Source organism: Marmota monax, unplaced genomic scaffold, assembly GCF_021218885.2.
Source record: "Marmota monax isolate L192 unplaced genomic scaffold, Marmota_monax_Labrador192_F-V1.1 WCK01_AAM20220418_F8-fsc00008, whole genome shotgun sequence".
NCBI classification, from domain to species: Eukaryota; Metazoa; Chordata; class Mammalia; order Rodentia; family Sciuridae; genus Marmota; species Marmota monax.
This window is the reverse complement of record NW_026694432.1, coordinates 22,302,965-22,443,275: the sequence shown is the minus strand read 5'-3', so window position 1 is coordinate 22,443,275 and position 140,311 is coordinate 22,302,965. Positions and strand designations below refer to the sequence as shown.

General features: G+C 51.8%; 3 protein-coding genes across 8 annotated transcripts; 2 read left to right on the top strand and 1 right to left on the bottom strand.

Annotated features, from left to right (window-relative positions):
* The first annotated feature begins 134 nt into the window (after positions 1 to 134).
* Grhl3 (grainyhead like transcription factor 3) lies at positions 135 to 32,744 on the top strand. 3 transcript variants are annotated; one of them, XM_046418839.2, is made up of 16 exons: positions 136 to 361; positions 12,268 to 12,454; positions 15,005 to 15,066; positions 16,828 to 17,173; positions 17,422 to 17,495; positions 17,852 to 18,005; positions 18,133 to 18,244; positions 19,317 to 19,411; positions 21,157 to 21,315; positions 21,854 to 21,929; positions 22,043 to 22,176; positions 23,776 to 23,810; positions 24,994 to 25,082; positions 25,820 to 25,905; positions 28,977 to 29,041; positions 32,407 to 32,744. In XM_046418839.2, exons 1-16 carry the CDS (start codon positions 345 to 347, stop codon positions 32,519 to 32,521), a joined length of 1,806 nt encoding a protein of 601 aa, XP_046274795.1. In that variant the 5' UTR covers positions 136 to 344; the 3' UTR covers positions 32,522 to 32,744. The 3 variants fall into 3 exon arrangements, 2 of the variants coding, with proteins under 2 accessions (XP_058427036.1, XP_046274795.1); XM_058571053.1 differs by lacking the exon at positions 12,268 to 12,454 and having other exon boundaries at positions 135 to 361; XR_009224350.1 differs by lacking the exons at positions 25,820 to 25,905; positions 28,977 to 29,041; positions 32,407 to 32,744 and having other exon boundaries at positions 135 to 361; positions 23,776 to 23,955.
* A 3,920-nt stretch (positions 32,745 to 36,664) lies between these two features.
* Positions 36,665 to 78,448, bottom strand: Stpg1 (sperm tail PG-rich repeat containing 1). 3 transcript variants are annotated; one of them, XM_046468789.2, is made up of 11 exons: positions 77,088 to 78,448; positions 74,935 to 75,053; positions 69,692 to 69,835; positions 65,775 to 65,893; positions 59,030 to 59,131; positions 55,312 to 55,482; positions 50,530 to 50,638; positions 46,885 to 47,050; positions 39,709 to 39,899; positions 37,666 to 37,746; positions 36,665 to 37,274 (listed from the first exon to the last, which is right to left on the bottom strand). In XM_046468789.2, the coding sequence occupies exons 3-10, from the start codon at positions 69,759 to 69,761 to the stop codon at positions 37,670 to 37,672; spliced, it is 1,005 nt and encodes a 334-aa protein (XP_046324745.1). In that variant the 5' UTR covers positions 69,762 to 69,835; positions 74,935 to 75,053; positions 77,088 to 78,448; the 3' UTR covers positions 36,665 to 37,274; positions 37,666 to 37,669. The 3 variants fall into 3 exon arrangements, with proteins under 3 accessions (XP_046324745.1, XP_046324746.1, XP_046324749.1); XM_046468790.2 differs by having other exon boundaries at positions 77,184 to 78,448; XM_046468793.2 differs by lacking the exon at positions 39,709 to 39,899.
* Positions 78,449 to 78,561: 113 nt separating this feature from the next.
* Positions 78,562 to 124,011, top strand: Nipal3 (NIPA like domain containing 3). 2 transcript variants are annotated; one of them, XM_058571051.1, is made up of 13 exons: positions 78,562 to 78,709; positions 81,399 to 81,704; positions 99,975 to 100,043; positions 101,525 to 101,696; positions 103,981 to 104,040; positions 105,178 to 105,323; positions 108,291 to 108,387; positions 110,613 to 110,748; positions 112,319 to 112,407; positions 113,845 to 113,908; positions 116,106 to 116,200; positions 117,334 to 117,365; positions 120,511 to 120,644. In XM_058571051.1, the coding sequence occupies exons 2-12, from the start codon at positions 81,612 to 81,614 to the stop codon at positions 117,348 to 117,350; spliced, it is 1,038 nt and encodes a 345-aa protein (XP_058427034.1). In that variant the 5' UTR covers positions 78,562 to 78,709; positions 81,399 to 81,611; the 3' UTR covers positions 117,351 to 117,365; positions 120,511 to 120,644. The 2 variants fall into 2 exon arrangements, with proteins under 2 accessions (XP_058427034.1, XP_046324744.1); XM_046468788.2 differs by lacking the exon at positions 117,334 to 117,365 and having other exon boundaries at positions 120,511 to 124,011.
* The last annotated feature ends 16,300 nt before the right edge of the window (positions 124,012 to 140,311 follow it).

Sequence of the window (140,311 nt, the reverse complement as noted above, 5' to 3'; positions counted from 1 at the left end):
TGACTGTCCCCTCCTCCCTCCTCCGCTCATCTCCGCCCCCCGCCCCCTCGCCCAGCAGGGAATTGGCCGGCCGCGCCCAGCCGGCCCGTCTCCGCCCCCACGCGGCGGCCAGGAGTTAACAGCTGCACCTGTTAGGTATCCCCGCAGTCGCCGGCACCTGTCCCCGCAGCCAATCAGCGCCCGCGCTGCTGGGAACCTAGCTGTCAGCAAAACCCCAACACCCAAACCTCAACATAAATCAAACACTGCCCTAGGCCGGGGATGTCTGTGTCGCGCCCGCACTAGGGACGCGCGGTCAGCAGAGCCCCAGCGCCGCTCGGGTGGCCGCAGCCGGGAGCAGGAAGATGTCGAATGAACTTGAGTGAGTACGGCGGCCGCGGCCGGCGGGGGCTCGGACGGGGTTCCCCGGGGGTAGAGCGGGGAGGCCGGCGCCGGGGTTCATACGGCAATTTGTTCGGGTGAATGAATGGGCCGCCGCTCGCGCTGCGTGCCCAGGCAGGCCCCCGCGGCTCGCGCTCAGCGTTTCCCTGGGAAAGTGGCTCTTCTCTTTTCTCTGCGGAGCAGTTTCGAGCCAGCTAGGGGAAACACGGGACTGAAACTGGAGGGTTTTGGCACCACTTTCTGATCCTCCGAAGGGGCCTCGGAAATGAGAGACAATCCTAACCTGATGGAGGCTTTCTATCTTCTTGCCAAAAGGAACTTCTTGGAGGTGGTTCCAATAGCGTCTTGGGCAGAGAGTTGGGTTTCTCTAAAGGGACTTGTTTGTTGAGCTGGAACCATCCCAAGCGAGAAAGGTACAGTGAGCGTGGCGGTGGAACGTGCGCACTCTGTGGTGGGCTTGACCTAGGTTCAAATCCAGACTGTCCCTGGCATTTTCCTTGTCTGGACAATGGGTACAAGACTCTTTGGTAGGATTCTGGAGAGAGTTAAGTGGCTGAAGTCTGTAAAATGCTTAGCCAGAGCCGAGGTCTGAAGAGGTGTCCATAAAATGTGGTTGATTTTATTCAAAGGCAGTTCTAAGGCTGGGGAAGCTGAGGAGTGGTTTTTGGTGAGGTCACCTCTGTTGCCTGGCAGGAGGCAGGTGCATCCCAGCCCACATTTGGGATTTAGAATTCTGATTGGCTAATGCTGATCTTTAGTGTGGACCCCCAGGCTAGAGGTCCAGACCTCAGAGGAGGTGGGATGAAGCTAGGATCTGGGCTGCTTGGGTTCAGGACGCTGGTAGAAACCAGACCTTTCAAACAGTGTCTTCTTCCGGCCACCCTCAGAGATGAGTGGGCAGAAGCAAGAGTTGAAGAGTCTTTTTTTTTTTTTTCCCTCCTCCAAGCTATTCGATTGATTGGTTTAAGAACTTAAAGACCTGCAGGCAGAGCAGTTGGCTGGTCCAGTATTCCATGATACTAGCCAGCTTTGGGGCTCTTCTGGGTTGGTCAGTTATGATCATAGTACAATCACTGGGGTTAACAGGCATCAGATAACATTTGAATGAATTTCCCCGGGTTGACAAAGTGTTGACAATTGGGACCACAATGAGTAGGAGCACTGCACGGAAGCTTGGGGTCAAGTCCCAGCCCAGCCACTTATCTGTGGCCCGGGCACCCCAGGTTCCTTAGGTTCCAAGAGCCAGTGAAGGCCCAACAGTTTGTCAACTAGGCAAGTTGCTTCACTTCTTGGGATCCTTGCCTGTAAATTGTGGCCAATAGCGGTACCTACCTCACGGAGTTGTTCAGGATTCAATGATTTTAGATTAGTGATTGCTTTAAAGCCTGATTGAAAGCAAGCTAACAACTCCGTAGTTATTTCATATAAAAAGAAACAACTGAGCTTTTATGAACCCTCTTGCTTTCCAGTTTCCACACTTGGAACATACACAAAAATATTTTGAGATGTGTCTCCATCCCATTTAGATCTGCTGGTTAAAACTGCAGATCTATTTGTTGCAGACAGAATCTATTTGTGTTGCTCCTCAGGGGGCAAGTGTCCGGAAGCGGGATTACTTGGAGAAAGATTTTCTACTTTTCTCCTCTTTAGTGATTTGGGATTTGAAGTCAGGTCCGCAGACAGTTGAGGCTTCTCTATTTGGGTGCTTGGAGAAGGAAGCCTGTGCCTGCTGAGTAATTGCAGGCTGACTCTGAAGCCACCACTTGAGATTACAATGACAGAGCCTGGGGCTCAGCTGCCCCTACTGATAAGGGGGGGTTACTAAGTGCTTGGCTTGCAAGTTCTGAGCTGCTGCTGTTGCCGCCTTCAGTCTTGCTGGGGCAGCCCCTGAAGAAGCATGGAGCTGAGAAGACTGGTTCAAACTTACGTTTTGAGCCTTGATGGAAGGACCAACTCTTGCTAACCCTGGGTGCAGTGCAAAAAGCTGAACTTGAATCTCTCCATTCTGCCTCTTACCAACTGCAGGGTCCTGGTGAATTTGTCCTCCCTGACCCTCAGTTTCCCTATCTGTGAATGATGTCTATAAACACCTACCTGCCGGGGGAACAGTGAGCTCCCCTAAGTGGATCACCCGGCTTCAAGTAGGAGATCCAAGAACATCAGCCTGATTACTAGGCCTCGGGTGGAGGGCGGCACTTGGAAGGCCTGGTGTTGGGCAGGATGGAGGCCTGCCGGTGGAGTCAGAAACCAGCTCCAGGCAGCTGGTGGGTGGCGAGCGCCTGGGCCTTTCATGTGGTCAGGCCCAGCGCCGGGCGCCTCCGCCAGCCCCCAGACCTCTGCCAGCCGCCCTGGCTGCCTCCAGCCCGCAGCCTCGCCATGCCCTGGGGCTGGGCCCTGCCGCCAGGGTTCCTGGGGCTGTGGCCCCAGTTCTCGCGGGAAAACGAACGGTGCTGTGTGCCGCGCTGCGCCTGCGCGCAGGCCTCCCTCTGCCTTCCCAAGCGGGCAGTGCATTCCACTGGTGGGGCCTAGTCCAGCTGCTGTGGGCGTCTGGTGACCGGCAGTCCCTTCCGAGTGCCCTGAGGCTCTCCGGGGGCCTACTGTGTGCCTGGCACGCCTGCACCAGCCAACCTCGCGCCTGAGTCGGGTGCGGATCTACCGAGGAAGGAAGCAGGGCTGGGCCACAATTGGACCTGGCACATAGTAGGTCCATCAAATGGAGGCTGAATGTCAGGATAATCCCTGCTGCTTCCCTCATCCCGCAGCCTGAACCCCTACTCCCTTTTGGGAATTTTATCCCCATCCCCAAATCGCCAGAGAGAGGCGACTGGGGGCCGAGATCCAGGCAGGGCCAGTGGCCAAGGCCCGGCCGCCCCGCCGTCCATCTGATCTCGGAGAGCACCGGCTCCAGACTGCCTGGAGCGCTGAAAGAGTTAACCAGGAACGCCTCCCCGCTGCGGTTTTGTGGTCGAAACCATGATTGCCAGGAGCAAATTTTTGTCGTGCACAAGGTGTGTTATTAAAAGTCGGAGCTACGCTGCTGGTGAATGAAAAGTTAAAAGCCCTCATTAAGCCTGGGCTGTAAAACAGGCGGACTGTGCGGAGAGGCTGAGGGACAGCCCTAACGGCGGAGGCCTGGGCACCCCAGGTTCCTTAGGCTCTGAGAGCCAGCGACAGGCCCAACAGTTTGTCAAGAAGTCCCACACTGGGGGACAGGAGCGGGCAGAGAGGCAGCAGAGCTGAAGCACAAGTTGGATCCTCAGCTTTCTGGTGGGTTAAAACAAAAACAGCAGAAATTGAGCACTGACTCCACATTTGACACAGACACTGTGTCAAATACTTGATGGCTACATTGTGGCCTTTATTCCTCCCAACGACACAGAGGTGTAAGTGCAATTTTGCAGAAGAGGGGACTAAGATTTGGCTCAGGAGTGCCCAGGGTCTCACCAAAGAACTGGGATCTTAGATGGGTCTTCATCAGGAGCCAGAACAATGAGCCACAATAATACGGCCATCCTGTGCCTAGACATTTAAAAAGGACAGGGAGATAGGTATATCTCTATATAGATAGAAAATATCTATATATAGATAGAAAACAGTCCTTTTCTCAGAGTGGAAGAAAATGAATGAATTCTCTTTTCTGCTTCCTGTTTCTTTATGGGTTTCACATTTTATATACATATATTTTACAAACCTATGTTGCTTTTGAAATGAGGAAGGGGGAGAGAGGGAGTCGGTGTTAAGAGATTAGTTCACCCCACTATTTTAAAGAGAGACTTGTTAGTTTACCTAGAACAGTGCTCTCAAAGTGTGGTGCCTGGATCATCATCTTCATCATCATCTGGGAACCTGGAAATGCAAATTCTCAGCCCCACCCTAGACCTACTAAATCAGAAACTCTGGGGGTGGGGCTCGGCATGATGTGTTTTAACAGGCCCTCCAGGTGATTCTGATGCATGTTCAAGTGTAAGAACCATTGGCCTAGGAGACCAGGCAGAGGATTGGGAAGCAGGAGGTTCCCAGATCCACTCCTGACCTCAGTGCTGCGCTGAGTCAGCGGGCTGAGGGCCTTGCTCCAGGATCACCTGCTCTGCCACCTGTGGATTGGATGACTTTTCCTCCAGATCTTTAACCTAAGTGTCAGTTTTTGTTCGTGTAAAATAGTGACCAAAACACCCATCTCACAGGACACGTGTGAGAACAAAAAAGGCACAGCACCTAACTGTACCAAACAATTTAGATCCTTTCCCTTCACTTATCTGCCTTCCCTTTCTGGGACTCTGCTTTCCCATTTGTAAAATGTAGCAGATAATCCTCGCTGGCTATCTCTGTCTGTCTGTCTATCTATCTATCTGTCTTCCTACCTCCCTGCCTCCCCCCTTTCTTTCTTTGTCCCTTCCCCCACCCCTTTGCCTCCTAAAAAGGCCAGAGCAACTGACCTAGTGAAAGTCTTCAAGAGAAATGTGTCACTGATGTTGAGTTAGGGTTAGGGCTCGGGTTCGAATCAGGAACTTTCAAGGGCAGGACCAGCGTGGTATTCACCACTGTGTCCCCAGTGCTCTTCACGTGGCCTCTTATAGAGTGACCTTCAGTATGTTGAGTGAATCCGTGAGTGAGTGAACCTCTGGGTGTAGAGGTGGGTTTCAGTTTCTTTCACACCTCAGTTGAATGATTGTGAAAAAAATAGAAAATCTGACAAGAAACCAAGAGCATGAAAGAGCAATTCCCATACAGGAAGAATTTTTCAAAGGGTAGAAACTGAGTTTCTGGTATAATTAGAAAATGGCACATAATTAATTTACATGCAACTAGCAGTGGTTGCTGGAGGCTGACAGCCCTCAACTTGCCCACCTGGATCCCGATGGGGAAGCAGTTGATGCTCACCCCCTTATCTTGGCATCTCCAAGCTTCAAGCCTGCTTCTGCCAGCTGGGAAGAGATGTCCCACTTTACGGTGGGAGAAAGAGAGGCTGTTAACTGTGCAGTTTGTGGGGGCTACCAAGACATGACCAGGAATTGGTCAGCTAGCACCTGGCGCTTGGTAATCCCTTCTTGAAAGGTAGCTCTCATAATAATTCCTTGAGGTTCATACTCTCCAACTTCCCACATTTTATAGGTTAGAAACTTAGGCACAGAGATGTCAGGTTGCTTGCTTAAAGTCACACAGTGAGTAGCAGGGATGGGACTGGAACCCAGGTCTGCATGGCTCTAGGGCCACCCACCCCTGTCCCCATGAGTTCACATGGCCTTGTTCAAACCGGAGTCAGTAAAAAGCTTTGCCCTACATTCTACCATGTCTCCATTAAGCTCCCCCTCAAAGGAGCCCCCAGCCCGTGTGACAAGATACATTTCCCAACCTGCGCATCCAAAAAACCAGATGAGCTACCAGCAGCCACGAGAACCCTGGGGCACCTTGCGTGGGGCTGACTGGGAAATGGTTCCTCCGTGAGCAGCTGTGTCAGGGCCTCCCTGGGATGATTAGTGAGTGTGATTGATCGCTGCTGATGAGGCTGGGTGGCTCACAGCAAGGTTTGGCAGGTCACTGATTGGGCGGATCTGGGTGTCAACACCCAGCTCAAGTGGCCCCTGAAACTCTCCTACTCCCCTCCAGTCCAGGCCAGGCACCTCTGTGGGCTGGGCTTGAACCTACTCCTTTGGTGGTTGGTTTTCTCCCACTTTCTGCAAAACCCACTAAGTGAAAAGTTTAATTGACTGTCTCTGTATGATGGAGATGACGGGGAGACAGGGGAGTGTTGGACTAAGCACTGGACAGGACGCTAGGAGACTTGAGTCTCAATCCTGCTGTGTGTCCTTAGGCAAGTCACACCTCCTCTCTGGGACTAGATTTCTTAGGTCTCTTTGTGCCTTAAATTGCTGGGTTTCGCAGAGTGAGATGGAAGCAAGACGGCGTCTACTTAGTCCCACTGGAAGTTTTAAGTGGCTCAGGCAGAAAGCAGAAGCTGTTGCCAGTCAGAGGGGCTTGTTGGGATGAAACCCCACCTCCCCACTCTTGGTCGCCTCCCTCCCAGTGCCCGGGATGATGCATGTTGGAGTCAGGAGGATAAGAGGGTGACTGGGCACTGAGCGGCTGGGACCACACCCCTTTTATGCCTTGGGCCCAAAGTAAACTGAGGGGAAGACTCCACCCACCCTGGGCCTCTGCCTGGGCAGTGTGCACGTCCCTGTGGGCCAGTGATAGGAGACCTCCCAAGTGAGGCCCGGCAACCAGACTCCTGAGCTCCTCTCTCTTTCTTTCTTTCTTTTTTTCAATATTTATTTTTTAGCTTTAGGTGGACTTTTTATGTGGTGCTGAGGATCGAACCCAGTGCCTCGCACATGCCAGGCGAGCGAGCTACTTCTTGAGCCATATCCCCAGCCCATGAGCTCCTCTTTCTTGATCTTACTTCCAACTCTTTCCCAAAGGAGAAGCCAGACTGGGAGGCGCTGGGGAAGTGGCTTTGTGAAGGTTCTGGAAGGTGAGAACCAGAGACCTCAGTTCTAGGCTTGACACCTTGAGATGCCAGCTAGGTGGCCGTAGGCAAACCAGCGGCCCTGTCCGTCACCCTTTTTCCTTTTTCCTGCTATCAATTGGGGACAGTCACGTCTCCCCTCCCTACCGGACAGGAGCGTTGCAGGATCCCAGGTATGACAGCTATATGAGAGGCGCGCTGAAGAATATAACATGCTATGCAAATGTGAGCGATTATCAAATCTGGGACTTGAGCTTCCTCCTCAGTGGGCTGGCCTTCCCTGAGGCAAGGTGACATGCAAAGCATCTGGCTCATACTTGGCACACAGTAGGCGGACAGCCCTGGGAGCTGTCCCAGGTTATGCCTTTGATCTTGTCTTTGCTCTCAGCTGGAAGGTCCTAGGCGCTCCCCACCCATCTCCATCCTCCCTCTTCTCCTCCACCCCCTCCTCAGCAAGCCTCCGTCACTCCCCAGGGTTTGGGCAGGTCGGAAGTCCTCTGGCTTCTTTTCCTTCTGAGCCTTCTTTGCCTGTCTGATATCTGCTCTTTGGTTTTGGTGGTCCCGTCTGTCTGACTGCCATTAAAGTGCCCCCTTGCTGACCCCTGTCTCCAGCCTCGTCCTCTTTGCCTAGGACAGGGTCTGGCACATAGCAGTTACTTGAAAAATCCTTGTTAAAATGATGGATGGGTACCGTGCGGGTTTATTGTTTTGGACTCTCTCCTACATCCCTTGGTGGAAAAGCAGCTAGTTGTGGAGTTCTCAGGCCAGACACAGGTCACCTAATGTCTCTGTTGTCTATTTCCAGGTCTTTAAAGTAGGAATAATAACACGCCATGTGTGTTGGGAGGCCCCACAAGATAATGGAGGTGCAAGCTGAGGCAAGGGGTTATTAGCTCTCTTTTGTCTTTGACGAGGAACCTGGTTCACAGACAGGAGGCTTGGGGGTAGTGATAACCTAAGAACCTCGGGCAGTCTCCCCTTTACTCTCATTTGGGGGTTCCAGGATGATGATGTGATGATGGCTATTATTTGCTGAGAGATTATTCTCCAGCAGGCTCTAGGCTAAGCACATTTCTCACGTAAATGCACTTAATTCTCCTAACAACCCAAGAGATTAACTCTCCTCTAAAGTAGCCACCCTGGTGACTCGCCATTGCATTACCGTGTTCTAATTTTCCTACAGCACTTATCACCAACTAAAATTAACTCATTTACCTACTTGTTTATGGTCTGTCTTCTCCAATTAGACGGTGAGTTCCATGGGAGCAGAGCCTTATCTATCTAGAACAGTCCCTGACTGGCGGGCAGGAGACATTCAGGAGACCCATGTCACAGATGAGGAAGCAGGCTCAGAAGGCGAAGGGGCTTACTCTAGGACAGAGTTACCACACCACGGCAGTGCTTCCCACGGGGCCACCTGGTGTGTGCCACAGGATCTCAAGTTGGCGGTTGCCCAAGACCGAGCACACCCCCCGCCCATTCCTTTTCATCTTCTGAGAGCTCAGGAGTTCCATCTTGGACACAGACACCAATGGAGAATTTGTGTAGGCCTTAGGGAAGGTGACCTCATAAGAGAGGAGTCACCTAGTTTCCCTCTGTTCTAGCCCTGTCACTCTTGAATGATCCCTTCTTGGAAGCCTTTCCCCAGTCATCCTGTATCGACTCCTGGGATTTTTTTTCCCCTCTGTCTCACCCACTGGGTCCTCGACCCAATCTTTAAGAAAACAGAGAACAAAGCTGGGTGTGGTGGGGCACACCTGTAATCCCAGCTACTGGGAAGGCTGAGGCAGAAGGATCACAAGTTGGAGGCCAGCCTCAGCAAGTTAGTGAGACCCTGTCTTAAAAAAAAAAAAAAAAGATTGGGGATGTAGCTTAATGGTAAAGCCCCCCTGGGTTCAATCTGAGAGAGAGAGAGAGAGACAGAGAGAGAGAGAGAGAGAGCCCATGTATGTGCAAGAGAGACACAGAGAACCAAAACTTATTGGATTTCAGGATTCGACACACAATGCAATGCTAAGCTTATCCGTAGTCAAGACTTTCCGGAAGCTGAATGCTTGGTGCTAGGACATGAGATGGATGTAGGTGTGGGCCGGCCTCGGGGCCAGGACACTAGGATTTCAGCTTCTGGCCAGAAACTCTTCCAGTCATCGTCTCGTCTTCCTACTTAGTTCCTCCTGCCTGTGTGGGTGGAAAATTCCTTTCTGCCTTGCAGAAGAGAATTGGCTCAGTGTATTCCAGAGAGGGGAAATTTCCAGAATAGGAAAGGCATCTAGAAAGGAGACTAACAGAGAGGTTCTGAGCTGCATCTTGGAGCCCAGCAAGACCCCGTTTAGGTGATATTGCCTGAGGTGACTCAATTTCCCCTTCTGTAGAAGGCGATGATACCTTCTGTTTTCAGAGCTACTGCTTGTGGGAGCTGAGAGGTCACATAGATGCAGTGATCCCGTGTCTGCCTACAGGAAATGCTGAAGATGTAGCCTTTATCAAGGAATCAGACTTTGGGATCCCCAGAGGGTGTGTTGGAGACCCTTGTAGGCCAGGAAAGTCTCCCAGGTGATCAGAAAATACTATCAGTTCCTTTGTTTTAGGTATGATTTTATTATTGTTTCCTAAAATTTCTTTTTCAGAAAGTGTAGGAAAGTCAAACACAGTAGTATACACCTGTGCTCCCAGCTCCCAGGAGGCTGAGGCAGGAGGATTGCAAGTTCCAGGCCAGTCTGGGCAACTTAGCAAGATCTCATCTCAAAATAAAATTTAAAAAAGAATTTGGGGTTGGATGGGTTGAGGTTGTGGCTCAGCAGTAGAGTGCTCGCCTAGCACATGCAAGGCCCTGGGTTCAATCCTTAGCACCACATAAAAATAATTTTTAAAAAAGGTATTGTGTCCAACTACAACTTAAAAATAAATATTAAAAAGAAAAAGGAGCTAGGGGTGTGTAGCTCAGTGGTAGAGTGCTTGCCTAGCATGCATGAGGCCCTCAGTTGGATCTCCAGTACCCCAATATATAGATATACACTTACACACATAAAAACGGATACTCCACCCTCTTATCCCAGGCCCAGTTCTGCCACTGTTTCGTGTGACCAAGCTGACCTGGAGTACCGCAATAGCGTGCACATATTAAGTGCCTATTATGTGCCAGGCACAGTTCTAAGCTAGTGCCCTTGATCCTCATAATCCTACACAGTGGGTACTTTATAGACTTACTTACAAATGAGAAGTGGGGCTAAGCACTGGTTGGCCTGTTGGGGAGGAGCGCTCCGGGCCACCCAGCCTTCCTCCATTTCTCCCAGGCCTGCCTGCCGAGTTTGGGAGTTCCCTTAGCCTGGGGCTGGGCAGAGCGGGGGCAGCCACCCTGGGCTCAGTGGGTAAGTTCCTCTAACCCCAGGCCCAGGAGGCAGCTAGGAGCCTTTTCTCACTTCTCTGTCTGCAGCTCCTTGATTTATAGCAGCAGAAACTTGGGGTGTGCCTCCCTCTCCGCACCCCTAGAGCAGGAAGGTTTCTGTCATTTCTCTTTCTTGTGTGACAGCTCCTTCTGCCCCCCTCACAGAGCCCTATACCTGGGGCCCCGTGAAGTGGAATGGAAGACACCGCCTTAGATGAAGTCCGCAGAAGAGTTGACTTCTACCCCCCCAGCCCCCCACCCCCGCCTGCCGAGATCTAGTCTGGGCTGTTGCTTCCACCAAGGTGGAGAATGTGGGCCCGAGTCACTGGGTGACAGGTGGCTCTTGCCCACCCACTAATCTGCCACAGTGCCTGAAATTTTATTACTAACGCATTTTTTCTGCTCTGGTAAAGACTGCCCTCTCGCACTGTGGCGGAGCCGTGTGGCTGAGTGGAGAGCGTGTGACTTTGGTGCCGGACAAGCCTGAGTTTAAGTCCTGGTGTGTCACTGAAGGCTGGACGATCTTGGGCATTTTCTCATCCTTGGTCTCAGGTGTCAGTGGGCTGAAGTGAAATCCTGACCTTGTAGCGTCTGGGAATGTGCAGATCTAGTGAAAGTCATTATGGTCAATGGCAGCTGACGGGTTCCTGTGGCCCTAACGTGGGCGAGCCCACCAGGCCCATATAAAGGGAGGCTTTGGGGCTGCAGAAGAGCTTCATCTCTGGGGCTCTCTCCAGCCCCAGCCTGGAAAGCCCGTCCTCTCACCTGCAGCCTCCTCCACATACTCTGCTCCAAGAGGCTCTCGGCCAGGTTTGCTCGTGACTGAGAGCATATGTCCTGAGCCATTCTCAGAGTGTGGTCCCCAGGCTTCTAGCAGTAGCAGCACCAGGGAAGTTGTCAGAAATGTAAATTCTCCATCACCCCCCTGCCCCAGAGGGACTCAGAAACTCCAGAGGTTGGCCCAGCGATACGAGTCCTTCTCCTACAGCTCAAGTCTGAGAACACCGTCCTGTCCTACAGCACCCTTCCGTCAGAGCCTGAATCCCCTCTGGGCCACTCTCTGACCGGGACCCTGCACCGTGCCCTTTTGACTTTTCTGAGTTTCAGTTTCCTCTACCAAAAACAGAAGTGATACCAGAAGCCGCCTCGGCAGGTGGTCATGAGAACGGGGCTAGATGATGATTCTCGAGAGGAGTCCAGCTCAGTTCTAAACCATGGCCGATGCCCGATGCAGACGAGGGGCTATTTTATCATCGTCATTCTACATTGTGTCCCCACCGTCCTACAACTGCTCCCATCTGCCACTGAGCGAAGCCATCTCCAGGGCCGAGCGTCCCCAGCTAAATGTCTGCCTCCTCCTGTAGCTTTTCGGGGCCCCTTTCCTTCGAGCCCGTGGGGCTTGTCTCTTGGGGACCGTGCCTTGTATTTGTGGAAGCTTCTCGGCACAGTGCCCAGGTTCTGCCTGCCTCTGTGTGCCCTAAACGTTCAGCTCCACGTCCTGGCATCTGAGCAGCTGCCTGGGGACCCTACAATAAAGGGTGGTCCACAGTGCCACTTCCCAAGACCACTGCTGCCTAAGGGCTTCTGTCATTGGCCGTGGTCCCCTGACACAGTGATCCGCAGCCTCTGTGTCTTTCATGGCCTTGAGGGCAGCAGCCTCAGAAGAACGCATGCTGGGCTGTCCGGCCATTTTCATCTTTGCAGCATGTCATTGTCACTTCCCATCTGGTTGCATCGATCGCCTCTGAACTTCTCCTGACGCGTGTCCCGTTGAATCCCCCCTAGTCTCGAAAGGTTGGCTCTGTGGCCCTCACTGCAGAGAAGGGAACGGAGGCCCCCGTCCACAGCCTCTACGGGGCAGCATTGGTGCCCATCCAGCCCCAGAGCTCGTGTCCATCCCGCTGCCCCGAGCTGCCCAATGTGGCACAGCAGTTCCAAGTTTCCGAGGCTGGTGGCTCTCTGAGTTCCTGGGCGTTGGCTCGAGGCTGCGCACGCAGGGACCTTCCTAAGTTTGACCCTCCTCGTGCGCCTCCAGCTTCAGGTCTGTGCGGCTGCTGAAGAACGACCCAGTCAACTTTCAGAAGCTCCCCTACACCAGCGAGGATGAGGCCTGGAGGACGTACCTGGAAAACCCCTTGACAGCCGCCACGAAGGCCATGATGAGAGTCAACGGTGACGACGACAGCGTGGCAGCCCTGAGCTTCCTCTACGACTACTACATGGTACGTCGCCCCCTTCCCACTGAATGGGGGTCTGCTTTCAGGCTGTGGCAGCCACCAGCAGCCGGCCCAGCCCCTCACCCCAGGGCCTTGGTACACGCTGTTTCCGCCTCCTGGCCCCTGCCCCTTCCTCCTGGCTAAACTCCATTTGCTGCTTGGATCTTAGCTTAAATGTCACCTCCTTCTTTCATGGGGTGAGGGGTGCTTTCTTGGGTCCCCCATTCTGTACCTCCTCTGGGGCCCTCATACCCACGGGCATCCTCCCCGCCTAGCCTTAGAAACTTGCCGCCTGCTCATTCACTCCTCCATTTCCTCCATGAGACTGAGCTCCTGGAGGGAAGGAAAACGTCGTGTCATCACTGAGTCCCCAGCACCCCGCACAGCCATCCAGGGCACGCCAGGTGTGGGTTGACAGATGAACGCCTCGCCAGGCCCACTGCAGCCCGGCCACCCTCTGTCCTGTCCCTGGGATCGCCCCAGCCTCCCATCACCCCACCCTCCTGTTGCAGCCCCGGCACCTGGAACACTCCTCCTGTCTAACTTAGCCCGCCCCCCCCTTCCTTGCTTCCTTCCTTCCTTCTGAGCCTCGCCAAGGCCAGCCTTCTCCTGGATGCCACTCTGCCACATCCGCTCCCTCTCCCGAGCATCTTGCTCTCCTTCCTACCTCGCTGCCACACTGTCTTCTGTTGTTCTCTAATTATTTCCAGGGCCCTGACCTTGACTTTGAGACTGTTGGTTCCTGAGAACAGGAATTCGTCCCTCCCGTCTCTGATAAACAGGGCTCCATCCAGTTAGCAATCACAAACATGGAACACAGGTGACACCCCCGCTACCTGTGCCAGGCATTGCCACTGGGACCCAGGCTGCATCCTCACTGAGGGAACACAGGCTGCGGCAGCTCTGGCGGCTCAGTACTCCAGTAGCCCTGCCAGAACTGACCCAGAACAGCACACTTATCTGCTGTCCCTGGGCTGGGGGACTGCACCAAGACACTTGCCTAGATTTGGGGATCAGGGACAAGAATAGCCAGTTGTTGAGATAACTGATTCGAAACTGAACTTGGAAGATGTAGAGCCGCCTTGCACATTAGCCCTGAAACTTACTGTCCACTTCACCACAAGAAGGAAGACACATTCTCTTCATGAATTCAGAGGCCACAGGAGGGCAGGGGCATGTGGGTCCAGGTAGAAGGCCACCCTCTTTTCTGACTTGGATTCTCATCCTGGAGTGATCTGGTCACCTCACTCTGCTGCTTTCCCAGAAGACTACCGTGTCCAGCCCGGGCTAGCAGGAGAGGAACGGAAATGGCTACCTCAGTGTGGGGGCCGTGGCAGGAGCCAGAATTCTTAGTCTGATTCAAACCGCAACCTGGAATTTATAGGTTAAGTCTGGACCCTAAGACAAATAAAATCCAGCACCATCTCTCTGGGGCAAGAGGCCATTCCTAGGGCCAGAACGGTGGGGCCAGGCTTTGAAGGTGACGTCTACATGGTTTTTGTGTAGTATACAGTGTCTTGGCGAGATCCACCTGGGTCTGGAGCAGTCCTGTGGATAGTGAGGACATGGTCTTGCCATATGGCCAGTACCAGCTTGGAGTTCAAAACCTCGTCATGCCCCAAGCTGGCCGTGTAGCTTGGGCAACACAGTGGTAAAGGGGACCACTTCCTGCTTCTTACTGCAAGCCAGGACCTTCTTGCATACTGTCCCATGGGGCGTGATTAAGAGCCCAGGCTTTGGAGTCACTAGCCTGGCTTGGAGTCTTGGCTTTATCAGCCTTGGGGACAATGAGTTAGAATGTTCTAAGGTGTGATAATACTATAATCATGGAAGGCCACATTTGTGCGGTCAGGCTGTGTCTGCACTAGGTGCTGTTCTGAGCACTCGCGGCCATCCCTGAAGTTATTTTTGTCACCTGTGTTTTATAGATGAGGATGTGGGGTGCAGAGGTTAAGTGCCTTGCCCAGGCCACACAGCTAGTATGCGTGTAGGAATTGAACCAGGAACTCTGGATTCAGAGTCCGTGCTCCTCAGCACCAAGATAATGGAGTCTCTCTTGCCCTCACCTCATCCACGCAGTGGTGATGACAGTCGATATCTCCCAGTGGGGTGAGGGTTAAATCAGAGAATAGAAGCATTTGGTACAAGGTCTAGTGCACAAGGAGTTCTCTGCTTTAAAAGCCAGTATTATTTTATGAATAAATCTTCATAATTCCTTGAAGTTGGTTTTATAATCCTACACTTGACATATGAAGCAACCATCTCAGAGAGGTGCAGTCTTTTATATAAACTTACACAGAACTTTAAGCAGTAAAGGGAGGAAGCCAGGTCTGCCTGACTCCAAGTTCAAAGCTCTTTAACTTGTAAGCCTGAGCTGCTTCTCTCTGCTCCCTGAGTTGGGGACCAGACTAAATGGTGGCTAGAGTTACGGCCAACCTGAAAGACCCATGAGTCTTCTCCCAGAGTTCCAGGCCAAAGCCACAGAAGCAGGTTGAGGCTCTTAACAGCTAGATCTTAGCCAAGAATCATTCATAAATCCTGCCTTTCTGCCCCCAGGGCCCCAAGGAGAAGCGGATACTGTCTTCCAGCACCGCGGGCCGAAATGACCAAGGAAAGAGGTGAGGCCATCTCTGCCCTCCCCAGCCCTCCCCCACCTCAGACCCCTCTAACATGGACAGACTTGCCTGTTAGACACAGGGACACAGGGACAGCGCCCACAGTGCCTTTAGGGGCTCATGAAAGTGCTTTAATTTCTTTGACAATCAGAAGAAAAAAATTAATATACTCCAACCCACAGCATTAAACCTGCCTGTCTTCTTCCTCTTCTCATTTTTTTGTTTTTCTTTTTGCAGTGCTAGAGGTTGAACCAGGGCCCTGAGCGAGCCAAGCAGGCCCTCTGTTCCCACTAAGCCGAACCCTAACCCTTGAAGCCGTCTTTATGGCAGTGTGATGTATAAGATCTTCCAAAATACTTCTGAAGGGGCTGGTGAAGGCGGAAGAGGCAGGGGGCTGCCCTGGGCTTTCCTGGACGTGCTCGCTCATACACACACACACACACACACACACACACACACCCCTGCCTGCAGGCCACTGAGCTGGTGTTTACTGAAAACAAACTTCAAAGCCCCAGCGGGGAAGCCCTGGAGGCAGCTTTTCTGTCCCTGCTTCAAACCCTCCGCCCCACAGCCTTTTTGGGGGAGGGGAGCTGCTCTGTCCTTAGTGAGGGGACAGTTGTGTTCCTTACTTCTTCCCTCTGGTTCTTTGGGCTTCTGCCTGGCATTCGTGCCTCGGGCCACCAGTGTTCCCTTCCTTGTAGACAGCAGCCATGGCCAGAGGGTTGCTGGGGGGACCTTGCCCCTCTCTCTCCACTTTCTCCTTTCCGGCCAATTGGGTGACTTCTCAAAAATGATCGAGCAAGGCCTGTGCCGGGAAGCCTCGTGGGCCTTCGTGCCTTCCAGAAAACCCCCGCAGCGGGCACCTCCTGGCACGCAGCAGCGTGTGGGCGGGGCCTGCTCAGCCTCCCTGCGCAGCCGCAGCCCGCCGGCCTGGGTTTGCTTTGGGGGCCTTTCTCAACACTGATTCCAGGGCTGGGTCATGGCTCAGTGGGGGGCGCTTGCCTGGCACGTGTGAGGCCTTGGGTTCCATCAGCACCACATAAAAATAAATAAGTAAAATAAAGGTATTATGTCCTCTACAACTGGAATAAAAAAAAAACTGACTATAAGTAAACAGTAAAAATGTCCTGTGATCCTGCACCTCTGTCCACCTTAACAATTCAGGGTACATCCTTCCAGACCTTTCTCTAAACATCTATTTACCACACCCACAGATCCACAGCCCCCTCCCATACACAGCTCACGGGATGACTTCATACTGTTGTTTTGAAGTGGGGACATTTTTGACACAGGATATTTGACTCTGGCTAAGAAATAAATGATAAACTTGCATTTTTTAAATTAACAAGTCCTGTAAGTGGATAAGACATGTTCTCCCCCTCGACCCTGAACATGTGTATGGTTCCACTCTGGGCACCTTCTTCTCATCCCTGGTGAGATCCGTCTGCTGCGGCAGCCTGCTTCTTGCAAGGCCGAAACAGTCCCCGGGTGCGTAGGCGCAGTGGCACACACCTGTAGTGCCAGCGGCTCAGGAGGCTGAGGTAGGATCACAAGTTCAAGGCCAGCCTCAGCAACTGAGCAAGACTCTCAAAATAAAAAAAATTAAAAAGGCTGGGGACATAGCTCCGTGCCCCCAGGATTGATCCCCAGCACCAAAAGAAAATTTGGATGGAAGAAAGTCAATGTGTCAGTGTGTCACCTCCAGTCTAACCAAGGGCCCCTCCTGCCCCAGAGAACATAGCACTCACTTTGCCCTCCCCCCAGGTTCTACCACAGCATGGAATATGAGACGGACCTCACTCCCCTCGAAAGCCCCACGCACCTCATGAAATTCCTATCAGAGAACGCGCCTGGAACCCCAGAGTACCCAGATCTGCTCAAGAAGAACAGCCTGATGAGCTTGGAGGCAGCTGTGCCCAACCCTGGCAAGGCAGCTCCCCTCCCCGCCGGCCCCAGCAAGCTGGAAGTGGGCTCTGAGGACAGCTACCTTTTGCCCCCCAGTGATATGTACGATACCGGCTCCCTCAACTCCTTGTTTGAGAGCATTCATGGGGTGCCACCCACACAGCGCTGGCAGCCAGACAGCACCTTCAAAGATGACCCTCAGGAGGTGAGAGCCCTCCTGGGCCCCTACGGTACACCGCATATGTGCACTCATGTACAGAAGGAGATGAGAGAGTGGAAAGGTCAGAGGTTTGGAATCCAAGGAAGAAGTCCCAGAGCTGAGGCAGGGTTGCCCGGTACTGTTTTCCAAGTTGCCCACTGCACAGTCTGTACAGCTGTATGCGCGACCCTGGGCTGAGGCTCCGGAAACCTGCACATGGTCACTTACTATATCGGGATTATGTCTCTCTGCAGTCGCTGCTCTTCCCAGATATCCTGAAAGGATCCCCGGAACCCCCGTGTGCAGAGGACTATCCTAGCCTCAAGAGGTAATGTGGCCCCTCTGGATCCTTGACCAGGGGGACAGGGGCTGCAGACAGCTTTACATGGTCCCCAGCACATAATCAGTGAATGGGAAAGGGGGGCAGTGCAGTAAAAGGAAAGAGAATGATCTCCTCGTCCTGTCCTGAGCCTGGTGCTCGGCTGCGCAGGCTCTGGTCTCCCTGCACTTGCACCTCTCCAGCTTCTCTCAACTAGCCCTTTACATAGAACCCAAAATGCAGAGACTGAGGCCCAGGGAAGTAAAGTGACTTGGAAGGTCACAGGGAGAGTCCATGAGAGCCTCAGCTTGCTGCCAGGGAGACCCCTGCTGGCCTGGCCTCACTGTCCCCTCCTCCCCTTGCAGTGACTTTGAGTACACCCTGGGCTCCCCCAAAGCCATCCACATCAAGTCCGGCGAGTCGCCCATGGCCTACCTCAACAAGGGCCAGTTCTACCCTGTCACCCTGCGGACCCCAGCAGGTGGCACAGGCCTGGCCCTGTCGTCCAACAAAGTCAAGGTGCGTTGGCTTGAAGCAGCCAGGGAGGGGGCGGCATGGGGCCAGCCGGGGCCCGGGGAGAGGAGGGTTGATCCTGGGAAGGGACCAGGCGCCCCGGGCTGCGGTGACACTGCTGCCATGCCCCCAGAGCGTGGTGATGGTCGTCTTCGACAATGAGAAGGTGCCCGTGGAGCAGCTGCGGTTCTGGAAGCACTGGCACTCCCGGCAGCCCACCGCCAAGCAGCGTGTCATCGACGTGGGTGAGTGCCCGCCGCCCTGGGCCAGCCTCCCCCCAGGCCTCCTCCTGCTGTGCCCCCCCAGCCCCTGTGACCCGTCTCCAGGCAGACCAGGTGAGGGCATGGGAACCTGCATCTGCTGACATGAAGCCGTGGCCTCTTTTCCAGGGTGCTTTGGGATAAACAGGGTCTGGGGACTCCGCAGGGTCCCAGAGATAGGCCCTGAGATGCTGGCCTGTTTGTCCCCTACGGTGTGTCTAGGTGACATAGCGCACACCATGCAGGGCTGGCAGTGGTGGTAGACAGCTGAGGCACAGTACTGGTGGTTCTTGTTTGGGGTGAGATCCTCAGACTCTGTCAGCAGGTGACAGCCACCCTGTGTGTGCCACCATGCCCCCACCTGCCCCGAAATAGGGGGAGGCATAGCTCCCCTTCCTGCCTGCAGGTCTGTCTCCACCCGCCCTCCCCCCAGCCTCGGCCAGCTCCCCTGCATGCCTGTGGTGCTGATCTCTGCCTGGTACTGTGTAGCCTGCAGAACTCGATACAAATGGGGCACAGTTCAGCGACTTATCCAAGAGGCTGGGTGGCAGGGGAATTGGGAGCATGGGTCACAGAGCCAGACAGATCTGAGCTTTGCCTTTTATTAGCTGTGTGACCTTCGCCAAGTAGCCAAACCACTCTGAGCTCCATTTTCCTCATGTATAAACTGAATATGCCCAGTGGAGTTGTGAGGATTACCCGAGGGCCTGCCAAGTCTAGGTGTTCAAGAAATGGTTGTTGCCAGTATTTCTACGGTCACGACCGCTGTTACTACCGTTGTTACTGCTATCACTACCATATCACCTGTCACTTCTCCTGGGATACCTCCTACTTACTCACCCCCATGGAAAGGACAACCTCCACCAGGCGACAGGGGCTATGGGGTTCCCTCTGGGCTCTGGCAGATCTGTCCCCCAGGCTAGACTTGCCCTCCAGTCTGTAACCCGGGCCCAGTGTTCCTCCTTCCTCCCGGACTGAGGCCCGGCTCCTGCTCGCCCCTGCCTTGTGCCCCACGTCCCTTCCCTCCTGACGCTCCTCCCGGCTCCTGTGGTTTCAGCTGACTGCAAAGAGAACTTCAACACTGTGCAGCACATCGAGGAGGTGGCCTACAACGCCCTGTCCTTCATGTGGAATGTCACCGAGGAGGCCAAGGTCAGTGGGGGTAGGGTGGGGGTGGCCAGGGCTGCCTAGAGTTCCCCTCCTGGGGGAGAAGCTTGCCTGCACCTCGGACTGGGGCATGTGCTCTGAGGCGGCTCCCGCGTTGAGGCAGGATCCAGAGTGCCCAGGAGCTGGGACCCCAGGCCGCAGGCGGGGTCTGCCCAGTCCTGCCTCCTGCCAGCCGGGCAACTTTGCCTCTCCAGGCCTCGGCAGGTCTTAGTGAGGGCCGGGCGAGGCAGGTGAGGGGTGGAACCCAGATGGGAAGCCTGAGCTTGTGCGAGGTCACACAGCGAGCCAGCTTGCAGGGACACGCTTGGAAGTCTGGGAGCTGAGGGCTCAACTCCCGGTTGGCTCTCTGCTCTCAGTTGGGAAGGTGGGAAGGATGATCCTCTGCCCAGGAGAGGTGAGGGTCTCCCCAGCCGCAGAGGTCCCGCCAGCCTCGGTGTGGAGTCCAGCTGCCAGCCTCCGTGTGCTTGTGGGCCTGTCTGCGTTGCTTCTGCCCGGGGAGCTGCGAGGAGGCAGGGGCACTACTCTGGTCAACCTCTTGCTGGAGTAGGCTGGCCTTGCCCACCAGGGCTGGGTCATCTCAAAGGTTTCTGGCCCTGGTGGGCTGGGAGCTAAGCAGGGACAGACAGAGGTGAAGGAGCTCCAAGGCACAGAGGGAGGCCCGAGGCAGGGATTATTATTATTCAAACAGCCAGGGGCTGGAGGAGGAGCTGGGGCCTCCAGTTCAGGAGGGGGGAAAGTTTCGTGGGAAGGGAGCGGTGGGTTTCGGTGGGGACTTTCTCACAGCCTCTAGGGCCCCAGGCTTGGGTCTTTCTCAGGTGCGAGCCGGAGCTGGGTGGGGGCCGCATTAGGCCTGAGCTGGCTGAGGGGGAGGTATGTCCGGCATGTGCCTGAGGGCCCGGCCCCCACAGAGGGACAAAGGAGGTCTGCTTCAGCACCCCACCTAAACCCCGACTCAGGTCAGGGGCATTTCCAAGGACAGTGTCCCAAAGAACAGGGACCAGCCTGGGATGGGGTGTGGCCTTGAGCTCCTGGAAAGGTTAGACAGTCACCAGCCTCAGTCAGCCGGGGCTCACCCCGCTGAGACCACCCCAGGCTGCCCTCAACAGGGCATAGCCTTAGCCACACAAGAAAGGTTTAACGTGGACACTGAGGCTCAGGGAGGTCACAGGATCTGTCAAAGCCCCAAGGCTCATGAGTGGCAGGTCCAGCTTCCCACCACAGATCTGGTGGCTCATTTTTCCTGATTCCCTGGGGGAGTGTAGGGAGCTTCTGTCCCTCAGACTCCACGGCTATAAGGTGCAGGTGACAGGGGCCCAGGTTAGTGGGTGGGGTATGCGTAGAGGGAACCTTTTGCTGGAGGGTCCAGCAATGGCTGGAGCTGCCCGTTAGGTGAGGGGGCTGTGTCTCACCCACTGTGTCCCTGGGCCTGCAGAAAAGTGGTGTCCTGTCTCTAAGTTGCAGAAAGATGCGGTTCTTAGATTTCAGTCTCTAAAGGACCGTTGATGTGGGCTGTCCTTGTCGGGCTAGTGGGAGCACCCGCCCAGTGGCGAGGGGCCTGGGCCTTGAATCTGTCTGCAGACCCCACCTCACCACCTGAGGTCTGTGTTGCTTTGGGAAAGTTGCGCTGCCTATCTGAGCATCAGTTTCCCATCCCTGGCACACAGAAGCCCCAACCGACAGGGCCGGAGACCTGTGCAGGCCACTGACCCGGCTCCCCATTCTGTCCCCAGATTTTCATTGGCGTCAACTGCCTGAGCACAGACTTTTCCTCGCAGAAGGGGGTGAAGGGTGTCCCCTTGAATTTGCAAATTGACACCTATGACTGTGGCTCGGGCACTGAGCGCCTGGTGCACCGCGCAGTCTGCCAGATCAAGATCTTCTGCGACAAGGTGGGTGGTGGGCCACCCTCGCTGGGTCCTGGGAGGGACAAGGCCCCACCAGGCAGCCCCCTGGCTTCTCTAGGTGTGTCTGTTGCCCTGTCTCCTCCCTGATGTCCTCTGATGTCCTGCCGGTGTCTGTTCCCATGCGTCCTCCTGTCTCTGCAGCAGTGTCCCCTCTCACTGCGGCCTCTGTAAACCTTACTCCATGTCTTCGTTCCTCTGTGTCTTTCTCGTGTTTCTCATCTCCGACTCTCTCCATTCCTGGGTCCTCTCTCCTCCCCTCCCCCACGCTGTTTAAAGCCCTCTCTCCCTCCCTCTGCCGGGGCTCTCTCAGTGTCCTCCTTCCCGCCCTTTCCCCCTCTCACTGCCTGTGCTGACCCCGGGCAGGCAGGACCAGGCTGGGCCAGATGCTGGTACCTTCTCATTTTCTGGTGTCACTGTGGGGACCAAAAGCTGGGCCTCTATTTAAGATGCAAAATGTGAAGCAGCAGCTGTGACAGGGCCAGCCCCTCCAAGGCCCTTGGTGACCCCCTTTCCCCCACCCCAGGGAGCTGAGAGGAAGATGCGGGATGATGAGCGGAAGCAGTTCCGCAGGAAGGTCAAGTGTCCGGACTCCAGCAGTGGTCAGTGGGGATGAACCAGGGGCTGGCTGGGCTGTGCGGGGTGAAGAGGAGAAGGAGGCCAGAGGGGGACCTTCGTGGAGGGACCTCAGGCCCACGGCTTCCTTTCCCATCAGGCATCAAGGGCTGCCTGCTGTCGGGCTTCAGGGGCAACGAGACCACCTACCTGCGGCCTGAGGCCGACCTGGAGACCCCACCGGTGCTGTTCATCCCCAACGTCCACTTCTCCAGCCTGCAGCGCTCTGCAGGGGTGAGGGCAGGGTCCTGGTTGGGAAGGGGGTGCCAAGAGGAGCCTGGTCCCTTGTTGGGGCCTGCCTTAGCCAGGCCAGTAGACAGCAGCCAGCCACTCACCAGTACTGGCCAATCTAGATGTTTCTAGGTCCTGATATTAAATAATCAGTCTTCATTTATTGAGTCCTAGGGGATTAAAAACAAAATGACACGTGTCCCTGTCAGTGACCTGTTCCATCCGAGAGTAGAATGTTGGTGAGGAAATGGACTTTGGTGTTCATCAGAACGTTCATGCCTGGGACTCCGGGGAGGTCTCTGATATCTAAGCCCTAGGTCCCAGTACGGCCACACTGAAGCTGGCTGCGTGGTGACAGTGCAGCATCCCTCTGTATGCAGCAGGCTCTGTGTTACGTGCACACATTACCCACCTGCCTTTACTGCAGCCCTGTCGAGTCCATGCCCTGACCTAGGAGCTGTGGACCCCAAATGGAGGCATAGGGAAGTTGAGAAACCTCCCCAAATCACACAGCTAGAAAGTGGCAGAAGCCTGATTCCGGGATCCGTGCCCTGTCAAGCCAGGGGAGCCACCTCTGAGCACCTGGAGGGAGCACGTTATCCGGCTCCCGACCCAGCTGTCCTTGAGGGAAACTGTTCACCCCCTTTCTCAGACAGGGCACAGAATGAGTCAGTAGTGGAATCAAGGCCCTCCAGCCTGTCCCCAGGTCTGGTTCGCAACAAGCACTCCGACAGCTTCCCTTCGTGGAGGGCATGGCGCCCCAGTTTCTGTGGGAGTGTCTGCAGAAACGGCCGTGGTGGCCAAGGTGGGTTTGGTGTGTTGACTTAGGACAAGGAGGAAGACCTTGGAGCTGAAAAGAGCTGCCAGCACCGATGTGGCCCTGGCACACTGAGAGCTGTTCTGCACCCCTGTCCTCCCTGCTCTGCCCTGGTAGCAGCACCGAGGCCTCCATGGCCCAGGTGGCTGCCTCGACTGTTCTCTCTCAATTCCTCTGGCCAACCAGCCCCACGCAGGGAGATGACCACTAGGGATTAATGTCGACAGCTAATCCATGGGGAAGAGGGAGGGACCTGCCCCTGCACACATGAGCCTGGGTGGCCCAGGGAAACACCAAGCAGAGACCCTGAGCCGCCCGAGCCTGCCCCGTGCTGGCTGTACAACCCCAGGGGCTCTGCCCTCTGGAGCCTGGGGTCTCACAGGACTTCAAAGGGTGATGGCCACCGGACAGCACAATAGGAGTAGCAGTGCCACAGTGGCACACACAGGGTGCCTCTTCCCCCCACCGTGCCCCAGCTTCCCCTGCCCAGTTCCCAGCCGGGGCTCCCAGCCCCTGGGCGCGCTGTCTGGGGTGGGTGCATTGATCGGCCTACCATTGCTTTCCCACCACCCTGTGTCTGTAGGTCCCCGACTCAGCAGCTTGGGCTAGGTGACTCCTTCAGATGGGGATTCAGCCCCCTTAGGGGACCCATGTGAACAGAGCCCTGGAAACTCGTTGAAACACCACCCTCCCCACAGACAGTTTTCCTGCTGAAAAGCCTCAAGGACTGAGGCTCCTCTCATTTTCCTGCTTGTGATCGAAATGTCTCTTTCTCCTCATTGCAGGCGGTCACCTCAGCAGGACACGGCAGCTCCAACAGGTATGGAAGAAGCAGCCAGGGCTCCCTGTCCCCTCACACTGCCCCGGCCAGGGCCTGGGGCCAGAAGAAGGGACTGTAAAACTCGGTCCCAGCCCCCAAGCTCGACGCACTCTCCCTTCTCACTGAAACCGCCTGGTTTTTATAGGTTTGTTTTATATGAAAAGTTGGCGAATCTCTGGCGAAGACACCTGCTTGTAAAAGGGAAAGAAAAGGCTGGGGGTGGGGGTACAGATTCAGAAAGCACGGAGGGCTTGTGCGGGAGGACATGGCCCTGTCCCTGTCCCACCCTCTCCCTCAGCACACCCCAGAGGCCACAGCACACTGTCTTTCCCTGTCAGCCACAGTGTTTGTGCCTTCATGCAAACCTGAGCCTCCCTAAGTCCTAGCCCACAGATCGTCAAAGGAGGGGGACAGCCGTGGGGGAGGCAGGCAGGGAGGGCACAGAACCTTCTGAAACAGCCAAGTGCTTCATGCAGATCACATGTTATCACCAGGCCCCTCCCCGCACCCACACCCACTGTCCACACGCTGCTTTCGCCCAGTCCCCGCCCTCAAGCATTCCCACTAGGGCTATTGCTGTCCTGTGCAGACAGTGGAACCGAGGCCAGGAGGGGAGGGGCGAGCTGGTGGTCCCTCGACGTCCAGTAGCAGAGGCAGGACGGGAACCCCGTCTGTCCTGCTCCGAAACCCACAGTCCTCCTCCTCCCACAGCCTCAGCCCAGCCTGATTCTTTCCAAGGGACCAAGGCTGATGACGGCCATCGTCCCCTCTGACTGCGGCCTGCACAGCACATGGGGGGAGAGCAGTGTGCACTGTCTCTGTGGGCAGCTTCCTGCAGGGCTGTTACTTTTTTTTTTTTAATGTTTTTTTAATTGTAGTTGGACACGATACCTTTATTTTATTTAGTTATTTTTATGTGTTGCTGAGGGTCCGACCCAGCACCTCACACATGCTGGGCGAGCCCTCTACTGCTGAGCCACAACCCAGCCCCTGTTATTTGTACTTTCTCGTCACCTCGCGTTATAGATGGGGTCACCCTGAGCTAAGGAACTCGCCCCAGGGCCCAGAGCCCCTGTGAGGGAGCTAGACTGGAACCCAAGCTGCGCAGCTCCACACCTGCTTTGCACCCCACGTTAGGGACCCTGGAGCCCAGCAGGTGCTCACCACCCTCCCATCCCCACAGGCTGCCCCTGAAGCGCACCTGCTCGCCCTTTGCCGAGGAGTTTGAGCCTCTCCCCTCCAAGCAAGCCAAGGAAGATGACCTTCAGAGAGGTAGCCCGCCGCCCTCTGTGTCCCAGCGCCCACCAGGCCCCACCCACAAGGCCTCCTGAGGAGGGCAGGGGTCTCTACACCTTGGAGCTGGACTTGGGCCAAGGGTTGTGGGGGTAGGGGGTCCCTAGGTGTTGGAGAGATGGCCAGGGCTGCAGGGCATCTGCCCGCTGTCCCCCTGGGTGTCTAGGGCCCCTGCTCTTTTTTCATGCTGGAGGGTTCCCACACTTTCTCCAAGGGGTGGGGGCTGGGTGGTTTCCGTTTCTGCTTTTCTAGCTTTGCCACTCTAAATCTGGCACACCTGTGTGTGGTGGGAGGTGAGGCTGGCCCAGGCCTCTGGGGGCTATGGCTGACCACCAGGAAGAAACTCCCAGCAGCTGAGACCCATGGATTCCCATACCCTTGACCTGAGCTGAGCAATGCACTTAGTGCTTCTAAACGTCGTCAGTCATTCCCACAGCTCTGAAGTTGGGGAAGGGCCCCCATTTTGCCGACCAATAAAGTAAGGCTCAGTGATGTTAAAATCACTTCTTCAAGGTCACCAGAGCAGGCATTCAAATGGGGCCAAAATCAGGGCCCTCTAAGTCTGTGTGTTTCCGGGCTGTGTTTCCTCAGCCCCCGCAGTGGAAATTGACCTTAATGTTAAAGTAATATTTCCAAGACCCCCACCTCTAAGGGCCCCCAGGCTTGCTGCCCTGTTGCCCTTGTCACAGCTCTGAGAGCCACCCTCTGTTTTTCAGTGTTGTTATACGTACGGAGGGAGACCGAGGAGGTGTTCGACGCCCTCATGTTGAAGACCCCGGACCTGCAGGGGCTGAGGAATGCGGTAAGATGCTGGGGGTCCGCACCCGGGCCAGAGCCTGGTGGGCCCCAAGCCCACCCTGTCCCAGGAGGCCCACTTCGCGCAGGCAGTCTCTGGGAAGGGATGGCTGAGAACCTGGGCTTTCTGGTGGCCTACCGTCCCACCCGGCGGGGGGCCTGCGGGCCCTGCTGTGGGGGTGTTCCTGATGTTATCTCCCAGCCAGAACCCTGGCTCCACCCTGGGAGTTGCACACACCATAAATCCTCCTTAATCTGATGGCTGCTGTCTGACAGGCCAGGGCTTTTGTTGGTTTTGCAAACCTGTTTCTGTTTTAATGGGAATGAAACCCAAAAGGCCAGGCCCAGAGACACTCTTTTTTTCCTCTCCCAGGGGGCCTCATTCCTCCTGCTTGCGGTTGGCTGGGGAGCTGGCTGAGGTGGCAAAGGGTGGGACCTAGGCAAGGAGACCTCCCCAGCCCCCACCGCCAGAGAGCAGGCCACAGCCTGGCCCTAGCAAGACCGAGGGCCAGCTCCCTGCCCAGCCGAGAGCCCAGGCTCCTCCAGGGCAGCCGTGTCTGGAGGCTGAGCCCCCAGAAAAGCCAGAGGCCTCCGGCTGGAGGGGAAAAATGAATTAAATTGTCACTTTGGCTCCCTCCTGTGAGAGCCCCCGGTGCCGGGCACCGTGTGGGCAGGCTGCACCAGCCGCCCCTGGCATCCTCTAACCAGTGGGAAGCCGTACTGGCAGCACCTTCTCAGGTCCCGTGAGCAAGCAGCTCCAGAGGTCAGGGGACTTGCCAGGGTGGCCTGGCGGGAGCACCAGGGCTACCCTCCAGTCCAAGCATCTCCATTCCGCTGTCCTGTTCTACGTATTGCCGGCCTGCTCCATCATACCCAGGAAGTTGGGCTCACAAAAGGCCATTAATGACACTCCAGTGTAGACTCCTAATCCGTGTTTGCATGGTATCTTAAAGGGCCAGCTTCCCATCTGGAGCTTGAGCTCTCTTTCCAACAGCTCCTCTGAGGGCGTCCACTCTGGACCTGGATACCTCGGAGGATGGGGAGCTCACTACCTTTTGAGGCAGCTCATGCTATCTTTGTGCAAGTTCTTCAACTTACGTTTAGAAAGTTTAGAGTTCTTCTTTAGAGTCTCCCTGGTAGCTTCTGGCTGTATCACCATTAAAACAAATGGTTTAAGGGCTTTTCTGGTGTGGAAGGGTGGCTGTCAGAGTAACAGGGAGCCGGGCGCAGCTGTAATCCCAGCGGCTCAGGAGGCTGAGGCAGGAGGATTGCAAGTTCAAAGCCAGCCTCAGCAAAAGTGAGGATGAGTCTGTCTCTAAATAAAATACAAAGTAGGACCAGGAATGTGGCTCAGTGGCTGTCCCTGAATTCAATCCCTGGTACCAAAAAAAAAAAAAAAGAGTAACTGAGGATCTGAGTGTGGTGGTGTACTCCTGTAATTATAGAGGAGCCTGAGACAGGAAGAGTCCAAGTTCAAGGCCAGCCTGGGCAATTAGAAAGATCCTATCTCAAAATAAAAAAAATTAAAAAGGGCTGGGGTTATAGCTCCGTGGTAGAGTGCCCCTGGGTTCAATCCCCAGGACTGTCCCCCAAAGAGGAAGAGTAGTGAAGAGCTGAGCCCAGGCCATCTTCCTAAGATGCCCCGAGGGGCCGAGCTCCCCCTGGTCCTGACCTGAGCCATGCTGCTCAAGGCGGCCAGTTCCTCTGAACACAGGCGCCTCCCTGAGTGCATGGGACGGGCACCGGCTGCTCCTTTACGTGAATGTCGTGGGCGGACACCCTCTATGGACACCTTTTACTGCACATTACTTCCTCACTTTACAAATGAGGAAACTGAGGCTCAGGGAAGTAAGGGAGCTATTCAACATTCTGAACGCCAGGAGGCAGAGCTGGGACCGGACTGGATCTGTTTGCCAAGAGGAAACCTTGGGAGCTCTGGGGAGACGTGGTGGCGTGGGCTGCAGGAGCTCCACAGGCCTTGGAGCGCAGCTTCCTGTCTGGAGAGCAAGCAGCGACACTAGGGATGTGGCGGGGCCAGCTGACCTGGTTCCAGGCCTCCGTGCCATGCCTGGCTGCCTGTCTGGGGGCTCACAGGCACACCCCCAGCTGAGCTCACAGTTCCTGCCCAGAGTGGGGAAGTTTCGGGTTTCCCCCCTCAGCACGGCAATGCGCACCCCACCTCCCTCCTTCTAAAGCGGGGCTGTGGCCACTTACGCAGGCGTTGCTGGGTGCGGGGAGCCGTCCTCAGTGTCTTACCTGGATTGACTCAATTCTTCCAGCCATCCTCCGAGGTACACTCTCTACTGTCCCCATGAGCAGTTTGCACAGGGCCACTGTTTAGTCAGCTTTCCCGCTGGTGTGACCCAAGGATCTGTGAAGAGCCATTAGAGGATGAAAAGCCAGTTTCAGGGGTCTCATTCATAGAAGGCTGGCTCCATTCCTCAGGGCTCGAGGTGGAGCAGAACAGAAGCTGGGAATGTGACGGCAGGAAGCAGATAGACTCTGCTCATCTCCCAAAATACACACCCCCAAAGCCCACCCCAGGGACCACCTCCTCCAGCCACACCCAGCCGGCCTTGTCACCACTCCGTGAATCCCGTCAGGGGATCAATTCACTGATTGGATTGAGGCTCTTGTAACCCATCATCTCACCTCTAAGCCTTCTTGCATTGTCTCACACATGAGCTTTTGGGGGACCCTCACATCCAAACCATAACAGCCACCCAGAGGGAGAATGGTGGCACCCTGAACATTGGACCATCCATGTGTCTGGCTCTAGGCAGGAGGTAAGGGCAACGGGAGATGCTCATTAGGAAGGCTCATCCTACGATGATAAGTTTAAAGTGATACAAAACCACCTATGTGAATACGAAATTGTCCGTACACGTGGGAAGCGTAGGCCAAGGTGTGAACGGTGTTCATCTCTGGGAATCAGGACGATGAATGCTTTTAATTTTCTTCATATTTTCCATACATACATAAAATTTACATTCAGCATGTGAAAAACAATGGTGTTTAGAAGACTTGTGTAAACCTGGGTTGGGCAGCAGGCGTGAATCCCCTACCTTTCTCTTCCAGATCTCTGAGAAGTACGGGTTCCCTGAAGAGAACATTTACAAAGTCTACAAGAAATGCAAGCGGGGGTGAGTGCCCACTTCGGCCCCCACGCTGGCTGCTCAGTGTGAGGAGACTTCATACCTGGCCTCTGTGGAGAGGCTGGGGGATGGGGGACAATCAGAGGGAGACCAGTGGCCTGGTCACTAGTGGGAGGGAGGGGATGGGGAGGAGGAGGGTCTTCGTACATGACTCCTGGGGTGTAGGGGGAGGTACAGAGTTATACATCAGAAGACCCAAGTTCAAATCCCAAGGCCACTGAATGACCAAGATATTTGATTATGGTAATAATGATTTCAGTGGCCACCAGTCTCTGGGCTACCTCCTGTGTGTCATTGTGGGCTGAGCATATTTTATTTAACCCTCACAGCTACACTAGGAGTGCGACAGACAGGGAAACTGAGGCTCAGAGATGATGAGCAATGTTCAGGGCAGTGGACATTCAGCCGGGGAATGGAGGCCCAGAGGGAGGACGGCCTAGCACAGTTGCTGCAGATAGCCGGGGCAGGACAGCGCGGCTGGCCCTGATCCTGCAGAGGGAGCTGTGACTGGGAGCTGTGTGGAGGGTGCCCAGCCAGGGATGCTCCCTGGGCCCCCTCCACCTCACCTCCAGGCTGGACTAGGTAGAAGGAGAGCAGCTCTGGCCTCCAAGGAGGGGGCTGGGCAGAGCCTGTGCACCCACCAGAGGCTCCTGGGGATCACAGTGCCCTTTGTCCAGCAGACCCCTTGGTTGCCAGAAGGTTCTGGACTCCTAGGCTTCAGTCGCCTGGTCAGAGCTGGGGAGCTGGGCCTCTGCCACCCTTTCTGACCAAGTCACTCCACCAGCCCAGCAGGGGCAGTGAGGAATTGTCACGGCTTTATTTCCAACCCAGAGGACTCAGGAGCAGGGCCTTCTGCCCACAGCTCAGGCCTGACCCCACTGCCTGGGCAGTTTGACTTCAGGGGCTCTTCTGAGTAGCCCTGGGTGGCGCTGCCCTGTGGCTGCTGTCTGTGGGTGTTCCTTTTCAAGATCATGCAGAGAGGCCTCCTCTAAGCAGGCCCAGCCTCCCACGAAGGCTGCGGTTGGGGGAAGGTCTCCGTCCCTGGCCCTGGGAAGGCACCCGTTTGGTTTGGGTTGTAGAAGTGACCTGCGGGCTTTTGCACGTGTGTTTTTATTTTCCCCCAAGTTTCGGTTTCAAACTGAGGCTCACACGCTCTCTGGAGCCGAATCTACTTCGTGGCTCAGTTTTGCCCAGACAAGCCCAGCCCCAGGTCCCCCAGGGCCACTCCCATATCCCCTGCTCCAGCCCCACCTGTGCTGGGCTCCCCCACACGTCCCACCCTGGGGGCTGCCTGTATAGGAGGGGAAGGCGGTGGCCACGGGGATGCCCACCCCTGGCTCCACTGGCTGGGTCCTCAGAGGCTTTCCCGTAAGCCCAGGCAACTGTGTCAACCCTAATTATAATCACTTCCGTCGGCAGAGCCCCTTCTGACAGATGGGCACTGGGCTAAATAATGTCCGGGCGTCGTGTGGGCCCTTTGAGCTTGGTGGTATTATCTCTATTTCCACAGATGAGGAAACTGAGGTCCCAGGAAGGTAGTTACAAGATCAACCGCAGGGGATCCCCACTTGCCTAAAGCCGTGCAGGAGCCCCCTCCCCATTTTATCTCTCTTCCTCCGTGTCCCTCTGACTGCCAGGTCATGTGCAATAGGGCTGTGGCTGGGCTGCCTGGGGCATCCCTCCGTGGCCCTGCAGAGGCAGCCCACACCCACCCACCAGGCTCTCTGAGATCTCAGCCCTAGGGTGGTCTGAAATATCTAAACGAGAATGTTCCCCAAAATACCTTTGGGGAGAGGAGGCCGGGCACATCTGCGGTCCCCCTTGGGGTCCTTGAGGATGAGAAGTCCTAAGCGGGCTGCTCGCCTCTTGCAAACCCTCGGGAGGCCCAGTGCAGAGGGAGATAGGATCGCTTACAGCACCGCTGAGCGCCTGAAAGATGAACAGATACACTGCTTTTGCTGGCAGCTGGCCAGGGGTTGAACTTGACCCAGGGCAGAAGGCAGCTGGAAGCTGGGAAGTAACCAGAGGTCCGTACTCAGTGACAGCGGTCCCTGACAAGCCCTGCCACTCAGGACCCACTTGTCATCGTCCTGAGAGGGGAGGGCGTGATCCCTGGTGACGGAAGGCCCCACTGGGTGGAGGGAGTCAGTGTTCAGGTCGCAGGACGGGAGGCACCTACATGGTGCCCGGCACCTGCCAGCACCACTGTGGGAAAGGCCACCCAGCGCCCACCCCCTGGGCAGCCCTCGTCTCCTCTGGCCTGTTCCCAGCCTCCAGCCCCCAGACAAGATCCCTCTGTGAAATGCAGAAACCCCAGGCAGGACCCAAGGAGGGGGATCCTGAAACTCAACACTGGCGCCAGCACCCAGGCTGCACAGGCCAGGCCTCGCCCTGGAAGAAGCAGCCCGGCAGGCTGGTGCTGGCAGGGACAGCTGGACGCAGGCTGTGACCCTCACTGCTGTCCTCACTGCGGTCCCTCTCTTGTGTAGCCCTTGTGAGAGCAGACCGTCCACTCTGCCCTCGGAGGGTCAGCTCACCCCCGAGCTCTCCCCGCACCCAGAGTTTGTTTTCCTCGTATCTGCCACTTCCCAGCCTGGATCTGTGGGGCTCCACCCCTGTGGGAACCGAGGTCTAGATTCGGATCCCAGCTCTGCCGTCACCTAACCGTGTGACCATGGGCAGATCACTGTGTCACTGAACCTCAGCTTCCTCACCTGTGAACTGGAGTAACAGCTGTGGGGCTCCTCCTCCCAGCCTGTGAGATCCTGCACTCCTGGCGGACAGGGTGACGATCCAGTTCATCTCCATGTGGCCCTGGTGTTGGAGGGAGGCACATCCTCAGCAAATGCTGGAGATGATAAGGGCAGATGGACAGGAGGTGACAATTTGGTCTTTGTCAGGCTGGCCAGATCCTTGCCTGGAGAGTTAGTCCTGGGGTTTCAGCTTCAGGGGATAACACCAAGCCAGGGTCTGGGTGGCATCTGCCTCCTGTGTGGCTGGCATACCTGAGTGGCACATCAATCACAGCCTCCTGCTGAACCCAAACTGCCACACCTCCTGACTTGAACTCCCTGTGTGTCCCTGTGGTTACTGGGTGACCAGGGGAACACTGTCTCCCCCAGATCTGCGTGTCACTCCCAGGTACCCATGTGCATGTGCAGCAGGTTGAGCGTGGCAGGTTTGACTCGGCCCCTCTCCTGTAAAGGGGACTGTGATTACCACCCTGCAGGCTGGTGGGCAGGACCCCAAGGCAGTTTGTGAGGTGCCTGAAATGTGGCTGTCCTCTGTGTCCCTCAGAGGGACAGGATGCAGGCCCCTGGCATGTTCCAACCACGCCGCCTCCTCTCTTCCAGGATCTTGGTCAACATGGATGACAACATCATCCAGCACTACAGCAACCATGTGGCCTTCCTGCTGGACATGGGGGAGCTGGACGGCAAGATTCAGATCATCCTGAAGGAGCTGTAGGGCCCACGCCCCCAAACCCCAGACCCGGGAAGTGGCCCGTGCCACACCCAGCCTCTCTGCATGCCTCAGTGCTGTTACTTGAATGTGCTCCTTGAGGGAAGTGGCCCCCAAGTCACAGACCCCAGCCGTCAAGCCAAGAAGGGACTCCGAGGGTCTGCCGATCCGAACTCCATCCTTGCTTGAATCCTGCCAGTGCCCGCCCACCAGATGCAGCGCCCTGGTCAACACCAGGCCTGCATCCTGTCCCTCTGAGGGACACAGAGGACAGCCACACTCCCGGCCGGTCCCTCCTCACCGTCCCCTGCCGGCTGCCTTCAGAGGTGGAGCCCTCCCCCCACAGGCTGCACAGCCAGCTTGACCCTGGCATGGCCCGCCCAACCCTGGCATGGCCTGCTCCGGATTCTTCCGTCAACTTCAGACCAAGGATTTCTCACCCTTTGGTCACTTAACTTGAAAATGCTTGATTTTCAGTGCAAATGACTTTTAAAAGACACTGTAGTGGCAACACCTCTTCCTCACTGACTTCTCAAGGCGAGATGTAAATAACAGAGCTCTGGAACAAAGTGACCGCTGTCAACACTACCACCTTGCCATCGCTGCTGTACACATTTCTTATTATAAGTTTCACTTATGTTATATATATAAATATATTGTATGTATATATGCAACGTTTTATATTTTTCATGGATACGTTTTTATCATTTCAAAAAATGTGTATTTCACATTTCTTGGACTATTTTTTTTAGCTGTTATTCGATTATGCATTTTGTATACTCATAGTATTTAGTAATAAAAGGCTCCCTATGTATTACCTCACACGCTGCATTCACTCCTTTTTTGAGGGTCTTCCAGCAAAAAGAGGGGCCAGGGCGGATGAGGCCCCTCTCCTCTCCGCAGTGGCTCTGTCCCGGGAGTGACTTGCCCTGGGCTGCAGGATGGAGGTGAGCACAGAGGTGCAGCCCCTATGGCCCCACCAGGATGACTGTGACAACCCTAGGATCGTTGACTGAGATAAAGGCCTGGAAGGACCAGAATGGCCATGGCGAGGAACTCCCAGCTGGGGCCAGGGGGCAGAGCCCAGGTCTGGGAGCCACGTGACCTGCTTCTTGTACCATCTCTGCGTCCCCTCCAGGCCATTGCTTTCTCTGGGGCCAGCTCCTACTGGCTCATAAAATGACGGTGCACATCTCTCCCAACAGCATGGCCAGTGACAACATGTTGGTGCACTGAAATCAGCCACGGTGGGGGTTACAGGCCAAGCCCTGTATCGCCCTGGGGAGCAAACCACAAGTCAAGGCTTCCTTCCTTCCTCTCCTCTTCCCTTCCCACCACTGCATCCAGCCTGTTTCCTTGGAAGGTGCAGGAGGGGTCTACGCTGGCATCTTGAGAGCCCTAGGGTCATGATGTGGGGGAGGGATGCATCCCCGAGCACCTCCCTGCCTTCAATCCCACCACCTCTGCTTTTTACATATTAAGATTTGTTTTAAATGTTTGTCTAAACAAAACTCTTTTTAAAGTTTGAAAACCAAGATTCCTGTTAGGACCTTTCAGCTCCACCAGAGTTTATGGTTCCATTCCCAAGGCCCTGCCTAGAGTCAGGGCTGGGACCAGGGTCAGGCAAGTGAGGTACCAGCCTTGGGCATAAAAATTAAGGGGTACCAAAGAGCTCAGTAAAGTAGTTAAGTAAAACTACAATGCAGAGTCTTTTAAAATTGAGGCAAAAAAAATTCACTTTGAATAAAATCTCAAAATGTTAAGGACAGGCTCAGCGTCACGGATCAGGCTTCAACATGGCTCCTGTGGCCCTGGCGGAGGGGCCCTGCAGAACATCCAGGGTTACTCTGCCCCGCCCAGGCCTCACTAGTGCTGTGACATCACTCCAGAGGTCAGAGAAAAGTGACGTGTGAAGGTTAAATGACAGGAGGGCCGCTGGATGTGGTGGCACCCACCCCTAGTCCCAGCTGAAGCAGGAGGGTGGCGAATTGAAGCCAGCCTGGCAACATGGCCCCATCTCAAAAAAAAAAAAAAAGCAACCACCTGAGTGCTGAGCAGTAACACAGGCTGCAGGCACACAGTAGGTGCTCAGCTTTCCTTCTTCTGAGCTTCCTACCCAGCTCCCCTCCCAGAGCCACTTGGGAACTGGAAGGTGCTGCCTCTCAATCTTGATCACCTGTTGGAATCACCTTGACACTTTTGCCGGCCCTCTTCTCTCCACCCTCTTCTCTCCCCCACTGCCCAGACCCCACCCTGGAGTAACTAAATGAGCTAGTGACCCTGGGTGGGGTCAGATGTCAGTACTTTGTGATGTTCCCCAGGTGACCACAGCATGCGATCAAGAACCTCGGATGGAGAACTACTGCTCTAAAGGGGCGCCACTCCACAGGCCTTGGAGCCTCTGCAGCCCCTGGGTCTGCCCACACTTCTGCGCAGCAGGAATCACCAAGGTCAACAGCACGGGGCTCCCCCAGCAGCTTGTTGGGAATGCAGAATCTCAGGCCCCACCCCAGACGTACCAAACCTGCATTTTAACAAGATCTCCAAGTGATTTGTGCGCACACTGAAATTTGGGAAATACTTTACTAAACTGTTAGTGTGTCCTGACACTAGCTAGGTACGCTGCAGTCACACTCAGAACTTCAGTGAAGACAACAATGATGGACCAAGTCAGAACTCCGAGGGCTGCAGCCTGCGCATGCTCTCAGCATGGACCCTATGATGGCTCCTCCTTTTCTTTTTTTGCTGGGGGGGGGGCGGCAATGAAAATCGAACTCATGGGTGCTCTACCAGTGAGCTACATTCCCCAGCCCTTTTATTTTTTGAGACAGGGTCTTGCTAAATTGCTGAGGGTCTTGCTAAATTGACCAAGCTGGCTTTGAACTTGTGATCCTCCTGCCTGAGTCTCCCAAGTCACTGGGATGACAGGTGTGTGCCACCACGTCCAGCAACAGCTCCCTCTTGAGGTGAGCCTGGTGTCCAGCTGTGGGTAGGAAACCTCAGGGGATGCAGCTGTGAACAGCCCGTGACATCTTAAAAGAGGAGGAGGATCAAGACAGCACCCTGAGCTTAGGGCCTCAGCGCAGTATGTCCCCCACAGAATGTGGGTTCTGATTGGCCGACCAGCCCTGCTGTTCTCTCCTCAGGTCTCTTTCTTGGCCCACTTGGAGGGGGTCATTGGAGAGACAGTTCAATTGGCAGAGTCCTCTGAAGGGTGAAGAGGGCTTTGTGGTTTTCCTATACGTTATCACCAGCCCCAAACCCAGCAAATAGCAACCAGTCACCTGCTAAGGTCGAGTACCCAAGGTCAGAGGAAGCTTAAAATCAAGGCCTCAGGATCTGGCCCCAGTGTCAAGAGCCTGGGTCAAACAAAGGATGACTCTGAGTGTCAGCTTTGAAGAATCTTACAGAACTTCTAGCATAAATGTGGACAATCAATGACCCCCAAAAGAGTTTCCTTTAACTCAAATAATAATTTCAAATTGGAATATAGTTGTCCATATCTCATGTTAAAAGATTTACTATAGTAAAGAGTTCCTGGGCTTGCTGGGCATGATGACCCGCACCTATAATTCCAGCACTCTGGAGGCTGAGGCAGGAGGACTGCAAGTTTGAGGCCAGCCTGGGCAACTTAATGAAACCTGTCTCAAAATAAAAATCTAAAAGGTCTGGGGTTGTAGCTCAGTAATGAAGCATTTGTGGGCTCAATCCCCTGTACTAAAAAAAAAAAAAAAAAAAAAGGATTTCCCTGAATTTAGTAGAAAACCTTCAGCTCTAGCACCACTTTGCTGGAGCTGAGTGGTGTTGGGTGCCCTGTGAGATGGCGGCAATCTCGCACCAGTCCCCATGCCCACCTGACCTGCTGCACTCGATGCATGGTCTGCTCAGCCTCTGAAAGTGTCAGAACTTGGAGCCCCCGAGTCCCACCCCAGCTCTTCCCCTGGAGAAGCTGAGACCCTGGGAAGTGCAGAGGGAAGCACGAGGTGATTCTGACTTTAAACCCCAACCTCCTTGCTCTTCCCACAACCCTCTAGGCTGCCTCTCAGTCATTCCAAGGCCAAGGGGCCCTTGCCGGAGTCTGAAGTTCACCAAAAGGCCGGCTTTAGTGAGAAGCAAGAATTCCGTTTAATTGAAAGTGTTATTCCCTCCTTTCCCTCCCTCTCCTTCACCCACCCCCAAAGGGAGAGCCCATCAGCAGCCAGTTCTAACAGGAAGGCCCAGGGTGCAGCATTCCCGGGAAAACAGCGGCAGCAGAGTGAGAGGCCAGGACCTGTGGGCAGGGCTGGGGCTGGGGGAGGTGCAAGAGAGACTCCACGCAAGGCCGAGCGAGGAGGGGCTGAGTGGTGGGCTCCACCTTCCTCTTGATGAGGAGAAATTATGCAGGCCAGAAGAGATCTGTTAAAAATGGCGTCCAACTTGGTCAATAAGTCTGTCTCTGTCACCGAAGCAGGAGGTCAGGAGGGGATGGAGCCCAGGCTCAGGCAGGGGCAAGGTCAGGGGGGAGAGATCTGGTGGCACAGGGCACAGTGTGGCCTCCCTGCCCCTAGGAACTGCTCCGTCCAGGGCTCTGGCTCCAGCAAGGGACTGTCACACGTGCTACACAAGCCTGTGAACCACGGGCAGCTCTCCAGGGGGGTGATGAAGAAAAGGGCCGGGGCCGGGCCAGCTTCCAGGTTCTTCCTGAAGGTGCAACATGAAGCCTTAACTGAGTCGAGGGCCCAGCCAGCACCTTCCTGGTGTCTCTGGGTCTTCCTGGCTTCTGAAATCAAGAAGGAGTCCAGAAGTCAAGGGCGGACAGAGGGGACCAGGCTGGGGCACACTCCACCCCAACCCCTGCTCCACGACGGCTGGGGGCTGCTGTCAGGTGGACCGTCTCCTTCCTGGAGGCCCTGCTTCAGGAGGTGAGTCGCCCAGAGCCAGCCTGGGGAGTGCCTGGGGAAGACCGGGGGCTCCGTCTACCCCCTGCTGGGGACACTGCTGGAGCTGGTGGGGGGGGCAGGCAAGGGTGATGGCAGCCCCTTGCAGTAGCACTGGGGCAGGTGGCAGGTCATCAGCTGTCACAGGCAACACAGGTCCTCCTGGTGAATATCCTGGGGAGGGCGGGGCGGGGCTGGGACTGGGGCTCTCACGGAGCCTGCGTGGCGCCCTACCTCACTACATCACTGGGATCCATTTGTGGTCCTCGTTGTAGAGGAACGACTGCTTTCCCGGGAATTCCGGCTTGTAGGTGGCTGAGGGGAGAGAGAGACGGCATGAGAGGGAGAGGCTGGCCCCTGGGTCCTCTGGCCTCCAGCCTCAGGCTGGAAAGGCCCAGGGACCCCTGTGTCTCACGGTGGAGGAGACAGAGAGGGAGGAAGGGAATGGCCTCCTGTCACCTGGCTCTTAACTGGCCAGGGCTGGACTTGAACTTGGCTTGGGGAACTGTTTCTCCTGTTTACATTTTTGTTTGGTTTCTGTCTTGCGGTGCTGGGGTCGAACCTGGGCCTTGTGCAGGCTGGGCCAGTGCTCTGCCATGAGCCACGGCCCAACCCTCTGTTTAACTCTTTAACAGAACAAAATTTGCAAGACTGTTTTCTAGAAATTTGAAAAACATATTGAGTAAAGGAAAATTCTTAAAGACCCAAGGTGTTAGCTTGCTGAGATTTGCAGACACGGTCCTCTGGGAGGAGGGCAACTAGGACAAGTAGGGCTTGGGAACCAGAGCCTGCAGTGCTCTGTTCTGAAGCCGGCTTCGTTAACGGCCCCCTCAGGTGTCCTCTGAGGAAGCTGCCGAGGGGCACCCACGGCAGCCAGGACACCTGCGCACACCCGAGGCAGACGCCTGCACGTGCTCACCAGAGACCCCTCAGGGAAGTCCACTTGGTGCAGGTCATCCCAGCAGCAGGAACAGCCCAACCTGAGGGTCAGGTGCCCACCGTCAGACGAAGCTCTAGAGGACAGGGCCAGGTCAAACAGGCCATCCCAAGGTCCCTGGAGCTCACCCTCTGATGGAAGTAGCACACTCCGTGGACCACGCCACGTTCTCCTGGGCTGACTAGAAGCCCCTGGGGTCACCCCTCTGCTGTCTTGTTGGTCTGACCCTCACCAAGTATGCAAAAGGCCCAAGCTAGGACAATGATCTTCCCCTGCCCCCTCCCATTTCCCTCACCTGTGTGTGGCGGGGAGGGTGTGTCTCCCCTACCAGACTGTGGTGCCTCTGGGAGACACAGGACTGTCACCTCAGTCTCCCAGGGTGGGAGCCTCTTCAACACTCGCCTAACTTTGCCTTTCTCCCACGTCACCTGCCACCCAGCCACACCTGTTGGTCCCTGTTGCCACTAGTTCTGGCCGTTGTCGGAGAGTGGTGACAGCTAAGGGATCTAAGGGGAGCTACAGCTAGGTGAGGAAGCACAGAGATCACCATCAGAACGAGGCCCTCAGGACATCAGCTCCCAAGGGATCCCAGACGTGAGGGGGGGTCACTGTCGGTGCCTCTGTAGGAGGGGGTGGGGCTGCCTGCAGAGGAGCTCACTGAACAGTCTCTGGTCGCCATGAGCGAGGTGTCCGGGCCTCTGTCCTGCCACAGAGGCCCTGTGTGTAGCTCGCTCCCAGTGTCCCTGCCTGTGAAATGCCTTGGCCGGACTGGACCAGTGGCTTAACTGTTTCTTTCTTGCGGTACTTGGCCCTGAACCAGGGGTGTCGTAACACTGAGCCACATCCCCAGTCCTCTGTTTTTATTTTTAGACACTAAGTTGTCCGGGCTGGCCTTGAATTGTGATCCTCCTGCCTCAGCCTCCCGAGTAGCTGGGATTACAGGCGCGTGCCACCACACCTGGCATGGCATGTAGATTTTTAGCAATAAGAACTTTTCTGATAATTTGACAAAAGCCATGGCCCCTCACCACGGAGAATAATGTCTGCAGGGAATTCAGAGTCACTGGCTACCTAGCACCTGTCTTTGACCTCTCGAACCTTCCCATCCTGGGTTATAAATCCCTGACCTGGATCACCTCCAAGAGCCCTTCCACCTTAAAAAAACAAAATCTTTGTATACTCTTGAAAACGTGAGCTGAAGACTCCTAAATCTCCCAAATCTCCTCTCGCTCTGTAACCTGTTCAGCAAACAGCCCATAAATCAGTGGCGTTCAACGGCCTCGATGACAAACAATCCCAGAGGAGCTGGCGTTTACAATCACTCAGAACAGTCCTCTGACCTGGGCCGGGCAGGCCTTGCTGGGACGGTCCTGCTGTCCACCGGCTGGTGTTGGACACAAATGACGCGCTAGAGATGAAGTGCTTGGGGGGCCCCTCGTAGTCCACGATCTCATACTGCCCAGGGCCTGGCAGAGACGGCTTCAGGGGCAGAGGCAAAGGCTGAGCAGAGAAGTTCAGCATGGAGTTTTTCCTTTGAAAAAGACAAGATGGGAAGAGGTCAGCCAAGTGGTCTGCTGGGGAAGTGCCGACGTTTAGAACAGCCAGAGCCCCACAGCACCAGGGTACTGCAAGGTAGGGGGAGAGCTGGGCAGAGCCTGGCTCGGCTGCTCGTGAGCCCTGAGCCCCCGGAACCTCAGTTTCTTCATCTACACGAGGGTGATCATAGCAGTACCCACCTCGGAGGCTTTTGCCAGGGTTAAATGAGATGATGCAGCTCAAACATGGCAGCACGCAGAACAGGGCCTGGCCCAGAGCTGAGCGCTCGGAATGCCCGGGCACAGCTCTGGTTACTGCACCAAGCAGGAAGGGTCCTTGATCGGCAGTGCCTGTTGGAGCTCTGTGGAGAGTTCTAAGGCCTCGGGTGGGCTCCACGGGAAGAGTGTTGGTGGTCTACCCGTGCTGCCTGCCGTGGCCAGGCGAGGTGAAGAGGCGTCCCACGTCCCAGGGATGTGGTATCCCACGACTAGCAGGTACCTAGAGACTGTCCCGAGATTCCAGAGGTTAAGGTTCCAGAATTCTGCTAGATATCTTCCTGGAAAGGCAAGATCCAGGCGTGGAGAGACACTAGGTGGGGCAGATGACACCGGCACGTTTTCAGTCTGTCTTCTGCCTCCTCGGGGAGAAGCAGTCTCCTTTTCTCTCTGGCATGGAGAGACCACGGAAAGCTGGCCAGGTCCGGGCGGAGTCTCTCCGTCTGTAAACTGAGGGAGTTGGGCAGGGTGACCTCCGTCGTCCCTTCCAGTTGTGACCCTTCGCCAGGCCTCAACTTGCAGTTTTCCTGGTGGCCAGGGGTCCTGGGGGTGCCAGAGGCAGGGCTGCCTCCTCCTGCCTGTACCCAGCCTTTCTTCCAAGGTCTCTCACCAAAGTGCAACGAAGGCTCTTAGGGCGTGGGGTGGCCCAGGGAGCCGCACCCCTCCTCCAAGCAGGGGGACGGCTAGGGGTTCCTGGGTCCCCATTCTGTTGCCACCACCTTTTTAAACCCACAGAGACAAAGGGACCTAAAGATGTCCACTCCGTCTTCTTATTTTGTTAAATAAGTTGGTGTCTAGAGAGAGAAAGTCACGTATTTAAAGTCACCGAGCACATGGGTGGGATGCTGGCGTGAAGTCACCGGGGCCGAGCAATTGGAGAAGGCACCATGGCCGAGGGGATGGAGTTCCAGGGTTGAACAGACCTGGGTCTGAGTTCCGGTCATGCCACCAACTGGCTGTGAGACTTTGGACAAGTCCCTGAGCTCTTTGTACCTCAGCATCAGTGTCCTTAGCCAGGAGCAAAAACGCCTGCTCTTTATAGAAGTGTTATGATGGAGAGACAAAGGCTTGTGAAGCACCAGCACATAATAGGTGCTCAATAAGAGTAGCCGTTGTCATGGTCCTGCAGCACTGCAGAGAAGCAGCTAAGCTTCAGGAGAGAGAGAGAGGTTTGGGCCTCACTCAGAGCCACCCGGAGGCAGGGGCATCCGCACTGCTGCGGAGGCCAAGGAAAGCTGCCCTAACCTAGCCTGGGGCTCACGTCTTGTGATGGGGGACAGCTGACCTGGACACTTATGTTTAGAACAAAGATGTCCACCACAGGAACAGGAGGAGCACTGCCTCCATTGGCTCCCACCCCAGTCTGCATAGAACTGGGCACAGGTGTGCCCGACACCTGTCCCCTTATAAACAGACGCTGCCTGCTGCCTGGCCTGGCCGTGGCTCCCTCTTTGCAGCACCCCAGAAATTTGGTGAGTGGGTGACTGGCCTCTGAGAGGCAGGCTTGAGTCCGGGAATGACAGCCAAGAGGAGCTGGCCATGCATGGGTTGCCTGTTGGTCAGGGCTGCCCCAAGCCCAGGAGGCCACCCTGTGCTTTGAGAAGACCACGAGGTGTCTGCTCTGCTGCGCAGGGTGACCCGCAAGAGGCCTCAGCAGCTGAGCCACAACCCTGGCAGCCAGGGAGAGCCCGAGAGGTCCCTTCCTCTGCTCTGTCATAGGCCAGGGGTGGCTCAGCACCCTCAGCCCAATGCTGGGGGTCTTCAGTGGCACCAGCCATGTGTGTGACTCCATCCACATGGCTCTGGGCTAAGGCCCAGGCCTGAATGTCCTCGAGGGCTGGACAGTCCCCTGAGAGTTCAATCATGGCTGCTGACAGCTAAGGCAGGACAGCTGTGCTCTCAGACAGAAGGTTCCCTCCCCACTCGCCAGCGGTGTGTCCTCAGGAAAGTCCCTTGGCCTTCCAAGCCTCAGTTTCTTCGTCTGTGAAATGGCGGCAGTGATACCTGACCCCAGCAGTGTGGGACTGACCACTGCTTTCCTCGGGTTACTTTTTGACACAGGTTAGGACAGAGTTTAAAACTCTGTGTGGGGAGTAGAGACCAGCAGCTCCTACTGGGGAACCCGGAAGCCCACCCTGGAAGGGTGGCAGGTGCCCTGCAAGGGAAGCAGGTGACCTTCAGGTGGGAAGGACGGGGAAGGACACGCCAGCAGCAGCAGCACAGCAGGGCACCAGCAGGGAGGGCCTCACAGACCCAGGGCACGGGGGGGGGGGGGGGGGGGGGACACCAGGAGAGGAAGGCTGGGCCCTTCCACCGCCTTCCACCCTCCATTTACCCACGAGCCTGGAGCCTGCCTGCTTCGCTTGTTTCCTCCCCAAACCCACCCAAGCAGGAGAAGTTCCAGGGAAAGCTCCGTGGCCTCTGGAGCCAGCCTAACTTCCACCCAAACACTCGGCACACACTGCTCGGCAGTCCCCGCCCTGCCCAGGGCGCCCCCTCTGCCAGGAGCACCCGTCTGCCCTGCCAGCTCGGATTCAGGCTTCACCCCTTCCGCCCTCCCCGACTGGCAGCCCTGGACAGTCCCCTCCGACCTCCACAGGGAGGTGGAGGACCCAGATGTGGGTCCCAGCTCCAGCCCACAGCACAGCTGCACTTTCCCGAGGGCACAGGCACCCCCTGTCCCCTAGGAGAGGCAGGAGGTTGACAGGGGGCTGCCGCTGGAGCTTCTGGGCGGGGGTATCTGGGGCCAGCACACCTGCTGCTCTTCCTTCCTTTGTCCCCAACCTGCTAGATTTCCAAGCCTTCTACCTGCCCACTCTGGAAGGGAAGAGAGGGGACTGTGTCTGATTCAGCCGTGGGACCCTCAGGGAGGACACTCGCTGAGCCTCAAAGGAACACCAAGGGGCAGAGGCAGCAAAGGAGCCAGACCCCTGAGCCCCACCCAAGACTAAGCCTCGGTCAGGGGCGTCCTGTGTGGCGGTGGGGCTGGACATGCAGACTGGACCCAGGGCAGCTGACACAACTCTGTTGTCAGGGGCTTTATGAGCGTCCCCTTGAGAGCAGAGCCACCTGCTCTCACCCCACGGAAAGGAAACAGCTTTCAAAGGCTCTTGGTTGGCCCCCAACAGGATTCAATGTGTTGGCAGCTTCCAGCTCAGCTGCTTGCAAATCGCCCAGAATAATGAAGGCTTGAAGGACACAGCAGGTCACTGCATCCAAGACCCTTGGGACACTCCCAGGCACAGATTCACTCTGCCTCAGGGGTTCCCAGGGCTGGGAGGGGTGAAGGGGCAATTTTTCTCAACATTAAAGGGCAGCGATTTGCCCCTGGGGTGGAATGCGGTGTCTGTTCAACAGGTAGCGGGTGACAGATGACAGTCGCTTGGGAAGAAGCCTCCCATATCTAATTGGAAATCCAGGGGCTCTTCAGGGGGGTGCAATGTAATTACCCAAATTGGAGCGGGGCCAGCGGGCCTGATCCTTTGGCTCTGGCTGTGACCACAGCGTGTCTGTGCAAAACCAGGGGCTTAGAGACTCCAGGAAGCAGCTCCAGGTTAGAAGGCCGTCCCTGGGCGCCACCTCCACAGGCGGGTGGGCCTTGAAGCTGCACCAGGAGGAGCCGTTTTGATCTCCAAAGCCCTTACCCTGACCCGCCCACTCCCCTGAGTCACTCAGGACCTGGAAGGGAGACCTTGGCTGGCACCAGAAGCTGATAAATCCTCTTAGCTTTGAGTCAGCAAGTGGCACAGCGACACCTCGGGACGGCCCTCCAGCCGAGGAGCTCAGGAGGGCTGGCACAACACACTGCCGGCCCTGGCACGGCATCAGCCCTGCAGGGGCTACCCCAGGAACACAGGTGGGTGCCAGGACCTGCTCCAGACTGGGCCAACCCGAGCTCAGCGGCCACGTCCTCTCATCCTGGCACCACGTCACCAGGGTTCTTCCCCAGTTCACTGCGATGAGTCACAGTGCTCTTACCCCAATTCCCAGAGATGAAGGACCCGGAGCTCCCAGGAGCTAAGTGACCTGCCTGCCCCCGTCCCTGGGGCTGGAGAGTGGGGATGGTGGGAGGCCCCAGGCCCTGACCTCAGAGCTGGCACTAACCCGCTGCCATGCTGCCACAAGGTCTCCCTGGCAGACACACTGAGCGGGCACCCGTGAGCGCTCAGTCTTTCTCCTGCTCCCTGGGCTCTGCTCTTGGAGGGGGGAGTCACACGGGATGAACTCCTCAGGGGGGAGTCCACCGGCCTCACGTCCCTGCACCCTGGAGAAAGCAGAGCCCCGTGCTGTGTTTGCGAGCTGTAACCCCAAGGATGGGGACCCTGGAGGTCCACAGGTGACCAGGCCACAAGTGTCTCAGGAGGAAGCAATGCCCAGGCTGACCACCCACCATGGGCCCAGGCTCCTGTTCCCCTGCCCTCCAGGACACAGCGGGAAATGAGTGGCACTCGACAGGTGGGAGGCTTGGATAGTCCTTCAACCTTCAACTGGACCTCTCCTTCCTATTCCACCGTCTCCTTCATGGCTCAACGTAAACAGATGAACACTCTTCTAGAATAGTCCAAGGCCTATCCGTTTTGTCTTCTTGTTTTTAAGTAAAATTGTAGATTCTCACCTCCGTTCTTTCTTGTCAACTTATAAGCGGACATTTTGGGCCTCTCCTCTGTGGTCCAGGCTGGCCTCAGTTCACCGTCCCCTTCTGTGCTCCCCTGAGTGACATGGCGAACAAAGCTGGGTCCCAAAGTGCCAGATGTGAGCAGGTCCCCTCTTCACTCGTGGAGAAGGGAGGCCCGGGGACGTGGTGTCTGCACGGGGGACCAGAGCACAGGGCTTCCCTGCTGGACGAACCCGATCCTCCATTCACGAAGCATCACAGAAAGCCAGTGAGCGCCCGACACCCCAGACACACAGGGCCACCCCTGGCCCCATTGGTGCCCCATGAGGGGTGTGGCTACATGACCTGGGGTCCCACGTGAGCCAGCATGTGACGATGCTCCTCTGCCTTGCGCTGGGGTTGTTCTTGGGAGGACCTGGCTAATGTGGCATCCCGTTCCCCTGAGCACCCACAGACCTACGGAGCCCGCTGAGTGACAGGCGGAAATGCCACCAGATGGGAATGATGAGAATGACTTCAACTTGCTGCTCCAAACCTGAGCAAAATCCAACCAACCAGGTAAAAGGGTTAAAAACGAAAGGTTCTCTGCTCTCCTGTCTCCTGTGGCCATTTGCCTTGAAGAAGCTTCCAGATTTGTGTTGGGGCTTCAGCTGCCATTTCAAATCCCAACTGTTCCTGATGACCTCTGTGTCCCTGGGATGTGGAGCAATGCCAGCTGCACCAGGAGTGACGGCTGACTATCTCAGGGAGATGGGGCGCTTCCTCATCTGCACACCCCAGGTGACCGAGGGCTGGGACACCACACGGTGCGGTGCGGCAGAGGTGGAAGGAGTCACAGCTGTTTCCAGTTCCTCCTCCCGTAGGCCTTGCAGAAGCCCGAGGAGACGGACTCTCGTCTGCACTGAAGCCTGAGGCTCACTCTCAACCACTCTGTTGACCTGCAGAGCAGGGGACAGCTGGCACGTGAAGGTGACCCAAGCCAGCCTGCAGCAAGATGTCTCTGACATTTGGAGGGGCCTGTTTCTGGAGACTGGGAAGGGGGGCCGAGCTGCAGACCCCAGGAACCGCAGGGCAGGAGGGACTCACCTAGTCGCCGCCCTCTGAGGCCGAGGCCCTTCTCCAGATGCTGTTTGATGTGTCAGATTCAGGACTTGCTCCTCTCCCTAATCCCTGTCCCCTTGTCCCAGGCTGACCGTCAGGGGATACTCGGTAGTGCCAGCCCCTGAGTTACCTAGGCTTCTGACCCACTGTGACTATAACCTGACCTCTCTGGAGAGACCCAAGTGGCTACACCTGCCCAAAGCCAGCCCTGCTTGGAGGATCGGCAGAGGGAGGGCTTAGAGGGTGACTGACCTTACTGCAAATAGTTCTAGAAGCTCTACCACCATCTAAGTGTCTGAGGAAAGTAACACTGACGGTGTGAGGTATTAAACGTGAAGATGCGACGTCTCCTCTGCTTTTCAAACCTGTGCTAGTATCAACTCGCCATTTACCCCTAGATGCCTAACATACATTTTTAATTTTGAAAGCAGCTCCACAGGCTTGAGTCACCACCCTGTGCAGATAGGGCATGGAGGCTCACAGAGGTTGGCATATGGCCCAAGGTCCCACAGCCCAAAACAGCAGAGCTGAGGTTCAAATTCAGCAGGTTTGACCAAAAACTCAGAGAGCCTCCTGCCCCTCCTATGTCCTGCCGCTCCATGGAGACTTTACACTGCAGAATCAGAACCCTGTCCGCAGTGGATGGCACACGACATGGGGAATGTGGGAAGATCTGCACAGTCCTGAGCCTGGGGCACCTCACGGGAGCTAAAGTCTTGCTTCTTCTATGAAGTAAGAATATTTATTCCTACGACAGGGTCATCATGATAATTGAGTGAGATTCTAAGTTCCTGGCATAGAGCAATTGCTCAATAGATACTATGCATTGGGCAAGCATGTACTGAACACCTACTATGTATGTCTGCAAGAGTCCCTGGTACTGAATCCTGCTCAGTAGTGACATCTCTCCCCCTTTCTGCCCACATTAGGATACTGCCCCCAAACCACCTTGCAAAACGAAACTAAGCAAAAGAATAATCTGGACTCACGGAATATGGGTCTTCTTTGGAACCCTGGTGTAATCGTTTGGGTTGTAGTAACCAGGCCCTGGGCCTGTTGACGTCAGTTTTAATCCACGATCAGTTTTTGATTTAAAGCAAGACATTAACGACTTTGGTGACTGCTTCACAAGGGATTCGTTGACATCATACTGTCCTAAACAGAAAGAAATTTTAAAACGGAATAAGGAACTCTTCTCAAATAAGTAAAAATTCGTATCTCCCACCTAAGAATGCATTTAAGGGCTGTAAGGCCATATCACCCCACGACGGTCAAACGCCGGGGCTGCCTGGAACAGCCAAGAGTAATACTGTCTAGTAACACTAGAGAACTGGCCCTGGGCCTCACACGCTGGGCTCACCCAGTCCTCACTGCCCTGCAGGGTGGGCACTGTCCCCTCCATTCTGACACAATGACTCAAAGACACTAAATAACTTGCCAGAGGACTTAGGACATCTAGCCAGGGACTTAGAGCAAGCCTAGTATGCTGCTCTACAGAGTAAGAATAATAGATCTCACCAGGCCCAGTGGTGCGTGCCGGTGATCCCAGCAGCTCAGGAGGCTGAGGCAGGAGGATCGCGAGTTCAAAGACAGCCTCAGCAACTTAGCGAGGCCCTAAGAAACTTAGTGAGACTCACCTGTCTCTAAATATAAAAAAAGGGCTGGGGGTGTGGCTCAGTGGTTAGGCACCCCTCAGTGGTTCAATCCCTGATACCTAGATAAATACTTCAGTGGTTGCTTTGTAGATATTACACAGCAACAGTACTTATTGAACCCTGTTAGGGAGAGAAAAGTCCACCTGCCTCAAAAGCCCGGGCTTCCCCACCACGCCCACCTCAAGACACCGTGAGAGAATCCAATTTATTTGGGCACAAGACTTCAGAGAAGAGGATGGCCTGAGCTGGGGGCAGGGCAGCAGCTGCATCTCCTCAGCTGCCAGGAGCCCTGGGAAGGGCAAGGGGCTGGGCCGTCCGCACTCGCTGGCCAAGGCCCCGTCACTCAGAAGTTAAGGGAATTACCTGGGGGAACAGAAAAGCTCCAGCAACAGCCGCTACCTCACGAGAAAGTGTGAGTAAATCAACAGCCTGAACGTCTGGGCGGGGGCGGAATGGGTCAAGGGCCCGGCTGAGGGGACAGCAGCCCTGACAGTGTGAATAAAACTCTCCTAACGCCCCACGGACACGCTTGTCAACAGGCCCGAATAAAAACACCAGGCCCACAGTCCGCACCCCTGCCACAGCATCTACGCACACACGGCACATCTCAGTGAAAATGGGCAGAATCCAGAAAGTGGAGTGGGCCACAGCCGAGGTTGGCAGGAGGGTGGGAGGGTGACCTCCAGTTCTCCGGGCACTGTGAATCTGATCTCGATCGTTTTAAATAAAAATTACATTTCCATTGCAAAAGCACTGGAATAGTAGGGTGCGCATTAGCAAGCTGTGATTGAACCCATCTTCTCCAGGGAGGAAAAGCAGGTGCCCCAGCGAAGCAAGAGGACAAATTACCCTGCAGGGCACTTTGGTCACAAACATCAAAAACCTTAAATATTTTACATACCTTTTGACGTAGCAATTCCACTTTAAACTCTTTGTATAAGGAAGTGATCTTGATTGTACACAAGCGATTAGTACAAGGATGGCCACTGTCATTTGATGCAGATTAGCAATCAATTTTAAGCCACCTAGATTTCTAACCAGAGGGCATTTGTGCCTTCATTGAGGGTCCCATCATACTATGGAACACTATGCAGCCAGGAAGAAGGGTGTCTTGAAAGGATTTTTTTTAAAGATCTGGGATTGAACCCAGGAGTGCCTTACCACTGAGCTGCATCTCCAGCCCTTTTAATCTTTCTTATTTTGAGAAAAGATCTTGCTAAATTGCTGAGGCTGACCTTGATTTTGCCATCCTCCTGCCTCAGCCTCCCAAGTTGGTGGGATTTATAGGCATGTGCCCCTGTGAGGGGCTTCTTGGAAGGATTTTTACCACATGAAACATATACTTAATATATTATATGCTGAAATTTTTAAAAGGTAAATACCAGCAACATTTTCAATATTGGTACATTCCTCTCATATTTCTGTTTTTATCTTTCACACATGCACGCACGTACACACACACACACACACACACGCACATTCTAACAAAAAATGTTAAAGCAATATTAAACTGTGGAAAATAATGGAAAAGCAAAAAATAAAGGTAGAGAGAGCCACCTGCCAGGAAGGCGGGGGCGGGGGTGTGAAGCTGAGGGACCTGGGCCCTGTCACCTGTGTCCTGGCATCATTTTTCCCTGTAAAATGGAGATGGAGCAGAAGCACCCACGAGTGTGCACCAACACAAGCTCCTGTTCTGGAGCACCCAGTGTAACAGGAGTGCAAAGCCCCCAGCTCCCGGGGTGCTCAGCAGGTGCTAGAACCCCCCCCCCCAGCCAGCTCTGTGCTCTAAAGGTCTGAGGGCCCTTGGGACCCTGCTGGAAGGAAGGAAGGAAGCCCAGATGGCTGGTTCTAGGGGCCCCCACATCCCGGGGCCACCGGCAGGGACTCCGGCTCTGGTCCTCTGTATAAACAGCAAGGTGGGGCTGTGCCCACGGTGACGCAAGGCGGGAGCTTTACCAGGCTGCGCCTCCTAATTAGCGCTGGATTGTTCCTCGGCTGCAGACTGATCTCAATTTAATCTGGGTTTGGTGGAATCTGACCCGCCTGCAATTTTATCCACACCCTCCTGCGAGAGGCCAGAGGCACAGGCCACGCCTCCCGGCTCCCCTCGGAGCTCCGGGGCTCCAGGGTCTTCAGGAGCCCCCTGGGCTGGCCTAGGGCGCTGGAGGCCCCAGACCACAGGGGCTCTGTGCCCCCCTCAGCCCCAGCAGGGGTGGCTTCAGGCAGGCTCTGGCCTAGTCCTGAATCTGGACGTTCCAGAAGGCACCGTGGAATAACGGGGAAGTGGGGTCCTCACTAAGGTCCTCTGAGGTCCTCTGGGCTTAGCCTGCTGTTTGCTGGCCAGTGACACTGGGCGAGTCACTTCACCTGTCTGAGCCTCCATTCCCTCACCCCAAGACAGGGCTAAATGCACCTGTGTCAGGTGAGGGCCTGGGACAGGTGAGGGCCTGGGACAGGTGAGGGCCTGGGACAGGGGGCGCTGCACGGGAAACCCAGCAAGAGCTGGCTCTCAGCCCATGAGCCGTCACCCGTGCTCCCACTGCTCCGTGACAACATGGCCTCCAGGCTCAGGAGGAAAGGCACCTCAAGGCTGTCAAAGGACCAGGACGCACCGTCTTTCCTTCTGGGTCCTGCCTCCCACGCCCTGTGATGCACCCGGGTGGGTGGATTTGCACCCATCTGAAGGAGAAGCCACTTCCCCGCTTGGCTGCCCAAAGCCCACGTACCTGCCATGGAAGGGGACGCCAGGACAGCTGCTGGGGACGCTTCCAGAGCCAGTGTAGTCCCCCTGGAGGGGACGCTGGTCTCTCCCCCCCCCCTTCTGTTATTCATTTAGCACCGGATCCTGCCGCCCCCGCCTCCCCTCCCCCACTCCTTCCACAGTCACTTCCCACAAAGAAACGGGGACGGGGTTGGGGGGGCTGAAAACCAGAGCTGCAGCTCGACCCTCAGCCAGGCCAGAGCAAGGCCGCTGCGTACCTGGGGGAGGTCCTGTGACCGTGGTGGTGAAAGAGTCTCTCCCGGTCTTGGACAGGAACCCAGCTCGGGCGGAGACATTGTTCTTTAGCTTGCAGCAAGAGATGGAGGCCTGGGGGGAAATGGCAGAGTGTCCAGGGCCTGCCTTCTCCATGCCTCTGCCCTCTTGCCTACACAGTGGCAAACTTGGATTACAAAATATATTGTAACCTGACAGAGGCTGAAAAGGTCCCTCTGTGCCTTTACTGGTATCCCAGCCCAAGTGCTCTAGGTCTGACCCCAGCCTGTGTGGCCCTGTGCAAGCTGTTCAACCTCTCTGAACCTGACCTTTCTCATCTGTAAAAGGGAACAGATGATCCCTGCTCTACTTGCCTCAGAGCATCATCAGGGGAGGGGGACGGTCAACAGAAATCATCCATAGGAAAGTTTTTTAAGAAGTACGTGGTGCTAGTCGGGCATGGTGGCCATACCTGTAATCCCAGCAGCTTGGGAGGCCGAGGCAGGAGGATCCTGAGTTCAAAGCCAGCCTCAGCAACTTAGTGAGACCCTAAGTAGCTCAGTGAGACCCTGTCTCTAAATAAAATTTTAAAAAGGGAGGGGGGCTGAGGATGTGGCTCAGTGGTTAAGCATCCCTGGGTTCAATCCCCAGTACCAAAAAAAAAAAAAAGTGTAGTGCTACACACACAAACCCTTTTCATTTCATTTTCCTGCTATTTTTAATATTTTCAGGACACTTAGAGCTTCCCCATCCCCACCCTGATCCCTGGCTGCATTCCTCACTGTCCAAACAGTCCCTCTCGTAAATGTGGCTCGGAGGATCGTACGGTTCCGATTGTGATCACGTTGGCAAGCGCTCCCTGCCCTGACTTTTCTGGACCGACCAGACATTAAGAATTTTGTCTGAGGCCCACAATATACATTTGAAAGCATCCAATGTGTTCAGAACTCTCTAAACAATAGAAAAAGCAATCTAAGATCATTCTTCTGTTACCAATGAATCATAAATATTTTAAATGCCAGTTTGCAGTCGGTCTCCTGAATTCATTAGATAACAGACGCAATAAAAACCGTACCGTGAGCCCTGGGAATATTTGCTGAATGCGTGCAACCATTTGCTGGGGTGGATGGTTTGATTTTTCTAGATACTCCTCTGTCATAAATATGTTTCTCGAGAAATGCAGATGGCATTTCGATTTGGAGTTGGCCAAGGTGCAGGAATTTAGCTTTTCCCAGGGTCCTGGTGGGGAGGCCACATGCAGAGAGGGCAAACAAAGAGACCAGATGGGCAGGCTAATGACTGGAGGAAAGACAGGACCAGGTCGCCAGGGAGGCGGGAATGACAAGGCACCTGGGGAGGAGAAGAGGGGGTCCTTCCCGGCCCAGGCAGAGCCAGGCTGAGCCGTGGCTAACAGGATTACTCTTCTGCTCCGGCCACCTGACTCCCCCATTGTTCTCCTGGCCAGAAAAAAGCTTCCTGCAAACAAAACAGTTCACCCAGACAGAAAGCCACCAAAGGGGGGACATTCTTTACACCCTGTCGCAGGGCGATTTCGCCATGCGACTAGGAAAACACTCAGCAGGTTTAAGGAGAATGGCGCTGAGCATTGCCCCAGCCAGAATCCACAACGTGGAGAAGCCCAGGACGCAGCCACAAGGGACACGGGAGAGGAGGAGATTATAGCTAGCTCTCACGGTGGTGGCCTTGGGCCATGGAATTATAAGGGTCCCCCAGAGTGCTGGAACCCGTTTCATGATGCGCACGTGTTATTTTTAGAGTCCTATTAAATTACTGATGAACAAAAGCCTGTGCCGGAGATGGATCTGTTAGCAGAAAGAAGAAATTCTGACTTGGGAAGTGGCCGCTTCTAGGTGGACATTGTGCAGGGCTGGGGTTTCCCCCTTGATGTCACAGAGATTATGTCATGGAGAGGTGCAGCTGGGCCCCGGGGAGCAGGCAGAGGCTGGAGGCAGACAGGGAGACACAGGACCCTCAGCCACAAGCAGAGCCCTGCTACACCAGTCCCGGCTGCTTGTCTCCCAGGTCACCTGGTCCCCTCGGGATGGCAAAGGCACAGTGGCCACACCTTCATTACAGCTTTCTTGGACACACCTTGTCCTGGCCCTGTTAGCAACAGTCTCCTTGCTGGTGTTCAGCACCTACCCGGAACCACACCAGTCACTCGCCGTGAGCAGCTGGAGAAGCTCAGGTCGCATCACCCCACACTTCCCACCCCCTCACCACGGTCTTCCTAGGACATGCAGAACAAAGTTGAGACTCCCTACCCGGGTCTCTAGGGCAGGCTAAAAACTGACCCCGCTTTCTCCCGTCTCCTGACTCACAGTACAAGAGCCGCTGGACTCTCGTGTGGTTCCTTGTGGGCTAAGTTCTTTGCTGTCCCGGACCTTTGCACATGCTGTTCCCTCAGCTCTGGCCTCTCCTTCAATTCCTGGGTCTCAGCCTTTGAGCCATCTCTGACCAAGTCTGAAGGAATGCTACGCCGTCCCTTCTGCCCCTCATGAACTCTCTCTCAGGCTGCACGTCTGTCTCTCTCTCTCTCTCTCTCTCTCTCTCTCTCTCTCTCTCTCACGACCGGCCACACCTGCAATTCCTTGACCATTTACTGGCTCTTATCTGAGTTCCCTGCTGGAGTCTCAGCAGTGTCACCAGCCTGGCACAGTGTAGCCCAGGACTCGTGCAGAGAGGCCTGACAGGGCCACAACAGCGTGACCCTGATCATTTCCAGCTTCCCCTCGCGCCCACTGACGTGAAAACGACACCTTTGAACAACTCCCTTCCCTGCGCTGAGCCTCGGCTTCCTCTTCTGTAAGATGGGGATGACTTATTTCTTGGACTCTGTGGGTCTTAAATATGATAAATACAAAACTCTCCAATCAGCACTCAGTCGATGAAAAGCACACCACTACCCTCACTCACCTCCACCACCCTCACCTCTATCATCCTCACCTCTGCCACCATCCTCACCTCCACCATCTTCACCTCTGCCACCCTCACCTCCAACACCCTCACCTCCACCATCCTCACCTCTGCCACCCTCACCTCGGCCACCCTCACCTCCGCCACCAGCCTCACTCCCAGTTACCCAGGGGAAGACCTACAGCAGAGCTGCCCAGGACAGCAGCTGCGACCACATGTGACCACTGCCCTGGAAATGTGGCTAGTTGAACTTGAGATGTGCGCCAAGTATAAAACATACGCTGGACTGTATTTATTTGTGGCACTGGGGGTTGAACCCAGGGGCGTTTTACCACTGAGCTACATCCTCGGCCCTTTTTTATTTAGAGACAGGGTCTCACTCAGTTGTTTAGGGCCTCCCTAAGGTGCTGAGGCTGGCCGGGAACTCGGGATCCTCCTGCCTCAGCCTCCTTAGTCCCTGGAATTACAGGCTTGTGCCACCACGCCCAGCTCATACACTGGACTTTCAAGACTTAGTGTAAGAAAAGAATCTTCCTTAAGTACCTAATCAATAATTTATATATTGATTAGAAGTTGAAACGATAATGTTTCGGATCTGCTGTGTTAAGTAAAACACATGATGAACGTTATTTTCTCCTGTTCCTTCTATCTCAACGTGGCTACTGGGAAATCTTAAATGACCTAGCTGGTCTCCATTGCATTTCTGCTGGTCAGTGCTGGCCTAGAAGGCACCTGTATTGCTTTGAGCACATCATTATTGACTGAATCAGTCACAGGAGATGGGCAGGATCTTTGCAGTCAGAAAATGCATATGATTTATAAATATCACAATTGAAAATGAACTAATCTTAGACCAAAATAGTTTGAAATGAGGCACAATAAATACCATTAACACTCGGTGCGATGCCCAGCCCACACGGGGCACGGTGCTCTCACATGTGTTGTCTCATTGGTTCCTGGTACTAACCCTGTAGGGCAAGTCTAATTAGTGCCACCCTAGATGGCAGCTCTGGGGGCAGAGGGACCTGCCCAAGGCCAGCCCACCCATCTCCACGCACCATACAGTCCTTGGGGGCCAGGTGCTGAGCTAGACACCCAGCCAGGCTATCTCATTTCATATTTGTGTTAATACTATGAGGTGGACACATACACCCATTTTTTAAAAAATTTCTAGCTGTCTATGGACTGCGGGGATTTGTCTCTTTATTTTCATGTGGTGCAGAGGATCGAACCTCAGACGTACTAGGCGAGCGCTCCACCACTGAGCTACAGCCCAGCCTGACACATACACCCATTTTATAGATCATTCGACTAAGTCCTGAAAAGTTAAGGGACCTGCCCAGAGCCACCTAGAGACGGGCAGAGCCAAGGTGTGGACCCAACCTTCCTGAATGCACCGTGCCCATGGTCCATTCTGCCTCGGCATTTACAACATGGTCACAGTTGGTGGAGCACAGTGTCAAAAAAGCAAAACAAAAAACAGTCTTCTGAAATGGAAAGACAGGGGTTCACATTCCCTACAAGAATCTGAACAGTAAACGTACTGTCTGCAGGGAGAGTGCTAAGGAATGTACCCATCGCTACAGGTGAGGAAACTGTGTCCCTGAAAAGTCAGATGACAGTCAGATTACAGTCAGTGTCCCTTAGGGCAGAGGTCTTCCTGCGGCTCCATCCTGACCCCCTGCTGCTCAGGCTTCTCTAGCTGCAGGGACCTGTCTGGTCCTCAACAGATGCTGAGTGACTGGCCAGCTGCACAGAATGCCATCCCCCTGAGCCCACCCTCCCCTGCTTTAGCCCACCATTCGTCCACACGTCTGCACGCACTCAGCAGACACGTGCAACGTTCTTACGTTGTAGTGGTTTGGTGCGGGGGTTTCGGATTTGAGAACTTTCATGAAGCTTGGCAACTGGAACATGCTAGAACAGGAATTACTGAAGTCTTTCTTCGAAATAAAATCTGATGGAATAGTGTACGCATTCGCCGCAGGGTATTTAGAAATGATGGTGCCCAAGCGGACGCTCTGTGAGGAAGAAGCCAAAGGAATCAGTGTTGTCACATAATCTTGTGGCCCTGAAGGACAGATCAAAATGATGGCGCCCAGCACTGGATCTAAAAGCACCTTCTAAATGGAGACCATGGGGTAACGATGATCAATTGACCTGGGGCTTTGAGGATCTGCCCTGGGAAAATGCGAGTTTGGACCTGTTCCACATCTGTAAATTAACCCAAATTATTCATCATCTGTTTGGGACTTGGCAAAAATAATTTTGCCATAAATGCATTTCCACCCAATCCTGTTAAGGTTGACTCATGGGCGGTTGGGTAATCTATATGATGGGAAGTTTTAGACTTTCTTCCCTGGCCGAGACTTTCCCTCTGAGTAAACCTGCATCTTGTTTCTTAGGTTAAATGGTCCGAGCGAGGAACTGATTCTCAAGGAACTGATTCTCGCGTCTTCAAGGTAGCGGAGGCCAGCCTCTACCCACGCCTCCATCACTGCCTTTCCTAGAACCCTATAATATTCCTGCTGTTTCAACAGACCCAATGCCGTTCCTTTCATGGAGACATGATAAACTATTTTCAGTCGAAAAACAAACAGAATCAATGTTTGTCAAATGAACAGGGACAAAAGCCACAGAAACTCAGCGATAACATCGCTTTGCCCCGGCACAGCATGGCTAGTGTTGGAGTCTGATAAAACATTTCCCATAATTTTATGGTTAAAAGCTTGAGAACACTGCCCTGGGTTTCCCCCGGGTTGACAGGGGTCAATAAACACAAACACAGAAGTGGGGGGAGCTGAGGAAGTCGTCCGCCCTCCATCTCGGCCCACCCCACTCTGTGCTCAGTGGTGACGGTGCCCAGGCCTGGTCTAGGGACCACCAGAGGTGGGAGTGTCCTCAGCTAGGGCCTAGTCTGGTTCGAGGCCAGCTCTGCCTCCTTCTGATCTAAGAATGTGTTGAAGTTCAGGCCCCATAGCCTGGTGCATCCTTTGCATTTTGACCAATTGTTTACCAAGGACCTTGCTCTGCATTTAACCTTCATGAGAACCCCGAGGAGTGAATATCTTGCACTTTATGGGTGAGGAAATTAAATGCAGTGAAAGGTCCTTGCATTTTATGGGTGAGGAAATTGGACTTCTGCTCGCTAAGTGGTGGGACCGACAGTCTTAGCCAGGCAGCCGACCTGCACCAATCCCCCATCCTAAAAGGAGTAGGTGAAGAGGCGTGGTCCCTGACTAACTGCAAACTTATTCCATCATAGAATCTTTTTGGCTAAAAAGACATTAGTTTTTCACTTGGGGGAAAATTATTCTAAAAAATCCCCAGTAGAGGCAAAGTTTCAAAGGTGTTGTCACGGGATTAGCTTCAGAGCACAGTGTAGAGTGACTCGCTCGCCCACCCTCCACAGCCCTGGTTCACCTGCGGGGCTGTGGTCTCCCATCTGGCCACACACTGGCATTTGGGAACCTCTCTCCAGCACACACTAACTCCTCCGGTGTCACTCCTGCCGGCACACAGAGAAAGGCCTCCTGTGTCATTTGCCTTCCTAGCCAGTCCTGTGAAAAATTCTGGAACAAAGACTTGGAATCTATTAATGGGGCACTTGACACCCTGTGAACACAGAGATGACAGGTCTTCTCAAAAGGCGGCCGTCGCTGTTCCAGGTGACCAGGAAGTTTCTAAAATTTATAGACCCAGAGGTTTGGGTCAGCCTCACCCACAAGTCACACTCCTCCTGGCCACGGCCCTCTTCCTCTGGTGAGGGCTACTCTAATTCCCTCAGAGCCTTGGGATCCGGAAGTGGAGAAGGTGCTCAATGTGAGGGTCACTGCAAGAGGGGTGGACAGATGGCATTGTCTCTGGGCCGATGCGGGGACACCTGACAGATGGCATCGACACCTGGGGCCTCTGCCCAAGGATGCAGGAACTTAAGTGTTTGGAAACATGAATGCAAAGTCCCTCCACCATCCAAGGGAGGACAACTCGGTGTCTGCCTTCAAAAGAAGGGAGCCCCCAAAGGGTGTGGTTCTGAGCTTGGAAAGGCCTGAGTAGATTCCATAATCTCAGAGCTACCCGCGGGCCCCTCTCCCCCAGATGGCCCAGCCTTATCATCTGGAGGTTAATCCTAGCAGGATGTCGTTCTCCAATCCAGTCCCCGTCTTGGCACCAAGGAAGAAGGGCAGAGCTCCTCCCTGTGAAGAAGTTCTGGGAGAGAAAACCTAGGTGTTGCTGGAAGTCCTGTTCGTGACTCAGGTGGCAACAATCATAACATTTAGCCTGTTCATGATGCTTTGCAGTTTCAAAGAGCATTTCACTCATGCAACCTGCCCAGCGCCTCCAGGGAGGCTCCACTTTTATGAGACAACTAGGACACGAAGGGTGACGTGCCTGAGGTCACATCGCGCTCCACCACTGAGTCAGGATCAGTTCTTAAGTCCCCTCTCTGTGCCAGGGCATTGTAAGATGGCACTTCTTTTGCCAACTGCTTTTGAGCCTTTTTCCTGGGGTGGGGACAGAAAAATAGGTAGGGGCCTTCTGTGTGTGGACTAGTGGGGACATGTGTGTCCTTGGCCTCTTCAGTAATGGGGAGTGAACTCCCAAGGCAGTTTGCTTCTTGAATATTCAACTCTGCCAAACTTGACTTCCAATAAGAAGTGGCTACAGTCAGTGTGTCCTACATGGTCCCTGCGTGTGGTTTAAAAAGGTCAATTCTGATGTCAGGAATCACAGCTCGTCTATGCAGGAGACTAGGATCACCTCTGGAGGGACAGAGGGTACATGGGTTTTGTCCTCTCTTCTACCTCAGCTGGTCTCGCCCCAGTTTGGACCTTTCTCTCACTCTATCTATTTTTCCTGCCAACTTATAAATATTTTTAAGGCTGACAGTCCTTTTCTTAAAAATAATTATAAATTGGAACGTGGCTTAGGGGTAGCGCAAGGACCGACCCTGAGTGAAGTCCTGGGTTCCAAGGCCAGCGGAAAAAAAAAGAAAAATAGGAAATGAACATCTTCCCCAGGTCTGGTCAGGGTCATGGGCACTTCTTCATGTTTGATTCTTCTATTTAATTGTCTAGAGACCTCAACAAAGAGAAAAATCCCACACCATACAGAAAAAAAGAGGAGTAAGAAGTTGGGATCACAATTCAGGCCGCTGCCTGCTTTCTTTTTGGTTCTGTCAGATTTCTCAATAATCTGAACAACCTAATTAGAACAAGCACAGGGTCAAAACCGATCTGAGGACGAAATATGGTAAGAGTGACGTTTTCCTGTCATGCCTAAAAATCTCAGGAGGACACCTGTTTGGCCCACTTGATGACGACAGCATTGGTTTGGATGATCGGGTCTGGATGTGCCTCTGGCTTCTCTTTCCACTCTGGCAACATGTGACAATGGAAAAAGAAAATTATTTTGACACTGGGTCCAATATACCTGTGTGCAATCTGAGGAGGCATTTCCTCTCCTAATTAGAAGCAAGGCCTCTGGAGAGGAAGGACCCCGTGTCTAGGGCCTGACTCCACACCGCAGGAAGGAATGACTGACCCCCACCCCGGGGACGGCTCTCACCATGGAGGGAAAGGTGCAGGTCCCCTTCTTGGACAGTGAGACGCTGTTGAACACAGGAGACTTGTGGATGACGTTGTAGAACCCAGGACCCGGAATGTCATCCTGAAAGCCAAGAGAAGGCAGCGGCATTAGGTCGCAGCAGCTCCAGGGCTCTTTTCTGCCATCGTGGCATCTGTTGACACCAGGCCTCACTGTCACCCCACGGGACGGGCAGCAGTGCCCCTTCCGTGGGACGCAGTCCAGCTGCACCATTTCCCAACTTGCCCAGTGTCTCTCTCAGCGACCGAGCATGGGACAGGACTCCCAAGGACCACACCGAATCGTCCTCCCAAAGAATGTTGTTGGATTTTTCCATGTCATTAGAGGAATGAGGGTACAAAGGGACACCAGATGTGGCCGGTGTGCAGGTCCCAGGTATGGATTGGGTAAGGGGAGGGGGACGGCTTCACGTTGCCACACCCTGCTTGCTGGTAGCAGGCCTGCCCTGGCCCCTGGGGACTCAACCCCCAGTTCTTTGTTCTGCATGTCAATGTGGCCAGCTCACAAGGCCTTGACGCAGGCTTGCGGTTCCCTGTTTATCTGCCTCGAGCATATGTGTCTCTCGGGAACATCTTGACCTGTTCGAGCCTCCTGATAGGGGACTGAGACGTGAAGGTAACCCAAGGACACAGTTATTACTCTTCCCTCCCCACTTTTGAGTGATTTCCCGCAGCTGTTAAAAAGATATATAAGGGGAACAAATCTGGCAATAAAGCGCACACATGCTCCCTCCTGGATGAAGAACCTTGGTGTCCTGTGTATTTTTTAACCCCGCCGTCCCTCGCCGGACTCGGCTCCGTTAGCCGGACGCGGCACCTCCTGACTCAGCTTCCTCCTGGGCCCTTGAGAAGAGAAACCAGGGCGACCTGCCTCCCGTGGGAGACCGTTTCTAACCCAGATGAAAGGAGGCCAGCTCCTGGGACAGGTGCTAGATGCCACAGCAGCCAGGCGGCCACTTCTGTGGGACGGCAGTCCAGCTGCACCATTTCCCAGGCTAGTCACCAGGTGTAAGAAAACGTCATCGTTGGCCAGGCGAGAGGCTCAAATGACGAGGAGGCTTCACCGTGGCAAGCGTTTACTGAGCACCTACTTGGTGCCGGGGCTTTTCCAAGCTTGTCTGGGTTTCAGCACCACCAGTGAGGAAGGAATGCCACCCCATTCCACAGACACCCAGGCACAGGGAGGTGAATTCGCCCACAGTCCCACTGCCCCAAGTGGCAGTTCCTGCCCTCAGCGTGACGTGCCTGGCGCTGTCTCCTTTACGCCTCACCCGGCCCTGGCAGTAGATGCACTATCAGAGCCACATTAAGGCAAGTGGGGTTCAGAGGAGTGGGGCCCATGGCTACTAAGAGCTGGGCCCCAGATTTGAACCCAGGCACCAGACTTGGATTTTGCCATCTCCAGTCTCTGCCGCCCAGCTACATCCTGCCCTGACCACCTTCCTCGGGCAGAAAGCACGGAGACCACAATTCCTGATTCCTAACCCTGTGACTTTCCCCGTCTTTCCTACACAATCTCATCAGAGCATTAGTCTGGTTCCGTGGGTAACAGTTAAATCTAGTTTAACTGAGAACATGGTGAGACTGTGTGGGTTCAAATTCTGGCTCTGACATTTACTAGTCACGTGACCTGGGGTCTTCTCGTCTTTAAAATGGGGATTAAATGAGCAAGTGCCGTAAGGTATCAGGACGGTGCCCCACACCCAGGGAGCGCTCGTCGGGGGACTCTCCCCCTGCAAACAGCTCCCTAGAGAAACGCTTCCTCATCCCTGCAGCCCCCACACCTGCACCCACCACCAGGTCCTCTCAGCCCTCAGCCTGGGCGCTGGTGTCTGGGTTCGCCGGCTCCTGTCCCTGCAGTCAGCTCCCCTTCTGTCCACTGAGGACTTTCATTATCTATAAATCACCTCCCCTGCCCACCTGCCACGGGGCAAGGGTCAGAGCATTCGGCACAGAGGAAATGGTGCTGCCACCTGGCACAAGTCACCTCTTTGGGCCTTAGCTTCTCTCTCTAAATCCAAGGTGCTGGGTCTTGGATGCCACTGAGCTTCCAGAGTTCCTGAATCTAGGAAAAGCTGCAGCAGGAAGTGTGTGGCTCTTCTAGGTTTAAACTAGGGACAGTGGTAGAGCGCTTGCCTAGCATGTGGGAGGCACTAGGTTCAATCCTCAGCACCGGATAAAAATAAATACATAAAATAAAAGGTATTATATATAAATATATATATAAAGTTCTTTTAAAAAGGGACCAAAAAACCCACATCTCTAAGTCCCAGTCTGCCACCCCTGCTCAAACCTGACATATCTCTTCCCAAGAATTTTCTGAGCACTCGTGTCCCTGGGGAGCCAGGGTGGCTAGATGAAACACAAAATGTGGACGGATGCGCTGACCCACTGTGCCCAGCTCAATCAGAATTTCAGATAAACAACCAATAGCTATTTTAGTGTAAGCATATCCCATGTCGCATTTGGGGCATACTTACACTAATAAAATAGCTATCCCACACTCTAATTGAACTGAAGACCTGTATTTTTATCTGTGAAATCTGACCCTACTGGACCTCAGTCATACTTTAACTCTGCCACACTGCAAACTGGCTTGAGCCCAGGGCAAGCAGGAAGAGGACTGTCACCTCTTGGCCTGGAGGAAACAGTGCTCCCTTTTGCTCTTAATGAGTGTCCACGGAGAGGCCTCCCGGCAGCAGCAGGCTGCAGCCGGCCCGTGGCACCCGTGAGCCGAGCTGCTGAAAACAGACTTTGCCAGTGGTAATGTGAATTTGGCCAGGGTAGGGGTATTTAAACCACAGGGACTGGCAAAGGCTCCTTGCAGAGGGGACAGCGGGGTGACCTTCAGGTGACAGCCAGCTTCGGGGGATCCAGGTTTTCTCCCACAACTCCTTGGAGGGGGTGGCTCTTTGGGCGGATGATAAAAATCCAGAGCCTTTCCCTGCGGGATGACAGTTCAGGTGACTAATGTTTTGTGACAGTGGTGAGTTAAGTTGGGAGGGTGTGAACTTGGCCACCCCTTGGCTTCTTGGCTGAGACCTTCTCAGAAGCAAAACCAAACAAACAAAGAAACGAAAATGGGCGTGGGGAGCGAAAGGGGAAGAGAGTCACATTCACCAGGGCTCTGCTGACTGCTCTTGAGAGCTGCACTGAGCCCGTGCCAGATGCCAAACTATTGTCCCCATGACTGTGTCGCGGTGAGAGGCTTGTGTGAGTCATGACATGAGAAGGGGGCAGGACAGTGACAGAGCATGGAAGCCACGGTCATCATCCCCATCACTGCTCTTCACAGGGCTACAAGAGCCTTGAGGGAGTCAAGACCCTGTGGGGGGGTGGGGGGGCCAGAGGTATGCAGGGTGGATTGGCAGAGTGATTGGCAGGTGTGTCCCCATCGTCCCACCCAGGGTACCTCTGTGCAGCATTTGGTTGAAAGGCACTTTGAGAGCTCATTTGAAGATTCAGGTCCTGGATGGGCACCTCTGCATGTGCCAAGATGGACAACAAGCCATAGTCACCTGACCTCAGACTAGGCACAGAGAGGGGAGAGGAGGGGGGAGCAGGGACATGGCAGGACGTGCAGAGCTGAGAGCCAGTCACATCTTCATACAGTCTGATACTAAAATTCTGTCCAATTAGTACTTTGTATCAAATCACTGGTTTGTCAAACCAATTTCTGTCTTGGAAAATGCAGGCTCTGCAGAGCCACTGGCTAAAGACCACCCTGGGTCAGCAAGGTGATCCGCCCGGCTCTGGGCTGTTTTAGAAGCGACTAGCTGGTGTTTCTCAGATGAGCACAAGGTGCAGGGACATGGGTCGCTCTGGCTGGGGTGTGTAACAGGGGGAGGCCAGGCCTGAGGGGAGCAGCTCTGGCCTGCGGCTGATCTACTGGCAAAATTGCCTGCAAGTTCAAAGTTCCCCGGGGAAGAGCTTCTTTTGACAAAGGCCTTAGTTTCATGGTCTCAGGACAACGTGTCCATCCACCCTGATGACTTCACCCAAGGCTACAGAGCTGCCACTGAGGGGGCCGGGGATCTAGCTGAGTTTGTGCCTCCCATGTACAAGGCCCTGGGTTCAATCCCCAGCACTGCCAAAGAGAGAGAGAGAGAGAGAGAGAGAGAAAGAGAGAGAGAGAGCGCTTCCACTGAGTCTGACTGTGGCCTAAGAAGTGCAGAGAGTACAGACCAACAGGTAAGAGAGCTGGCTTCTCCCCAGGGCACACGCCCTCTCTGGGACACACGTCCCTCACCACCTGCGAACCTGAGAGGCAAGGTGTGGGGGAGGGCGGGTGGCCAGGTCTGTGGTTTTCTAACTGCTCCTGAACCCCATGAGCAACCCAGGGAGGGACGGAGGAGGCAGCAGCCCCAGCTTTGCTTTCTCTGGTTCACAGATGGGCTTTAGCACGTCCTTAGGGCCACCCAGCTTGGGAAAAGGTGCCCTCGACCTATGGTGAATTGGGAATGAAAAGGGGAGATGGGAGCAAACTTCCAGCAGGTCCCGGGGCTGTACTCGGTGACATGCAGGCCCCGCTCGGCCTGAGTGCAGAGGACCAGCCAGATGCACACAGGTAGAGAAGGTCCAGCCGCACAGATTGTCCGTGCAGACACCAAGCCCTGCCAAGGACTCCTGCCCCTAGCGGCCATCTCCTAGGGACCGTGAGCTGGCAAGGAGGCCACAGCCTTGCACAGTTGGCCTGGGGAGGAAGGCGCGCCCTCCGGAGGCAGCCATTCCCTGTGCTCCAGACACACTAGTGGGCCCCGACGGGAGGTGAGGATTCAGGCCAGGGATGAGCTCAGGCTCGGGGTGTGGACGGTTCCTGTCCTGAGGAGGGCGGGGAGGCCTTTTAACTCGCATTGCCTCACTAAATTATTGGGTGATGTTCTACAAGCTCCTTAGCTTCTCAGTGCTCTGTTGATTTTCTGTGTCTACATATGACCTGAATTCTATGTTTCAGATGAGGAAGTTGAAGCCTAGAAAAGACACACAGCTGGTGTGACAGCACCCAGTGACAGAATGGAACATGGCAGGGGGCCTGATCTGGGATCCCATGCCCTTTCCATTAACCTCCATGCTTTTAACATCAAGTTCAAATACGTAGTGTCGCGCCATATTTGAAAAGTGGGGATCAAACTTCCGAGGGCACTGACTCTGTGTTTGATGCTGCCTGTAGCTTCGGCTGGCTGCCACCCTGGCTTCTTTGGTAGAAAATGTTCTGAAAATGCTAGTGTTTTAAATGACAATTTATCAAAGTCGGGCCCCTGAGGTCTCTGGACCTGCGTCTCCAGACCCAATCACTCACATCTCGCCCTGGCCAGAGCTCTAGTTGCCAGAGCCCTTTCTAGACACATGCTGACTTCCATCAGCCAAATTTATGGCCTCGCAGGCCACAAAAGCAGGCGTGGTGCAGTGTGGAAAGCGCAAGAGGCTTTGGAGTGAGCTGGGCCTGGGCTGAGAGCTAATTCTTCCAACGCTGAGTCAGCAAATATTTATTGAACGCCTCTTCTGTGCCCAACCCTTCGTGTGTGACCTTGGGTGGGTCACTCTACCTCCCTAAGACTCAGTTTCCTCTTCCGTTAAATTAAAATAATAAACCCTCCCTGTTAGCATTGTTCTGCGGAGGAGAGGAACAGCCTAAAAGGGATTTGACACACGGCAGGGATCAATCAGTGGTGAGGCCGGGCTGCAATCACCCTGCAGAGGGACATTATGGTGTGGTGAGATTGCCACGTGGAAACCCAGATGGCAGCGGAGAAGGGCCTGGCAGCTAAGATCCAGAGAAACTAGAAAGGAGAGAAAATGCCTGAGCAAATATTTATCCTCTTTGGGGAAATCTACAAGTAATTTTAAAAAGTACCCGTGTGTGGGGGGGGTGGGGGGTGTGCACAGTATTCCTTATTGTTTGCTTCTTAAAATCCTGAAATATCTCACGTGAGCTGCCAACGCCCTCTGGCTCCTCACTCCTGCTCACGGGGGAGGAACCAGGCTGAGGAAGCCAGGGCTCTCAGCTTCACACCTCGCCCATGTTCAGATCCTAGACCTCCTGGGCAAGGTGGCAGGATGACCACATTTACAGGACAGCACAAGGTGACTGAGGCCATCGCTTCTCCAGAGGAGGGTTCTTCTCCAGGTCTTGGTTCAATGAGGGAATGAACCATGGAGTTGCCTCGGCCCCCTGCTGGTGAGAGGGGAGAAGGCCAGGCCCCAGAAACCCCAAAGTAGAAAAGAGGGTAAGGAGACACAGAAATGTGGGGAAGAGGGTGCAGAGGGAGGAGCTCAGTCATGAGCTATTGTTTAAGGAAGCTTTTTGGAAAAGGTGTGCGGGCCTCCTCACGAAGGTAATTCTAAGTTTATTAGACTCCTCCCTCATGTTATTTGAAGAAAATCGTGATTTCTTCCCATGTAATATGGACTAGAGTGAGACTTTTTTTCTTTAACTGAGTACACATGGGATTGGGGGAATTTTATATTTTTATGATCTTCAAATATACTTTTTAAAGATATGTGGTTCACTTCAATATTTTTGACACCATGGGTCCAGAAAAGGCTGCTGTAAGGTCCCAAGACAGTCTTACAGCCCCCCCAATGGCCGCAGCAGAGGAGGCTGTGACTCCTTTGACGACACTGCCCTCTGCTGTTCACAGAGAGACTCACAACATGTCTTCAGGCTAAAATCCAAAAATAACCCACCTCCAACACAGTGTCATTACCTGCTTCTGATAAAATCTCTTGGCTTGACTGTTAAATCCTTTTTTTTCTTGTTCTGGAGCTACTGGAATTTGTGATTTAAAAGGAATGGAGGGTTTTGTTGGATATGCAGCAGTAAAACCTAAACCACAAAAACAAAATAAAAATCAGCACCAAAAAAAATGAACTGACAAATACAGAAAACACAGAGGTGTACACTAAAGTTTTATTTTAAATGGAACAGAAGAGAAACTTGCCTTTTATTGGTTTATTTTTCTACTGGGGATTGGACCCAGGGGCACTTGACCACTGAGCAATATCCCCAGCCCTTTTTTTTTTTTTAATACTTTGAGACAGGGTCTTACTAAATTGCTTAGGGCCTCCCTAACTTGCTGAGGCTGGCCTCAAACTCTCAATCCTCCTACCTCAGCCTCCTGACCTACTGGGATTACAGGCGTGTGCCACCACGCCCAGTGAAACTTGCCTTTTGACAAGAGACAAACATGAAACTGAATTTTCAAAAAAAGTCTTCCCTACTTGTTTTTCTTTTCCTTTTGGTAAGTTGTTGGGGTTTCCCCCTCTCCAGTCTCACACTAATGAGATGAGGTCACATAAGCACACTGAAGCAGTCAGTCACAGGCAAAAGGAAGGAAGAAGGGAAAGAGGGGAAGGACAGGGGACAGAACCATTGCTCTCTGTCCTCCAGGGACCGGGTCGGTCACCTAGAGATCCGCAGAGAGTGGAGTGGCTCGCACTCTAGGACGCTGTGCAAGGCAGGTGGCGGATTCTGCTTTGAGCAGACGTGGGGTTCAAAAGCAGAAAGGGGGTCACTTCCAGAAAACTAGGCTTACGTTGTGGATGTCTGGGCTGGGCGTAGAAGTGCTCAAAAGATGTGTCCCCCTCCCTCGGTCTGGGAAGTTGTCCCAGTTGCTAGAACTTGACAGTGTCAATCTGCTGAACAGGTCGATTACAAACTCCAGCCTGTGAGTTCAGCACAGGGCTCACCGCTTTTGAGCCCCACCCCTCCCTCTTCCCCTTCCACCCCTTCCACTCCGGCTCCGGGAAGGCTGATGACAGGGCCCGGTGCTCCCTTCTGGGACATTCCTGAATTCAAACCATGAAAGCCCCTGCCCTCCCTCCAGCCCCACCCCTAACACAACAAAGGCCCCCTGCCAGCCGGTCTCCCTGTCCCAAAACCATTTTGGAATAGTTAAGGCCTGCTCACCCCCCACAGGAAGCCTCATGTGTGAGTGAGGGACCTTCTCACACCCTCCCGAGACCCCCTCCCCACTCATTGGTGTTGACACCCCAGCCAAAGTTTGAGTGGGGTCCATCCTGACTCTGGGCTGTTCACAGCAGTAAGCCAAAGCATCTTTTTTTTTTTTTCATTGTATCAATTTTCCTGTTTTCTTTTTTTTTTTTTTTAATATTTTTAATTTTTTATTGTGGGTTGTTGACCTCAGAATCCTCAACCTCAGGGAGAAAATACCGTGGCTGCGAAACCAGATGGCCGAGAGAAAGGAAAGGGGTGTGCGTGGACAGCAGTGGTGTGTGTTTGCATGAAAGCAATCCTGTAGGCGGGTTTCTTGGTCTCTGATTTTTTCCCCCAGTACTGGGGATTGTACCTTACCATGAGTTATATCCTCCGTCCTTTATACTTTTTTATTTTGAGACAGTGTCTCACTAAGTTGCTTAGGGTCCCTCTAAGTGGCTGAGGCTGGCCTCAAATTTGCCATCCTCTTACCCCAGCCTCCCAAGTTATTAGGATTACGGGCATGCTCCACAGCACCTGGCTGTCTTTGAGTTTTTGAAAAAGCCAAACTCTTTTCCAGGGAGGAAAACCCAATGCTAATAGAAGCCTCTCTGGGGTACTAGTAGGAACCAGCCTTACAGATGAGGAAACTGAGATCAGAGGGGTTAAGTTACTCACCCAAATCACACAGCCGTAACTAGAACAGCTGGGATTTGAACATGATTTGTCTCATGATCACAGGCTCTTAATTACTACACTGTGCTTCCCCCTCCTGAGCCAGGCCCATGGTAAGCCCTCAATAAATGAATGATGAAATAATGGAGACAGGGACACTCTAGCCTCATTTGCCTGGGCTGAGCATGGAGCACGTAGAAAAAGCTGAAAGTGCGGAGAGAGCAGTGCACGTTCCCTCTTTTCCTCCCTTTGCCACTGCTCCTCATTTACGTAGGTGATGGCGACGCACCCTTTGCCTTAAGGATGCGCTCCAGCAAGTCAAAGAGCAGAGCAGCTGCAAGACTTTGGTCTCTAAAAGCCTAAGTTTGTAAACTAACAAAGGGTTTATAGAGGAGGCAGTACAGACAGGGGGTTAGAAGAGGGTACAAGGAGGCCATTCTCCCAGGAGACGGAAAGGTGACTGAGATGGAGGCTCTGGCTACAGAGATGGCAGAGCCCCAGCCGCCCTCTTGATGAGAGAACACGGTGAAACAGGACCTGAAAAAACCCTCTGGGGGACTGAAACTCCGTCTCCAGCCAAAATGGGGCTGGAATTGCCTTCCTAGTCAGAAAGAAAAAAAAAATTAATGGGTGAAATATACGAAACAATCAAGTCACTGAAACTGGCCAAAGAAGAATGGGATCTCTGAGAAGGGCAATCAATGTGTGCTGCTTCGCCGGGCCAAAAAAATTCTAAAGTATACGAAAACGGAAAGAATGGATCACCAGCAAACTGGACCTATAGGAAACACTGAAGCAGGTCCTTCCCGCAGAAGAAAAATGATACCAATGGGAAACTGGATCTACATAGAGGAATGAAGAGTCTGGAAATAGTGAATATTTGGGTATATGTAAAATATAAAATTATGAGTATCAATTGATCGTTTTAAATATAAATATAAAACGTGAATCGGTTTAAAAACAATTGGAATGTTTAAAGCAAAAATAATAACAAAGTTGTGTGGGGTTTATAATATCTATGTGTAGAAGTAGAATGTTTGATGATAACAACGCAAAGGCCACAAAGAGAAAAATTTAAATATATTGCTTTAAGGCTCTTCTCCGTGTGAAGTGTGAGGACATCACTTCATGGTTGGTTGTGATAAGTTAAAGATGTTTTCTATAAAGTCTAAAGAAGAGATCAATGACTTTTTCTATCAAGGGCTCGATAGTAATTATTTTAGGCTTGGCCAACTGCATCGTCTTCGCTGCAACCATCCAACTATGCCATTCCAGAGTAAAAGCAGCCACAGATAATACATAAGTAAATAGGAATAGGTGTGTTCCAACAAAATTTTGTTTATAAAAACAGGCAGCAGGTCAGATTTGACCCAAAGGCCACATTTTGCCAAACTTTGCTCTATAGCAACCGTGAGGAAAATACTACAAAGAGTTATTCCCAATAACAAAAGAGATAAAGTAGAAGCATAAGAACAATATAAAAGACAAAAAAAAAAAGAAGAAAGAATAAACAAGCCAGATAAAAAGCAATTTACAAAGCAACAGACTTAAACAACATAGGAATAAATCACATTAAATATATGCAGTCTAAAATATCAGAAAAAAGACACAGATGGTCAGGTTAAGTAGGAAAGAAAGACCCAACTCTTGGCTGCCTGTAAGAAACAAACTTTAACTATAAACCCAGAAATCAGTTAAAAGCAAAAGAATGGGGGCTTTCGGTGAGAACTTACACTGAGTTTTAGGAATCAAAGAAGACAAGATCTCTTACACAGCTAAAATTTGAGGACTGTGATTCTTAACAGATACACGGAAATAACAAGTCTGCCTTTTTGTTGTTGTTGAGGACCTTCTTCCCAGTCATCACCATTAGGGCAGCAGGAGCTAAGGCAATCCTTCAGGGTGGCTGGTGGACACAACCCAGGATTTGCTATATCCCCACCCAGTGTGCTCTCATGTACTGTCAAGAGCCCTCTTCTCCTGGCACAGACGGGTTATTGAAATTGACTGGACCTTTCTGTATCTTGTTGGTGTGTCTGGAAGGTCTACCAAGGCGTTCGTCCTTCTGTGCAAAGTTGTCCATGTTAGCAAAGTTCTGTGATGCATTCCATTTGTTTGTGGAAAACCTCTGCTAACTCTTCTTCTAAGCACCTAGAACTGCAAAATGCAACATTTGTAGGGACCATTTCACACTGGTATTATCACAGTGGGGTTCTGTTCTATCTACAGGCTGCACTGAGAAATCTTGTTGGGTAGAGGCTGAGCTTCACCAAGTTCTGTGACCCCCAAGTCCCCCGCACTTTGTGTGGTCTTCAGTAGGAGATCTGCGAGAGCTCACTGATGATGTTGCTGACAGAGCTACTTAAAGCTCTGAATTTTATTTTCATCTTACAAATTGAGCTTTACTGGGGTATAACTGATGTACAATAAAAATTCATCAGTGTTGACCCTATCTCAAAATAAAAATTAAAAGGACTGGGTGTGCAGCTCAGTGGCAGAGTACCCCTGGGTTCAATCCCTAATGATACCACCATGATAAGGATATTAAATTTACCTTCATCCCAAGCAAGTTCCCAAGTCCTTCTGCAGTCAGTACCTGCCCCACCTGATAGAAATGCTTTTGGTCATTAAGTACTGTCATGTCTGTCTTTTTTTTCACTTAGAATGACACCTTTGGAAATCTTCCAAACTGTTGCATGTATCATTATTTGTTTCCATTGCTCCAAATCCTCACCAACATTTCCTTCCTCAGTGTTTTTGTTTGTTTGTTGCAGTGCTGGGGATCTAACCTTTTTTTTTTTTTTTTTGGTATTGGGGGTTGAACCCAGGGGTGCTTTACCATTGAGCCACATCCTCAGCCCTTTTTATTTTTCATTTTGAGACAGGAGCTCGATAATTGACCAGGCTGACCTTGAACTTAGGATCCTCCTGCCTTGGCCTCCTGAGTCAATGGAATCATAGGTGTGCCCCACTATGCCTTGCTTAGGTTTAGGTCTTTTTAAAATTCTCAGTGATATTTTGTAGTTAGTGTACAGATACAGCACATATTTTGTTAAATTGAATCTTAGAGGTAAATCATATTTTTGTCATGAAAATGGAATTTTAAAAAATTTCAATTTCCAATTGTTTATTGATAATACATAGAAATAAAAGTAGTTCTATGGGCTGAGGTTGTGGCTCAGTGGTAGAGTACTCACCTAGCATGTTGGAAGCCCTGGATTTGATCCTCAGTACCACACAAAAATGAATAAATAAAATAAAGGTATATGTCCAACTACGACTGAAAAAAATAGTCCTACATATATTATGAATCTCACATTTTTTATGTAACCACTCAATTATCTTTTAAAGAGATTAAAATAAGAATACATGTATTTGATGTTTACCATTTTGGGTGCTTTTTAATCCTGTGTAAATCCGAGATTCTGTCTGGCACCATTGTGCTTCTATCTACAGAACTTCTAGTAGCATTTTTTGCAAAGCAGATCTTCTGATAACACACTTTCTAGGTTTTTGTTTGTTTGAAACGGTCATCATTTTCTTTCATTTTTTTGAGAGTTATTTTCACTGGCCCATTGGATTCATCAGGTTTTCCCCCTACTATCAACTCTCCCTAGCACTTTAAAATATATTCATCCATTATTTTCCAACTTGCATAATTTTTTATGAGAAGTCTATTATAATTCTTCTCCTCTGTAAGTAATATGTCTTTTTAAAAAATATATTTGGGGCTGGGGATGTGGCTCAAGTGGTAGCGCGCTCGCCTGGCATGCGTGCGGCCCGGGTTCGATCCTCAGCACCACATACAAACAAAGATGTTGTGTCTGCCAAGAACTAAAAAATAAATATTAAAAAATTAAAAAAAAAAAACCAATTAAAGACTTCAATTAAAAAATAAATAAATAAAAATTAAAAAATAAAATAAAAAATATATTTGGTTAATTTAGTTGTAGGTCGACACAATACCTTTTTTTTTTTTTTTAATTTACATGTGGTGCTGAGGATTGAACCAGGGCCTCACACGTGCTAGGCAAGTGCTCTTCGGCTGAGCCACAACCCCCGGCCCATTAATATGTCTTTTTATTTACCTATTTTTAATCTTTTGTTTATCACTTTTATACAGCAATTTGATGTTTTCCAATTTTTTATTGTGTTAAAATACACACAGCATAAAAATTAACCATATTAACCATTTCCATATCTTTGAGATTTTAAAAAAATTTCAAGTGATTATTATTTTAATTGGAAACAATATCTTAACCATTTCTAAGTATACAGTTCAGTGGAATTTGGAATTCAATTCATAATATTGTGCAACCATCACCACCATGTAGCTCTATAAATCTTTCATCTTGCAGAAGTGAAACTCTCCTTGGTGTTTAATACAAGATGGTACTTCCTTCATATTCCCCACTCCCAGGCTGCCACCGTTCTACTTTCTATGATTTTAATTACTCTAATTACCCCTCGGCCATTTGATTTAATGGCATAATTTTCTTTAATGCTTTTAAATGTTTGGGCTCCACTGAACTTCCTGAATCTATACACTTATAGTTTTCATCAAATTTGGAAAACTTTCAGCCACTGGTTGTTTCTGTTTTGTTTTGTTTTTTCATTTTTATTTTTACTTTTTTAATCTTTTATTTTTCAGTGACTGTTTTCTCTTTTTTTCTGCTTTCTCTCTCCTTTCCTATACTGTTATGTCCTCAGCCCCCCCCACACACCTCTCTCTCACCTTCCATAGTGTCTAAGCTTCTGCATATGCTATCAATTGAACTTTTATTTTGTTTTAAAAACAATTTTTTAAGTTAAAAAAAAAGCCTCTTCCATTCCTAGCCTCATCATGTTCCTGTTTTCCTTTACGTCCTTCAGCATATTTGTAAGATTTATAATAGTTGCTTTAAGGTCCTTTTCTGCTAGTTCTAGAATCTCTGCCATTTCTGGGACTATTTTATTGATTGGTTATTCCCCAGCATGTGGGTCATATTTCTCCATGTCTTCTCATGGCGATTTTGTATGGGGACTAGATATTGTGAATTACATTGCTGAGTGATGCCCTGTGATGTATTCTTGAAAAGAATGTTGTACTCCCCCGCCTCTGGCGTACTTCTCAGTAACTTATAGATGATCCTTCCAGGATTTCAAACTCTGAAAGGTGCAGAGCACCTTTTTTTCTGGGAACTACTAGGGCATGCGCTTCTGTGACTCTCCCCAGCCCCTCTCTAATCCAATGCCTCTCCATTCTGGTTCATGGGAACATGAAATGTTACCGTTCTGAGTAGCCCCAGAAAGTGCTCAGCCTGCTGCCCTCTGCCCCAGTCTTAGTTTCTTTTCATGCATGAGCAGAGTATTACTCAGCCGAAGACTTGGGGAGACCCCTCTTTAGATTTCTGAACTTTTTTTGTCTGCAGCTCCCCACCTCTGGTATTCTAGCTTGTAAATTCTGGATTCTTTAGCCTCCCTGAAACTCTGATCTCTAACTCCTTCTGTTAGTCAGCTTTCTGTCACGGTGACAAAATACCTCAGATAATCAACTTAAAAGGAGGAAAAGCTTATTTGGAGTTACAGTTTCAGAGGTTTCAATCCGTAGCTGCTTGGCCCTTCACTCTGGGCCTGTGGCAGCACCTTACTCCATGGTGGGAACACATGGCAGAGGAGGCCTATTCACTCATGGCAGATGGGAAACAGGAAGGGACCAGGGGCCCAATATCCTCTTCAAGAGCACACCCCCAGCTGTTGAGAGCCACAGCAGAAGGGGCCCCAGCAAACTTCCAGCAGCCAGCAAACTTCCAGCTGCCGGCTGATGATTGGCTCACAGCAGCCCCAGCAACATCTAGCTGATTGGCTCCTCTGCGCTGATGCTCATTGGGCTGTTTCCCTGCCCTTTCAGACCACGGAGCTGCTCATTGGGGGACTTTTTTGGCTCCGCCCACATGACCCAGCCAATCGGCCTCAAGAGCAGGAGGATTGTGGGAGGTGGAGAGAGGCTTGTTGGAGAGAGAGGCTTGTGGGAAGCCGGTGGTGGCAGTTGGGGCTCTGAGGGTTTTTCCTGAGAGGCTGTTTTGTTTGGCGTGTGTGGTTCTAAAAATAAACTTAGTTTCTTTTGACAAGTGGCTCCTGATTGTGCCCAGCCAGACTGCGGCACCTAGCGACCAACTCCTTCATTAGGCCACTGCTCCTAGAGGTTCTGCTACCTTCCGATAGTGCCGGTCTGGGAACAAAGCCTTCAACACATGGGCCTTTGGGGTGCATTCAAGATCCAAACTGTAGCACCCCTCAACTCAGAAATCCAGAATTTCTTTGTATCACTCCCTCCACCCTTATAATGTGGCCTGGAAACTGTCTGCAGTCTTAGTGGGGACGACTGTAGGGCTCATTTTGCTTTTCTAGCCTCAGGAATTGCTGTGTGGCACTGCCTGTTCTCTGACATCTAAAAAGAGTTTACACATTGGTCTATTTTTTAGTTGTGATCAGCACAGACAGTCTAATTTCCAGGGTTCATTTTTTCATGAGTGGACTTGGGGTTAATCTTGCCCACTCCCCGGTCCCGAACTTATACCATTTGTAAATACTAATGAATGAAGGATTAAATAAATAATTTTATGCTAAGCTAAACCCCCTCCCCCAGGTATCTGTTCCTTACTTTATTCTGTCACCTTCAGCCACATTTCTCAACCTTCATTGGTTGGTAATCTATACTAAGAATTTAATATTTAATTGAATTACTTGGTATTACCCTCCAAGAAATTAAGAGATTCAAAATAACAGAAAAAAAATCAATAATGATCACAGCACAATCGCCACTCCATTGTAACAATATCTTTAACGGTCTAGAAAAACAACCCCGTTCACAAACCCTTCAATGCTGATTGTTTCAATAAGAACCATCCTCTTCCCTAACTTCAATAAGACTGTTACTAAAAAAAAATGCATCAGTATTCTAGAATTATGGGTGATTAAAATTATTCTCTTATTGGGGCTAGGGTTGTGGCTCAGTGGTAGAGTGTGCGACTAACGTGGGTGAGGCACTGGGTTTGATCCTCAGCACTACATAAAAATAAATAAATAAAAATAAAGGCATTGTGTCCACCTACAATTAAAAAATATTTTTTAAAATTATTCTCTTATTATAATAATAATGCATCTAAATTATCAAAATGTTGCAAAATTGTTAGAAATTACGGAAATGTTCAAAACAATCGCTATCCCTGTCACCCAACGACAGCACTGCTACCTCCCAGCCCTCCCCAACCTACCTGGGAAGTCGAGAGGGGAGTTGGTGCAACCCAGGTGTGGACGGAGCACTGCTCAGGGGTGCCTCACTGGGGTACTTGTTTGTACAACTGTACATGACAGGTTGTCACGGGCCTAGAATCTGAGAAAGAGCAGTGAAGATATACCTTCCTCCTGACCAACTCATAGATTTAAGCAATTCCCAGGCGCAGCAGTCAAGGGTATCCAGTCCTGCGTTCAGGGTTCTAGTCCTGCCACTAAATAGGTCTAGTTTTCTGGGCTCATTTCTTCCTTCCTAAACTGGAAAGGATGAGAGCACATTCCTCTCAGGACACTTGTGAGGATTAGCATGATGATTCACTGAAGCAGTTGATGCAGCCCGACCTCAGGAGGCTCTTCTAACGTTAGGATTTGATATAAACAGAGACTTTGTACTAACAGCTTCAAATAATAGCTATCATTTATTGAGCACTTATGGCCCCCTGTACAGAGACTTCACACAATCCTTACAGTAATCAAGTGAGGTGTCACCACTGTTTTACACACAAGAGGGCTGAAGTTTAGAGGGAAGCTTTTGGTGACTTGTCCAAGATCCTACGAGGAGTAAGGTGGAATCAGGCTTCAAACCCATGAAGCCTGACCTCTGCTCACAATTGACCTCCAGGGAAATGTCTAAGGTGGCACACACTAAATGTTAACATGCAAAGTTGGACATTTACTACACTTGAGTGACCATGAGAAAAGCTAGATGTTGCATACAGTTCCAAAATACAAAGCAAACATTTGAAACTGTTTTGAATTTTCACAGAATGCTAAGGTTCTTCAGAATGCAGTTTGAAAATTCAATGAGGCATCACTGTTGAGCAGTTCTAATTGCTAGAAAGTTCCTTCCTATATCAAAGTGAATTCCCTCCCCCCCGCCTTTAGCCCACCTGACTTCTAACCTTGGAACCACTCAGAATAAAAATCTTATTTCTCTTCTTCATTGGTGATTTTTCAAAATTTAGGTTTGTGAAATTTTTATGTGTATGTGTGTGCTCTGGGTTATAATGTAAAGTAAGTGCCTTTCTTATTGTGAGTCACAGTGAGATACTCTATATGACTATACTTCAAGAATTTGAAAGCAGTTATTAAGACTAAAGACTAACCCTCTTCCCCCAGGGACGTCTTGGCTTCTGTAATATCTCCCTTGTGGCATGGAGACTACCTGTTCTCACTCTATGGACAACGTTCCTGTCATTAAAATCATCTAGGCTTCTGCTCAAACCTTCTTAGGAATGTCTTCCCTGACCACCCTTTCTTAAGAAGCACCAGCCCATCTGTCTCCAGACCCTTACTCTACTTTATTTCTTTGAAAGCACTTTTCACTACCCAATCTTATTTTGTATATCATTAATTCATTTGTTTATGATCTTCCCAGAACTAGATTCTGTATTTAACTCACATAATTATAACAATAGGCATGCTCTCATTCTACCATCTCTTTTTACAAAAATGTTATTATATAGCTAATTTATGCATTTATACTATAGTATTTTACACATATTACCATAGAGGGTATATCAATATGTACTAAGTATATATTGGCATATCAATATATCATATGTATATAGATAGGTATGTACATTGGTATATCAAGATATATTAGTACATATACTAAGACAGCTATACTGTTACTTTTTGTGGAATTTTATGGAATTTGCCTAAGTAGTTTTGACTACAGTTGATTTTTAACGATTTAGTGATAGGCTATCAAACATCTTGGGAGCATTTTACATTTTTCAAAGCACTCTCAGACTAATAACCCCCTTAGGTATGCTTTTTAGACTGAGAAAGTGTGTCAGAGGGCTGGAAGGCACTCTAGCGGCCGACTAGTGACCATTAGACTGCAGTGTCACCCTTCCGTCTTACATACGGGTAAATCAAGTCCCCAAATAGGAAAGGCATTTGCTGAGGGGCAGCCGATGGTGTGGGTGAACCGGGGGTTAGCGCTCAGCAACCTGCGGCTCTCCTACCACCCGGCACCGGACCCCCCAAACGTTTGTGCACTTGCAAAGGCTGAGGCAAAGGGGTCGGGCGTCCACGCCGCTCACAGGAGCTGGGAGGAGAAGGCGAGCCGCGGGCGGGGACATTGAGGGCACACCTCCGGGAAGGGGCACCGGGATTCCGTACGCACCCGGGGCTGCGGATCTCAGGGGGCGTCCCATGGGCTGCGCCGTGTGCTCCTCCTCAGGACCTCAGGGACCCGCCCCTAACTGGAACCGCCTCCTACCTGTAGGTCAGGGGTATTGAATCTGGACCGCCCAGCCTCCCAGTCGCTATGGCAACCACAGGACTAACATTCGGAGTATCGCCCGCTACGTCCAGCCAATGGTGTCTCCCGTTTCTTGGCCGTGGAAAGTTAATGACCAATCGTCAGAAGCGTTTCAAAATCCGCAGGGAAGCTGCCAGAATTTTAGGGTTCGGGTTAATTATTCGCAAGAGCTGTGGGGGAACTAATTCAGTTTCATCCAGGCGAGTCTTCAGAAATCTTGGGATAGACCAAAAGCCTTAGAATTTGCTCACTCAAAGCTCCCACTTCCAGGAATAAAGCTGAGAATTCACCTCCTTCTAAGCCCTGTTTATGATGCTAGCAAACCACAGAATGTGGGTACGGGGAACTATACCGGGGCGGCCATTTAATAGTCCAAGAGCCCCCCTGCTTCAGAATGGTCACGGTGACCTTGTCACTTCCCTGCTTATTCCGTGGTTCTCTTTAAATGTAGGATGAAATCCGAACAGATTAGAAGCTGTCCTTGGCGCGTTACTCGGATCTCAGCTCCTAGCACCAGCCCCGCCGGCCTTTGGGTGGCTCCTGCCGCATCGCTCTCCCCGCCCTCTCGAGTGTTCTCTCGGAGCTCTCCCTGCTCCGGGATCTGAACCCAGAACTGTTCTTTCTCCTCGTTGAGGTGTCTCCCAAATGTCACTTCTTCGTCTGTAAAATGGGCGTGAGGTCAGTGTCCCTCTCAGAGTTGCTGTGAGGATCTGAACCAAAAAAGCGTGCGCGTGAAAATGCGTGTGCGATGGAGAGCGTTTTGACATCTGCAAAGCTCCACAGAGATGGCATTAGTACAGCTCAACACGGGGGAAAGGGCAGTCGGGTGGAAGGCTCGCGGCCGCCCTTCGGTATTGCTAAGCTGCAGATGTGCTGGGAAGCGCGATGTGGGGCCCAGACAACAGGTGGCACCGGAGGGCAGGACAGGAGAGGTACGTCTGGCTCCCAGTATACTCGAGGACTTGGAGGGGAGCTAGGTCTGGAAGGACGTTTAGGCTTTGGGGACGTGGAATACGGGAATAGCAAAGCCCGGAGGTGGGCGTGAGAATAAGAAGGGAGGACACCTGTCGGGCAGGTGGAGGTGAGCAATCTCCTGAGCTCTCCTGCACTGCCAGAGGGCGGGGAGGAAGGTTGCTCCAACGTTCTTCCTCCGTCCACTAGAGGGGACCCCACCAGGTGAGCGCCCAGCTGGGTCCCCAGGTCTCTCTCCTACGCTTCAAGCAAGCTTAGCGCCGCAGCCAATGGCCGGAGGATGTCCCGCCCATCCCCTCCGCACCACCACTCGCCTGCGTCAAGTCCTCGCCAGCTTCTGACTGACAGGATGCCAGACAAATCAGATTGCGATATTTGAAAGCAAAACACTGCAGCACCCGGCAGCTCCGAGTTGGGAAGGAATTAAGGAGGCTGTGCCTCCGGGTTGTACCAAGAGCCCCAGTCATTTCTCAGAACCCTCGGCCAGGTGGACCTTCGAGCGAACGCCGCCGGTGAGTCACGATTAAGACTGGGAAGAAGGGGACTTGAATTCTGCCTTCGTTTTTCCGGAAAAGCAACGCATTTGTCATCAGCTAATGTCCCTTATCATAAATACCCTCCCTCCTTGCGGCCGCCTGCCTTGTCGGTTTGGGTCCTGTTGCCTCCGGTTTTTTTTTTTTTTTCTTTCCCTTCCCATTTTCATCGAAGATGAGAGGAGAGTGGGCACGGGCTTGCCTTAGTGACGGTGATGCTGGGCTTCCAGGAAGCGAAACGCAGTAACTTTGCCACCGTGACTCTTGTGCATGCATCCTGGAAATAGCAGTCGGAGTTAGCAGGTGGGATGAGGGGAGGCATTCTCAGTCTTCGCCGCCCGCCGGCTGCTGGAACCCAGGTGTGGAGTAGTATCCAGGTCCGTGGGAGGGGACTGAAGCGTGGAGCCCTTTCATGAGCCAAAGCCCAGGAAAGGGAAAGCTTGGCACGTAATTGACACTCGCCAGCCAGAAGCTGAATCGTCAGGTGGTGGGAAAGAGCATGTTTTATTTATGTTTTCATTTAGATCCAAATTCTAATACAAACCCTGCCTTAGCGGGCACAAGCCAGGGTTCTTCCCTCTTAAGAACCTGCTCTTGAGACTGCTGAAATAATTCATTGAGATCAGAGGTGTGTGTGTGGGGGGGTGAAGTGGAAGCAAGCACCTAGCAAGTTCTGTATTTCTTGGGTCAATGACCGTGTGCTCTAACCGTGGGGTGCCTGGCAACACAGCATTGGCTGCTTGCCTCTTGGACATATGTTAGTCCTGGAAAAGTACTTTGAAATCAGGAAAAGAGAGCCACCAGGCAAAGAATGGGTGCCTTATAAGGGAGTACAGCTTGCAAAGAGTTCCACAGAGACTTTCAGCCCAAACGCCTTCCCAGCTGAGCAAGATGCTTACCCAGCTTAGGAGACCCTTCTGTGTTTGCAGGAGATGCCTCAGAGGCCAGGGGGTTTCTGAGGCAGAGGGAACGGGAAGCTGCTTTTTAAAAGCCAGTTAAAACCACTACAACCAAAAGCAATACTAGAAAACCAGCTGGCCTAAAGGAGGTTAGGAGGCCTGGATGCCTGCCACCCCCTTCACAGGTCCCCAAGGCCGGTGTGCTTTCTCTGACATCCTGTGGGTGGGGCTGGGCATGTCTGTTTGTTGTGCTCTGGAGCTGTGGCTGATTAGGGTGGGTCAGGCGTTCTTGACTTTGAAGTGACCACAGCACAGCAGCTGCTTAGCAGGTGTGTGTAGGAGTCATTCCCAGACTCTGGACTAGATCTCAGGAGGGAGCAGCCAAACAGGGGTTTCTGCAAGCCTTCCTGGAATCCCAGATCCAGTGCCCCTTCAAGTCCAGATTGGATGCTTCCCAGGGCCTCTCGGGGGCAGAAAGATCCCTACACCACTCTTCCTAAGACTCATGTTATATTAAAAAATGCCAAGGCAAGGATATAGAACTATAACACAATAATGCCTTTCATACACACATAAAAGTCTAGTGAAGAATAATTATGCTTTCCCCATAATTTTGCAAGTCTGGTTATGGGATGTGAGTTATGGCATTACCTGGGGAGTGCATGTCTGTGAATTCTGCCTCAACTGGAGGCATCAGCAGCAGTTCAATTAGGAGGCCCTTTGACAAAGTGAGACTCAGGCCAAATGGCCCTCATGGCTGCCATGGCATGAAGGCCACATCTGGTGTCTCCTGGGTGCTGGACTTGGTAGTCTCCCTATTTCTTAGGCATGTGCTGTTCACAATAGGAACCAGAATTCCTGGACATAGGGTGGGATGGCAGAAGGAACTAGAAGCTATGGGATAGACAGTTTTCTAAAGCCTGGGGGCCTGGCAGAGACGGTGTCTGTTTAACAGACAGTGAGCCCTTAATAACTGTCTCATGGATGGTTACGGGAGAGAACAGGAAGAATATGCATGAGGAAATTAAATGATCAAACTGGTGAGAATAAAATTAAAACTAGTAGCAGCTGACATTGATTAACTGTTTACTGGGCATGCGTTTTACAAGCCTTATTGCAACAAATCCTCACAATAATAAATCCTAACCCATGGGTTAGGAACATTAGTTTCCATCTGTTATAGCTCAGGAAGCTGCCTAAAGAGTTAAATCACCCGGCCAAGGTAAAACATGGCAGATCAAAGGCAATTTAAAATATTTTTATGTTAAATATCCAAAATCACATGAATTTTGTTTGTTTGGAGTTTTTCTTGTGCATATGTTGGGTTTTATATTTTTTATTTCCCTACACTGTGGTAGGGTTTCGGCCGCAGTCCTCGGAACACTAGCATATTTTCTCTTTCTTTTCTGTTTGGTAGAAAAGTTTGAGAAGTGCTGTTAATACCAGTCCAATGAAGTGAACAGGGATGGTCGTCACTGGGGATCCTACTTCTGTCCTTAAGAGCCTATGGAATAAAGGAGGGTTTAAATTTAGGGTATGATAGGAGGAAGCAAGAAGAGTAGGAGAGGGAAGAATTGCCCAAGGACCCAGGAGAAAACTTTTGGGGTGGATGAGCAATGTCAGTCTTCAGGGGGCCAAAGGTATGATACAGTGTCTCAAATGGCCCTGCCTCTCGTGGCCAGTGTGGTCCTGACGCTGCTCTCAGGGAGCAAGGCGGGGACTGTGTTTCGCTCTGCATGCATTTTTAATGTCCCTCTCCACCACTCTAGAGCACAGCACCGTCGTTGTCTGCTTGGGAGAGACAGAAATTGGCTCTCCACTCCGGGAAGCCAAAGAGAAAGCTATAGATCAGCCAGAAGAGCCTCGAGTGCTGTTTGGCGGAGGAGGAGATGGCAGCCGGGAGGAGGTGAGCATCACGGGGAGGATGGCGTAGCGGCACTCCAGGTCCAGGCCGGGCCCTGAGGATGAGCCACTAGAGCGCCATGGACCGAGCCCAGCGCGCAGGACTGCAGCTGCAGCAGCTCCCGCCCACCAGCAGCGCCGCCTCCGGAGGCGAGGTTTCCTTCTCTTACAAGGCAAGGACTTTTCTCTTGGTTTGGGAATTTTGCATTTTTCAAACCAGAAAACAACACAGCGCGGCTTTGACTGGCAGATGTATCCAGGGTGCACGTGCCTGTGGCAGGCAGAAACAGACGGCCCCCACCTATGCAGGGCCACAGGAACCGAGAGAAAGGAAATGCTCATTAAAACCCATAAAAATAGGGAGGTCGAGACACAGCTTAGAAGCAGAGGGGAAGGCAGTGCATTCCTACTTAGAAGATTGGATGCTTTAAAGAATCACGTATTCCAGTAGTTGCAGGCAATCGGTGTTCATGATTTATCTCCTTCGTGTCTTTTTTCTGGTATTATAGTTTCAGGGCCATGTTGTACATGAGGTTTTGGATCTTGGTTGTTTCACTTAATCTAACTTGTAGAATATTTCCCCAGAGCCCTGAGAGTGAGCCAACGCGTGCTTTTTGAATGATTGCCCAATAATCTGTTGAGCTGTTGTAGAACACACTCCCATTGTTGGATATGCAGGTCATTTCTAATCTGGGGTGACTGCAAACGGCCAACATCACAGAATGTAAATCTTTGTGTCCATCTCTGATTTTTTTTCTTATTTTTTAAAAATTCTAATTAGTTATACATGACAGCAGAATGCATTTTGACATATTATACACAAATGGAGCACAACTTCTCGTTCCTCTGGCTATACATGGTGCAGAGTCACTCCAGTAGTTTAATCATACATTTATATAGTGTAATAATAATGTCTCTCTCCTTCTACCGTCCTTCCCATCCCCCAAAGCCCCAACCTTCCCCTCACTCCCTTCTACACAAACCAAAGTTCCTTCCTTCTTCCTTATCCCCCCACCCCACTATGGATCAGCATCTGCTTATCAGAGAAAACATTCAGCTTTTGTTTTTGGGGGGATTGGCTTATTTCACTTAGCATGACATTCTCTAGTTCCTTCCATTTACCAGCAGAAGCCATAATTTCTTCTTTATGGCCGAGTAATATTCCATTGTGTATATGTACCACATTTTCTTCACCCATCCATCTGTTGAAGGGCATTTAGGTTGGTTCCATAGTTTAACTATTGTGAATCGAGCTGCTATAAACATTGATATGGCTGCGTCACTGTAGTATGCTGATTTTAAATTTTGGGGGTATAAACTGAGGCGTGGGATAGCTGGGTCAAATGGTGGTTTCATTTCAGGTTTTCTCATTATTTTCTTATATCCACATAGGTACAATTATTAGGTCAAAGGGAATGAGCCTTTTTAAAATTAAGGGGTTTCTAATGTCAAGTGTCCACATTTCTCAATACCTGTGAGTACAGCATCTTGGATTTTAGGTTTTATTTTTTTTTCCTGGATCAATTGGAGACTGATAATACCCTAGAGCCAGTGAAGAACTTAGACCCCCTCCTTTTATGGACTGGGAAACTGAGGCCGAGAGATGAGAAGTGACATACTGAAGATCACATAGCAAGTTCAGAAGCAGAACTAGAATACTATTACTTCTAGATCACGACAACTAATGTTTATTGAGCTTTGTGCTCTGCCCAGGTACCTGCTAGTTCTCACATGCATTTTCTCAGATAATCTTCACAATAAATAACACTGAATGCAGCCACAGTTTTCCCCATCTGTAAGATGGGCTAATAGTAGTTCTGTCTCCTGGCGGTTGTGGGGATGAAGTGAATTCTCCAGTTGAAGCACTCGGAGCAGTCACTTGTGCACAGTGACCAGGGTTTGCCACGTACTTGCTGTTACCCCTTTGGAGAGGTTATGTGAGGCCCAGAATTTAAACAGGGTCAGGCTGACAATGACACCCTGCTCCTCACCCATGTGCCACAGGGTACTCTCTCCTTCGTGCCTCGACTCCTGGCCGAGTCCCCTCTTTGCTAGAGCACCCTCCAATGTGCTGTGTCACCCCTGCGTGTCAAAGAAGGGTACGAGGCAGGAAGAATAAATAGGGCACTGGGGAAAATCAAAGGCTTTTATCATCTTACTTCCGCCTGACGAGCCGAGCACACTGTGCACACACACAAGCCATCAGATTTGCCTGGAGCTGGGCTCTCTGCAGAGCCAGGATTGACTCGGACCCGGCCGGCTCCGTCATGCCCAGGAGACCTGTGTAGCTGGGACCAGAGTTGGGTCTGTTCTGTGCCAAGGTGACATTTTCTCACCGTTGGTGTCCTGCTCCTTGATCTTCTTTCCATGAAAGCCTGTCATTTCCCCTCCCTGCGCGGCCACCGTATTCTTCTAGGGCTGTGATAGGAAGAGGGTCTTGGCCCAGTCCGTCATCACTGGTGGGTGGTCTCAGGCAAGTTTCGGGCCCTCTCTGTACATCGGTTTCTGTCTCTGTGAAATGAAGCTGCGGAGTTCATGAATTGTCCCCAGTCCTAGCTGGCCACCAGAAGTACCTGGGGGTGCCCTAAAATACACAGGCTTCTCCCCCTTGGGCTCATCTCTGCCTTTCACTCCCTCTTCTTTACCCACCTGCAAATCGTGGCTGAGCATATCTAAAAACCTGGAGTCTACATTATTTTATAAAATGCCTCAGGTGACTTGGATGATCAGCCAGGTGGGGGATTTCTAGAGGAGGTGATCTGAGCTGCTCCCTCCCCCCGCCCAACTTGTCCTGAGAAACTGATGATCTTAGGCTGAAAGCCAGAGACTTTTTTTTTTTTTTTTTTGGTGGTGCTGGGGATTGAACCCAGGCCTTGTGCAGGCGAGGCAGGCACGATACCAACTGAGCTACAGCCCCAGCTCCACCCACTGGATTGGACCCAGGGTCTTGCACATGCTAGACAAATGCCCTTCCACTCAGTTACCTCCCAGCCCAGGGAATATTTTTCTTAACCATTTAATTGAAATATACATACAGAGAAGCGTATAAATCATAGCCCTAGGTGCGAGATTTTAACAAAGAGAGGGCACACGTGACCGTGACCAGCACGCAGATCAAGAGCATTATAGAACCAGAAGTCTCCTTGTTCCCCTCCCAGCCACATCCCTGCCCAGGAGTAACCAACCACCCCTCAAGTCCAAAGGCACAGTGACAGGGGCACAGTCAGGATCCTGGAGGAATTCCCGGGGAATTCCCAGATCCGGCTCAGCCCGAGTGCCCACACCAGGCCTCGCTGAGCGCCTTGATCTGGGAAGAGCAGGAACTGTCCCTGTGCTTTGTGGCTTTCAGAGTCTTAATTAATAGCCGTCGGTGTCCTGAAAGAAGCTGTTCTCTCTGGATCATGCCTGGGCCTCACTTTATAATGACATTGTAGAGAGGCTGGTGCCATCGAAAGGAGATTGTTCCCCAAGAGAAGGGGCCACAGGGGAAGCCACGTGGGGAAGCACCAGGGTGGGTCTGGGTGCACAGATGGCCAGGGAAGGCCCTGCCCAGAGCCTTTGTTGTGATGTCCCAGGGAAGGCAGGGCAGGGCGGGGTGATGTGGAAGGCCTGGCTAACTTGGAAAATTTCCAGAGACTTTGGGACCTGGGGACTTTCCTCAGGTGTCTGGTGCCCAGGTTGATTTAGGGCAGGGGGATACTGACCCATGAGGGTTTGACCCAGGAGCTGGCGGGGGCGGGCTCTGGGTTGGCTGGTCAGCACGTGGAAGGGGCCTCCTGTGCTGGGCTGAGAATTTGCCGGCTTGGGAGGGCCGGTGTCTCCCCCATCAGCAAGGCTGACTGCCAGGTGTCAGGAATCCAGAAAATAAGAAGTTGGTATGATTGGTGAGGAATGGGCACCAAAAGGACAGAGTCTGGGACAACAGAGCGGCTCCCTGATTCCTGGTACAAGCCGTTTTAATCACAAATTCTGTTCCATCACTTATTATGGAACATCTTGGTGCCAGAGCAGAGATAAATCAGTCATGGTGACTGCCAAGGGGCGGAGACTGAGGTGGGCATGGGAACAGCTGGTTTTGAGCCCAGGGAAGTACCAGGTGGGGTCAGGGGAAGAAGATCTGGGTTCACATCCTGATTCTGCTTCTTCCTAGACAAGGGACCCCAGAAGATCTGTGACCTCCTCAGTAGTGTGGTGGCCTTGTCCCCCAGCCACCTGCGTGGACCAGTCCTGACCCTGTGATAGGCACCATAGGCAGAGGGAGGCACTTAGCTCAGAAAGGTCATGGTCACGAGGAGGAGGAAGGGGAAGGCACAGGCAGAGTCGGGAGGTGTGGTTAGCTCTGCCCGGGGAGCGGGGAAGGGCTTGAAGGGGAAGCTCTCCTTCCTCCTTGATTTTTTATCAAGGCTATTTTATTTGCAAGGAATAAAATAAAATTTTATAACTCTCAGAAAAGCTAAGGCAAAGGGGGAATTACTATAAGGCTATGGCGTGGCTCAGCACTCGGAGGGGCCTGGAGGCGGGAACTCAGCTTACACCTGCTTCAGAAGAGGGAAGGCTGACGCCTAGGGTGGGCCACTGCCCACCCTGGTCCAGTCAGTGACCTTTGGGGGAGGGGCTGGCCAGCGCCTGGGACCGTCCAACAAGCATGGTTCCCGGGGCAGCTCTGAGAAGAGGGCTATGTGGGCTGGGGAGGCTGCCCTCCAGGCACCTGTTACTCTTGGGACAGGGAAGCAGTGAGTGGCCCCAAGTCTAGCCTGACTGGTGCATGAAGCCCTGCCCTCCACCCTGCCCAACAGGGCCTGGATTCTGGCTGTGAAGGAGGGTGCTAGAGCCAGGAGGGAGTCTGTCCCAGCAGGTCCCCACACATTCTCTGCCTGGAAGATCGGCCTCAGTTTCTCCTAGGTAGTGACTGTACCCCTGCTGTGTCCGCCAGGTGCTGGGGGAACAGGAGCTACATGGTCAGCAGAGGGGCAGCTTCCCTCAGGGAATCCGGGGGAAGGGGAGGGTGGAGATACTTAACACCACCAGTACCTCTCCTTCAAGACAGAATTTGGCATAAAAGAGAGCTCCGGCAGGTGTCAAGAGCATGGACCTTGGACTCCCCAAGACCTGGTTTCAGATCCGGCCCCGTTGCTCTCTGCCATGCCGACTGGGAGCGTCCGTCAGCCTCTGCAGGCCAGTTTCAAACCCATCCTGCAGGGTGGCTGTGAGGGCTGGGAACGGGTGGCCTGTGCCATTCCCTCCTTCTGCGGCAAACCCCACCGTACTTCCAGCTCTGCTGCAGGATCGATCACCTCTTCCACGAAGACCTTCTCAGGCTTCTTGGCAGGAAAATACAGGCTCTTTATCCACAGCCAACTAATAATTACTGTCATAACAACACTAGTGAGCATATGCCAAGTGTTGACTGCTATGTGATGGCGCTCATCCTCTCAGAAGCCCCTTGAGGAGACCCCCATTTTACATGCGAGGAAACTGGCACTGAGAGGTCAATTAACTTGCCTGAGGCCACACAGTCAACAGGTAGTAAAGCTGGGGTTCAAATCAAGTCTATGCACTGCCGAGGTCTTTGGTCCCAGATGCCACTCTGTGCTGCTCATGTTGTGCCAGGCGCTCTGTGAGACCCTTCCCACTCCCTGACATTCGTGATTAAATGTGGAAATGACAACCTCAGGGAAGGTAATGACTCACCTGCCAGAGAAGGTAAGCATCAGGGAGGTGGCCCGAAGCCAGCGTGCAGGTGTGGCTGGGTCTGCTGAGCCAGACCTGTGTGCCCCTTGCATTTGGATACCAGCTGCCTCCGGGCAAGCCAGGATGCAGGACTGTGTACTCACCAGACTCCAAAGCCCAAGGCGTTGTGGGAGGTCAGTTTAAACTGCAAGTGATGGCTGGTCTTGTCACCACCGTGTTTAAATGGAGGCTCTTGGTGGCACATCGCAGCAGTGGCTGCTCTGAGCTGAGGTTCTACTTGGAATCCAGTATCCACACAAGGTTTGCTCTCTCCGACTTTGGGCTGCCTTCCTGAGGACAGTTTATTCTTGCAGAGTTATAGGTGGTAAAAGATCAGTTCTTGGGTAAGAAAATATCAGAGCCAGAAGGGCCCTTGGAGTTGTTAGTAGTGATGATAAAGGCTTGTGTCAGTATTGGCCATATCATGTGACGTTGCCACCCGTGCCCTGCTCACATGACTGTGAGGGTTCGTGTTATATGAGTGCAGTGACCCTAAATCCTGGCGTGTGCTTCATGCCCATGTACTGAATACAGCCCTTGCCTTCCCCAGGTGTCCCATGTGGGCGATGTACAGTTACCCTAAATATGGGGATCCAGATAGGTGGGAGGCCTCACTGCCCGGCCAGTGGAACACAGTGGGCCAGAGTGGTATGGGAGGAGCCGTGCTCAGCCTGGCCTGCCGCAGGCTCCGTCGCCACTTTGGCCTGGTCCTGAGCCTCCTCAACTACCAACCCGCACGAGGAGCATGGCATTTGCTCCCACCTGGATGGACAGTTTGGACTGAGCTCTTACCTCTTCCCAGGAAAACTGAGCAATGGTCAGGAACTGGATCAGGTGTTTCCCCAGAACCATCTGCCCATCTGGCATTGCAGGGACAATGTCAGGGACAGAGATGTCCCAGGTGAAGACACTGACCTGTGTTCCCTAAGAGGCGGTTCTTACCACCCAGACCCCTGGCTGGGACCTGCTTATTCCTGTCTGCACCTTTTCCTAAGAGAGCCCTGACTCCAAGGTGGAATCCTGACTTCAAGGTCAAATTCAGGTTCTGGGTTTGCTCACAAGCGCCTCCCACTTCAAGTAACCTCCGTGAGAACAGAGTTACCCTTGGCAAGCGAGGAGGCCAGCAGGTCCCCAGGAGGAAGCTCTCCAGGGCTGCCCTGTCCTTCCCTTGCTGTCCCCAGAACTGCCAGTCTCACGGTTTCAGGCTTGGAGGAGAAATTTGCCGGCGGGATTCTCCTGAACTTCCAATCGCCCTGCGCCGGACCTGGAGGGTGGCTGAGAGGTGTGTGTGCAACCTGTGTGACCCTGGGAGGTGGCACCTTCTTTGCCAGACTTTAAATGCTCATAAAATGGAACCAGTCACCACTTCACAAGGGTTTGGGGGCATAATTAGCCTTGATGAGGCCCTTGGAGAGGCCTGTGCGGAAGCCATGAGTTATGTCTGTCACCAGTCACAGCTGTCCCTACCTGGTTTAATGCTGTAGAAATGGCTTTTAAAAGAAACCTCCCCTGCCCATGTCATTGGTGAGAACACCACGCTTACAAGTGGGGTTACGTTTTTCCTAGTTTACTTTGTCCTCTCTGAAAGGTCCCTCAGCACCATGGAGACTGGAGCGTCATCGTCACCAGGAGGCCAGAAGTCAGACTTGCAGTTTCAGGTCCTCCTGTCCTTACCCCCCTTAAGTTATTTTGCTTCTCTGAGGCTCACTTTGTCCTCTGTGAGCCCCCTCCACTGTGTGCGCTCAGAACAGGAGCACAGCTGGGCGCAGTGGGGGACCCCCGTGTGCCCGCCACTCAGGAGGCTCAGGCAGGAAGATCACTTGAGCCCAGGAGTGTGAGGCCAGCCGAGGCGACACAGGAAGGTCCAATATTAAAGACAAATACAGGAATTGGAATTGTACCACCTCACAGGGTTGTTAGTGGCCCAGAGGTGCCCAGAGAGGACCTTGTGCCAGCCGGTCTCTGAGCGCTCTGTACATACCAGCCGTCATCATCCTGGCAGCCATTTGACTGGGAACGTTTTGCTCTAGATTGGCTTATCCCCGTGCACTGTGAAGTCTCCATTTCGAGTCCCACCCGTCACCAGTGCCCTCTGTGAAATGGCATTGCCATGTCTCTGAGGCAGGGGGTCCCTTCCCTTGCTCAGCTGTCCTCCATTGGTGGCGAGTCAAGGGCACCTGCTCGGCCTGCCTCCTGGAGTAGCCGGCATGGCGTCGGAGGGGGGCACGGACTGTCTGAGCAGAACATAAACTGGCCATCAGTCTGTTCCAGGTGGAACCATTTTTGGAGGTCAAAGGTGGCCAGAGATGGGCGTTTTCATGTGGTCACCTTAACCCTCAGAGCTGAAGTAAGTCCTTTCTTCAGATCACCTCAGGAAGTCCCTGAGGCAGCCCAGAGGGAGGGCAGTCCCTGTCCTGCCCACCGGCAGAGGAGGAGGAAGCCAGGCCTCAGGAAGGAGCCCCGTAGCCGCTGCCCTGTGAGCCCCAGTGGCTCCCTCACTCCCAGAGCCTGTTGTGGTTCTCCTTTGTCTCCCGCAAAGGCCGCTGCGAGCCGGACATGTTCATGGAACGGGAAGCAGAGTTCCTTTGTCATCTGCTGCCCCAGGAGCTCAGTGCTAGGGCTGGCCCCAGCTCCCCGTAGCAACAGCGCCTGCTCCTGGCACAGGCCCCAGGTCCACGGTGGAAGCTCCTTCCAGGTGGCTGGGCTTTGCCCTGCGTCCTCCATCAGGGCCACAGGGAATGGATGGCTTCCTTGAGGTCCTCAAACGTGACCCTGTAAAGAAATAGCACCTGTTTCCTGATACATCTTTTAGTTGCCATCTAAAATTTTTCATTGCAATTTAAAACATTTGCAAAGTATGTAAATACTGGCATCTTTAAAACCGGTTACACATTCCATGCCCAGCACCAGCCTCCCGAAAATCACCCAAACCGTCTCCTCAGCTCTCGGGAAATTTGAACTCATTCTTTTTTTCTCCTTGAATTTGTATTCCCCTTGTATTTCCCTCACAGAATTTTATCTCAGAATTCTGTCTTTTAACACTTAAAAGTTTTATGGGCACCCATCAAACTTCAGACAAGCTAAATTTAGGAGGGTTTATTTGAGCAAGGAGTGCCTCATGCATGGGGCAGCGCTCAGAACCAGAAGGGGTTCAGAGAGCTCCGGGGTGGCAGCAGGAACAGTGGGTTTGTGGGTTGAATGCAGAAGCAAAGTAAAGAAACCACCTGATGGGCCCTGCATGGCAGTTGGCCTCTAGTTAGAAGTGATTCACTGCTTCTGATTGGTGGAATTAAGTTCCATTTTACTTTGGTTTGCTTATCCCAAGGTGCTGGAGCTGGCTTAGCCTATTGGCTTTCCAACTAAGAATAATTTTTAACACTTGCCATAAGGAAAAATGTAGAGTATTTCATCAATTTCATTTTTTAAAATTTCCTTCAGCAGCTAGGGAGTCTGAGGCAGGAGGATCTCCAGGTCAAAGCCAGCCTCAGCCACTCAGCGAATCAGCGAGACCGTTTCTAAACAATATTAGAAAGGGCTGGGGATGTGTGGCTCAGTAGTTAAGTGCCTCTGGGTTCAATTCTTGGTATAAAATTTTTTTTCCCTTGGATTTGAGGTTCATAAGGGTTGATTCAGTCAAAAGATCCTCTTTATTGTCCCATCTGGATATAAGCAATTGATTAATGGAATATAAAGTTTTATGATAATTTTGAACCCAAACAGTGTGTTAGAATTGAGTATCTGAATTGCTAGAAGGGGGTAGAGCTCAGTGTCCGTTCTATCACCAGTTTGGTTTCTGTGGCTGGAAGTACTAACAGGTTCTCTCACACTGCTGTAAGTCCCTGGAATGGAAGAGTGACATTGTAGCTGCATTGCTGAATTGTTTGAACGCCTTCCAAGTTCTGTGCAAAAAAAAAAAAAAAAAAAATCACAGTGATAAACCACCTTTATCAGCCAGCCAGCTAAAAGTATGATTAGGGCCTCCTTCATTTTTGTTCAAATCAAAGTACTGGACACACCTAATTTAACATAGACTTTGTTTTTCTTTCACCATTTCTGTGAAATTTATCAAAAAGGCATTCCCAGGGCTGGGGACATAGCTCAGCTGGTAGAGTGCTCACCTTGCATGCACAAGGCCCTGGGTTCATCCCCAGCACTAAAAAAAAAAAAAAAAAAAAAAAAGCATTACCAGTTAAGTCAGTGACTTTCTTCACTTGAGGCACCTTGGTTGGCCTGCTGTGTCCAGAAAAGTCTGCGGGAAGTGAGACGTGGGAAAGTTGACTTGCCGAGACTCGTGGAGGTGGGAGAGTGGAAGCCCCCCAGGCGACAGGCCCACCTCCAACATCCTCCCTGGACACTCTGGCTTCCCTTCGTCCTCCCTGGACCCTGCCTTGCCTCCCAGTGCCCTGGAGCCCATTTTCCTGGGTCTTGTCCCCTCACACTGGCCACCGTTCTGGTCCTCAAAGGTCCTATTCTCATTTCCCTCTCAGGAGCCCCCCCACGGTTGTGGAACGGCTTACCCCACCCGGCCCCACCTCTCTAGACCTCAGCAGCACCCCCCCAGACACTAGGTCAGCCTGCATTCCTAGAGCACCCTGTGCCTCTAAGCTCCCAGGTGGCTCTGCTCGCAGTGAGATTAAATAATCAGCTATATAATATACACTGCATGAGGACGGGGACAGGGCGTGACATTTGTATTCGGTGCCTGGCACACAGTAGGCCCCAACGATAGCACCTGGAATCTGCCCTTCCTCCCTTCGATGCATGCCACCTGCTTGTGCTCATCTCTGACAGGTGGTACAATTGTCGGTCGAGCCTGGGAGACTGAGCTCAGGACCAGCCTTGATCTTACCTGCTGTTTATTGAGCGCACCAGGCTCAGTTCCACAGCTTACGTGTTACACAGTTTGACTTGATAGTTAAGAGCCGGGCCCTGGGGTCAGACCACTGGGGTCCCATCGTGCTTCATCCGCTTACCAGCGACTCCTCCCACCTGTGTCTGTTTCTTCCCTGTGGAATGAGGTGGCAGCAAGTGGCTGTGAGGATTGACTGAGGTAATGTGTATGAAGTGCCGAGTAAGTGTTGTTGTCTGTCATTATCATTATCATCATCGTCTACAAGAAGCCTGGTCTGCCAGTTGCCAAAATCTGAGCTCTTTACTAGTCCTGACCACCTCCCACTAGCACGTGCCAGCTCCTGGGAGGGCCTCAGGCGTCCTGCTGTTGGCTGATAGCTAATGCCTATCGAGGGCTCTGGGGAGTCCTGCAGTAAAGAAGTCCGTTTCCATGAACCTGACAGTTTGTGCCAGGAATTGTGCTACGTGGTGTTCATGGGCTAGTCTTGTTTATTCTTGCAACAGCCTGGGAGTCAGGACTCTTAATAACACCACTTTACAGATAGGAGAGGGAGGCCAATCACACTGCCAGGAGGGATCGAGGTGGGATTTAAGGCAGGATCCCTCTGACCTCACAGCTGCTCTGGGCTGTGCAGGAGCACTTCCTGGGAATGTCGTTTCCTCCCAGAGTTCCCACGGAACCCTGCAGGTGGACTTCTGCTGTGTCTCCAGTCCACGAATGATGGACTGTGTGTTTGAAACGCTCTGTCTTGGGCCAGGTGCCACATGGCCATAGGAAGGAGCAGCCAAGCATGAGAAGTCACCGGGGATGGAAATCTTAGAGCCTGCATTTTATTTTAATTAAAGCCCTTTCAATGCTGCCTCTGCCACATGACCCAGAGCCAGGGAGTTAGACTTTGTGCCCAGTGTGGATTCCTTCTTTGAAATCCTCCTCTTCACTGGAACTGTCTTGTGACATGTGCCACATTTACCTTTACCACCATTTATTTGTGCATAGATTAGGCCACTTAGGGAACATAGACCAAGTTCCTCACCAGGAGCAGGCACACACCTGTAATCCCAGTGCCTTGGGAGCTGAGGTAGGAGGATCGCAAGTTCAAAGCCAGCCTCCACAATTTAGTGAGGCCCTGAGCAACTAAGAGAGACCCTGTCTCAAAGTAAAATATAAAGCCAGGCGTTGTGACGCATGCCTGTGATCCCAGAGGCTTGCAAGCCTGAGGCAAGAGGATCGAGAGTTCAAAGCCAGCCTCAGCAAAAAAGCGAGGTGTTAAGCAACTCATTGAGACCCTGTCTCTAAATAAAATACAAAATAGGGCTGGGGATGTGGCTCAGTGGTTGAGTGCGGAGTTCAACCCCCAGTACCCCTAAAATAAATAAAATATAAAAAGAGCTAAAGATGTGGCTCATTGGTTAAGCTCCCCCGGGATTCAACCAATGGTACCAAAAAAAAACCCAAAGTTCCTTCTGTTAATCAACAAGGACTCCAATTGGATATCGTTTTAAAATGACAGGGTTGCAGAATTCTGTCCACTCCTGGAAGGTGGTTACCTTTTAAAAGGTAATGAAGAAATCTGTGACAATAATAGCATAATGGGGGTGAGAAATGGAGCTATATAGGAGCAAAGTTCTGTATGCTGCTTAAATTGGTATTAATGTAAGCTGAATTGTTTAAAAAAATTAAGATGCTCATTGTAATCCTCAGCACAGTCACTAACGAAATAACTGAAAAATAAATAGTAAAAGAAAAAATAAGAGGCTGGCATGGTGGCCTGTAATCCCAGTGACTCAGGAGACTGAGGTAGGAGGATTACAAGTGCAAAGTCATCCTCATGAACTTAGTGAAACCCTGTCTAGAAATAAAATAGAAAGGGCTAAGGATGTAGCTCAGTGGAAGAGCACCCCTGGATTCAATTACCTGTTCCACTGGAAAATATAGCTGTATAATCAAGGGAGGCAGTAATGGAGAAACTGAGGAACAGGAAGACACAGGCATAGAGAGAATAGTAGTAAAATAGCAGAATCACCCATTATGTTAAATAAAAAAGGATTAAACTTCCAATTAAAAAGCAGATGGGCTGGGGATGTGGCTCAAGCGATAGTGCGCTCGCCTGGCATGCGCAGGGTGCTGGGTTCGATCCTCAACACCACATAAAATAAAATAAAGATGTTGTGTCCACTGAAAACTAAAATATTTTAAAAAAATAAAGCAGAGACTGGCAGAACAGATTTTTTAAAAGTATGATCCAAGTATATGCTATCTACATAAGACTTACTTTAGATTCAAAGGCACAAGTAGGGCGGCAGTAATAAGGCATTCCTTGCAAACAGTAACCAAAGGAGAATAAGAGTGGCTGTACTAACATCAAATAGACTTTAAGACAAAGATTGTTATGAGGTTCGAAGAACATTAAATTATAAAAAGGTACCAGGTGTAATGGTGCTCACCTGTAATCCCAGCAACTCAGGAGTCTAAGGTAGGAGTCAGCAAGTTTGGAGACAGCCTCAGCAGCTTAGACTCTGTCTCAAAAAAGAAAAAAGGTCTGGGGCTGTAGCTCAGTGGTAGAGCACCCCGGGTTCAATCCCCAGTCAAAGAAAAAAAAATTTTTTTAAAAGAGTCCGTCTATCAAGAAGATATAACAATCATCAAATATATGTACCTAACAGGGCCCACAAATACATGAAGCCAAAACTGACAGAATCCAAAGAAGACATAGACAATCCCATACAGTTGGAGACACCAATGTCCCACTTTCAAAAATAGACAGAACAATTAGACAGAAGGTCAACAAGGAGGTGGAAAACCTGAGCCGTACTGTAAACCCTCTAGACCTAACAGATATTCAAAATAACAAGACACCAATTCTCAAGTGCACGCGGAACCTTCTCTGAGTTGGAGCATGCATCAGTTCAGAAGACAAGACTCGGTACACTGAAAAGATCAAGACCATTCAAAGTGTGCTTCCTGATCATAAGGGAATGAAATTATATAAGTCATTGACCAAAGGAAATGCACAGCAACAAAATGGGAAAATCACAAATATTTAGAAATTAAACAACACCTTAAATAACCAAGGAGCCAACCAAAAATCACAAGGGGAGAGATTAAAAAATACCTTGAAACAAGCTCATCCTAAAATTCATGTGGAAATGCAGGGGGACCCCCGTAGCCAAAACAATCTTGGAAGAGTAGGACTAGAGTCAGAGGACTCGTACTTCCGGTTTTCAGAAATCACTGCAGAGCCACAGTAATCAAAGCAGTGTGGTGCTGGCCCAAGGTAGACCGGACCCAATGGAACAGAACAGAGCCCAGAGACAAACTCACATCTGCGCTCAACGGATGTTTTTGACAACAGCGCTAAGACCATAAAACGAGCAAAGTGGAGTCTTATCCCATCTGGGTTTCTGTAACAAAACACTATAGACTGGGCAGCTCACTAACAGAAATTTATTTCTCATAGTTCCGGAAGCTGTGAAGTCCATGATCGAGGTGCCACCGATTCTGTGTCTGGGGAGGGCCTGCTCTCTGGTTGACAGATGGCGGCTTCTCCCCGTGTTCTTGGGGTGGAAGAGGCGAGGGATCTCTTTCAGATCCTTTTCATGAGGATCAAATCTCATTTCTGAGGTGCTTCCCAAAGACATCTCCTGAGTTATCTGGGGGTTAGGACTGCAGCATGTGAGTCTGAGGGATGTGGACCTTGAGGCTGTAGCAGGTGCCCTGTGGCAGCCCTGGAAGGGTGGAAGTCCAGGCTCCCATCTGGATGTCCTGGTGCAGGTGGGGGGGCCGTGGTGTCCCTGTGGTGTCCCCGTGGTGTCCCCATGGCGTCTGAGCAGAGCGGGGGAGTGGCTGAACTTCCCTTCTAACTGAGCTGCCTGTCTCCTGGCCTAGGGCGGAGAGCAGGCTTTTCCTGGGGTCCCCCACCCCCTGCTCCTGATGGTGTTTCCAGGGAGCCGGCTTCTTGGGCTCCGTGTCTGGCAGGTAAAAGGCAAAGAAAACTCAGGGACTCTGCACCGTGTCGTTCTGGGGTCCCAATTCCCTAGCCTGCCTGTCTGCCTTCTCTGCCCCTCTCAGGGTCTGTCTCATGTTTGTCTTCTCTTCCGTGTCCAGGGTTTAGGAAGAGTCAGGGAAGGTGTGCGTACTCCACGTTCCCAGAAACGAAGTCCTGGAGTTGGGTTTTCAAATTGAAAGCGTAAAATAATTTCATCGTATGTGAACAGCATTAGAAATTTAAGAGAATTTAAGTACCATTTGTTAGAAGAATTACTTAGTTTATGGTAAGGATTTTTTAAACTTTAGATCTGTAAAGTTGTTTACATTGATAACAAATATAGAGAGTTTTAAAATGAAACAGCTTTTCTTGTTGGTGGTATTCAGCAAAGACATGTCTCTAAGAAAAAGGAGAAAGAAAAAATAATTTTAAAAAAACCCAGTCCTGCTCATGGGAAGTTGGATCAGTGATAAGCAGAGTCCTGAAGCCCGTTTCCAGCAAGCGTCGGTTCCGTTAGGCTCTTTGGTTGCAAATAACAGAAACCAGCTCTTCAGCAAAAGAGACTGAAGGGCAGGAACCAGGATGGCTCCAGGGTCTGTGGGGCAGGAGCTGAGGATCCCTCCAGGCCTGGCCATAGGTGGAAGCCTTTGTGTGTCCCAGTCCACGATTTGGTCCCTAGAGAGAGTTCTGACCTGCTGACTTGGGTCAAGCTTGGCTCATAGGCCTGTCCTTGTCCAGGATGGAGCACTTTGAATGACAGTCCTCATAAGACTGCCCATGGGGGGTGTCGGGGAGAAGTCCTCCACAGCAGAACTGGGGTGCTCTCACCAGAAAACAAGGAAGGTGATGATGATGTTAGGCCAGCGAGAATCCGAGGTGTCTACTACAGAGCCAGTGACCGGTGTGTCCCAGAGCTGAATAAGGCAGGGAGGCCTGAGTAAGACTCAGAGAAAGTCCTCTGAGCTTCGCCAAGGTGTGCCCGCGGGCTCCAGGCAGCCATGGGGACACAGCGTTGCCCGAGCTTGTTCAGCCACACCGTGGGTTCTGCCTTTGACCCTTATTAACACGGGACAGTGGGTCAGGTTGCAGAGAGGCCAACAAGAGCACCTGGAGACGGCGTGTGAGACGTATGATTTATTGGGGACAGCTTACAAGAGATCAGAGACTGCTCCAAGAGGGGTCCTGTGATACCAGGCTGACAGCACCTCCGTCCCTCAGTGCTCTGCCAAGCAGTGCCTCTGTCCCTCGTGCCTCCTGTTCAGTGGCAGCCAGCTGGAAGCGTGACATGCATCCTCTCCACAGTTCCCTCGGTTCTGCCCGGGTGGCGTCTGAGAGAGGACTTTCCTATGTGGAGCTGCAAAAGCAGTGACATCATTAGCATTAACTTGCTTAGCTTGTCCGACCAGCATCTGGAGCAACTGTCCTGCTGTATGTGTAAGAAGGTAGCTTTCCACTGACCGCCCTGGCCCCCAGTGAGTGTAAGAGAAAGCCAGTGTGCTGCAAGGTCATATGTATCTTCTGGGTGCAGTGGCTCACCCCTGTAATCCCAGCTGCTCCGGAGGCTGTGGCAGGAAGATCACAAGTTCAAAGCCAGCTTCAGCAACTTATCGAGGCCCTAAGCAACCCAGCAAGACCCTGGGTCTAAGTCAAAAGGTCTGGGATGTAGCTCGGTGATTAAGTGCCCCTGGGTTCAATCCCCAGTACCCCCTCCAAAAAGGATATTCTGTACCTGGACCTTCCCGGACTATTTTTCGTTGTTCCCTTACTTGGCTAGATTTTGGGGAACCGAAAGGGGGCACTCAGGGGTATGGTGTTTCACTGTCTCCTTTTCTTCAAGGATGATTCACACAGTCTTGGGGAGCCCAGGTAGGGAAGCCCTGGCCTGGTAGGTCTCCCTTGACTCTTTAGCTCTGCGGCCGTCTGACTGCAGCAAGGACAGGTTTCTGCCCACAGTCAGCGGATCCTTCTGGCTGAACGTGAAGTCAGAACCAGCTTTGCCCTGGCCTGATAGGTCCTCTGGTTTCTGTTGGCCACCCACCCAGCTTGGGGCAGGGCTGGAGGAGCTCTTAGCTGTCATCTGGGCCAGATGGGGGACACATAAACTGACCTAGAGGAGGGACTTGTCCAGGGTGGCTGTGAAGTGGCAGCAGCTGGGACCAGCACCCCATTACCTGCTCCCAGCTCGGCCTCCTTCCCTGTGCTGCGCCCTGCGCCTTGCTGGGTAGAAGTTAAAGAGAGCTGTGCCTGGGGACCTAGGCAGACCCCCTGCCCCGGGCCGGCTGCCCCTTCCCTGGAAGACCTCCTCAGCTGTCAGGACTGTGCGTTCCAGTGGGGGAAAGAGGGAGGGAGGGTGACTTCATCCCTCACTGTTGACCTTTCCTGAGGAGGAGCCACGCTGGGGCGCTCGCTGATTCTCTCTCCAGGTAGACTGGACACTGCGCCAGAGCTGTGCTGATCCTGGGGCCAGGCCTTAGAGGCTGGGTAGGACTCCCGGGGAAGAGAGAGATGGGAACGAGAGACAGGAGCAGAGGCGGGGAGGAAGGCAGCATCCAGGGAAGGGTGGGTTACTGTTTCGCCAAAATAAAGCATTTCTTTAGCGTTAGGGGTGGAGTACTTCTGCTGGGCCTGTTGGGGACATCATAGGGTGTGGCTGAAATGCTAAGCTAAGTGCACCTTAAGAGCAATTGGGTTCCTAAGCATTTACCCTAAGGGGACTGGAGGTGTGGCTTCATGGTAAAGTTCTTGCCCAGCAGGACCTGGCCCTCAATGCACTCTCAGAACTGCAAAAAAGAAAGAGAGAATTTATCCTAAGGGCCTAATCTACACAGATGCACAAACTTTCATACTAGCATATTCAATCACAGCAAAAATTTTCTGAAGGAAATGGAGCAAGGCATCCACCTATGATCCCAGCTACACGGGAGGCTGAGGAGGGAGGATCACCAGTTTGAGGCCAGCCTGGGCAACTTAGTGAGACCCTGTCTCAAAATAAAACATAAAAAGGGCTGGGGATTTGGCTCAGAGTAGAATGCCCCTAGGCTCAGTCCCCAGTACTGCAGAAAAAGCAAGTAAATAAAAAAGGAAAATGGCCTAAATGTCCAATCATAGTAATGATATAAAATATAGCACATGAACTATTTGGCCCTTATTTAAAACAACAGATTAAACATGGCTGACAGGGAAATGTGTTCACAATATGTTGAGTTTCAAAAAAACAAACCAGGTTGTATAAAACAGGTTGTCATTTTATAAAGTGAAGCAACAATTTCCATTGACATCTAAACTTGTAGACAGAAAAAAGCTTACGGGAATAAGAACCACAATGTTTGTAGTGATTATCTCTGGGTTAGTGAGTTACAGGTGGCTTTTCTGTTGCAATGTTCTTTTTACAAATCAGTATTTCCTAATTATTCGACAATGAACATACATTTGATAGTCATGTACCATGCCGAGGATTCTGAACCTTATTCATAAGATGATCTAAATTAACATTTTGTAGATTAAATGATTGAAAGGCCCTAGGCCTTGAGCCAGTTAACCGGGTCTCTTTGGGTACTTCTGGCAGCATGAAGGCTCTCAGTAAGATGACAGGACCCAGACCCGTGTTTCTCCTGTAAATGCTGATTTCTAAGCATGGCTTTTCTGCGCAAGATGGTGACCAGCCAGCGCCTCTCAGGGAGGAGCAGGGCAGGCTAGGCCTTATCTGGTCCTTGTGACCACACGGCAGAAGGATGGAGTTTCCTGGAGTATCCAATTCAGGCTGGATGTTGTTTTTCTGGTTTTCTATGGGGACAGCAAATAGTTGAGCATCAGGTATTTCCTGGGGTCCCCTGGCTTGGCCATGACGCACATCTGCTTTGTGAACTTTCCTTCCAGGAAAACCTGATTGGCTCCCTCTTGGCGATTTTTGGGCACCTCGTGGTCAGCATCGCACTTAACCTCCAGGTAAGTCTCCCTCACTGGCACCGTCCACAGCAGAGACGGGGCAGGAGGTGGGTGTCTCATCCAGGTCCAGCTGCCTCCTCTGTGGGCCCTGCCTGCTCCGTCCTGGGCTGTGCCTGCTACAGTACCTGGTGGACTGATGCAGAGTCTCTGGATTCTGTGCCCCGCTCCCTCGCCCAGCTCAGGACCTCCCCTCCTCTTGGGCCTGGGCTGTGCAGTAGCCTCCTGCCTGGCCCCCTGGGTTCTGGTCTCATCCTTTCCTGTTCCCCTTGCTGCTGGGCTGCTGTGGTGCTGTCAAGTTCAGCTCTGATTACAGCACAGACCGGTGCTTATAGTCTCGGGGTGCCCTGCAGAGCCTCTGGCCCCTGTGTTCACAAGCAGCTGTGGTTTGGAGCAGGCTGGCAGCATGAGGGGCTCCCCTGAGGGCACAGAGCACTACCCCCCTGGCGGAAGGTGCAGTGAGGGAAGAGGAAGCGTTAAGGCCCCTGGACAGTGGCCTGCAGCCCGTGGGGGATGGGCACCCATGGACAAGTCCCAGGCTCCTCTCCAATGGCAGGGTTTCTGGGGGTTCCCATCCACGGGGCCCTTCTTCTCATTAATGTACCCCTCATTCATTCTCCATCCCTTCCTTTCCTGGCTTCTTGGGGTCACCTCCCAGGTACACCACCTGTCCCAGGTCTAAGTCCCTAAGCCCCGCCCACTTCCCTCCCCACCTCCCTCCCCCCTCCCTAGAGCAGGTGTGAAACTGTAGCCCTGTGGACAGGTGTGGGGCTCGTACACCCATGCCTTGTGCACCTCTGCCATGCATGTGTGCACACGCCTGTGTGCATGTATACGCGCCTGTGTGTATGTTGTACACGCCTGTGCTTGTGTGCGTGTGTCCAGGATTCCCAGTTAGCACACTTGTCCTCTAATTCCACATGACTCGTAGCCTTCCTCAGTTACCGCCTCGGTGTCTGTGCCCAGTTCACGTTTCCAGAAACACAGGAGCGCTGGCCATGCTTGAGCCATGGTCTGCCCAGGGGCGACAGAGCCCACTGATACCCACGCGGCTGCCCAGCAGAAGCTGCTGGCCCCTTCTACAGAAGGGAGCATGACCAGCGAGCATCCCATACGTGAGCACCCCCGGGAACTGCAGCCAGAGGGAGAAGGCCAGGCCACGGCGGGGACCTTGGACCTGGCTCCCGCCCCGATTGCCCTCTGCCTGTGGTGTGCGTTAGCAGTGCCCGTTCCCACTGCCCACGGCGGTGACCCTGGGGAGGAGCCCAGGCAGGTGTCCATCCAGGTTTCCAGGGAAGGTTCTGTGGTTCTCAGCCCCTCATCGTTGGGGACAACTGCCTTAGAGTGACGGGGGAGAGCTGGCGTGCAGCTGGCTGCGGCTCATCTTCTCTCAGTAAGGGCTCCGGGTGATTCTTAAAGGTGGGTGCAGACCTGGGAGACGTGCCTCGCGCATCTGGGCGAGTCTCGTTCTCTCTGGGTTCCAGAAGTACTGCCACATCCGCCTGGCGGCCACCAAGGACCCGCGCGCCTACTTCAAGACCAAGACATGGTGGCTGGGCCTCTTCCTCATGCTGCTGGGCGAGCTGGGAGTGTTCGCCTCCTACGCCTTCGCCCCGCTCTCGCTGATCGTGCCCCTCGGCGCCGTCTCCGTGATAGGTAAGACCCGTCCCACCCTGCCCGGGGCCAGTGCCACCGCCAGGGTCAGAGCACTCAGCAAACAAGCGGCTCTTGCTGTGAGAGCAGCAGGCGTTGACAGAGGGCGGCGGCCTGGCCCTGGTGTGTGCACCCGCCAGCCTCCTGACCCTCCCACCAGCCGCCCGGGGAGATGCCTGTTCTCCCCATTTTACAGGGAGGCCAGAGGGATAGAGTTACTTCCCCAGCCCATGAGCCTCGGGCACCAAAACCTGTTCAGGAAGTTTGTCAGGATGGCTTTTTATTTCCACAGCAAGAAGAAGATGAACCCTCACCCACGTGTTTGCACCATCAAGATAAATCGCCTTGTTCTGGGGTTCAGATAACCTGCACCTCTAGAAGTGCACTCGGGATCTTTTTGCAGCAACCAATTTCTTTTTTGTTGTTGTTGTTGGGGGGGTATCAGGGATTGAACTCAAGGACACTCGACCACTGAGCCACATCTCGAGCCCTATTTTGTATTTTATTTAGAGACAGGGTCTCACTGAGTTGCTTAGGGCCTCTCTTTTGCTGAGGCTGGCTTTGAACTCACGATCCTCTTGCCTTAGCCTCCTGAGCCTCTGAGATTACAGGAGTGTGCCACCGTGCCTGACCTGAGTCCCCTTTAATAACTACATTTACTTCCACATCTAGCATTTTCCCCAGACCAGCAACTCGGAGGATCAATGAAAGACAAAGGATCCCAATGTCCTGAGGTCACAAATGAAATAGAATCAGAAAAAAATTCTCAAAGTAATGATGTCAGTAGCTTCACAAACACTTTGCTCTCCTTGACCCCGTTTTAAGGCCTTGTCCCTGTCTGGGGGGGTCTGGTGAGCAGGTCCTCGGGCCTGCTGCTGCCTGTACAGCGTTGCTGTGTGGTGTCATCTGAACACCCCTCATAAGGCAAGCGTGTGGCACACCTCAACCTTTCTCTGTTGACTTCTGACCATTTTCTGCCCAGCCCCTGTACTTATTTAGATTTATGCCCTTGTCTCTCTCTCCTGCCCATTGCAGAGAGAGATGAGTGACTGAGTAACTAGCACTTTAACTGTTAGTCTTTAAACTTTAATAAATATGAAATATTCTTAAAAATAAAGGCCTGAATTATGATGAGATTTCAGGTGTCAGCCATGAGACCTAAGGGACTCTTAGAGCTTCTGAGGTTACCCAGGAAAAAATAATACTAAAAATAATAACACGCCTATAATTCCAGCAACTCAGGAGGCTGAGGCAGGAGGATCACAAGTTCAAGGCCAGCCTCAGCAACTTAGGCCCTAAGCAACTTAGTGAGACCCTGTCTTTAAATAAAATAAAAAGGGCTGGGGATGTGGCTCAGTGGCAAAGTGCCCCTGGGTTCAATCTCTGGTACTGCAAATAATAATCACAACAACGACAGCGACTACCATTCATTGGGTACCTCTGGCTTATCCATCACTGCTCTAGGTACTTTAATGATAATAGTTTAGTTATAAAGCATTTGCTATGTACCAAAGTGATTTAAATTAAATATTTAATTTAAATATTACCTTATTTAACTGCCCCTATAACTCAAGAGAAGTAATTTTGTTTTCAGTGGAATGTGGATAAACTGACTCACAGACAGAAAGAGACAGAGACAGGAGAAAAGAAAGGGAGGCGGACAGGGAGAAAAGCAGCAGCTGGTCCACGGGGCTGCTGATCACAGAGCAAGGTGGTCAGTCCGCTGTGGCTCCCTTCAAGCTACTGATGGTCAGCACCCAGCAAGGGGCAGCTGGATCCAGCAGCACATCTCCTAGACTGAGAGCTGGGAATCGCCTCGGGAGAGTGAGCCAGGTCCATTCACAGTGACCGCTGGCCCTGTCCTAGCATCTGCAGACATGGAAGAGTCGAGGAGAGGAAAGGACAGGGGGAGCCACCAAGGTGGACATTGTGATGAGGAAGCCAGAGCCTGGCCCACATCACGAGCCGCATGATCTTGGGTGGGTCCTTCACCCCGTCCAGCCTCAGTGTCCCTGCGTGTCTGATAGAGCCAACGACAGCACCCGCCTCTAGCGAGGGGCCTCCACCGTGGCTCCTGGGCGTTATCTGGCTCCTGGGGACCCTGGGAGACTCGAGGGGCTCCTTCCCGAGGTGGAGGAACAGGGACAGAGGGGACTGGGCTCCTGGGAGTGAGAGGTCAGGAAGTAACAAGCTCCCCTGGAACGAGCCAGCCCCGAGGGCACAGGCAAAGGGACGTCCTCTGAGTGACAGCAGCCTCACTTCTCTCTTCTGTCCTCTCTCCTTCCAGCTAGCGCCATCATAGGAATCATATTCATCAAAGAAAAATGGAAACCTAGAGACTTTCTGAGTAAGTCCATCCCTCGATCCCCGTCCTGCGTTTTATGCTTGTGTTTTTTATTCAAGATAAAACTAGCTTACCCCAATTAAGAGACTGCCTACCGCCTATCCCTGTCTGTGATTCTGTACTGTCCTCAGCACCCCCTGAGCTGGGTGTTTTGATCACTGGTCCCCAGGCCAGGCTACACACCAGAATCGTCTGTGAGACTTTTGAAAATGGGCCTTCATTCACTCCATCCGGTCTGCATTTATTGAGCATCTATTACTGGGAGCTTTGAGGCCTGGGAAAAGGTGCACTGAGTTCCAGAGTAATAGGGTCAAACCCAGGAGGCCGGATGTTCTCACTGCTACCAATAAAGGCGGGATTGGAGCCTGCAGCTTAGGTATGCAGCCCCAAGAACTTATTCACAGCTCCCACAATGTGCCCCAGCTCCCAATTAGCCCTGAGACCAATATCTAAACCCCTAGGTTTAAACTTTTAAGAATAGGTCAGCTCCACCCAGTGGAAAACATGGACCAACAGTATTACAAGTAGAAATGTTACTTTAACAGAGGTCCCTCCACATGGAAACATGAGGAGCGGGGAAGAAGTGTTCCCCCCAATAACCAAGTACCATGCTGTGTTGTAGGTGCTGGGGATATAGCAGACGGGGTTCCTGCTCCCACAGAGATGCTAGTCTCTTGGTGTGAATGTGTGTTGGGGATACAATAAACAAGCAAACAACCAAATCAGATCATTTTAGATCACAGAGAGTACTTCAGAAAAAAACAACAGAGCCAGGCATGGAGGCATGCGCTTGTAATCCCAGCAGCTCTGGGGGCTGAGGCAGGAGGATTGCAGGTTTGAAGCCAGCCTCAGCCATTTAGCAAGGCTGTAAGCAACAAAATGAGACTCTGTCTCAAAATAAAAAGTAATCGAAAGGGCTGGGGTGTGCTTCAGTAGTTTAACACCCTTGGGTTCAGTCCCTGGTATCGAAAAGAAAAAGAAAGAATGGGCATTAAGGAAGATAATTTATTTTTTAAAGAAAACCCCCAAATACAAACAGGTCTCAGGTACTTCAAGGAAAACCTGACCTTGTGTTACTGAGGCACCCCCTGCTCTGGGCCTGTGCCCACAGAGGCCACTGACACCCCTCCCTCCCTGCAGGGCGCTATGTCTTGTCCTTCGTGGGCTGCGGCTTGGCAATCGTGGGCACATACCTGCTGGTGACCTTCGCCCCCAACAGCCACGAGAAGATGACGGGCGAGAACATCACCAGGCACCTCGTGAGCTGGCCTTTCCTCCTGTACACGGTAAGAGAAGGCTCCGGGCCTCACCTGAGATGGCAGGAGGGGATCGGGTCCAGGAAGCAGAAACCTCCGTACCCAGCAGTAGGGGATTCCAGGAATCACAGCACGTCTCACAGTCTCTGAGGCCAGGCTGGTGGGAGTCGCAGTTCACAGGAGTGTGGATGTCGCTCGTCCTCAGTGACAACTAGAGCCGCACGTGGCATGATGCCAGCCTCACATTTCTGGGGCTGTTCAGGTTGGTCCATAGATTGTATCTGTGGAAACCACATGAAAAAAACAAATTCCAGGGAGTCGTCTCTGAGATGGAATTTTGACTCATTTTCATTTATTCTTCATCTTTCATCCAGAATTTTACAGTGACCACTGAAAATCTTTGTGACAAGTTAAAATCCTAAAAGGTTTAAGCACATTATTTCCCCGGTGCCACCCAGCTGTTGGCAGCTGATGGAAGGCCAGGAGGGGCAGCCGGGGCTCCGTGAGGTGAGCTGACGTGCTCAGGGTCCGCGTCCCTTCCGTGGCAGCAGAGCTGGGTATGAAGGCCAGGCCATCTGGCCTCGCCTGCCACCTGCTCCCCTAGGGCCAGCTGCCTGGCGTTCACTGTCTTCCTCTGATCTGAGCAGCCGGGACCCTGACTGGGCCTCGAGTTCCCTGGAATATCCTTTTCCTCTGAGAGGCCCCAGGAAGAGGATGGATTCCCCTGACCATCTCCCTACCGCCAGCCAGGTCCGAAGTTCCCTAGTGGGCATGGAGAAGGGTGCACAGGACAGAGCCAAGGTCTTGCCCCTCCCAAGAAGCCTTGGCCCAAGCAGCCCTTTCACTTAGGGAGTCTTGAGCACAAATCCCTCATGTGCTGTGTGGCCTTGGGCAAGTCAGTTTCTCTCTCTGTTTTCTTCTCTGTGAAGTGGCAAGAATCACTGGACTTGGGATTGTGGTTGGAGCTACATGAGGAGACGTGTAGGTCACCCAGCACCAGGTAGATGCCCAGAGTCAGTTTGTCTCACTCTGTCGTCACTGTGAGGCAGCGCTTCCAGCCAGAGACTTGGCCAGACCAGATTAATAACTATTTACTGCATGCTTCCCGTGAGCCAGACATGGAGGGTTAAGAAATCAGTGAGATTCTGATTTCCCCGTTCTGCCATTGGCTTACTTGGGACTGTGACCACATCCGCTTCATAGAATTGTTTTGCTGATGAGTGTGACAGTCCTCACAGGACTCAGGGCCTCTCAGGAGACGCCAGCACCCGGGCAGCCACCTGGGGACTTAGCGCCAAGGGCTGTTGGAGCACTCATTGAAGCGTGAAGAACCATCGGGAAGATTGGGACCCCACCCCAGCCCACCCCTGCTGAACACAGGCACGACCTGGGGCTGTTGGTGGTGACCCCCACATCTGCCTGGTGGGGTGTCCCTAGCAACGGAAGATGATTATGATGGCCTCGTGCAAATGAGATTGTTAATGTAACCAGAATCCTCCCAACAGGAGGTCACACCCTGACTGTGGCAATGACAAAATACCATACATAGTTACTGGAACCAAGGCCGGGGAGAAGCAGGGGACACGGGAACTGAAAGAATGAACAAGGCTCATCGTCATCGGAGAAAATGCCCGTTTATTGAGGAACAGCTCTGCATCTTTATAGAGCCCGGGTGGTTTGATGGTTATGACAGTTTAATGGTTGAAAGGTTTGACAGTTGGCTGGGGTGCTTTCTGATTGGTGGGTAAGGATCATGTGAGCCAGCAGGGCTAGTCTGATTGGTGGGTAAGGATCATGTGAGCCAGCAGGGCTAGTCTGATTGGTGGGTAAGGATCATGTGAGCCAGCAGGGCTAGTCTGGTGGGTAAGGATCATGTGAGCCAGCAGGGCTCACCATTGGACGGCTCTTCTCGGGGTATGGGGAAGTTAGTCTTTGGAGCCGAGGTGACTCCCGACAGAAATGGCTTGTGTCTTAGGGCCTCTAATCATAAGGATGTTAATTTTTTTCTTTTTCAAACACCCGTTGATGTTTCTGCGTTGGTTTCTTTGCGAAGCAGATTCTGTAGGGTGTGGGGTTGGCGGGGCGCTGAGCCCTGTCCCAGTTCCTGCTTTGAGTTGCTGGGTGCTGGTGGCTGACGGGGAAGCTGCGGCCAAACGCCTGGGCTCTGAGGGTGGAAAGGACAGTCACTGATGCAGGGTGGGGGGCACCTTTCAGAGTTCAGGCTGGGCGTCTGGTAGTCAGCTCTGCCAACGGAGCACCTGGCCCTGACCTCAACCACGTGGTCTGGTGAGACTGTCCATGGTCCAGGAGCCAGGCTGCCCAGGTTCAAAGCCCCATTCTGCCATTGGCTCACTTGTGACCACATCCACTTCATAGAATTATTTTGCTGATGAGTGTGATGGGGATAAAGCGCTGAGAACAAGGCCTGCCCCATGACCAGGCTCTTTAGTAAGCGCCTCCTCTGTCCCTGGAGAGTTAGGATTATTATCCCTGCGACTCAGAGCAGGTGGCTGAGGGTTAGGGAAGTCGACTTGCCCAAGGTCACACACCAGTTTGGAGACAGCTCAGCTGACCCTCACTCCAGATGCCTTCCTCCTCCTGGGTTGGGACAAGGGGGGTGAACACTGTGTTCCTGACCAAATTGCTGGGTGAACAAGTGTCTCCTCTTCAACCCGCCCAGGTGTGATGGGGACACCCCTGGAGGAGTGACGTGGGGACAGCCCATCTCAACCTGATGAGACCGATGGAGATGAGGCGGCCCATCTCCCTCCAAGCTCTGGCCTGAGGGAGCAGCAGCTGTCCCATGCTGCCCAGGGACAGGACCCCTCCCGGGGCATTTCCTTCCCACTGGATCTGGCAGTGGAAACGCTTGGTGTTCAGTCCCTTTAACTCAGAGGGCCCGTAACTGAGAGAGCGGCAGGCCAGATGGCCCTGCCCTGCAGGGACGCCCCCCTGGGCCCTCGGTGGCCGCTCTGACCTCCCCTTGCTGCCCCGTAGCTGGTGGAGATCATTCTCTTCTGCCTGCTGCTCTACTTCTACAAGGAGAAGAACGCCAACAGCATCATCGTGATTCTCCTCTTGGTGGCTTTGCTAGGTGAGTGGGGCCTGGGGGTGGGGTTTTGCCAGTGGCCTCAGAAGGAAATGGGGGTTTTGCTGATGGAGCTGAGGCCTCTGGATGCAGAAGCCTCTGATGCCAACCAGGGTGGGCACTCTGTGGATAGCTGCAGGAGCAGGGGTCCTGCTGAGGGAGGCAGCCCCTTCATTTCCAGGATCCTCACTCAAAGGAGCCTCCTAAGAGCCGGGAGCTGCTGCTTCCACAGTGGGACAGAGGGACAGACTCGTTCTGTCCTCGGGAGCCTTCATAGAAGGAGGCGATGGCCTTGGGCAGGTTGGCAACCACATGGGCTGTGTGAGTGGGGCCTTGGCATCTACAGAGAGGAAGCCTCAGGCAGAGCGAGGGAGGCGAGCCCAGAGGTCACTTAGAGGAGGCCGGAGGTGGCGCAGCCCTCCAGGGGCCATGCAGAATCCATGCTGGGCTCAAGGCAAAGCCAGATCCTTCTCTCCCTCTCTCCCTCCCCCCATTCCTCTCTCCCTCCCCCCACCTCTCTCCCTCTCCCCCCATTCCTCTCTCCCTCTCTCCGTCTCTCGATCCCTCTCCTGTCCTTTCAGAAGGATGGTTCTGTTGGGGAGATGGCTCCTGAGTCTGGTTAGTGGACAGACGGACCCACCTGCATGTAACTTCATAGGAGAAGGGGGCACCCATCTGCTGGGCGCTGCCTCTTGCTGATGCTATGGTCCCCGGCTGGTGACTTTCCCTGTTTAAGCCACTGTCCTCACTCTAAAAAGGGGTACAAGAGAACCCCAACTGGCCGGGAGGATCAGGGCTTACGTGGGATGGGCACGAAGACCCGGTTCCTGTGGCTTCTCTTCTGCCCCTCCCCCAAAAGCCATCCCTGAGCACAGGTTTGCATTGTTCTAATTTATTATTTTGGTGGGACAGCTTTATGGAGTTAGAATTTATATGGCATACCCCCACCCACCCATTGGAAGCCCACATGTCGGGGCTCTTAGTGCAACCCCGGAGCTCTGCAGCCCTCCTCTAGTGCTAGAATGGCTTTGTCACCCCCAGAATAAACCTCGTGCTGTGAACAGTTACTTCCCGTCCCCTCCCCCGGCCCAGCATCCCTTGCCCAGCCCCAGCGTCCCCCCACCCAACGTCCTTCCTCAGAGCTCTGCCCTCGAGCGTCTTCTCTGTGTGGAGCCCGTGGCCTTGGTGACTGGCTCCTTTGGCTAAGCATGGTGTTTTGAGGCTCAGCCCTGTCACAATGTCAATAGGTCCTTCATTCATTGGTGACGACTTTCCAAGTGGGTTGGAGGAACCTGAGTCCAGAAGCATCCTCTCCTCAGGGGTAGGAAGGCCAGCGGTTCTGAGGCAGCGGGCCAGTCCCCTCATCTCCCAAGGGCAGCCTGGTGGCACGAGCCCATCTTCAGTGGCTGTTTGGAAACTGGTGCAATGGCCAAGGGGCCCAGAAGCCACTGTGCAACAGGCTGTGGCTAGAGAGGGCAGAGCAGGGACTGGGCCAGGCCCCACTCACCTCCTGCTCGAGGTCTGTTCTTGTAACCCCTGCCTGGCAGGGCACCTGATGGTGTGTGCCCAGGAGCCGTCCTGCACCCCGGGTCAAGGCCATGGTCTCCAGAGGGTGATGGGACGCTCTGCTGAGGCTACCCAGGTGATATTTTTTCATTTCCCTTTTAAATTATATTTCCTGTCCTGGTTTATAATGTATATGCCACATGAGGACAGTGTTGTGTGACTAGAGTTCTAAAATACATAAGCACACACGCATGGGGAGTGTGTGTGCATGGCACGGGGCGTGCGTTCTGAAACACTGGAAACTTCTTGGGATAAACGTTTTTAAAAATGCAAATGACTGAGCATTGAAAAGCTCCCGGGCCCTTGGCACACCGTGTTTTTCCTATGGCCGCCATGAGGCTGCTGCTCCAAGGAGGTTCGTTTATCCACCTGAAGCTCCTTTGGGCCTTGTGCTTCCGCTGCGAGCCGGGCGCGGGGTGGGCACTCAGGTGCAGAGGACTGAGCACACTGGCCCCCTGAGGCGAGCTGGAAACACCTGTCTGTTCTGCTGCCCCCTCCCCATTTCTTTGATGAGAGGTGAAGAGAAACAACCCAAATATCTCATCTCACCGTTAGCAGGTTGGCTACTGGCCGACCCTCATCTCTCACCAGGTCCTTAGGGGTCATACACCCGCCTGACTCCCGCATCTCCCGGGACTACCTGTGCCCTTGTCCTCCATCTGCAGGCTCCATGACAGTGGTGACAGTCAAGGCTGTGGCTGGGATGCTGGTCCTGTCCATCCAGGGGAACCTGCAGCTCGACTACCCCATCTTCTACGTGATGTTCGTGTGCATGGTGGCCACCGCCATCTACCAAGCCGCGTGAGTCACAGGGCTTTCCCGCCCAGGCCTTGCCACGCAGGGCTCTTGTGTCCTCTGGATCTGACAGCATTGGGTTTTAAAGCCATGGGGAGGATCCGATCCCGGGGTTGACCTCCAGGTTACAGGAGGGAGAAGGGCGCTGAGCTGTCACGAGGAGGGACTCTGTGCCACCTGAAAGACAAGCCCAGGGTGGATTTTCTGTTCCCCCACACTGTGAGGACCTGCGGTGAGGCAGCCTGGCTCCCCCTCTTCTCCCGGCGGGCATGTGTCCATCTGAGGACTTCAGATGAGGCCTTGCCCTCCCTAGGAGGCGGCCACTTGTCTGCTAGATGGGAAAGTAAGGGGGGTCATTTCTGTTCCTCAGGAAATCACCCCAAACCTTCCCAAGTCCGAGAGTGTGCGTTCCTTTCTCTCAGCACAGGAATTGAACCAGCCACCCCGAGGGAGGCCTGGGCCTCTCCCTGAGCCCTGTTGCCCCAGCAATGTTGCAGGTGGCCAGCCTGAGGAGGGGCATGAGGCTCATTCAGCTCAGAAGCCAGCCCTGGGCTTGGTGTCCACAGCCATGAGGCCCCCAGGGTCCCCCACGGGGCCGCACTGTGCTTCACAGGACTTGCTCATCTGGTCCTCTGGAGGGAGGTGCTGTCCCCTTTCTGTACATGGGGAACTGAGCTGGGGAGTGGCGGGGCCCAGAGCTGAGCCCAGGCGTCCAGCTCCCGGCCTCCTGCTCAGCCTCCCTGGGGCACGGGCTATCCATCACAAGGAGAGTAGTCCCTGCCCAAGCGTCACACAGACCCAGTGCAGTCCCCAGATAACGTCCTGTGCTCATCAGCTCTTCCTGAAGATGGTCATCACCACCACCACCATTCGGACTGTGGTTATTTTTAGTCCACTGCAGAGAATTCCAGTTGTCCCCAGGGAGTCAGCGCCTGGTGCAGCCTCTGCTGAGCCCCAGGGCATACGTGGATGCCTGCCAGGGGCTTTGGCTCCTCTCAGGGAGCCCAGCACAGAGCCACAGTCCCTGCCCAAGGCACTCACAGCCCTGATGGGGGACAACCCATAAACAGAGAGCTACAGCTGACGGTGTGTGGGGTGTCCTCCCCAGAATGCCACCCCAGAAAGGATGAGGAATCTGTTCTGAGATAGCGTTAATCACGGATGCAGAGATCAGGAGGGAATCTACTTTTCTCTTTTTTTTCTGTATTTACTGCAATGATCACATTATTTTGAATTTAGAAGAAAATTTTTAAAAATAAGTACAGCACCAGGCAAATTGTGACATGTGCTCTAAGCATTTCTTGGCAGGGGTGGCAGGTGGAAGAGACCCAGGAGTGGCTTTTTTCAGGGTGAGAAGAGGTGGGACAGGCATCTCAGATGATGAGATCCTGCGATCAAAAGTGCAAAACAGGAAGGTGGTGCCCACTTGGGGGTTGGGGTGGGCCCCAGACCTAGGACACAGGTGTCCCTAATGTGAGGAGGCCACTCTCCTAACCCGAGGATGTCCCCTCACGCTTCAGACCAAGCTGCACTGTCACAGCCTTAGCTGGCCCCTGACCGAGTGCTTGTGTTGCAGGTTCTTAAGCCAAGCCTCCCAGATCTACGACTCCTCCTTGATTGCCAGTGTGGGCTACATCCTGTCCACCACTGTGGCCATCACTGCAGGTAAGGGGGCCATCATAGGTTCCTGTCTTCTGCCATAGCAGCAGGGGCATCACCCCAGTGGGTAGGGGCTTGACCACTGCCCCATTGACTGGTTCTGCCTGTGGAGTCATGTGACTTCATGGAGAATGTGCAAGACCTGGGTTAGCATCTCAGTGCAGATATGCTCACTGTGTGACCTTCGTAAAGTCACTTAAGCCCTCTGAGCTCAGTTCCATGTTTCCAAAATGGGAGTAATCACACTTAGCTCCTAGAATAGCATTACATATGATCCAAGTGCCTCTGCCCCATACTGCTTGGAGATCCCAGGCAGGGTTTCTTCAACAATCTGGGTTGTCATCTACAGCACCCCAGCCCCTACTAGCCAAGTGATCAGACATCTGTGCTACATCATTTTTAGAGGTCGTGAGTATTTGAAGCGTATGCAACATCGTAGCTGCTCAGAAAGCGATCATTTAATTAGAGTCCCCTTTTCTTCCATTCCACCCCCAATTTTTTTTTTCCAGTTTTTTTCTCAAGCAGCTTGCGAGGTTTCAAGTGTATCAATGAGCTTGTTGTTTATTTTTAAAATTGCAATGGTGACTAAAAGTCCTCAGAGTAAACAAGCTGATAAGGACCAAGCACCTCCGCTGGAAGAGGGCCCGGCTGGGCAGCGGCGCCCTGCACTTAGGACAGGTTGGACCCAGATCCATTCTCAGGGGCAGGAACAAGGGCACACAGCCTCCCAGGACCTGGGCTGTGAGCGGCTCCACCCAAGCAGCCACAGCTAAGTCCCAACCGAGAACCTTGGTCAAGAAGATGGTAAACAAGTCAAGGTTGCAAGCAATAGCAGATGCTGTGGTTGAGTCAGAAATGAGCCAAGCAGGGGGTAGGAGCCCCGGAATACAGTAGGAAGCCATGGGGTTGCAGCGATGCCAGACAGAAGTAGGCTGCAGGGCAGCGCAGTGGGCGCGGTACCCCCACACTGCAATAGTGGAGCTGTTGGCTGGGCATCCGCTGACCACCATGGCCCAGAGCCCCTGAGGATGCAGACACAGGGGCTGTGTATCCAGCCAAACAGCGGGGAGGGGCGAAGGCGTGCGTGCCTTATGTGCGTGCGTGTGTGTGAGAATGGTAAAGTAGGTCGGTGGCATCCATTAGGAGCATCATGGCAGTGTCATTGTCCTGGTCTTGATCATGCATTGTGGTTACATGATCAAAAGCTGGAGGAAGGGTAGGTACGTGGGACTCTGCAATTGTGGAGTCTGATATTATCTCAAAACATTCAAAAAAGAAAGGTAAAGATGAGAGGGGGCTTGCAGGGTTGGGGACAGGGAGACCATCTGTTCCCCTAGGTGGCTTTTAGTCGTTACTCTAATGTCTCCAGGCATCTGTTCCCTGCAGGGAAGAGCTAGCCCATCCCAGACAGATGGGTGACGTTTTTATTCCTGGCTGACACAGGTGCAGTGTTTTACCTGGACTTCGTCGGGGAGGACGCGCTGCACATCTGCATGTTTGCACTCGGGTGAGTCCCAGGCACGCTGGGCCAGGCACAGCAGGGGTCTGGGCTCCAGTCTCAGGATCCCTCAGAGCCAGGGAGCTGTGGGTCTGGACCTTCCATCTTACTCCTCAATATCTCCTCCTCCTCTCTTCTCTTTGGGGTGTTAATCTCTTGGTCATTTCTAAAACAATACCTTTTTGACCCATGAAAAGGCTCTCATCCTTACCCCACATCTAAGAAACACATTAAAGTTCCATAAGAGACCAACATTTTGCAGAAACTTAATAGGATTGATAATATTCTGTTGGCTACAGTAGAAATAAGGAGGTGCCATGAGAAATCAAACACGGGCTCAGAAGTGGGGTGGGGGTCGGCAAGGCAAACCTATGCTTCTAGCAGAGGGGGCTTCCCGAACCTGGCTAGCAAGTGCACCTGCGCGCGCCCCGAGTCCACCTGCTTACATCTTGAACATGGCCAGTGCTGTCCTTCACCCTGATTGGAGGAGTTCAGGGTGACAATCCAATGCAATTGGCTAATTTTAGAATTAGGGTGGGCAAAAGAGAAGGGCTACAATTGGATCCAATTAAGGAGGAATACTAGATTTTGAAAATGAACCACCAGAATTTTCTGTGTCTCAGAGTAAGTGGCAGGGGAGACCAGGGGTACTTCAATGTGGGGGTACAATTTGTCAACATCAATAAACATGTTAAATAAGTATACTTTTTTAATGTAGCATTCAATTTGTAAAACTTAACTTGGAAGAACATTTGAAGGGGAACATAAAAGACACATGAAGTATTTAATTTTTAAATTAATTATATAAGCTAACAATTAGAGGTAAGCTAATATCGATGACATAGGATAAATTAGTTGTGCTGTATTTGTATAGTAAAGCGCTATGGTGCCATTTGAAAACTTGAGGCCAGCCTGTAGGTGCTGACAAAGAACCCCTTGTAGGATGCATTACATGAAAAAAAAAAGGTACATTTTTTTAAAAGTGGGGCCTGCCCCATGTTCCAGCAATTCATACATCTAGATGTCTTTCTCTCTCTCTCTTTTTTTTTTTAGTAGTAGTAATTGGACATAATACCTTTATTTTTATGTGGTGTTGAGGATCAAACCCAAGGCTTTGCACTTGCTAGCCCAGCGCTCTACCGCTGATCCACAACCCCAGCCCTCCACATCTAGATTTTTACCCAAAAGAAATGAGTGCATATTTTGGTAAAATGTCTCCAATATGAGTATTTATAGTAGCTTTATCTATAATAAGCTCCAATGAGAAACACCCTAAATGTCTTTCAACAGGAGAGCAGAAAAAAGTATAGAATATTCAAACGATGGGTGCTACACAACTAAAACTAATGAATTATTAATACATGCAATAAAGTAGATGAATCTTTCTTTAATTTCCTTTTAATTATACATGGGCACAATATCTTTATTTTGTTTATTTTTATATGGTGCTAAGGATCGAACCCAGGGCCTCACACATGCAAGGCAAGCGCTCTGTCCCTGAGCCACAACCCCAGCCCAAGTAGATGAATCTTAAAAATAATTTATTGGATATAAGAAGTAGAGGTTGTACGATTTGACTAAGGAGAATTTGAAAATAGGTAAATGGCGTCCATAGTGAGAAGTCAGGCACAGGCTCTCTCCGTATAGAATGACTGCCATTTCCTGTTGCATCTGGAAGTGGCACAGAAAGCTTACAAGGGGCGGGGGGGGGGAATGGTTCTGTCTGGGCCTGGGACCTGATGATAGAAGCAAAAGCCACCCAGATGTACATTTAGGGTTCTTGGATTTTATTGCATGTAAATTATACATCTATTTTTAGAAACTAGTTTACATAAGCTATCAGGAAAAAATAGAAAAATACTGGGGAAGACTACACACCTACCTGGAGTGCGGAGGGGGGCTGGGGGGGCACAGGAAGCCAGCCCCCTTTTCAGTTTTTAAAGATTTTTACTTTTCTGTACTTCTGTTTTTATATTTGTTTTTAAAGACAAGGTTCTGAGACTCCTGACCGAGTAGAAGTGAAAGAATCAGGAGAGTCTGATTTATTCTGATTACAGCTTGGTGCCTGCGGGGCACGTGGGCTGCTGGGCTGTTATTATTCAACTAGTGTTCATACCCCCCCACCCCCAGCCTGGCCGCTCTCTGGGCTGTGGGGCCTTTCCCTTAGCACCTGTGATTGCAAGAGTCCCTTATCTCCCTCCCTCAGGTGCCTCATTGCGTTCCTGGGCGTCTTCTTAATCACGCGGAACAGGAAGAAAGCCATTCCATTTGAGCCCTACATTTCCATGGATGCCATGCCAGGTAACGTTCAGACCCCACATGTCCCACTGGCCCTCTGTATAGAATGACTGCCATTTCCTGTTGCAAAAGAGACGCGCGCAGCTCTGGGCTGGGTACAGGAACTGTGTTCTGTGCCTTTACAGTGTGACTGTTTTTTCTTTCTTTCTTTCTTTTTTTTTAAATCTCATTGTGCAGAAGAGGAGGCAACAGCTAAGGCACCTCGGATGGTTTTGAGAGTACATCTTGCCCGTTCCCCTGACTATTTTGGGATCTTTTAGAGAAAACCCTGATGCACACTGAATGTAATTATGATCTGCAGCGCCAGGCTTCATGCCTGAAAGTGGAAAAATCCATTCATCTTGTTGGAATGAAATGATCAGAGAGGGGAAGGAAAACAGGATGAATGAAATTCAAATCCTATAACCTCACTCCCTGGATTCCACAAGGGAGTGGATTGTTCTAATGTTCCGGGGAGCTGAGAAGCACAAGGTCAGATGCCTTTAAGCCTGGACAGTAACATAAACACGTGAATCCTGAATCCGCCCAGCGCTGCACAGCAGGGAGTGGCGGGGCCAGCAGAGAACCGAGAGTGCTGTGCAGCCAAGAGGGATTCGGGCTGGGGAGTCGGGTGTTGGGCCAGCCCCAGCGAGAGTTGCTGTCCTGGATTCTGTAGGTTGCCAGTGACCATGAACTTAAATATGTAAGGTGGAGCTCTCTCTCTAAAACATAATCTCCATTCTTCATTAACAAAATGCAGACACACTGATGACACAGAGCAGCTTTTGGGTGGTGATTCTGTGACACAGGAGTGTCCTCAGGGCTGACCGAGGTGCTCCCTTACCACCCATCCCCAGCGAAAGCAGTTGATTGTCCTTTCTGTATTACCTCCTCACCTCGTGCTGTCCAGCTGTTGTCTGTCATTCTCGCTGTGACCAGCCTGCCTGAGGAGGGCAGCTCCACGTCACTCTTCCCATTTCACCCCGCTTGTTCAAGTTACGTGTAAAACCAAGTGGAGTGAGCTCCAAGGTGGGGACCCGAGGCTCCCCTAGGAGTCAAGTGCATGGGCTTTGGTGCATGGACCTTGAAACGTCTAATCTGGCTGCTCAGATGCCTTTTTTGCTTACTTCCTTGTTTCTCGGCTGTGTTCCGGATAGATGAGGGCGCTGGATAGCTGAATTCCAGATAGGTGAGGTGTCAACTCCGTGTGTGCGTGTATGTGTATGTGTATGTGTATGTGCGTTCGTGTTTGTGAACTACGTATGTGTATATATCTATACAAATACTTGTATATACATATATACAGACATTTTTGGTGGAAAATAGAAGGTAACCTCGGGTAATCTTAGATTCCAACATTCTGTGGCCTGTTTGTAGGTGTGCTTCTTGAACTTTCTCTTTGTACCTTGTGACTAGAGGGGAGGTCAGACATCAAGGAAGGGAGACCCTACCCTATCAGGGTGGCTGTCAGGACACTCCTGATTCAAGGCGTGTTCTGTCCTGTGAAGAGTGTGAGCTTGTGGTGCAGATGACTTGGATTCAAATCCCACCTTTGCCACCTGCTCATCCTCACTTGTAAACTGGGTTCCTTCCGGGGCAGTGGTGTCATACGGAAGGGCCTCTTGCACTGTGTCTGGGACATGGTAGATGCCAGCTTGAATTTTGTTTCATTTCCCTTTTGCTTTAAAAAACTTTGCAAGTTTTCAAACGCTTGTTGGACCTGGTAGCACAGGCACAACGAAACTGCCACAGTCTGTCTTCCAGCCCCTCGGTGTCCTAGTCAGCAGGAGGACCTGGCCTTTTGTCTGCCTGGATTGCTATCCACACAGCAGACCAGTAGCTGCTGCTCGAGAGGTCTCCAAATTCCAAAAATCCGCTACGTGTCAGTTTAGATTGGCTTTAAGTATTAGGGATCCAGAGCCTCCTTGAACCTGAGAAGAGAGAAGCAGCCCCCCACCCCCATCCCAGGAGCCCACTGGTCCTCTGCTGGCTCTGATGCCTCCTGCTGAGCAGAACCATGTCATACATCTCCAGTGGCAGATAAGCTTATTGTGTGACCAAAATCCCTGACAAGAAAAATTTGAGGGAGGAAAGACTTACTTTGGCTCACAGGTTCCAGTCCAGTTTGTGACAGGCCAAGTCCAAGGCAGAAATGTCATGGTGGAGGGAAGCTGCTCAGCTCCTGCAGGCAGGAAACAGGGAGAGGAAGAGCACAGCCTCAGTGACCTCCCTCCACCCGGCTCCCGACTCCCAGCCATCAGTGGATTAGTCCATTCATGAGGTCAGAGCCCTCAGGATCCAGTCCTGCCTGAGAGCCCACCTCTGCACCTTGCTGCCTTGGGGAACATGCTTTCAATGCGTGAGCTGTTGGGAGACATTCCAGATCCAAACCATAGCACAAGGCCACGCTGGCCATCATGGGTGACCACACAAACAGGGCCACTCTGTTGTCATGTCTGAGCACAGACAAAACATAAACATTTTCCACACCGCATAAAAAGACCAGCAGCCCACCCTGCACCCCGCAGGCTAGTGTGAGACCCTCCTGCCTCCTTGCCAGTCACATCTGCAGCCTCAGCCTAGGCTTCCCTCCTCGAGAAGACCTCAAGAAGATCCCAGGAGAAGTAGCCGCGCTCTCTGGACAGCATTGGAGCCACAGCAGAGCCTCCCTTCCTCGACCCCTCCCCACCCCGCCCCACCCCCACCCAAATCCCAGAATGAATCCTTTCGGACACCCTGTGACTCACACACCCCTGGCTCCCCAGGGCGTGCATCTTACTGGGGTGCATCCATAAACCTGAATCTGCTCAACTGTAGGTGTGTTCCTGGTCCTCTTTGCCTGGGGAACATTGTCAAGATCAAAAGCTAAACAATGCCTTGTAAGCCACTCCTCTTCCCTGAGGAACAGTCACCCCAAATCCAAACCACAGACTCTTCAGCTGTGCCCTTCAAATGACCATTATCTGAGTCATGTGCCACATGGAGGCAAGGGGCCTTCCACAGACTGGGTGCTCCCGGGCCAGCTGCAGGCTGGAGAAGAGCAGAGCCCAGCCCCGTGTCTCACTGGCTGTGTGATCCCAAGCACATTGCTCCTTCTCTATGAATCTGTTTTCTTTCTTTTTAATATGTTTTTAGTTGTAGGTGGACACAGTACCTTTATTTTATATGTGGTGCCGAGGAGAGAACCCAGGGCCCCACACGTACAAGGCGAGCGTTCTACCCGCTCAGTCACAACCCCAGCCACTGAATCTGTTTTCTTATCTAGGAAATGAGGGCGGCAGCTACCCCTGTCCTAGAATCCTTTGGGGATTCAGTGCAGATATGTGGGGAGACCACACAGCCTTCCAGCTAAGAGTGGCTTCAGAGTGTGGCCCCCTGGATTGGCAGCCTGGCACTGCCACTGGAGAGCTGCTGTTCTCGGTCAGTGAGCCTCCAACTGCCTCACTCTCCTCAGCAGCAGCTGTGAGGGTCGTGTGAAAAACAACCGTCCAGCTGTTCAGAACAGTGTCTGCCACCATCTGAACACTCAGACCTCGGCCACTGTCAGTCACCATTGTTACCATTGGCACTATTACTACTTGGGGGCACGTTAAGCCATCAGATGCCAGCTGTTACCCATCGTGTCTTCAGGAAGACACTTTGCAGTCAGCTTCTTCTAACTCATCCTGGGGACAGGAGAATCTGAGAGTCTATTCCTTGACAAGAGAAGAGATGCCCTCAAAAGTAACCAGGTCCCCCCTAACTGGAGGAGTGACAGGGTAAGGCTAAAGGAATTCATTAAGATCTCTGCCTTCAAATGTGAGTAGAAACCCAGCGTCACGTGCCCACAGAGCACTAACATGGCCGTACGTCACCCTGCACTTGGACAGGGGATGCTGGTGTTGAAGATCAGCACCCTCCAAGCATCATGATGCATCTGCCCCCCTCATGTCCATGATGCCTAAGTTACTCTCATCCCTCAACAGTACAGTGAAGCGCTCTGACTTCTGAGTTCATTCAGCAGTCGAGTGTTGGCATCTACCACATCCAAAGCATGGTGCCCTTTCCACCCCGCCGTGGGTCCAAACACACATCCCATCTCATTCTAGGTCCACTTGTGGTTCCTCCAGACAGTGGCTGGTCAGTGGCTGGTCTGTGCGCATATTTCCTGAAGACTTATCTCTGTTGCTTAGCAACTGTCCCTTTCTGAGTGTTCTCTTTTCAACCTAAAGCATTCAGGAAATGGGCGTGCACATGACTGGCCCCTGGCTGCCTGCTTAGTGTGGCGGGTGGAGGAAGGCGCAGCCTCTTGGGCCTCCTTTCTGCATAATGACGGGGCATGGATTTCATTTCAGGGATGCAAAACATGCATGACAAGGGGATGACGGTGCAGCCTGACCTCAAAGCTTCTTTTTCCTATGGGGCCCTGGAAAACAACGACAGCATTTCCGAGATCTACGCTCCTGCCACACTGCCAGTCATGCAAGAGGAACACGGCTCCCGAAGTGCCCCGGGGGTTCCCTACCGAGTGCTGGAGCACACCAAGAAGGAGTGAGCCTCCCGGACTGCAGCTCACCCCCCTGGCCGCCCACGCCGGGCTGACGGCTCCCTTCTTTCTACAACTTGCCTTTCAAGTTTTTTTTTTTTTTTAATCGAGAACTCTATAGAAGGGGGATCTTGGAAAGCCTTGTGACCTTGGTCTTGAACTTCCAAATGGGGAGGTTGGGGAGGGAGAGAAGAGTATTCCAGGTGGGCTGCGTGGAATTCAGCCCAGCCTGGCTTAGCCTTCTGGCCTCCCAAGGGCACTGAGCCTCCCCAGGCAGTGACCAAGGTTGCCATGCTCTTGGGCGCTGCAGGCAGAGATTCTGCTCTTACTCCTAAATCCAGCGAAGCCCTGGGGACCTCTAAACTCATCCTCCGCCACTCGCAGGCTCGTCTCCCACTGTCTCACTCACAATTCGTATTTTTGACAGTATCCACTTGCTCCGTTCCGTTCAGGGGCATAGCAGACCTGCTGTGAGCGGAACACGCGGTCACTGGCACCTTGGCAGTGTCCCTCGGCCTCTGGTCATCAGTGCTGGATCTGCTCTAGAAACTAACGTGGTGTTGGTCCTGTGAGAACTGCGTGATCGTGTTTCCCCTAAAGGAATGGGGCAATTAGAGAAGAAGGGGGAGAATAGGAGGACTTGGAGCCAAGGATGTCTTTATACAGGACAGACAGGAAATCTGAGTTACTTTCCCGCCCAACACCCGCTGGGAAGTCTGGAGGTGCTCAGCCCAGAGCCAGCCTGCAGCCACCCCCTCTGTGCTCTCCCTTCAGAGACCCACCACCCACCTGTGAGGTACTGGTCATTTCCCTGGAATCAGTGCAGGCTGCTGGGGTCCCCAGCCACAGCACTGTGCCTGGGAGAAGCAGCTATACTCACAGATGGACTGTGGCTCCCTCTGGCCACAGACCTGATCATCTTAAAGGAAAGAAAGGTTTGCAAACTTTAATGAACATAAGGGTCCCTCAGGAGTTTATTTAAAATGCAGATTCCTGCACCCCAGCTACGGAGACATTTTAGGTGGGCCTATGGGGTAGGGCCCAAGTATCTGCATTGGCAAATGGCACCATAGCTAGTAACCCAAGATCACAGCCCTCGAAAGCCTGCAGTGGAAAGAGGCAGCTGTTAGGACCCCAAGGGGCCCCTGCTAGGAGGTGAGAGTTATGCTTCCATTTCCTCTCTGGGCTGCTTACGGCAGGTTGAGTGGCCCTATAGGATCTGTAGCTTTCCCCCACCCTGTGAGTACTACTTAGATCAGCTGCTGCTTCCCAGGGCAGCCTTTAACTAAGGCAAGATAACAGTGTTAACAGGCCAGTGTTGATAGGTCACTTATCTCTGTAGATTGTGCTTAATGCTGATTTTGCGCCCTGACTTCACAATTCCTGTTGTCCTGATAACCACTCTGTATTGTGTGTTAACCACTTCTGTATTGTCTTAAATGCCTACCAAGGCAACAAAGAGCTTTTTGTTCCCTTAGGATGAGTATCGAAACTGTTCAACAATATTTATGAGGTATTTACTACTCGTTAAGCATTTAGAGGGTAAAGCTACCAGCAGGACAGGGTTCCCATCCTCCAGCCAGCAGGGGGAGACACAGGGATGCAGGCGACTCCTGCAGGGCTGTGAGAGGTGCACGCTTTTTTGCACGGCTGGGGATGAACCCCAGGCCTTGCACACAATAGGCAAGGGCTCTACCCCTGAGCTACACTCCCAGCCCCAAGAGCAGACCACAGAAAGCAACAGGCCAGGCCCTGAGCCCAAAGGGTTTTCAGAATTGGAGGTGATTCTGGCCCCAGGAACAGATAGTAGTGACAATGACGGGGCCAAGCTAAGATTTAAGCAGAGCCTATAGAGTGGGGTGGTCTCACACACTCTGCCCCAGCAGAAGAGCCAGCATTTGCAAAAAAAAAAAAAAAAAAAAGGTGGGAGATGAACCAGGAAAGATCAGCAGTGGAGGCTGAGCATCCTGAATACCCGGCAGAAGAGTGGAAAGTGTACCCTGGAGGGCCTGGGAGCCATTGATGGTTCCTGAGGACGAGAACGGCAGGATGAGCTCTGAGTGGACAGGAGGCCTTGTTCAGTGTGGAGGAAGAAACGGGCTGAGAAGGCACCTTTCAAGGTCAACCTCTGGGCCTGCAAGGACACACCAAGGGGAAATAGGATCAGGTTTCAGTGCTCTTAAGATATTCCTGTTTCCGGGTGGTTTTTCTAGGGTCAGGGAGGGGCGGAGTGGTAGGGAAGGTCAGCGGGAGCTGTTCAGTGCACCCAGCCAGGTGATGGGCCTTGGCCTTCTGAGTGCTCCCAGCCTCCCTCCAGCCCTGTCCCTTCCCACTTTGGTTAATGAGCCATGTGGCCTTGGGCCAGCCAGCTCTCTTGAGATGTGTGGATACAAGAGCACCTTAATTTCAGGTCTGCTATGGGTCATTCCTGGGTGACAATGACAGTGCCACCCAGGAACTGCCACCAGGGCCTAGGCAGCTCCCTGTCCTCAGGTCTGGGTAGTGACACCACCCCTCAAGGCTGAGCAGAAGGCTGTGGTGGTTTCCCGAGTGTGGCCAGAGGATCGTCTCAGGCAGCTGGAAAGGACAGCCGAAGAGGGGCCCTCATGTCCAGAGTTCCGAATCTGCCTGGGCTGGCCATTCCCGGGTGCTGTCCCTAGGTGAAAGTGGACTGTCCACTAATGGTGATGCGCACTGGCTGGTAGGAGCCACTCCCAGCTCTGAGTCCTGTTGTCACTCATGGCTCTGACGTTCCCAGCCCTTGATGCTCCAAGCCCCATTGAACAGCCCCATCCTCCCGGCAGCCAGGTACCTGATGGAACGTCACCAAACGTGGGTTTAAACTTCCGCTGATCTCTGGTCTTCCTCTGCCCCCTGTTGTACAGCCTGAGATTCTGGGTTCCCTGATTAGACATTAAACATGTTCAGAGACTGCTTTGAAGATGGGTTTTGCAGCATGGGATTGAATGCTGGGCAGGGAAGGCAGGGCCTGCGTTTCTAGTAGGAACCAGCCAGCTCCAGGGTGCTGTGCAGACGGGGCATCCATCAGGGCAGTGCGGGAAGCCCCACCCAGCAGCCTGTGAGTTCCTAGGATCGACCCCACACTGGCTGGTAGGCAAAAGAAAGTCGCTTGTGTGTTTCCCTGAGAATCTGTGTAAATGAAGTCACTTTAGGACATATTCTATGTGGATGCTTATATTTTGTTAACTTCATGGCTAATATAGCATGTCTTATTTTTTAAAAAGAAAAATGTATACTAGGTGCAAATAACACTGAGATGGTATTTAATTAAAAAAAAATCCATGCAGTATATATTGAATTTGAGTCTTTTGTTTGGCTGATATTTTCTAGATTCATCCAGAACAACACTGGCTAATAGCACTTTCTGTGGCGGCGGAAATGTTCGATGTCATTACTGTCCTATATGGCAGCCATTGTCCACATGCAGCTGTAGAACACTTTAAATGTGGCTAGTGTGCCTAAGGAACTGGATTTTTAATTTCCTTCCACTTTAATTTAAATTTAGAAATCCACACATGGCTACTGACTGCTGTATGAACCCTGAAGACCTAGAGATGCCCACAATGCAAGGGAAGCTGAATTGAGCACTTTTTCCCTGCAATGGTTAAAAGCATAGATCCTACCTGCACGGCTTGTTAGCAGTGTGGTGTAGGGCAAGTTACTTAACATCTCGGCACCAAATCTGTGAAAAAGGAAGGTTAGCTAACTACCTAAGGGTTACTATGAAGAGCAGATGAATTAATAGATGGGCAGTCTTGGGACCATCCCCTCAGGACAGGGTGTTATATTGAAGCAATAGTTTCCCTCTTGTTTGAATCAGCTTGTTTGCTGCCATGACCAAAAGACCCGAGGAGAACAATTTTAGAGGAAGAAAAGTTTTATTTGGCGCTCACTGTTTCTGAGGTCTCAGTCCATAGATGGCCAACTCCGCTGCTCCAGGCTTAAGGAGAGGCAGAACATCATGGCGGAGGGATGTAGAGAGGAAAGCAGTTCAGGATCTGGTAATCAGGGGGCAGAGAGAGAGCTCTGCTCACTGGGGAAAGCATATGTACCCCAAAGGCATTCCCCCAGGGACCCACCTCACCCAGCCACATCCTATCTGCCTACGTTTCCACCCAGGTAATACCATTCAAGTGGATTAATGCACTTTTAGGTTAAGGCTCTCTAACTCAATCATTTCACCTCTAAACATTCTTGCATTGTCTCACGGGAGCTTTGCGGGGAACACCTCATCTTTAAACTTTATTAAATAGTTTTTTTTCCATTTTAAATTATATAATGAACACTTGTGACTTAAGCAATTCTATGCACACATGTCTCTTCATTCTAAGTTTCCAACTTATAAAGGCAGGTGTTGTATAGTACCTGTTTGCTTATACCACACACTTAAGTAAATGTATACATACTCATACATTTACAAAGCACATACTGTATACCACGATGCATGAAGACCTTAAGTATACCTTGTGTCTCCTTTATGATGCATTTATGAAGCACTTACTGTATACCACACAACACATAAAACCTCATGTTTATCTCAAGTTTTCTTTATAATTATTCCACAAAGTTTAGTCTTATCCCCATTTTACAGGCGAAGAAACTGAGGCTTGGGAGGAAATAGCTGGTGAATAGCAGAGCCAGGATTCCAGCCCAGGGCTGCCTGGCTGGGACCCTGAGCTTCTCCTGGGCTGGGCTGCCTTTCCCAGTGTGCTGGAGGGGGTTTCAGTGGGCAGGGGTCTGCTGTGCATGAGGACTGCAGCTTCGGCTGAGAAGGGAAGGAAAACAGTTTCAAGGGAGGCTGGGACCTGCAACAGAAGGCCATCCGCTGACATGCATTAGTGGTCCCACCATCTAACCACTAACAAGACAAAGGACACTGCGGAGCCATCACAGAGCTGGAGACACTTTTGAGTCCACAGGAATCCACGAATCTGAGACTCTGTTGAACGAAACAATACAACTTAAAGGTTATTCAGTTGTGATTTCGTTTTGCTTTTGAGATAAATTCAGCTTTCTTGGTCCAAACAAACACAAGAGGGAAACAAAGTCCACACCCTGTGTCACCAAGAGATTGTGTTTGGTAGGTCAGCACCCGTGTCCCCTCGTGGCCTTATTAAACCACAACACACCAGGCAGAGTATTAGGTTATAAACATAAAACAAACGCAAGCCACGACGTGGACATCTTGTTGTGACGCCACAGGTGTTGGTGCGAGAACATGAAGGGGGACACCAGATCAGGAGGCAGTGAGGACATGGCCTCACCGTCTCCATGTTACGCGGAAACGTGATCTCCACTTTGCACCTGGAAATCTTTATACGCTCAACTCTCAGGACTGCTTTTTAATGAAAAAGCAAGTCACAGAGCCCCTGTTGAACTCTCCTAAAACCTGTTTGTCCTTAACTCAAAAACTGAAAGACAGCTGTGCAGTTCTCCCAATGAGGAGGCCACAGAGCCGCGTAGATGGTGCTTGGTTACAAATACCTCCTATCACACACACCTCTCTTCCTATGGATGAGACGCGGCATCTTTGCATGGTTACGTACCATGTGTTTTTCTGTAAATTACCCATTCTTTTTACCCATTATTCAGTGCCTCCTGCTGATTTTTAACAGTGATTTTTGCCACGGATAAACCCTTTACTGTGATCTGAACTACAAGCATTTCTCCCCTCTTTGGTTTTTTGCCTTTTGATTTGCTTATGATATTTTTTTTCAGTGCTATGAAAAAGTCTGGTTATTTTGTGTGTGTGTGTGTTTGTGTGTGTTTTATATAAAATTCAATTATTTCTATATACCTATTTGTAGATATAAGTATTTATATATACATAATGTCTTTTCTCTTGTGGCCTCTGGATCTCAAATCGGTTTGATAGGTCTTCCCCACTCCAAGATTATGAAAGAATTCTTTTGTATCTTCTACTTTTTATATTTTTGCTTTATGTTTACATCCGAGAGCTACTGGGAGTTTATCCCCAGGTACAGCACCAGGAGGTGGAGCCACGTCAATTCAGTCCAGATTGCAGCCCGCCTCGCCCAGGTCTGTGCCTGGACTAGTCCAGCTTAGCCCTAGGAATTGAATGTCACTAATATAAAACTAAATTTCTATATTTTGGGGACTAGCACTCTGCTCCATTGAGCTGTCTGCCTAGTCATTCACCAGGAGCACGCTGTTGAAATCACTGAGGCTTTCCCTGTTCTTTAGTATCCGATAGGGCAAGTCTTAGTTCATTGTTCTTGTTTAAACTTCTTACTTCATCAAATAAGCACACTGAACAGGACCCAGTTCCTAAAAAATCAGGCATCCATTCTGATTGAAATAAATCACAGAAATTCAAGAAGGAAGATAGACGTCACAGTATGGGCATTTCCAAATCACTGCTGCGGTTTCAAAATCCAAAAGCTTGGACTCAAGAAAAGGCTCAGAGCTCCCTGGGATACTGTGGAACTGAAAGGGCAAGAGATAGTCCCTTCACCTCCAGCCAAGTCAGCTACCGCCAGCAGCTCCAGCTCCCCGTGATCCCCTTGGATAGTAAATTTATCTAATTTGTATTTCAATGAAACCCTTATGTCCGGGCCTGTCTCAGGCCTTGGGAGGTCATGATCCACACCCCCAGATCTTTTTTTTTTTTTTTTGGTACCTGGGATCGAACCCAGGGGTGCTTCACCACTGAGCCACATCCCCAGCCCTTTTTATATTTTATTTAGAGACAGGGTCTCCCTTATTTGCTGAGGCTGGCTTTGAACTTGTGATCCTCCTGCCTTAGCCTCTGGGTTATAGGTGTGCACCACAACACCTGGCTTTCTTAAAAGCTTCTAAAAGCAGAAATTAGCCCCCTTCAGTGTGACATTGTCTCCCCATCTTCTGGGGCATGTGGTTGGGTTTAGGTTTCGGCTTTGGTGCTGGAGATGGAACCCAGGGCCTCCCAAGTGCCAAGCATATCCTCTACCACTGAGCTATGCCCCAGCCCCCTGGGTTTTTGAAGTCCTCAGGGACTGTTTCAAGGGTGCTGTGCTCTCTGCAGCTTGTCTTGGGCTTCCCACTGACTTTCTTGTCTTGCTATGACCTCTGTTCTTGAGGCCAGCACCTAGAGAGCTCAGCTGCTCTCCGCCAGCGACCACCCACTGATGTGCCCTCCCTTACCCACTCTGGTCCCAGGGAAGGAGTAACCCTCCACGATGTGCCTCCCAAGCTTGGAACAGGCCCTAGCAACCCCTGGAAATGGCTTTCTGGATCCTGCAGGCCTGAGCCTAACCTCAGGAGCCCTTCCTGAGCAGGTTCTCACCTGGCTCCAGGTAAGCCTTCACAGCCCGGGGCCAGCTCTCCATCCCTGCGCCCCTCCACCAGGAAGCTCCACACTCCAGAATCTAGGCCTGGCTGATCCCACCGGGCCCAGAAAGAGTGGTCCTCCCTAAAGAACTTGTCTTACACCCTCTTTCTCAAAAGGACCCAACCAGTGGATCCTCGCAGGACTAGGCCACTCCGCTGCCACCCTAACAGTCAGAAAACGTTCCCAGTGGTAGGTTTCCCAGCTTCAGGACTTGTACTGAGGTCCTCAACAAGCACCTCACCCGCCACACTCTGTGAGAGGAGGGCGCTAACCCGGTCTTCCAGACCAGAGCACCAGCACGTTGAACCCTGGTGGCACCAGGAACCCCCGCAGGTGGCCGAGTACTGTGGCACGGGCCTACACCAACATCCTCTAGACCTGTGTGTGGCTGTCTGGTGGCGGGAACACCACGTGGCCTGTGGAATGACAACTGAGAAAAGCACAGGGAAGCGCACAGCACTGCAGTGGAGTCCGAGCACCGCCCTGACTCTGCCTTCTACCTTGGGGGAGCATGGGGCTCCTCGGACCCACAGTGTCCTCGTCTGTTAAGGTGGTAATAATGCTGTCACCCTCATAGGAGGCTGTACAGTTTTAATCCAGAACAAGGCCTGGCATTTACTAAAGCCTCAATACCACCAGCTGTGGCTCTTCTTTGAGCCAGGGAGCAGCCTAACGAGAGATGGCAAGAGGCAGAAGGCAAAGAGCTTCCTGCCTTTCCTTTAGGTCTTGAGGATCAATTTTGTCACCTTAGGGAAGGAAGGGGTGACTCTCCAATGACATTGATCTCAGTCCCTTGGGAGTGGGTTTGCACCAGGTTAGTCTTATCTTTAGCCTCCTGGGTCTTTTCGAAGCCCCCTCCCCCAGACTCAGAGCCAGTCTGGGACCTGCTTGAGGATAAAGGCCTCTGGCTGCTGACACGTGTCCGTCATTAAGCTGTCCTCTCTTTGCCCCAAACCCGTCCTCCTGTCGTTGGCTTTGGGGTGCTGGGGCTGGAGCTCTGCCAACCCTCTTTCCTCTGTACCCACTGCTCCCTGTTAGGGGCCTGGGAGGGAAACTGAGGCTGCAGGAGGCAAAGGGCCTTGCTGCTTCCTGATCCCTGCACAGCGAGGCGCCTCCCCTCCATCGCAGCAGCAGCAGCAGCGGGGTCTAGTTTCATGGTTCTTTCCAATCCTTGCACAACCAACTCCCTGGCGCCTTCCTCAGAGATGCCAGCACCTGCTCCTAAGAGAGGTCTATGTCCCAAGTACAAGGTCCTTGCTCAGCATCTGGATGGCCATCTTAAGTGACAGCCACCATTTTAAGGAAAAAGTTCCTCTTTCCCGCCCAAGGGTCTTCTGAGAAGGGCTCCCCACTCCCTCTTATCAATCTCACCCCTAACCCCCTGCATTTAGGATCACCCTGACTCTGATTCCTGAGTCTCCTGAACCCCAGCCTGTGTAGCCTCTCTCTCCTATGGAGAGGTGGCCTTTATCTGTCAGCTCTGACAAACTCTCTTGTGATCTCCACCTGGTCTCCGTCTCTCATTTCTTGGTTCCCCATCTCTCATTCCTCGCTTTCCCTTCATTTTGGTGCTGAAACCTGGGATCAGGTTCCCCAGTGTGCCCACTCCCCTCTTCGAGGGTCACTGAGCATCCCTGGGCCCCCATCCAGATTCCATCTTGGGACCAGGCCCTCCATTCCACTGAGTGCCCTCTCCGCACCCACCACCAGACATTTCATGTAGGCCCCTGTCTCTTGTCGACCTAAACCACCTACGGGTCCTGGAAAGTCACCGTTAATGGTCAGGCACTCCCAGGGTTACCGTGTGTGGTCGGGGGCACCCCCAGCCACAGCTTTCACAGCTGCAGCTGATACCTACTGTCGGCCGGGTCTATAGGCGGTCTTTTATTTGGGTCTTGGGTTTTGAGCTCTCACCCCGGACCTAACCCCGCCAAAACTTATCTGCTTGGGCAATCAGATCTGGCCTCAATATCCTTTGGATAAAGACTCTAAATGGCCACTTAAGGGCACTCTAGATCCCAATATTATCAGGGACCTTTTCAACTATTGTGAGCGGTCGGTCAGGAAAATGGAAAAAGTTGTCATATGTTCAGGCTCCTCCTCTCTACGTTCTGAGCCCTCTCTCTGCAACTCCTGCTCTCCTGCACGAGTCCTCTTAGCTCACACCTCCCCTACGCCTGCTTCCAAAGGGACAGAAGATCCTACCCAGGACTCCTTCTCCTTGGACCCAGCGGATGAGCCCCTGCCATACCACAATTCTCTTTCTAATGAAGCCTCCACAGCAACTGTCCCCTCGGCCCCTCCGCCCTTCTCTCCTCCTGCCACATGCTCATGGACTGCTGCTGCCCAACCCTCATCTCTGTGTCCTCTACACGAGGTGGCTGGGGTGGAGGGTGTAATCCGGGTTCCTGTGCCTTTTTCTTTGTCAGATCTTTCACGATAGAAAAGCGGCTTAGGTCCGATACTCCAAGTCCCACCACATAGATCAAAGAGCTTCAATATCTGACTCAATCATATGATCTGACCTTCCGTGATGTCCATATGATCTATGGACCTCCTGGTCATATGGACACCCCCCTGCCCGAGGGGTGCAGGCGAGTTTGGGAGCAAGCTAGAAACTATGTTGATGAGGTACAGCAGACCTCTCCTGCCCATCCAATTGGCACAGAAGCGGTCCTTGATCGGGAGCCCAATTGGGATTATAATTCACCTGGAGGAGTAGAAACCAATTCATTACTTGTCTCAATTCATTACTTAGAAAGGCCGCCCATAAGGCTATTCAATTATGAAAGGCTCCAGGAAATCATCCAAGATAAGAATGAAAACCCTTCAGATTTTTAGACTGCCTGACCGAGGCTTTATTACGACATACTAACCTGGACCCTGAGACTCCAGATGGGAGACCACTACTATTGACTAACTTTTTCTCCCAGAGTTTCCTTGATATTAAAGCCAAACTAAGGCACCTCAAGAGGGGTCCCTAACTCCCCCAGCTGAGGTTCTGGGAGTGGCCTTTAAGGTGTATAACGGGAGAGGCAAGAAGGCCCCAAAGCAGAAATATCAGATGCTCATTTAAGCCGTCTGTCTGGCCCCAGCATCTGTCCCTGGTTCCATTGACCCACAGAAGGGTCCCTCAGGACCACCTGGACCCTGTTTAAATGTGGTCAGACGGGTCACTGGGCTTATATATGTCCTAAGCTTCTAGAGCCTTCGGGCCTTTGTCCTAAATGCCATCAGGAGGGACACTGGGCCGTTGACTATCCCCAAGCCCATAGCAGCCCCCCACCATCTGGCCCTTCTGGTTCCCCTTTCCAACTCTTAGGACTGGCTGCAGGGGACTGACGAGGCCCACGTCCCCATCACCCGACCACTATCATCAGTCCAAGGAACCCAGGGTAGCTGTGTATTTCAGGTGGGCCTCAAAGCCTTCTCCCCTCCTTTACGCTGCCGTCCAGACTTGCCTGCTGCTCCCCCGAGCCTCACCCTCACCTCAGCACCATCCCCTATTCCGTCTGCCAGTGCCTCCCGGTACCCACTTTGAGGTGGACACTACTGTCCAGGATGCTCAAGTCCTTCTAGGGCCTCACACCACCAGCCCATTCACATCCGTCTCAGAGACCCCCTCCATTTTCTGGCCCAATCACAACACCTGCTGTCCCTCCTGGCTGCTGCTGTCCCTCTCTTTGCAGAGCTGCCTTGATCAAGGTCTCCCATCAGCTTTGCTCTCCCCTCCGGGGATTTGAGCTGCTTTGGGATCCCGGCCTGAGGGCCCAGGACAATTGCCACCCACCTTGAGGATCCTCTCCATCCACACACCGGCCTCATCCCCTCCCCTCCTCCTCACAATTCTATCCCTAGAGACGGCAGTGACAAGTCTCCTCTCAGAGACAAAAGTGAGCCTAGTTCTTGGCCCAGCCCCAAGATTCTCCACCTTCCCATCCCCTCCCCTTGGAGAGTTCACTCAGGTCTTGGTTCTCGGCTCCTCAGCAGAGCTCACCAAAGCCCTGGCCAGGCACCAAGACTTCGATGAGCACAGCCCGCGACCAGGGAAGCAGCGGGAGAGGACTCCCTTCTCTCAGTCCCAGAAAGGCTTCAGCATCGGGGCCAGTGAATTGTTGGTGACCATCTCTTTTCACTGCTGTCCCCTCTCTCACTCTGGTTTGGCCTAGAGCAGGGACGCCTGCGTCTAGCCACTCAGCACTCCAGCTCCCCGTGGGGAACCGCAGTCCAGAATCCACCTGACTCACCTCTGGCTGCCCCCTCGCCCACTTAGCCCCTCTCCACTTGGCTCCTAATTCAATGTCCACTCAATCATGGCCCTTCTATGACTGGACAATGGCCACCTAGTGGCACCTTTGATCCCAGTATTTTATGGAATCTTCGTAACTTTTGTAAGCACTCAGGAAAACGGAAGGAAATCCCTTCTAATCCCTCTGTGCAGGCTTTCTCCCTTCCCACTCTAAGCCTTCCCTGGCTCCTCTTCCTCCCCCACCCAGCTTCTACTTGCCACTGAGGCTCTGGATTCCTCCAGAGACCCTACTTCTAGACAAACAAGGGACCCAGAACCCTCCTCCATCCTTTGATTGGCATAGAACATTGTAAAGCCCTGGGCAGCAACATCCCTGGCCAAGGCCACACTGAAGCTAACGTTGAAATACAAAGACAGACTCCGAAGGCTTCATTGATAAGAGACAAAAAAAGTCAATTTAACTTTTCCCTCGGCTCCAACACAGAAGAATGACTTCCAAACTTTCTCTCTCTCTCCATCGCCCTGATCTCACAGACCCAGTTCACCTTTATGTGGCTGAAAAGCAGGGATTTGCTCTAGGGGCCCTCGGACACATGCTGGGGCCAACCTTGGTCCCTGTGGCTTATCTATTGAAGGGTCTTGACCTACTATTTGGGGAAGGGCCACAACCTCTCTGCTCATTAACAAGTCAAAGAAACCCACCTCTGGGGCCCCACGCACCATCCTGGCTCCCCATCCCCTAAAGGACTCCTCACCTACCAGGGCTTCCATTCCCCACCCCCTGATGCCTTTTATCTCTCAGGTTTCCCTGATGGAAGACCCCAGTTTTCTCCTCCCCACTCCTCAGGACTCTTCCACCTCTCCTCCTCTCACCCATTCATGCCTTGAATCTCTAGAGGATCTTCTTCCACACTCCCCACATACAGGAAGGCCCCTTGCTCCCCACCTTTCCTGGCCCCTTCTCACATACTCTAGGAACCTTTGGCAATACAGCGATGCTGTTCTGGAAAAGCCTTGTTCTGCCTCTTCCCCTTCTCCCACTCTGTCTCCTGGGGACCTGGTACTTTTAACCTGCCCAACAGGTCCCTCTCCTCCTCTCAATTCTCCTCAAAATGGACCAGACCCTTTTGGGTCATTCTTACCACCCCCTCAGCAGCCCACCTTGAGGGCATCCCATATGGGGCTCATAATTCGCATTTAAAACAGTTTTCTCCGCCCTTCTATACAGTGACACCCACAGGCCCTCTCAAGCTGTTTCTCCAAGGCTGGAACCCCCAATCTTCTTTCGGACTCTGAGGACCACGAGGGCACTGCAGAACCATGAGGACCACCCTTCCCTTCTTCATTTTTGCCTTCCTCCCTCATCCTGCACTCACCCCTCGGGGGACCATTACCAGGAGTTACCATTCCAATTTCTAGGAGACTTACAGCAACGTGCTCAAACCATACTAACCATCCAACCCCAGCCTGATTCTTTGCTGTGGTTCTGCAGAATCGAAGGGGCCTTGATCTTATTATGGCCAAAATAGGCAGACTTTGTCTGTACCCACAGGAGGAATGCTATTATCACGTCAGTCAATCTGGTATAGAAAAGAACAAGACAACTCCAACAGGACCTTGAACATTGGAAACAACAGCTCTTCTCTACTGAAGGATGGAATACAACCCGTCACCAAAAATTGGGGCACCAGGGACACATTCTACCTCCACTCAACCTCCATCATCATTCCAATGACATCCCATGCCCCTAATGAGGGATTTAAACACCGCCCCTTCCCACAGGAAGCAGTTATAGAAGATTGACCCTCATCCCTGTTCCCTAAGGGTTCCAATAAAAACAAAAAAGGGGAGAATATAAGGTCCTTGCTTAGCGTCTGGATGGCCATCTACAGCTGCCATTTTACCCCCACCCCACCCCCACCCCCCGCATTAGGACCAGCCCAGCTTTGATTCCTGAACCTCCCTCATAAAAGTCCCAGAACCCAGCCTGTGTAGCCTCTCGCTCCTATAGAGAGGTGGCCTTTATTTGTCCGCTATGGTCTCCGTCTTTCATTTCTTGCTCGCCGGGCTCTTGTTCCTCGCTTTCCCTGCACCAGGTGCAGGGCTTCTCCTCTGGTCTTTTGTTTTGTTTTTGTTTGATACCAGAGACTGAGGTGCTTAACCACTGAGCCACATCCCCAGCCCCTTTTACTTTTTTATTTGGAGACCATGTTCCTTAGTTCCTTAAGGTCTTGCCAAATTGCTGAGGCTGGCTTTGAACTTGCAATCCTCCTGCCTCAGCCTCCTGACTCACTGGGATTATAGGCGTGGGCCCCTAACCAGGTCCAGCCTTTTTTAAAAAAAAAGGTGCTCCTGAATAATTTTGAGGGTTGGGTATGGTTTCTTTTTATAAACATTTAATAATTTAACATTTGATTGTCTACCTTTAATTAAGTTTTCCAGAAGCTTGAGGAAACTCTTCATTGGAGCCTCAACACCATCTTATGGGTAAGTACCACTGTCACTGCCACGGAGCTAAAGAGGAAGTTGGCTTAGAGCAAGTGGTTTGCTCAGGGTTCAACAACAGCGAGTGGCACAAACAAGCAGGTGTCAGCCTGTGTCTTCTGAGGACATGTTTTTTTTTTTTTGAACCCAGTGCATGCTGGGCAAGGGCCCTGCCACTGAGCCCCCGCCCTGGAGACTTTGAAGTAGACCTCCCACAGCCCTGGTGGCTCCTGTACAGCTGAGGTTTGGGGTGTGGGAAGGGGTGGGCGGGAGGAGGCAGCACAGATTGATACAACTTTTCTGAAAAGTATGTGAAATATGTGTACCCTGACGTGCCCTTCCAGATAATAAAACTACAGCCACCAAAACCATTTCCACTCACAGCTACGTCCACGAGACACAAGGAATAATCTGGAACTATATAAAATATATATACCAAATCATGTATGTATGAAACAGTGGGTAGAATGGATTTTTTTTTTCCTTATAGTACTAGGGATGGAACCCAGAGCTTCCCACATGCTAGGCAAGAGCTCTACCACTGAGCTGCATCCCAAGTCCTTTTTATTTTATCAGAGACAGGGTCTCACTAAATTGCTGAGGCTGGCCTCAAACTTATGATCCTCCCGCCTCATCCTCCCACGTAGCTGGGATTACAGGCCCATGCCACTGAGCCCAGCTCTAACGTGGGTTACTTAACAACAAGTGTTAGAGCTACTGGAGAAAGAATTTCAGATTGAGTCTTCATGTTTTCATATTAAAATAAATTTTAAGGGAACAGGCCATCAGAAAACAAAATGAAGGTCACAATCAGTAAGTGAAGAGGTCACAAAGTTCAACACACTCACATACAAACCGTAAAATGTCCATATCCAAAAAAAAAAAAGAAAAAAGAAAAGAAAGAAAGAAAGAAAAATTTCAAGAGGGAAGTCATTAAGAGAAAATTCCAAGAAATACCCTAACAAGGTCACTGTTTACCCACAGGCCGTGTTGTTGTAACCAATGAAACAATGCTAAGAGGTGACAGGAGAAGGAGCTGGGCACTTTTCAAATGATGCCCACACAGAAAAAGGCTATTCTCCTAATAATCAAGATGCCATGGCTTTTTCGTTTGGTTGGCCGGTTGTTTTTGTCTGTGGCCCATTGAACAGGACAAGCCTTTCAGAATTAAACGCAGCTCTCAGTATTATTGAGGATGTGTGAGATTTAGGTTGAGGATGTGGGAGGGACCGTTCCAGCACCTTTCCAAAGTGCACTTTGTGATTTTTCCACGGGAGTTTTTAAAGCTTCATGCCCTTCTACCTAGCAACCTCCGCTGGGCTCCATGCTAAGGAAATAAACAGAAGGGCAATATTGTGATTACGTATAAAGGCATTCGTTGTAGCGTTAGTTAGAGAAGGAAAGTTTGAAAGAAATCTTGATTCCAAAAATAAGGGAATAGTTCAAAAAGTCAAAGAGCACACACAATAATTGCCAATATTGTAATACTATGTAACATTACATAATATGTATTCATCACTGTAATTTTAGATCATCGTTTAAAAACCCTTTAAAATATTGAAACACAGGATATTCTTGTAATCTCATGTGACCAAATAGACAGGAGATCCAAATTCAATGACTCCAATGAGAAACCTAATCTTCAGATTGGAAGGAAATATGAAAATACTGAATAGAGACTATCTCTGGATCATAGGAGTGAAGCTGACTTTAATTTTCTTATTTATGCTTTTGCTTTCAAATTACCTACAGAACCAAGTCCAGTTTTGTAGTGAGAAGGTGCAAAACTCAAAAATGGACACCATTCATCTCCCAACCCATGTTGAACTCGGGGGTGACGACAGACTGTCGAATCCTGCAAACAACTGGTTGGCCTTCCTCGCTGCCTGGGGGACCCAGGAGGGGACTACCAAGGAAGCTGGCTGATGGAAGGCTCTTTGGGAAAACATACCATCTATGAGACGAATCCCAGGGGAGGTCTAGAGTGGGTGGCAGACCATGAGTTTATTTATTTATTTATTTCTTAATATTTATTTCTTAGTTTTTGGCAGACACAACATCTTTGTTTGTATGCGGTGCTGAGGATCGAACCTGGGCCGCACGCATGCCAGGCGAGCGCGCTACCGCTTGAGACACATCCCCAGCCCGAGACCATGAGTCTAAATATCCACACATCCAGGTGCCCATTGATGGGAGAAAGATGAAGGGCAAAGAAAACCTGGCAGAGTTGAAGCAGGCTGGGTTCTGGCTTCTGCCTTCTTCCTTTCCCACGCCATGGTTTCTCCTGAGGGGATTTCTCATAGTCAGCAGCAGCTGTTCACTCCCTTCCACGTTTACTGAGCACTTACTATTTACATATATATATATATATATATATATATATATATATATATCTGGGACTCATGAGTGAACAAACTAGTCCCTGCACCTATTCTAGTTGGGGACTTGGGCAATATCCATTATTGCATAATGATCCTCTTAACTATAACTGTGATAGGTGCTGTGAAGAGGTAGTACAGGAGCTACAGGGTTACTTATCAGGGTATATCAGCTGGGATGATGTTTGGTTGCAACAGACACCTAATAAGATACGGAAATGTTTCTCTCCCAGGTAAAGGCAGCCTAGATGTAGGCAACCCAGGGCTCGTAGGGCAGCTCTGGTGTCACAAGGGACTCAGGCTCCGCATCATTCTGTTCCATCATTCCAAATGTAGCTGCCATCTTCAAGGTTACTCTCTGGTCCCAAATGGCTGCTGAAGCTCCACGCATCACGGTCACTTTGGTAGGCTAGAAAAAAAAGGAAGCGGTGCCTCTTCCATTTAAGACAGTTTTTGTTGGGTAAAAATAATCATAATAATAAAATTTAACCTGTAAACGTTATAAACCCTTTAATGCTCACTGGGCATCCTAATGTGTCTGGTATTTATAAAACAACCCTACAAGGCAAGTTCTCATCAATTCTATTTAACATATGAGAAAAGCAAGGCTCAATGGGTTAAAGAACTTGCTCAAAGGACACATGGTTGATGATACACCCGACTCCATGAAGCATTCTGCTGCCTCTGTCCAGCCACTAAAAAAATGAGGTGAAAAGATAGCTCCTCGGACCTGTCATTAGCTATATTTAAGGCTTATATTTTGTTGGCATGAAAAGAACATTTCCACCAGCCCTGGATGTTTCCTTGTGCCCTTTCTGATCAATCCCCACTCCTCAGAAGCAACCACGGTTCTGATGCTTATCATCAGAGTACTTTCGCCTCTTCTTGAACTTCATGTAAATGGAATCAGACATCTAGACCCTTGGGTACGTAGGTAATTCTTTTGCTTAATAAATATTTTTTAGATTTATCTATTTCTATTATATTACTACTCCATTTTTGAATATGCCATAGTTTATCATTGTTCTGTTGATGGATATTGGGGACGTTTCCAATCTGGTAATATTCTGGATGAAGATGTTGAGCTTTCTTGTCTAAGTCTCTGTCTCTGTTTTTCTCTCTCTCAGTGGAAATTCACCCACCTTTCTTTTGAGTATGTATCTAGGAGTGGAATTTGGGCTCCATCCCTTTCCATCCCACCAGCAAAATATTTCAAGTTGACGTGGCCACCTTCTGTACTTGCACTACTCCCTCGCACAAGCCTAACACATCTAATAAAGACGTTGCAGAGTATTGACCGTTAAACCGACTCAAGTTAGGATAAGAAAATCTGAAATGAAATCTCCGGTCTGGAAATTTTCCTGCAAGACAAGAGCTGTGCTCCTCAGGATGTGTAGCATCATCTGACCGAGGCTTCTTGAGTTTTCCAGGACTGCAAAATGCTTATCAGCCTTGGCAGGGGTTTCAGTGGATGGAGCCAAGGGATCGCTTTCACTCTCTCTTTTCCTGTAGGTCAAGCCTCACAGTGATGCGGGGAGGGAGGGAGGGAGTATTAGAAATGTGCTCCGGTGTCCAGTTCATTCACAACAAGCATTTGTTACACACTGTGTGACCGTCACCTGGCCACCCGCAACAGGAAAGAAGAGGGTGTGGAAGATTCCATTCTCCTCCCCTGGGTCTCGAGTTGCTCACAACCTAGTTGGTTGGTACAAGATGGCAACTCTTCCTTTGCCTACCATGGTGGTTTCTAGATTTTTCCTTTGCCTGTTTTGTGTTCTGTTCTACATGGGGAAAATAAACTCTGCTGGTAAGAATATGATTCAAATTTGCATGCATTCTGCCACTCATGGGGAAAGATAGCTTGAGCGTGAAAAATCAACACAAAGGAAAGCAGAGTCATGAAGTGGGGAGAAGATTAATACTGATGTCAAAGTTTAAGCACCTGGATCCAGCCATGTCTAAAGCACTAAACACTTCTATTATGCAAGTTGATGGATTCCATTTGTTGCTTAACCTAGTTTGTACTGCATGCAAAAAAAGAGAATCTTGAATAACACTTGATAATACTCACCAGAAAGACCAACCTAAGAATATACCTATATGCCTCTAGGTAGTTATTTCTATGCAATATTCTTACCCATCTTTTCTACCTACAAAATTCCTACTTAGATAACTTCTGAACTTCAAAGCCTTTTCTGACCTATGCAAGTATAATTACTCCCTTTCTCCTTTGCAGAGCTTTGCAAATGTCTCTATTAACAAACACACATATACCCACATCACAATTGCTGTCTCTCCCATCTGTGAGCTCCTTGAGGGGCAGATTTGTATAGGCCTCATTCTTGCAAGTCAACCACCAACACACAGCCCAACACCGGAGGGAAACTGAGTTAAGCAAGGCCCCTCTGGTCTTTTGACTTAGGATCTCTCAAAACCATTTCTGGGAATTGTGGATCTTAAGCAGGGGTATAGAACCACCAGTGTGCAAAACCATTGGACTTAAAAACTCAATTTTTTCAGAAATTGCTGTTTTAGAAAAAGGTAGAGAAGGAAATATGACTGCTGTTCTTAGAGTGATCTTGACAAAAGAGGCTCTCCAATAATTACTTGTTAATAAATGAAAGTGAAGAACTTGGTTAGTCAAGATGGAGCAGGAGCCCCAGGTCAGAAGCTGCAGAGACCACTGAAAGCAAGTAGGGGTCATCTATTGGACACACGTGTGACTGTGCCCAGGAGCAACCGACCCCTTGTTTTAAATGTAACAGTAATTGGACTATGCTACACACCTTGATCTTGAACTTCACTTTGCTTTATCTGGCCTCTGAGGGGGCATGAGCGAGTGATCAGAGCTGATTTTTTCTTACTGCGTATCTTTGAAGACCCGAGCTGAGACAAGTTCCTTTCCTGCTCGCAACCCCCGAACCCCCTTGCTTTCTCGGTGAGCTAAAGGAAGAGATACCAGCTCCCCTCCAGACTGGGCTTCTTTGCTTTGTAAAACTGTAGCACTAATGCCTGCCCGCGTCGCCTCAATCCTGCAGCCCGGGCTGGACAAGACGCTGAACAACCTAGGCCCCGGCTCCTCCCAGCTGCAAGACAGGCATCATTAGGTCCCATTGTCTCCTAGTGCTTCGGGGACAAGCACGACTGT

Excerpts from the sequence above, each read along its gene's own strand:
- Grhl3 (XM_046418839.2), top strand. Across the intron at positions 17,174-17,421 it reads TCAAAGATGACCCTCAGGAG|TCGCTGCTCTTCCCAGATAT; the intron begins GTGAGAGCCCTC and ends GTCTCTCTGCAG. Across the intron at positions 22,177-23,775 it reads GCCTGCAGCGCTCTGCAGGG|GCGGTCACCTCAGCAGGACA; the intron begins GTGAGGGCAGGG and ends TCCTCATTGCAG.
- Stpg1 (XM_046468789.2), bottom strand. The coding sequence starts at position 69,761 with ATGGACAACTTTGCACAGAAGGACGAACGCCTTGGTAGACCTTCCAGA. Across the intron at positions 50,639-55,311 it reads CCGCACCAAACCACTACAAC|GCCTCCATCTCTTGCTGCAA; the intron begins GTAAGAACGTTG and ends ATTTCCCCCCAG. Across the intron at positions 39,900-46,884 it reads CCAAAGAAGACCCATATTCC|GAAAAACTCCATGCTGAACT; the intron begins GTGAGTCCAGAT and ends TCTTTTTCAAAG.
- Nipal3 (XM_046468788.2), top strand. The coding sequence starts at position 81,612 with ATGGACCGAGCCCAGCGCGCAGGACTGCAGCTGCAGCAGCTCCCGCCC. Across the intron at positions 81,705-99,974 it reads AGGTTTCCTTCTCTTACAAG|GAAAACCTGATTGGCTCCCT; the intron begins GCAAGGACTTTT and ends CTTTCCTTCCAG. Across the intron at positions 100,044-101,524 it reads GCATCGCACTTAACCTCCAG|AAGTACTGCCACATCCGCCT; the intron begins GTAAGTCTCCCT and ends TCTGGGTTCCAG.